Source organism: Tamandua tetradactyla, chromosome 24 (assembly GCF_023851605.1).
Source record: "Tamandua tetradactyla isolate mTamTet1 chromosome 24, mTamTet1.pri, whole genome shotgun sequence".
Lineage (NCBI taxonomy): Eukaryota > Metazoa > Chordata > Mammalia > Pilosa > Myrmecophagidae > Tamandua > Tamandua tetradactyla.
The window spans coordinates 37,323,711-37,467,889 of NC_135350.1; the positions used below are offsets into that span (position 1 = coordinate 37,323,711).

General features: G+C 37.7%; 1 protein-coding gene, 1 long non-coding RNA gene and 1 other non-coding gene across 3 annotated transcripts; 1 reads left to right on the plus strand and 2 right to left on the minus strand.

Annotated features, from left to right (window-relative positions):
- Positions 1–8,711: 8,711 nt before the first annotated feature.
- Positions 8,712–74,576, plus strand: GPRIN3 (GPRIN family member 3). Its single transcript, XM_077142866.1, has 2 exons — positions 8,712–9,115; positions 63,539–74,576. Exon 2 carries the CDS (start codon positions 63,644–63,646, stop codon positions 65,981–65,983), a length of 2,340 nt encoding a protein of 779 aa, XP_076998981.1. The 5' UTR covers positions 8,712–9,115; positions 63,539–63,643; the 3' UTR covers positions 65,984–74,576.
- On the minus strand, positions 45,758–68,878 carry LOC143668250 (uncharacterized). Its single transcript, XR_013168360.1, has 3 exons — positions 68,718–68,878; positions 59,720–59,945; positions 45,758–46,129 (listed from the first exon to the last, which is right to left on the minus strand). It is a non-coding gene; the product is annotated as an uncharacterized LOC143668250 (long non-coding RNA).
- Positions 74,577–96,625: 22,049 nt separating the features above from the next.
- On the minus strand, positions 96,626–96,732 carry LOC143668658 (U6 spliceosomal RNA). The gene has a single exon (XR_013168523.1). It is a non-coding gene; the product is annotated as a U6 spliceosomal RNA (small nuclear RNA).
- Positions 96,733–144,179: the final 47,447 nt, after the last annotated feature.

Here is a 144,179-nt window from a genome sequence, read left to right on the forward strand (position 1 = left end):
GTTCAGGGCTGTGAGATTATTTCCACATTCCACCAGCTGGTGAGCAAGAGATAATGGGCTGTGTTGGTCAGGCCTGCTCAGGGACTGAAAAGCTTGAGTATTTGTGATTAAAAACAAACAAACAAAACCTGAGGTCTGTAGCAACAGGAAACAAGAGAAAGGCAGGGACTACCAAGTCTCTCCACTGGCAGGACATATTTAACACTATGTTTATCTATCAATCAATTTATCTATCTAATCTGCTTAATTTTCTCATTCGAAGAAAACACTAAATCTTTGGACCCTTCCTTCTACCACTGGGATAGATGGCCAATCCTTTGGTCTAACACCAGATGAAGTAGCCAATTTAGGGATCATATTGTATGAAAAAATATATATGTATATATATTTAAACACTACAATCATCCCAGCCTGTCAAGAAGCTCCTGTTAGGAAAGCCCTACTAACACGAGTCTTTGGCTGTTATCCCATGCCTACCCTGGGGGTCAAATGCTAAATGATGGAATGCCATGCCAAATCCCCACACTAGTAATAAACAATCTGAAGAGGGAATCAAGAAAAAAATATCATTTATAATAGCAACTAAAAGGATCAAATATTAATATCTAGGAACAAATTTAACCAAGGACTTATACATGGAATATTATAAAACTGCTGAAAGGAAAATCAAAGAAGACCTAGATAAATAGAAGGATATACTTATGAATTGGAAAACTAAATATTGTTAAGATGTCAATTCTACCTAAAGCAATTTGCAGATTTAATGCAATCCCAATAAAAATTCCAACAGCCTTCTGTGCAGAAATGAAAAAAACCAATTACCAAATTTATACGGAAGGGTTAAGTGCCTTAAGTAATCAAAAACATCTTGAAAAAGAAGAACAAAGTTGAAGGACTTACACTTTACAATGATGAAGCTTAGTACAAAGCTACAGTAATCAAAACAGCATAATACTGGCACAGGCACAAACATATTGACTGATGGAATTGAATTGAAAGGTCAGAAATAAACCCTCAAATCACGTCAATTTATTTTTTACATGAGTGCCAAGTCCATTCAGTGGGAAAAGAACAGTCTGTTGAACATATGGTTTGGGGAAAACTGGATAGCCATAGGCAAAAGAATTAAAGTAGACTCTTATCTCGTACTACATACGAAAATTTAAAATCGATCAAAGACCTACCTATAAGAACTTAAACTATAAAACTGTTGGAAGAAAGCATATGGGTACACCTTCAGGACCTTGTGTTAGGCAATGGTTTCTTAGACTTTATACCAAAAGCTTAAGCAGCAAAAGAAAATATAGACTGAATGGGACTTCATCAATGGACTTCATAATGAAAATAAAAAGATAACCTGCAGAATAGGAGAAAATATTTAGAAACCATATATCTGATAGGGGGTTAATATCAAGAATATATAAAGAAATCCTACAATTCAACCACAAAGAGACAAGCAAATGAATAAAAAAAAATGGGCAAATGACTTGAATAAAACCTTTCTCCTAAGAATATACATACATATACATATATATACTTATCTGTGTGTGTGTATATATATATATATATATGTATATGGTCAACAAACACATGAAAAGATGCTCCACATCATTAGCCATTAGGGAAATACAAATCAAAATCACAATGAGATACTGTTTCAGAACACTGAAATGACTACTGTTCAAAAAATGGAAAATAACAAGAAATTGAACAGGATGGGTATACACCTAGAACTAAGATAAGCAGACATTTGCACACCAATAATTCAAATTCTCTAAAGATGGGGCCCAACCAAGTGTTAATCAATAGATGAATGGATAAACAAAATGTGGTATGCAATGGAGTATTTTTCAGATGTGAAAAGGAATGAAATCCTAATACATGTGATGACATGGATGAACCTTGAAGACACCATGTTGAGTGAAATAAGCAGACACAAAAGGACAAATGTACGATCTCATTTACCTGAAATAATTAGAATATGCAAAAGAGAGTCAGAAGCTAGAATACAGGTTATCACGGACTGGGGTAAGGTAAGAAATGAGAAATTAATGCGTAATTGGTACAGAATCTCTAGTTTGGGTGATGAAAAAGAATTGGTAATGGGTTGTGGTAACAGTAGCACAACAATATGAATGCAATTAATACCACTAAATTGTATATTTGAAAGTGGTTAAAGTGAGAAATTTTAAGTTGTATATATGTTATCAGAATATATTTTAAAACCAAACAAATAGAATTGTACAACACAACAACAGTGAACCAAATGTAAACTGTAGACTATAGTTAATATATAATTAAAATAATATTGTTTCATCAGTTGTAACAAAAGTACCACATTAACACAATATTAACATAAAGACAACTGTTTGTTCAAGGGGAGTACTTTGGAATCCTGTACTTTCTGCATAATTTTTCTATTAAAAAGACATCATTAAGAACAAGTAACAATGAGCAAAAATGCCAAGAAAAAAATCATTAAGTACAGGTAACAATGAAAATTAAAAAAAAAAAAATCTCTGCACTATTTGAATTATTTCTGCAATTCTTTCACCCACCCTTTCCATATCTTATACACTTACATTTACATAAATTAAATGTGCATATGAAGGTTCACCACTCTATAGCTTATTTTCACATTAGTTATATTCCAGCCGTTTTGCCCCCAAAATTAAACCCTGGTCATGTTACGTGAACTAATTCTGAAAATCCCTTGCTATTTTGGTGAGTGGTCTTTCTGAAAGAGACATGAAAGCACCATAATCTCAATAGTAATTATTTTATTCAACAATTCACCATTATTGTTTAGGGGTAGCTGTTATGTGTTAGGTACTGTGCCAGGTGCTAAATATAAACTAAGATAAGAAAAAAAATATATCCTGTCCTCAAAGAAATTACTATCTGGAGGCGGAGGTGAGGAGGCAGACAAGTGAATACCTATTCAACACCAAGTGATAAATAAGTATGTGCTTTAGAAATGAAAAAAAGGAAGCCCTTAACCAAAGTCTCAAGTAACAATTCAGAGGAAATTACATTAAGCAGAGGCTTGAAAGATATGCAGGTGTTAGCCAAATGGAGGAGGTTGATGTAGGGTGGGAACTCATGACAGAGAGTGGTAACAGCCTGCAAGAAAGAAGAATGTATCAAGTATCCGATTATATTCTCTTTCCTGGGAAGTAAGAATACAAGTCCCGCAGAGATAAAGAAGAGCTGAAGTAATAACAAGCAGAATAGTAAGTAATAAGTAAGCAAAGAAGCAGAAATAAATACAGTGGCAAGATGCATTAGAAAAAGAAGCAACAATGGAAGGCTGCTTCTAAAGAAACAGTGTAACTGATTCACCAGAGACCTTCTCACTGGGCCATAAGCATGGAGGTGTAGGGTCACTGGATTTGCTGCTATACTCTCAGAGAGTATTAAGTCTTTTTTTGCAATTACTGTAATTGCCTATTAGTCAGAGCTCTTTGGTTGCAAGAGACAAATCTAACTTAGAAATGTTTAAGCAATGTAAAATTCAATGATAGAATTTAAATTCAAGCACGGCTGCCTCTAGAAGTTTAAATTAGATCCAAGAACTCCATCCCTTTCTCCTCATCTCCCAACTCTGCTTTACCTTTTCCGTGTCTTTATCCTCAGGCAATTTTTCTCTGTTTGGTCACCACAGTAGCTCTACTTACAGTCAGGGACTCCATCTTTCTCAAGTGTTCCAGCAATAGTTTGGTTCTTGCATAATCCATGACCCAATCACTATAACCAATGAAATGGGGTATTCCTACCACCCTGTCCTGGGCCAGATATTCACTCCTAGATCAGGTTCAGCCTTACTTACCCTCAGTGTAAGTACTTATTCTTTGTAAAAGGCACTGTGAAGAAATTATCCTGTAATCCACTTCCCTTCTATCTTACTAAGAAAACTTCCATTTTTATTGGGGCAGCAAGATACCTAGTCTAGAAAACGCAAGGCAAGCCCCGTTCCCTCTTGCTAAATACTCAATTTCATAGCCTTCCTGGGTGATCTGATGACCAAATTCTGGTCAGTGACTCAGAGGTGGGGAAGTAGATTCTAGGAAATACATTTTTCTCCATGAAAAAAAGAAAATAGAAGTTCCCTTTTCTATCAAGACTGTCTTTCTCCTGTCTTGAATGTGGTTTATGAGGATATGATTTTTGGAAAGACAGCAGCAATCTTGTAACCATGCAGTGACAAGTTTATTTAGAGACCAGTAGCAGGCAGAATACAGAGATTTATAAGAAATAGTATGTCCTTGAGCCCAAAGAGCCTGTAATACTGGGTGTCAAGACATGCACCCATGAATTAACTTGAGAACAATTATAAAGCAACTTACAGTATTACCCAGTGCCAAACAGTGTAGAAGTGATGGCAGCTCTCCAGAATCCACTGTTAGTAATTCTGTCCTGCCAATGCTTCTTGCCAATCCAGCTAAACTGATGAAGTTTTTGGGAAAGATATGAAAGAAAAGATTCTAGTCGCAAAATCTAATGTTTTAAAAATACAGTGCTGTAGTGCTTAAACACCATTATTGCCTTTCATTTGGAAAGAAAACATAGTAATAAAAGAGTTTGGGTTTGGCATTGGGTTTTAGTCTTTAGACTTAACAACTTGTAAGGCATTGTGAAAGTCATTTCAAACCGGGAATCTTGGTTCCCTAATATGTAAATTGGGGATAGTCATTCACTTAACAAATATTTACTAAACCTTTAATACACTTTGGACACCAGTTTAGGTGATAGGAATTGAGCAGTCTCAAAAGAGACAAAAATTACATTCCTCATAGACAGTAGACATATAATAAACAAATATATTAAAGTGTAATAAGTAATAATTTCCATAGAGAAACACAAAGCATGACTTCTTAGTTTGCCAGGGCTGTTATCAAAAATACCATACACTGGTTGGCCTAAACAACAGGAATTGATGGTCTCACAGTGGTGGAGTCTAGAAGTCTAAACTCAAAGTATCAGCAGAAATCTGAAATCTGAAGCATTTTAGTGGTGGCTTGTTGGCAATCCATAATTCAGTCTCTCCTCCATCACATAACCATCTGTCTTCTGTCTCCTACCCCTACATGTAAGGACTGGAGTCACATTGGATTAAATCCCTGATTCAGATTGGACTTATTCTAACAATGCTGTTTTAGTTTGTAACCTGCCAGAACGTGATATACCAGAAATGGAACGGCTTTTTAAAAGGGGAATCTATTAGGTTGCAAGTTTACAGTTCTAAGGCTGTGCAAATGTACAAATTAAGGTACCAACAAGAGGTTATCTTCACTTAAGAAAAGCTGATGAAGTTCAGGGTCTCTCTCAGCAGGGAGGGCACATGGCGACATCTGCTAGCTTTCTCTCCCAACTTCTTGTTTCATGAAGCTCCCCCGGGGATGTTTTCCTTTTTCATCTCCAAAAGTCTCTGGCTGTGTGGGCTCTGTTGGTTCTGGTGGCTCTAAAGATTTTCCAAAATGGTTCCCTCTTAAAGGGTTCCAGTAAGCAACCCCACCTTCAATGGGTGTAGACACATCTCCATGGAAACCATCTAATCAAAAGTTATCATCCACAGTTGCGTGGGTCACATCGCCATGGAAACACCAGAAATGTCCCACCCAGCAATACTGAATGAAGATTAAAGAACTTGGCTTTTCTGGGGTACACAACAGATTCAAACTGGCACAAACGTTTTCAAAGATCCTACTTACAAATGTATTCACATCCCCAGGACTGGGAGCTAGGGCTTGAACATGTCTTTGTGGGAGACATGATCCAATCCACAACCCAGGGCAAGAAAGACAAAAAGTATGGCAGATGAATGAGGAGGGGAGCTACTATTTTATATAGAAGGGTAAAAATATCTCTTTGATAAGATGCTTTCATTTCCTCCGTGGTGGTGGTGGGGTGTGTGTGTGTGTGTGTGTGTGTGTGTGTGTGTGTGTGTGTACGTGCGCACTCACACTGTCTTGCTTGTCTGAGAGGCAAAGGGGAAGAAGTCAAATGACTGAAAATACTTGGCACTATGTAAATATAAGGTATTAATATTGCTATAGTATTGAATATTAAGTCTAAACTCCTTAGCTTGACATTTAAAATTCTTCACAACATAGCCTTCTAACCTACATTTCCAGTTTTATCTCCACTCCCCTGTATATACCTAACTTCCAAATTATCCCTTTGTCCAATTCACTTGGTAATGACCATGTACCATCTCACAACGCTTCCCCTATTGTTTCTCCTGTTTAAATCCTTTATTATTTCATTTTAATAAATTCTTTCTCCCAAAGGCAATGATAAACTTCTGTATATCATTATATAAATATATATCTGTATAGAATCATATAAATGCCTTGAACATAAAAGATGTTCAATATTATTTATTGATTTGGTTTCACAGGGTGGTATAATGCTTATCATCACTCTGAAAACCATGACTTTTTTGGAATTTGGTACAAATACTTAATTTTGCATGAGTTTTGAATTATCTTATTTACCATGGAACAGTGTACTGGTTTGACTAGCAGAAAATTGAAAAAAATCTGTATTGCTAAAGAGGACCTTGAATTGTGGTTAGAACTTTCCTCAAATATTTCCTCAGTGTTGATAAGACCAGTGATGCAGCTCATAATCCTTTATGCGCTTTAGGATTTAGAAGTACCCTTGCATCACTTTGGGATACTTCTTGCCGGTACACATTTGTTGTTGTCTCCTGAATTACTTTCATCTGAATTTTTTTAGTGGAAAGAATTCCCAGCAGTCTGAGTAATTGAGCAGAAGAGAAGGAGGTGTGTGGTATAATAAAAACTATAAGATAAGTAAAAATTGTGGTTGTGGTAGGCAGAGTAGCGACTCCCCCTTCCCCCAAAATAGCCACACCTTAATCCCCAGAATCTGTGAATCTGTTACCTTACATGGAAAAAGAAACTTTGCAGACTTGATTAAGAATCTCAAGATGGCAAAATTATTCTGGATTATGTGAGTTTCCCCAGTGTAATCACAGAATCCTTATAAGAGGAAGGCAAGGAGGCCAGAGTTTGAGAAGACGTGATGATGGAAGGAGAAGTCAGAGTGACATGGCCACAAGCCAAGGAATGCAGAAAGCTTCTAGTTTCTGGTAAGGGTAAGGAATGGGTTCTCACACAGAGTCTCCAAAAAGAACATGCATCCCTACCGACACTTTTATGTTAGCTCTGTAAGACCCATTTTCAGACTTCCGACCTCGAGAACTGTAAGATAATAAATTTGGATTGTATGAAGCCATTAAGTTTGTGGTAATTTGTTATAGCAGCAATAGGAAACTAATATAGTGATAAAATAAAAACAGCCCTGGACTAGGTATCTGTCGCAAACTAGCCTTGCCACATGCAAACTAATTTGTAATCTTAGGAAAATCGCTCTCCATTAGTTTCCTTTCCTGTAAAGTGAGATTATAACTGCCTTACAATGTCATTCTAAAGACAAATAAAACTTTTCAGGTGAGCACCTTTGTAAAGCGTCTTGTGCTATACAAATATTGGTGTGAAACTTTAGTTTAAAGGTTTATTGATGGGTGTAGGGGAATAAAATAAAGACATAGGTCCTTAGAGTTCTGATGTGCTAAATATTACACTGTCAGCACTCTTGTAATAAACATTGTTTTAGAAGTGGCCTAGTGCAGGGATGTTCACCAAGCTTGCATGTCACTATCTCCCTTACATCAACCAAAAGGAACACAGCTAATCAATTGTAGCATTCTTTACCAGTCTTTACACTGGTAACAACTCCCTAAAGAATCCTTTAGGGAGTTGTTATCAAGCAACTGGAGATGGTGTGGAAGAAGAAACTTATTTAAAATACATATCCTAGTAGTATAGAAAGTTTGGTCCCTTAGCTAGCAGCATCTGGACCAGCTGTGAACTAGTTAGAGATGCAGATGCTCCCGCCCCACTGGAGACTTAATAAATCAGAATTCACATTTTAACAAGACCCTGACTTGATTCCTGGGTTCTAGTTTAGAGAATATTATTTTGGGTGGTTTGAACCCCAGCTGTGTGGGTTACTACTGTGTGATCTTGGGCAAACCCTCTAAGCCATTTAAGCTTAGATTTCCTCATCTGTAAAATCGGGAAGTAATGCCCATCTCTTGGTTTGTAAGAATGAGAAGAGGCTGCATACAAGGCATTTTTGCACAGTGCCTGCCTATAATACCGTTAGTAATAGTTCTTTTACTGTGTCATTTTGCAGCATTTACAGCTTGCTTTGGGGCTGAGGGGTGAGAGTAGGGCGGGGGTGGAACACTATCAGCAAATGTCACTTCCAAATATTCAGGATAATGTACATTTTGCAAGACCTAATAAATGTCGGGCGGTCTCCTTGTTTTCAGGTTTTTACTGCACGTGGTCGTAGTAGAAACCGTCTGCTGAAGTCTAGACTCAACTAGAGTCTGGTGACCTGTGGGAGGCAGCAGGGGCCAGAATTCCTGCTGAGTCGCTCTCGGTCCCCAGCCCTCTTCTTTAATCCCCTTCTTAACTTTCCATCTGCTGCCGGTCTCCTGGCAGTAGAGCCCCAACCTGCCGGCCCCAGCCTAGCTGCCCGCCTCAGACGCAGCAGCCTTCGCTGCAACACTTTCCCCGGGGACTGGAAAGCGGGGGAGGGGTTCCGTGGGGGCGGAGCTGGGCGTCCTGCTGCCGCCCCCCTCCTCCCTCCCCACCACCCGCCGCCTACGAGGCTGGCTCTCCTTCCTCATATTCCTGGGCCAGGCAGCGCCGCTCAGGGTGGACAGATGGGCGCACCCTGGGCCTGACGGATGAACAGTCGGGCACGTGAACGCTCACCTCCAGATTGGCTCTGTGCCGAGAGGTGGCGACGGCGGCGGCCGCAGTTCCGCGGTGGGGGCAGCTCCCGCGGTCTCCTCCCGGCTCCTGCGCGCCGCCTCTGCTCTTTGCATAGTAATTTCAGTTTCTGCACGCACCGCGCTCGCTCTGGGAACCGATCTGAAAAGGACCGCAGCTCCGGGGCCCGCCGGAGCCACCCGTCTGGCGCCGAGAGCCCTTGGTTGGGATATGAGACGGGAAGCCACCGCCACAGCGCAGGGAGTGGCCCCGCCGCGCCGGGGAGAACCGGACGAGAGCAGGTAGGCGACCCGCGGTCGCGGGAGGAGACGCCCCCCGCGCCACCTCCGGCCAGCGTCCAGCCCCAGGGAATCAGAGCTTTGCAGTGTGTTCTGTGTTGATGGGGGATGGATTCGGTCCCACATTCTGCCCAGAAATCCTTTGCCTGTTGCTCTTGACCCCGGTCCCCATCCTGCGTTCCAGGAGGTGGGGGGTGGTCTTGCTCACAGGTGATGAATTTCTCTGCAAGGTCATTGCTCCCTTGGGCTCTAGCCTTGAAGGTAAATGGGAGAAGATGCCTGCTGTTCTTGGGCGGGGGGTTATAACACTCAGATCTGCACAGGGTGTATATTCGAATAGGGGTGTGTGTCTGTGTTTGTGTGTTGGTGTTTGACAATACTACACTGGCGTTTTCCTTTTTTTTTTTTTTTAGCTTCTTTTAATATCAAAGCACTAGAGTCATATGTAATATGTGTGTGTCTGTATACATTTATAAGTAGGTGTGTGCGTATATATATGTATTTGTATGTATATACATGCAAAAATATATATATATAAAACTATATATATAGTTTTTCTAGAGGTAGGCACGGAGAGAAGAAGGGCGGGCAGAGGTTGTTAAGGGAAAATCATTGTGGAGACCTGTTCAATATCTGGAGATGAACTTTGGAACCACATTAAATCTGGGTAAAGACTAGAGGCTATAAAACGGTTCTTTATATATGGATTTTTTAAAAAGATCTGAGGAGGACTGTCGCGGATAAACACAGCCGATCTTCACGCTATCCGGGCAAATGGAAAAGATGCAGGGAAAATTTCAGACGCAACAATGGGCAGTGAAAGAGGGAGAAAAGGAATACTTAGTAGAATAGACATTGGGAGGTGAATTTTTGGGAGTGGTAAGGCAGCAAATCCATGGGTAGGTTTAGAGGGTCTTCTGGAGGGGCTTTGGGAGAGATCTGTACCTGGGCTGTAGGGAGTTCAAGGTTATTATAATGTGAAATGTCCAGAATGCAGTAAAGGAGGTTCGGGAAAAAAGACAGGGATTGGGGAGAAAGGAAACTCTGAGTAGTCACCCAAGAAGTGACTACCTTTTATTCGCAGTCTTCTCCCTGTTAATACTTGGACATGCTCCATCTAAATATTTTTTGCAACACGTTTATTAAAGACCCATTGGTGCACGTTTTCATTTTGTTTTTGCAAGAAATCTGGGTCATGGTGGGACTGGAAGACATTGAAATGTTTACAACACCGGCAAGATTTGGAGAGAGGGTTGATTAAGGTTTAGCTTCATGAAATATTTACACATCTCTTGCGTGGGCTTTTGTTTGCTCTTGTTGCTGCTGCTGCATATTTTGCTTTGATAATGCTTTGAGTGTACTTCTCCCGAATGTGCTTATTTTCCAGTTATAAACTATTCTTTCTGTTCCCTTATGCTCACTATTGGCCTGCCCTGGGAATAAAGGCACATGAGTCACAGCATAAAGAAGAAAATCTTCTCTGTTGGTATCTACAAATGGCAGGAGTTTGTTTTAAACAATACTCTTTTGAAATGAAATCATGAAGAATATTTTTCAAGTTTTTCTGTGTGTTTAATGGAGAATAGGTTGGTTGATTGATAAACCAACAAAAAAGTAGTAAGTTCTCCCCAATACAAGGGGAGATATCATAGCGTTTAATTTGCTTTGGAAGCAGAGCAGAGGAACTGATGGAGAACCGTGTATAGTGTATTTTCAGTATCCTTTCATACACCTTTAAAGGAAATTTTAGCAACCTAGGAGAATATGTGGTGAGGCTTCACCTAATCACTGACTAGGCTTTTATGAAAATGATTAGGACAAAATAGCAAGTGCATCATGTTCACATGGGAAGTGAAGGACGGAAGCATTGTATGAATCAGAGCAGTCTCAATCAGAGGGCAGGGCGGTTTCCAATAAGCTGTTTTGAAATGTGGGTGTTTTTTTGTTTTTAATTGCCTCCGAGACTTGTTCAATACACTTAATTGTTTGTCCCTCTATCATTTTCTTGGGTATACCTCAAATATCCTTGAAAGGATACCTTTCAACTATCCTTCCCTGTTGGAATTTTCGGTCACAAAATCAACAGGCTATGGAGAAACACTAAAATAGTTAAGGAATCACAGAATCATGAGATATTGGCACCGGCAAGTCAGGGTTCACAATCTAGTCCCAGGTCACACTTGAGCGTTTTCAGTGGCAGTTCATTCTACCCTTTATGCATTCGCTCCCTTCCATTCACTTATTCATTCATGCACTTGCAATATGTTTCTCCTGAACTGGGCATGGTCCTGGGTTGTGGAATTGAACAGTGAATGAGACATCGTCTTAATCTGCAAAACATGGGAGGGAGACTCACTAGTTAATTGTTAATTAACTAGGTACTTGCTATTACAGGATGCGTACAGGGTGCAGTGGAAACCAGGTTGTAGAGGTGACTAGGAAAGTTTCCCACAGACTCTGAAGGGTAAAAAGAACAGTGTCTTGAAGAGGAGAGGGCAGGGCATTCCTGATACAAGGACCAAACTATGCGGAGGCCCTGGAAGAACAAACAGCTCTAATTGGTTGGAAAACATTGTGAGTAGATAAAGGTGGAAAGATAAGGATAGAGAAGGAAGCAGGATCCATCCACAAATTCTGAAGTCCAGAGAGCTTCTAACTCATCTTGTCAGTAAATCGTTTGATCTGGATAAGTAAGATAAACAGTTTCGTTTCTAGGTTCTAAATTTCTCAGATTACCCAATTTTATATCCTTCGAATATCTATAAGTTATATTTACCTTAATTTACAGGAGTCTGCTTAAAGGGTAGAAGTGTTCTTAAGAAAATCATAATTCTCTGGTCTCAGTTTCTTTATCTGTGAAATGTCTCCCACCTACTTTGCATATTGTAAAAATAAAAGAGAGAATGAGGGAATGGAGATTTGTGTTTCATAGAAATTAGTCTACTAGAAATGTGTGATATCTTCTTTTTATGACAACAGTACTCATACCAAAATTATGAATTAATATATACATCAATCATTTAATTGTTCCCGATAAATCCAAAAGGGCAAAGGTATATTGGTTTGAAAAACTGAATGAACAACAAAATAACTCAGGAGCGAGGGCTAAAGAGACTCCAAAGGCCATATCCAAATTTTAAAATTATTTTTAAATGAGAAAAATATTTACAGTGATCCCATAATAATCAATAAGTTCCCTTCTAGGACTGTGTTTTTCAAACCACAAGTCATAGACTCATTGTGAAGTCAATTTAGTGGGTCTGATCAGCACTTTTTTTTCCTAAAAAATAAAACAGGTAGGACGAAATATAAGTGCAGTTATTGTTCATGGAACTTTCAAGTGAAATATATATGGATACGTATATACATACTAAATTATGATGTAAGATGCGTGTCATACTGTGCATCACGTTTCCCCAAATCTGAAAGGTACCACTTTAAGGGGAAGATACAAGAGAGATGTTCTCCATTTGTAAGACCAGAGATCTGATGTACAAGCATGTATATTCTGAATAGCAGCTTATTGAGATAGCCAAGACATGACTAACCAAATGCTTGGCAGTAAGCTAAGAGGAGAGGAAGATTCTTGAGGACTGAATTAGCAAGCAAGACTTCAAAGAGGATGTAGAACTTGAGCTAGTTGAAGAAAGATAGATAGGATCTGGGTGGGTAGTAAGGAAGAAATGATCATACAGAAGGACGGAATAAAGACCACAGATATGACAATGCGAGGTACATTTAAGAATCATTGGGAAAAGAAAAAGCAGAATCAAGTTGAGGGGAGAGAATTACAGTAGAATTTCTTAATGGTTAGACTAAAATACCTACCACTCACAACCGCTTTTTATTTTATTTCTAAGAGTTCTTTCCCTAAGACTGCTACTTTAAGAAAGTTTAGCCAGAATAGCCACAACATCATAAATCTATCATTTCATCTTTTTTTATTTCTTTTTCAATAAATTACCAGCTAGGTTCTTTTTTAATTGAATTTGATGGTTCAACTATTGAAATTGGGTGATGCACCACATTGTAACAAGATTATTTCATTGCCCAGAGCACAACTCTAATGACTGGCACAGAGAGGTATGGGTTAATCAGGTGATTGTCATATATTCAGTAAACCCTTCTATATTCTCTTCAACAGGCCTCCTTCCCTGAGCAGTTCCTAGTTGCACAGCCCTGCGCTAGGCACTGACAGCTCTGTAAAGATGAACCGATCACTTGAAGCAAAAATGAAGGGCAGCGTCTGCCCTTGGATTTATTTTCATTTTTTCAGTTGTGCTGTGACTCTGCCATCATTATAATTAAATCTTCCAATATGTTTTTATGCATTTCTAAAAATTAACTTGAGAGTTTTTATGCTGGGGCCTAAGAGTTATGTTGAAGAGACAAAGTCAGAGAAGAAAAAGATTTTAATGGGGTTTCTATGAACCTTTTTTTTTCTTTTCACCTCTTGCTGTTTGTTTTTCCTAAGGGCTTAAGGAAAAGAAATACTTATATCCTTTTTTTGAATAAAATTATGCCTTTAATCAGAAAAAAACAGTGGTAGTTAAAATATATCTCATTGGGTTGAATTAGCTGACTTGGAGCACAGTTAAATATGGAAATTCACTTTTTTGAAAAAATTGTCTTGGGTTCCTCTTTCATCTTCCTTCACCAAGCAGAGTGTTTAGATTAGTGATAATCTAACATTTTTACATAAGAGTCAAGTCAGGAATAATAGAAGCTTTTAAGGCTGCATTTAAATTGTAAACACATTTCTTAAATTTCATAGGGGAAAATGTATGTACTGTTTCAATTTAGATTACTTACTATCTTAAATGCCACTGAGAAAAATTTTCACAGCTTTTTAGCTGAACAGCTTTCTGATTTTTCAGATCTGAAATTAGACTGACAGCTTCATTTTAAAACTAGCTGCATAATTCAGGGGCCCAAATTATTATTACTAGGCAATAATAGCTAGCCTGTGGCTGGAGGAATAAATGATGACCTGTTGAATCAGAATCAGAATCTGGAGGTGGGACTTAGAAATCTGTATTTTTATCAAGCTCCCAAAAGGATTATGATATCCAAGTTTGAACACTACTTCTCAGGCCAGGCCTTTATTTACGAGGAAAGAACAATGTTATAGAGGTTAAAAAACTTCCCTAAGTCACGGGCAGAGCTGCCACTAAAATCTAGACGTTTTGTTTCCATTCACCAATCATTCTCTGGGCTCAGAGGAAGAGGAGCTTGATCTCAAGACAATGTCAGAACTGCCTAAGTGGGTGGGGGAACCCGAATGACTTTTGCACCCAGTCCTCCAAAATTGTGAGTCAATGCAGCTGTCTCTGAGCCTTTCTTAAGGACAGGCGAGATCTCTACCCCAAGGGTCTTCTGTAGCAGAAACACTGCGGGGCTCAGCTGTGTGACCTGAGGCAAACGGTTTTCTTGGCTTTACACATCTGATTCAATTTGAGAATTTTGACTCTCGATCCTAAGCAGAGTGAATACCCAGGTCACCTTTAGGAAGATCGTCACGTCCGGTGACACTTACAGAACTAAGCAAACCTGGACAGAAATCTGGAGGCTGGAAAGTAAAGACCCACGAAGTCACAGACGTCTCCAGGGAACTCTGCGTTGCTGCTAATTCGGTTAGGGACAGCTGGACAGAGATTTCCAAAGTGCCTTTAAAAAAAATCCCATTTGCCTCTACTCATTTTCCGAAAGAAAAGGAGTCTGCACAGAATCCTTTTTAAAGCATGAATTACAAATTGTCCATCAAAGTCGGAGTTTGAACTTAGGGGAATAATCAAACAATTTTAAATTGATAGTTTTTGTTTGTTTGTTTGTTGCTTTGGCTTGGGCAGACTCCGGGAAACAAACCCAGGTCTCCAGCACGGTAGGCAAGACCTTGCCACTGAGCCACCATTGCCCACCCAATTGATAGATTTTTGACTTTTTTTTTAAGGATGCTGATTTCTAAATAGCCTAAAATCAAAATCACCACATTGTGTCTATTGGAGAACTGCTCTTTCTTTATAATGTAAAACATTGGCTAATGAAATGCTTACTGGAGTGAAGTGTTTTCGGTAAACTGTTTTTTGTGAGTAATCAATGCCTCTTTTTTGTTTCAATTCTTGTTGACAATTTTTCTACAATGTAATAGCCTGTGTCTCTCCGTCTGCCTTAATTGGTACTATATGCCAAATACCATGAGGATTCAGAATTTTGCATTGCCTCTAGATTATCCTGTTATGGCTGTGTGGGACAATAAAAGAGCTGCTGAATATAATATGGCATTTAAAATTTTTTTCTTCTTTTGTACTCTGATATGAATGTGCTTTTTTCATGATACACTGAAAAAATTTTGTTGTTCAAAACTGCAAAAAATACTTGAGTCATCGTAGGTTCCAGTTTAATGGACCTTGGTCTTTTCTTTTGCCATTACATCATTTGGGAATACTAGTACCTTCACCCTAAATTCATTTCTCCAACTCCTGAAAACATGTCTTAAAGCCTTATTATTATTGCAGCAAACCCTCCATGATTGTTAAGACCAGTTTCTAACTTTTATTTTTTATACAGCATGAAGTTTTTATTTATATTGTTCCTCAGGTACACCTTTCTTTGAAGTCTTATACACATTATATCTTCTTGAAAAATGCAGGTAAAAATGAAGCAACTAAAATTTTAATGCTAATAAGAATTTTAATCAAAGTTAGCAAATGAATGTACATTTTCCACTGCATCCTTGAACTAGTAAAATTGATTTTTGAAACATGGGTGTGGGAGATTGGTCTTGTTTCCATATTAAGCATGTTTGAAATCAGTCAGAGAGCAGAACCTTGTCGGAGTGTCAGGGTCAGGGTCTGAGATCTGATTAAGTGACTGAAAATGCCTGTGCAATCTCCTCCGCACAGGGGAAGATTTCTTAATGATGCCTATACATTCTCAGAGCAGAAGAACGCTCTGCCATGAGCTTCTGATACATATACATTCTGGTGCACTTCGTTTAACCTGCCTGGGCCTCGGGTTTGCAGATGTGTGTACCACATCAGAAATTGAAAACTAACAGTCTGCGAGCCTAGCAGGAAGCCCTTGCTTTATTTGGCCTGTGGGGTATTTATTTTTAATTAAGCCAATATTTAAAAATCAGATCTATTATAAAAAAATGAATCACTGGACCCACATTCTTCGGACTGGAGCTGAACAGCCACTTGTGCTATTTCCCTGCCACTCCCTATTGTCTCTCCAACATTGAGGCTCCATATATGTTACTTGTACTCAGCAACTCCACTTAATCATATTACCGTCCCAGAATTAGAAGCTGTAGGTATCGAGTTTGAGAGGTCTGGACAAGAGGTTGTCTGAATAACATGGGCTCTAAAATGCTATTACTTTGCTCATGAAATTGATGTGTTTCTGCAAATTAGAGAGATAGTTGTACTGACTGCAGTTTTCTGCCTGTGTCAGTTAGGTTACAGAACCGGCAGGATAACACACACACACGCAAACACACACACACACTTTTGCTATAAGGCATTGACTCAACTGATTGTGAGGCCTGAAAAGTTAAAATTCCATCAGGCAAGCCGCAGGCTGGAAATTTCAGTAAAGGTGATATTGAAGTTTTGAGTCTGAATTCCTTAGGTGAGGCTAGCAGTCTGGAAATTTCAGTAGGAGTTGAGGTTGTAGTCTTGAGGCAGAAAATTTGAACTCGAACCCTCATTTCTGGCTGTTAAGACTTCCAACTAATTAGATGAGGCCTACCCACATGACTGAGGGCAGTCTCCTTTGCATAAGGTCAGCTGATTGCAGATGCTAAGCCCATCTAACAAAAAACCTCCACAGAAGCAACTAGGCCAGTGTTTGACCAAACAACCGGATACTAAAACCTAGCCAGGTTGACACACGAAATTAACCATCACACTCCTATAAACCATAGCAACAGTGTAAAAGGTTTCTATCATCAATGAAAAGTGTAGATTCTGTGAAAGTTTAATAAAAACTAAGTTGACCTAATCTGTCACTAAGAGTGTAGTGGGGTTTTATTTGCTTCCTTACTTGATTCTTACTGTACGACACGTGGTAAATATAAAATCTTAATGGTTTTAGCAATAATTTGGTTTGTTTTTTCTTTTCCTTAAAGATCAATGACTAAGATATTACACTGATTTGCTATAGGTATTTGTTAATGCACCATATCTTTATTTTATGTTGAATTTTATGTACAATCTTTATGTATACAGTTCTGTATCCTCCTGGAAGCTGAAAGCATATGCCAAATTTTTAGGTAATAATGCATTCTTATTTAGAAGACCTGGCAGTTGAGATAAGCCATCAGGGCTAATGTGGACTCATATCCCAGCTTGTGTCTGAGAAACACTCACCTGATGACGGCACTTCAGTGTTTTGTCAACCCATCTCTGAAGCTTGTCAGATCGCTGCCCAGTCTGGGCACTGATTTGAGTGGAATCGCTCCGTTAATATGGCTAAAAAGAAGTCGACTTTGTCAGGGTTGATTTATTTGCGTTGCAAATAAAGACAAATGCCCTTTTGACACAACAAGCTGGAAAACTCAGGCGGATCTCTTCTGAAGAGAGAAAGCTGTCTTAATAGCTGTCTAAAATCTATCATTCTTTCTCAACTTTTTGCTGCCACTTTCCTTCCTCAGGCACACTTCACTGCTTGCCACCCCTGCATCGTGCCTCCTACTTTACTTCTAAAAACATCCTTTCATCTAATTATTAATCCAAAAGTGTCGGTGCTTCAGCATCTTCACTCCAAGAAGACAGTGCTAAGAATAGCACCAAGCCAAGCCAACAGAGGACACAGAGCTGCGTGACTCTTAATGCTTTCTTGTAGCCAGTGGCATTTCCTTATAGAACGATGTCTAAGCATTTAAGTATTAGGCACCATGACACCCGAGATATATTGATAATATATAGAAGGCCATAGATGTTAAAATTCGTCAGGGATGAAACTAGCATTACTTTAATGATTTTAAATAATGCAGGTTCAGTTACACTGAAACTTCCATGTTCATTTATAAAGAGACTATTTTCCTTTCCCTTGATGGTTATTTTGACATTTAAAACTGTATTGATGGGTTTCTAAAAGTTCATCTCCCTGTGGTTTGTGGATTTAAAGAGAGATGGTAAAAGTTAATAGCCTGAGCTGGACTGGATTTCGGATATATCCATTATTTCTGCTTTTCAAATTAAATAAAAGCTTGCCTCAAACTGGAAATAGGAGTTTATTTCAAAGATGGGATACAGAATATGAAATAAGGTTGGTGGAAGATTTTGATTTAAGGAATGTGGATTCCTTGGGTCATTTAATAAATCTGTATTAAGCACTTAATAGATATGTTAGGCCCTATAATATATGCTAGGGATTCTAAGTTGAATAAAATAAACTTATTAATAAATATGGTTCTGATAAAGTCAGAGTAGGCTGTTTTCCTGGACAGAATCTCAGGAAATGCTTCCTGTGTACCAACACCAAGGCTTTTCTGTCCCAAGCAGGAACCCCCTGTGCCCCTTTCTTGCTTCCTGTAGGCTTAATTTCTGTTCCTCTTCACAGTTTTGCCACCTGCTAGTCACACCTGGGTTCCTTTCTCCCAGCCAGGCCAACTGGAAAACTAGAGGAAGTTTTCCCCACACTATACTTCCTTCATGTCACTGAAAATAAAAACATGGGTGTGTTGTGTTTTCAGCATTATTCTCCTAAAAACAACCAAGAAACAGAGGGTACCAAAAGTGACAAAATTGGGACAGATACAAGAGTTAAGAAATCTTATAACACTCTGTAGATGGCTATTCTGCATACTAAAGGAAATTTCTGCCCCATGAGAGATACCAGGACCTCAGTATCCCATTCACCCAAGTTTGTTTCCTATTCAAGAAAACCTCTCCAAATGCAAGTTGGATGAATGAGTCGCATTATGGTAGAACTAATGTTGTTATTAGGATTAGTATAATTGATATTAGAGAAAACTGGTCTAAATTATTTTTAATACAATCATTTGATGTCATGGTACTTTATCATTACTAATAAATTGCTTGTGATATACTAGTGTGTTTTAACACTGATATAGGACCACAATTTTAGATTATTGCTTAGACTCTCAGGAACCACCTCTCCCCTAAGTGGATTTTCTTGAATCAGATCATAATTGGGTAATATACACGTTTCAGGATACCGAAAATACCCAGCTATTTTCATAGCTGCTCTATGAAATACACCATACCTTCTCGCTATCTTTTTTTTTCCCTAAGATGGTACTCATGACTCTTACTTGGCCTTCCCCTCCAGGGCTAGCACCCTGGAAATCCCAGTGGTAATTCATGTCTTTGGAAAGTCTGGTGAGTGATTCCATCTCTGAATTTACCCCTTCTGGGAGGAGAACGCCTTACTTCACTGCCCAGAGGGCAGTGGTTTGGGAAAATAAGAGATGGGAACCTTCATTCATAGAGCTAGAGATAAGAAAAAAGAATGAAGGATCAACTAAGTACATGAGGGCAGAGGGCATAGAATGAAGTAAAGGACTAGCAAGAGAGCAACAGGGTCCACTCAGGGGCACTTTGCGTCTTGTGTGCAGGGCCCAAGAGGACCCTGTTACGTTTATCTCTATCCATATACTCTCCATTGTGAGGACATGGGTGATGCCCTAATGGGTAGACTGCAGGTCTGTATTAGAAGAGCTCCAACTTTCAAAATTTCATTCTGTAGGCTTCCAGTCTAAACCCACTTTTCATTTAAACAAATCTATTATTTCCCCCATTTTAGTTATGAGGAAACAGATTAAGTTTATACTATCATTTATACTATTATTTTCCCCCATTTTAGTGATGAGGAAACAGATTAAGTAACTTGCCCACAGTTCCACAGTTAGTAATTGACTGAGCCAGAATGAAAATTCACATTTTGTCCAACTTTAAATCCCATGTATTTCAGCACTATGCTATACTGCAATGCTTCTGTTGTGCCTGTGAGCTCAAAGAAACTATGTAGAGTGGGTCAAAATATGAGGAAAAGGCAGTATTTTGTGGGCTACTTTCTTCTCTCTTGGATTTCATTTTGTGTTGTTTAAAAATGAAGTGTGAAATCATTGGAAAGTCATTTTTGAAGCAAACAGGTGAGTTCAAGGACAGACAGTTTAGGCTAAAACTTTATAAATCATTGTACAGGTGATAAAATTGGCAAACATAACTTTTTATCAAAATACCCAGGTGACATATGTGGTTAGCAAACAGCATTTCTTTGTTTCTCAAAAGAAAAATCAAATACATTTCACATAGTCACGTGCATGTGCACACACGCAAACACACACACACACATACACCAAACAAGGAAAACCAGGCATGAGTCTTTGTCAGCCCTAACTGTGGACTTTGGACTTGGAAACTATTTATAGAAATATTGTTTTTGTGATTGATATTCTAATCATAGACATTCGTTTACTCATGAAAGTTGCACAATTTCTTATTATAGTTTACAGCTGTGTATTCTCTTTACAAATTGAAGACTGAAATGAAAGTAATCAATGTACAGGAGACCCATTTCAGACAGATTCCTTATTAAAACAGTAGTTCTAATGGAACAAATGACAGAGGAATGAATATATGCATTTTCATCCACTTTAAAGTTGAAAAATCCATGAATTTCTTTTCTTTTCAGCTCCTTAATAAACAATTGATTTTTTTCTAGAAAAAAATTTCTAGGAAAAAAGTGTCATTGATCATCACTAGACTCTTTTTGTCAGTCTGAAATGTCTTTACTACATTGTGTAGCTCAACATCTGAAGTCCTTTTTTCCAGGAAGTAGCACAGTGAACTGTGCAGCTTTTCAATGTGCAGAAGATTTTCCATCAGTGACATGTGAGATGCGTTTTTGAGAATATACAGATTTACTCTCTCTTTTTTTTTTTTTTGGCATGGAACAGTCTCCGGGAATTGAACCCAGGTCTCCCGCATGGCAGGCAAGAATTCTGCCACTGAGCCACCGCTGCACTGCCGTAGATTTACTTTTGGGGTGGGGGGGGGGAATGCATGGTCTAGTAATCGAACCCAGGTCTTCCACATGGAAGGCGAACATTGTACCACTGAACCACCTGTGCACCTGCCCCAGATTTACTTTTTATTGTAATAGTTATTTTAATATAAAAATATGTTAAGAAAAAAAATTGTTATTTTAAAAAATATGTATTTTATGGAAACAGACAACTGATATATCAAAAGCCATGATTTCACAGATATTATTTCTTAGGACTAGGATAACATTTCCAACTGGTGCACCAAAGTCAATTTAATGAAAAATATTAAGATATAGTTTATGTAAGAAGTATATAAAGCAAAAATCATGAAAGAGGTACACAGATGCCATAATTTATGATATCCGTATGTGGAATCTTGTCATTACCCAAGATACCTCAGGTTTTCCCTAGAAATGAGAAGATTAGTCCAGAAATCCCTAATATCAATCAGTTCTACCTCTGATGTCTTTTTTTCTTTTACTTTTTTTTTTTTTTTTTTGCAGTCTTGCATTTTTTTCTTCATTCTTGGGCTTGTTTTCTGAATTTTATAACTCTTCAGCTTATTTTGGAACTTGGAAAAAGACTGTTGTGTCTCCCCTTATCCATCCCCACCAAGCATGTATGATTCATTCATTTACAAATGTCCTCACTAAACTTCCTATGGAGAGCTTATGTACTACTAGTTGTTGTGGGCATGCAAAAAAGTTACACAGTTATATACATCCGACATCTGGGGTAAGTGAACATGCGTGTCTGTGATTGCCATTAATGTTGAAGCCCTTGAAAGCCCTGAATTTCTGCTGTCGTTTTTTCTCTGTCCCTTCTGTATGACTGTGAGCTCTTCAATGGAAAGTCCCTTCACTGATAAAACGGTGTTGTCTAAATTCACAGTACAGCTTTAAACTGAACACATATAGATTGGGGTTATACGTGAGGATGAGCAAAAAAGGGCTTCTACATTTCATAGCTAGAATATTCTAATTCTTGGGTCAACATGGTAAAAGGGGAAAAATTAATAATAATTTCATGATTTGGGGGTAGAGGGGAGTATATCTTTAGTCAGTTCGAACTTTCTGCAAGTCTGAATTGAATGAGGAATTCTAACATTCGTGAGTTTCTTTTTTTAGTTCAGCGACATTGAAGGGGAAATCAAGTTCAATAGAATTTATTATATCTTTCTGTATAACTTACCCCCAAAAAAGTGATGAAGTTATAAGTATCATTGTTACTACTTGTCCTTGAGAAGCTTTGCTAAAATGTTTTAAAGTAATTGAATGTGGCAAGTCTAAATTGTCATAAACATCTGTTTAATATCATTGTAGGTGTTTTATGTTTGCAACAATTCATAAGTTTTTTAAAGTGGTGAAAAGGATATAACTGTGGTTTCCTGCCAGAGTTTCTATATAATAGCGAAAAAAGCGTCAGAGGATGCAGTTGGCTTTGGTTGTTTGCTCATACTTTGCTGGTCTTTTCTTTCTTTGTAAAAAAACAGGAAGCTGAAATTTGTTCTTTACTTAATTCAATTGATGTTTAAAAAGGACTTATCTGTGTACCAGTGTGAAAGGATGTAAAGATGAAAAGATGCACCACTGCCGTTAAAAACCATAAAATCTTATTTAAAAAAAATTGAAGTGAAGTGCCTAGGGTAGTATTTATTGACTCTTAATGCATGCACATTCTGGATAAAAATTGATTAATTGAAATTATTTTCAAATTTTTAATGTTTACACTTTACTGTGACTAGATATAATGTTCACATTAAAATCTATTAAGGCGTCACAGTAAGACTCATTTTGAAGAAACAGGTAGATAGCTCAGGCAGTTTTAACTCTGATAATTGTACCAAGGTTCAAATTAGTTTGTTAGTTTTTCTCTGTTCTCTGGTCATAGAATCAAACTCACAATTGCCCCTGCCATTAGTTTGAGGAGAATTGGGCAAAAGAGCATTTTCCTAGCCCCCATCTCAAAAATGAGGAAAAAGAAAATGACCTAGTTAGGCTTAATATGTCAGTACTATTTCATTTGATACTGTCATAAATTTAGAACAAAAGACATGTACAAAAGAATATTTGTAACCAAGTATATACAAATTCTGAAGAGAAAAGATTTGGTGGAAGCCATATCATTTAGGAAAGTAAAACCACTGTGGATGATATGGACTGATGGGCTTATTATAAGTATTAGATCTTAAACAATTGAGAGAACTTCTGAAGAAGTTCTTTTGCATCTGGTGTTGGTTCTGAAGTCACCCTAGGTCAGCAGAGCTGGAGGTCGGGAAGAAAAGCTACATGTCAAGTGAGGCTGAATGAGGACTAACTGGAAACTACAAAGAAAACAGAACCTGTAAAGACAGACTGCAACCTGTGTTTGACACACACCCCTCCTGCAGACTCAATGACCTGGAAGAACTGCAGAAGGGGTTGGCACCATCACAGCAAAGCCATCCAGGCACCTGACTCAGATGCTGAAGGAGGAGATCTGGTAGGAGCTGAAGGACGGGCACCCTGGCTTTTCCTGACATCAGTTAGGTGAGCCCAGGAGATCTGTAAGCAGCACCTGTTGCACTACACCCACCTTCAGAATGTAGAAATCCTGCCATTCAGCTCGACCTTCCAAACTTTACATAAATTTCTCTTGTAAGCAACCCTGTCCAAGTGCCAGCCATTCATGGAAGGGAATTCTGGGAAACGGTGCCCATCTGAGCTGAGCTGATACAGTACAAAACCACCACAGAAGCAAAGCTAATAAATGTTTAAGGTCAGAAGTTCCCTTGTTTTTGAGGTTTACAAGAAGCCTTTCTACTGTAGGACTTACTCTACAGCCTGCTCATGGATTATGTTTAAGCAGTTTTCTTCTTTGGACTGATGCAAATTCTCTCTATAAACAACTATAAATTGTTGGTTTACTTCCTTTGAAAATTAAGTTTTAGAAGAAATAGCTGTAAAGACATTCTAAGGTTCATGTCATTTAAGCCACTGAGCGCAGCTCTTCAAAATATGCATCATCCTCAAATATGAAAAGGAATGACAGCAACTCAACACATGGCGGGATGATGTAGCGATAACCATATTTTCTGCTATAATAGACTCCAAACTCTGTTTTTAGATTCTGTAGGAGCTCTAGAAGGTTCATATAGTGTTTCAGAGAAGCAGAAGCACTTTCAGAAAGAAGCTGCCTTGCCACTGTTCTTTTTTTTTTCATGTTTCTTTTTATTTTTGATTTTTGTTTTGAGACTCTTTCTTCTCAAGACCTTGTAAAGTGGTGAGCTTACTGAATCTGACAGTATTCAGCCAGATGCTATAGCCAGGATCCTGGCAAAGTCTGTGAATATTGTGAAGATCATTCCGTTTCCAGGATTCTTTGACTGATTCAGTGACTCTCAACTTCTTTGCCCCACCTCGCTTGATTAATGATGTTTGCAGACAGGTGTCCCCTGTAATTCCAACTTTTTCTCTTCCACTAAAATGCAAGTAAGTGATTTAATTTGTAAAATTATTTATTTATTGGTTAAATAATCCACAAGCTCTTAGATACTAGCAAAAATGATTGTTTTCTTGTCTTTCATATAAAGCACAAGAAATCCATTGCTCAGGTACTTCAACATCCCCATCATATTTTCCAATTTATTCCTTTTAAAGCAAAGAAACTAATCTATAATTTAGACACGTGCCATAAAAGTAAATTCAAATGAAAAAATATTCATGTAAAGGGGAGCGCAATGCATAGTTTTATTAATTTGTTTTTAATTTTACAACACTTGGTAAAATTAGGCAATAGTACATTATGCTTTGGACATACTGTATGTTTAATCTTACCATATGAAAGTGTTCATTTATGAGCATGTGTTATTTGCCTTTTGTTGCAAATTCCTGTACTTAGGGTAGAACTGCAGTGTATATACAAAGATGAATCATATTTATTTCTTACCTGTAAAGAAATCTATAATTTAGTGGGGAAGATAATACAAAGAAAACAATGAAGAAAGAGGGGGACGTGTTGAATGTGGGCCTATTATGGAAGTGGAAATATGATTCTAAAAAGATGAAGTTTAAAAATTCTATCCTACATTACACACTGAGAATGGCAAAAAAAAAAAAAAAAAAAAAAACAGCACCCAAAAAAACCCTGATAATGCCAAGTGTTGACAAGGATGTGAAGTGACTAGAACCCTTCTTGTTGCTAGTGGGGAGACAAAATGGTACAGCTGCTATGGAAAAGAATCTGGCAGATTTTTATAAACTTAAACATTCATTTACCATATGGCCCAGTAATCCCACTCCTACCTACCAAAGTGAAATGAAAACCTGTGGTCACACAAAAGCTTATTTATAGCAATTTTACTAATAATTAACCAAAACAGGAAATAACCCAAATGTCCCTCAACTGGGGGGTGAATAAACAGTGTGACATCCATGCAATGCAGTACTACCCAGCAATCAAAAAGAATAACTATTGTCACACACATGACAGATGAATCTCAAATTTGGCAGTGATTATTAGTCATTATATAAGTTGTTTTGGAGAAGAATAAAGGAAGCATTTCTGAGACAGCTCTAGCTCAAGCATGATGTGATAAGCAGTTGTTGAAATTTTGCACCTGGAGTCAGAAAAGTTGGGATCAAGTCTGATTAGTGGGACAAGCCACATAAGTTTCGGAAGCCTCAGTTTTTGGATCTATGAGATTAAAGTAGAAATTATAAGTAATAAGATCCATGGGAGCTTTGTATATCTTGAAGAGCCTTATAAACATAAGGGGGTATTGTTATTTGCTTCTCAGATATTGGAAGGCAAGTTGCAAATATTTGGAGAACTAGGGACTGAATGAACATGGGAGGTTGAGGGAGCAGAAGCTGTCAGAATGATTCCAGGATTTTAAGCCCAGACTTGTCTGGGAAACATTGGTGCCATTAATAGAAATAGAGATGCCAGGAAGGAAATTTCCTTTTGGCATAATGATGTCAAATCAAGTGTTGTATATTGAGTTTTTGATACTAGCTCTACATTCAGGTCAACTATTTGGCATACGTTATAAAATAGAGGACCCAGAATGTAGAGAGATGGGCAATGCTTATAATTACTGCTATTGGAGTCAGTACCATTAGGTAGCGTTAAGTGTCAAAGATGGGAAGAGGGGAAAGTTCCTGACTAAACACATATTTAGAGACTCAGAGAAGTAATAAGTATAACCTAAGCTTACAAAGGGAACCATCGGATAGTAGGAAGTCACAAAGAGTATCATGGAGAGGTGATAGTCTGTAGGGGAAAATGATGCCAATATTCAAGGTCATTGAGGAATAAGATTCAGTTCCCTCATCTTAAAATTGAGAAAATCCTTGTTGGCTTGTTGTAGAGAGCAAATAAGAGACAGCACTAGTGCAATATCCTTTAATAGCAGGCTTAAAAACAGTAGTTATTATTATGATTATTGGGAAATATTAATTCTCATTTTTGACATATATTAGAAATCTTTAAAATAGCACCAAGACCTTGTGAGGTTCATAAGTGTTTGGTGTTGTCTTTTTTTTAGATACACCATAGGCTAAATTTGCTGCAGATTAACTTCTGCTGTCCTTCAAAGGGTAAAATATAGCTCAACTCCAGTTTAGAAAAGCTTCATATTGTTCTGACAAAATCACATTGTTTTTCAGTAATTTTCATTAGGAGGCCCTGCCAGGGGAAAAAACAAAACACAAATTTCCCTTATACAAGCTGAAGTTGAATTATACCAAGGTACAGAGGGTAAGAGCGTGATCATTTGCTTTTCTCTGTCCTAATGTGGAGTACAGTAATGCTAACTTACAGTCCTAAAGGTGGCAATGAGATGTTTATGAAAAGTTAATTGGCTCAAAATCATTAGCGAAGGGGAGAACAATTGTTGTAAAATTAGTTTGATCTGCACACTTTTATATTGTCTTATAAATTAGTGACCAAGAAAGCATTGAAAAATTGTATCACATATTCTTTGCTTTTGAGTAAGAAGCTGAATATCTCTGCTTTGATTCATGCTAGAGCCAGTTTGCATTACAAGGAGGGGGAAAAAAACTTCCCTTCATGATCACACACTGAAACTCGTCTCAAATTGGATGCCTTGAAAATGTATGCGATTTAGGACACAGTGGAAAGCAGAAAATGCTCAGGAATGTCTTCAGTTACTCTGGGAAAAATTATCCAAGGTGAGGAGCAGGATAAGTGGTCTTAAGACTCTCATGACTCGGAATTTGATGGTACATCTTTCCATGTATTCAGGATGATCAATCCAGCAAACATCTTGGAAACTCCCAAGAAAATTGGTAAAACATTTTTTTTGTCATTACCTGACACAGGTTTGATGGGCTGACAGTTAATTGAGAGTAAATTTTCTTCTACATCTGTTGAAGTCAGCAAAAATCGACATTTTTAACTTTACAGTATAATGTTATTTTCCTAATGTTCAAACATACAGAAACCTTGAGATAATTCAAAGTAATAAGAGCCAATTTTAATCTGACATTAAAGTCTATTCATAATAAAGTGATGCCCTAAAGCCATGTTTTTCAATGTGAACTTTAACCCCATCCCCACCTCTCTTGCCTCATACTCTGAAGTTCTAAGCACAGTTGACCACAAGGGACCACCACAGGGTCTACTTTCCTGTCTTTCAGTCTTTCTTTCAGAGCCTCTTGCTTCTGCCTCCAAAGCTCAGTTCTTAAAACTCAACTCACATCTTCACCCTGTGTTAGGGTAAGGGCACATGCTCTAATTTGGTCAGTGATTAGATGTATTAAGCACAATAGGCTAACTTCTGTTACAATGACAAAATTTCAATAGCTTAATGAAATAAAATGATATGTATGTATTAAAATGCATTTGCCACACCTCCAGATAGCCTATTTGTTTGTTTTGTTTTGCATGGGCAGGCACTGGGAATTGAACCCAGGTCTCCAGCATGGCAGGCGAAAACTCTGCCTGCTGAGCCATCGTGGCCCAACCCCCAAATGGCCTTTTAAGTTCACCCCAGTGTTGGACATCTGTGCTCTTATTCACCCATAGCACTTTACTGAAGAGTTATTTTTAGGATTATTTCTTCCCTAATATGTTTAATTTTGGAGGGCAGTAGCCAGCTTTTATGTGTCTTTATATAACTTTTACATATTTTTGTTTAGCTCACACAAAACTTGGCACAATGTCTCATGACTAGAAAGCCTCAATAAATGTTTATTCAACTCAGTTCATTTTCCATCAGTTCTTAAATTCTTCACGTTTATAATGATAGAGTAGTAGACTTTAAAAATACAACTCACTGTATGGGTAATTTTGTGGGACTACATTCTGAATCCTTTTAAGATTTATAGTTTGTTTTCTTTTAAATTCTGTCTTGGTATCTTTAATTTAGTGAGAGAACACCACCACCACCACCCCCTCAGTACTTAGTGACATTTTTTATTTGAGATTTTGGTTTTCTACTCATTCTGAAAGTCAGAAAGCTCCCAGAATCAGTAACATGGAACATAAGAAATTAAAGTACAAGAGGAGATGTTCATAGGAAATAGAAGTAAATTGGACTTGGGTCACATTTGAAAAACCTGAAGGAAAAAAAGACAAAAAGAACTATGGAAAATTTTTTAAGTAAGGTTTCTGAATATGAGGTGGATTCTTAGATGAAAAGAAAGCATAACTCTTGCAGTAAAAACAAAATATAGGAAAGCAGCAGCGAAAGGTGAATTCCACTGGAAGGGAACTATCAAAGCAGACTGAAGACTGACTCCAGACAAAGAAGGAGGAATCAAAAGGCTGAGCACAAGATTTTGAGGATGGATCATCGTTATTCAGTGGTTTTAATGAACATCACCTGCATGATAATATTATCTGTACAGCTTTAATAAGACAATCTGCAAAAACTGTAAGATGTTGGTGTTTTGAAATGAGCATTTTCATATTTTGCAAAACAGTCTTCCTCCTGATTTCTCCTTCCTTTCGCTGCTGTTGTTAAAGTACTCAGAATATAAAAACTACTCAAGCATCATGTTTTTAAAATATATATTATGTAATATACATTATAGTTATAATAATTAAATATTAATATGTATATTTGTTATGTATATATAACGAACAAAACCTGTTAATGTCACTAGAGAAGAAAATGCAGGGAATTCTTGGTTGCGATTGAGTGAGGATCTCTATAAAAAGGAAAATGGCTAAAAGTTGCGGGAAAAGAAGAAGAGAAAGCGAGCTGAGAATCTGAACAATTGAAGTCAAGCTAGAAAACGACTAATCTAAAAGAAAAATTGGTGCATTATTTCCATGGTGAATAAAATAAGTAGTTTTGCAGCAGCGGAGTTATAAATTTAGGCAAAAGAATGAAAGTTTTAACAATCTACTTGTCCTTGGTAATTTCCTCCCAAACATCAGTTCCTCTTATTTATTTTTTTTTTTTGAGAAATCTTCACACACATACGTTTCATACGTGGTATAAAATGAATGACTCACAATGTCATCACATAGGTGTGCACTCATCACCGTGATCATTTTCATGAACATTTGCATCACTCCAGAAAAAGAAATAAAAAGAAAAAACTCTTACATACCCTATCCCTTACCCCTCCCTCTTGTTGACCACTAGTATTTCCATCTACCTAATTTATTTTACTCTTTGTCCCTCCTATTATTTATTTATTTTTTTATCCATATTTTTTTACTCATCTGTCCATATCCTGGATAAAAGGAGCATCAGATACAAGGTTTTCACAATCACACTAAAAGCTGTATCTTCATACAATCGTCTTTAAGAATCAAGGCTACTGGAACACAGTTGCAGGTACTTCCCTCCAGCCACTCCAATACACCATAAACTAAAAAGGGATGTCTATATAAGGCATAAGAATAACCTCCAGAATAACCTCTCGACCTGAAATCTCTCAGCCTCTGAAACCTCATTTTGTCTCATTTCTCTCTTCCCTTTTTTGTCAAGAAGGCTTTCTCAATCCCTTGATGCTAGGTCCCAGCTCATCCTGGGATTTCTGTCCCACGTTGCCAGGGAGTTTTACACCCTGGGAGTCATGTCCCACGTAGTGGGGGAGGGCAGTGAGTTCACCTCCCAAGTTGGCTTAGAGAGAGAGAGTCCACATCTGAACAACAAAAGAGGTTCTCTGGGGTGACTCTTATGCCTAATTTGAAGTAGGCTTAGCCTATCCTATACAGCTATAAGTTTCATCGGAGCCAACCCCAAGACTGAGCGCTCAGCCTATTGATTTGGTTGTTCCCACTGCTTGCAAGAGTATCTGAAATTCTCCAAACGGGAAAGTTGAATTTTTCCTCCTTTCTCCCCAAACTCCCAAGGGGACTTTGTAAATACTTCTTTATTCACTGCCCATATTACACTGGGATATATCAGGGCATCATGCTAAAACACCAGTTCTTCTTAAATAAGCTGATTAACTGTGCCTTTTCCCATTATTGTGAATTTTGGTTTCCATACAAGTGAATCTTGAGTCATTTCTTTTAGGAATAATTAAGGAGAAAAGAGATTGTAAAAATTGGGAAAAGAAAAAAGACCTGAATTGACGACAGGGCAGGAAGCAGAGATTTTTGCACTACAGCCTGATGTTTCCAATACAGTTGCAGAATTAAAATGCCAAGTCATGATCTTTTGATTAGTCTGTGATTTTTGGAGTGGAGGGGTGGAAAAAGGGAGGTAGAAAAGGGGAGATGGGCTTGGAAGTCTTGAATTTATATTTGTAAGAAAGTCCAAGTAATTCTACCATTAATAATGCTAATTATTACTAGTACTCTGATGGCCGCTGCTGCTACTAACAGTGTGCAAAGCTCACTCCTAAGAGCTCACAGCATTCCTAGAGGTAGACGGTATTTTCATCCCCATGTTACATGTGAGGAGATTTAAGCACTGAAGAGTTAAGTAATTTGCCTGAGGCCACACAGCTAGTAAGTAGCTGAAAATCTGCTCCGAGAAGGTGCACTCTAAACCACCCCTCTGATACAGCTTATCACATAGAGATGTGTTGATGGAAGGTAAGAAGGATAATAATTCTGAACTGCTTATGGTTCTCCAACATGTTTTCACTGTTCTGCTTCTGCTCATGCTGTTTCCTTTGCCTTGCATTTCTCCTTCCACCTACCCTCTCCTTTACCTTGCTAACTTCATCCTCCCAGTCCCTGCTCAGGTGTCATCCTGCTCAACAAACCCTACCAGAACCCTCCTCAGGGTGGGCTGGGTCCCTTGCCTCACAGACTTGTGGTGGGTATCCTGTGAATACAGCCATCGTCACTTTTACAGCAGTATCCTGTTACCTATCTGTCTCACCCTAGAACCTTGGATCCATTTTGTACTCCCTCACCCTCATCCTTCACATTCAGTCAGTCTCCAGACTCAGCAGATTTAGCCTCTTCAGTATTTCTAGAATCCATCCCTTCCTCCCTGTTTCTGCTACCACTGCCCTAAGTTCTCGCTTTATCTTCTGCAGTTGCCCTCTGGAAAGTTCTTCTGACTCTAGTCTCTACCCAGCCACCTCCATCAGCCTGCAGTGACTGTCCGGGACCAGAGGTGGAGGCGTACAAGGCCCTCTTGCCTTGCCCTCCCTTTATCTCGACAGATGGCTGCCTTGCACCGCCAGCCTCGCATCCTGCGCTCTAGCAATGCCCAAATACTTACTGTTCCTACTTCTAACCCCACCCCCCAACCATGCCTCCCAACAGGCACCTCTCAGGTCTGTCTGTACATCTGTTCATGCTTAGTTCACAGGCACCTGAAATGCCCTCTCCTCTCTGCTGGCAAACTCCTGCTCAGATTCATGGCAGTTTTGTTGTTGCTTCTGCTCCTCTGGTGTTCTCCTAATGCCTCTGCTTCACTCTATCACGTGCTCACTGCCTTGTATTCCAACTATCTCTTTTATGTTTCTGCCTCCTGATGTGTTCACCCTTATATTCCCAGTGCACAGTACCTAGGACAAAGCAACCATTCTATGAATGTAGATGAATGAATTCAGGAGATAATATATATGTTAAAATGTCACACGCTTAAGTACATATATAAATATTATTACTTTCACACTTCAGGCCCGATACCTTACTATTTCTCCTTCCCTCTCATGCCTCATTCAATTTGGAGCTGTTCCCCATGCCCACCTCATAGGTACAATCCTCTGTGCATTTATTTATACTGCTGCTGCTGCTTTTTCCTTCCTGGTACTGCAGCCATCCCCAGGGAGCCTTCCCTGATTGCACAAGCTGGAATGATTCATTTTCCTCTTGTGTTACTGCTTAAATCTCTGGGACTTTCTCCCTCAGCAGAATCCCTGAAGGCAGGGATTCACTCTTGGCCATCTTTGTGCTTTCTAGAACCTACCACAGGCCTGGTACATAGTGCATGTTAAACAACTGGGAAAGCCCAAAAGAGACTACATTTTGTGTGACTAATTCGGGCCTTTTATTTAGCCACATATGAGTCGAGGGAATAAGAGAAATAATTACAAAGAAGGCCTGCTTTATCTCATCTTTTAGTCCCTGATTAAGCAGGAATTTTTATAGTCTAGATATTAAAAACCTTAGATAAATTTTGGTGAATCTTTTTTTAAATATTTTATTGTAAACCTTAACAAACAAACATACAAACATTCTTGACATACAAACGTTCCATACATGATGTGCAAACAGTGGCTCACGATATCATCATATAGTTGTGTATTCATCACCATGTTCATTTTTTTGAACATTTGCATCTCTCCAGCAAAAGAAATAAAAAAGAAAAAACTCTTACATACATACCCCTTACTTCTCCCTCTCATTGACCACTAGTATTTCAATCTACTAATTTATTTTAAACTTTGTTCTTCCTATTTATTTATTTATTATCCATTTTTTTTTACTCATCTGTCCATACCATAGATAAAAGGAGCATCAGACACAAGGTTTTCATAATCACACAGTCACATTGTAAAAGCTATATCATTAAACAATCATCTTCAAGAAACATGGCTACTGGAACACAGCTCTACAGTTTCAGCTCCTTCCCTCCAGCCACTCCAGTGCAACTTTAGTAATTCTTAACAACAGGAGATCTTAAGTCATAACATATGTGGATAATGTTCTTATCATCTTTGGAAAAAAAAATGCCCTCCATACCATCTGAGTGTATTTTTACAATAGCATTTATGGCAAATAATCAGATCAATGAATTCCTAAAACAAGACAGTCCAGCTTGCTATATATTTATGAGGAGAATTCACACAGATTTGTGAGGTCTTTCATGCAAACTCTGAGACTGTGATTCATAATTTCCATGATAGCAAAATGGAAACAGCCCAGTAAGCTTCCTCAGGCTGTGAAGAGGCAATTTTTAGTGAGTCAAGTGCCTGTACTTATGACAAAAATGATTTCTCAGGCTAATATTCTACACGCTTTCTATTGATCCTTTCTTAATGTGCTCTTATAAACGTGTGGGCTTGTCTCAAAAAAGTATGCCCATCATTCAAGCAAGTGAGAGATCACATTTCCTCAATGGTCAGGCTAACAGGCATGTTGCAAATAAACTTGTTTATTGTTTACATAAGATATTTATATTACATAGATATTCATGATAACTGTTTTGGCTGTAGACTATTAGTCAATTCAATAAAACAATCAATTCAAAGCCAATGAGTCATGATTTGGGAATAAGATGGACATATTTCTCATCCTTGTTAGTGAAGAAAGTTAAACCTCAGTAACAGAAACAGCTATTATTTTATGTTAAAGTAAATTTGTTGGTAATGCTTTACACATTGCTGGCCTAATGTGAGTTCTTATTTCTCCCATTAACTTATATCCACCATACTTAATAATTTGTAATATTCCATTTGAAGGAAATAAAATCACACTTTTTTTGAAGTATGGTAATTTATTTTTCATTCTCCAACTGTTACATTTGCACCCTTTTTTTTCCCCTTGTCAGTGCTGTGCAGGATGTTGGGGTTACCAGGTGGGCACCCTCTGCGTCCTCCAGGAACTTACTATATAAGAGAAAACAAGCAACAGTGGCAGCAGAGCAGTGCAGTATATTTGAGATACGTATGGATGTAGCAGGAGAACAGAAGGCAGGCATCTAAGTCAGGAGTTGGGAATGCTTGAGCGTGGGAAAGATCAAAAAAAGCTTCCCTGAGGAGGTGATACTGAGCTGAGTTGAGATTAGCAAGAAAGTAGAGAGTAGGGAAGCTATTCAAGAAATAAGAAACTTCAAATCAAGGCAGAGGGGCCTGAACATGCTTTAGCAGCTACAGATCCTTCCCAGTTGAATTGGAAGGTTTGGGGGCCTTTAGAAGAGGTAGGAGAATCAAGTGGTAACAGGAGCCTCATGGCAAAAAGTCTTGTGTGCCAAACTCAGAAATTTGAACTTCATCTTGAAATGACACATCAAGCATTTTTAATTATGGGACTTACATGATCATATTTGCATTTTATGAAAATCTCTCTGGCAGCAGTGTGGAGAATTGATTGGAGAAGGTACAGATTGGAGGCAGAGAGATTATTTAGGAAAGTCTTGAATTAATTCTGGCAGGAAATGATAAGGACCTGCCTTAAGCAGTAGGGAGACTGGAGAAGTAGATGGATACAGGAGACCTTAATAAGGAAGGACCTATAGGACACAGTTATTACTTTGATATGTGGAACAAGAGGAGAGAGGCAAGAGTGGTTTGAAGTTTCTGGCTTGCTTGAGGAGGGGAAGGTAACATTTGCTGAGGTATTCAAGGAGGAACATGCTTATAGGCAAAAGTGGTTGAGCTTTTAAACATATTTAATTTGAAATATCAATAAGTCCTCTAAATGAAAAGCTACCTTTTTGGAGATTGATAAGGAGGTCAGGGCTGGAGATAGATTTGAGATTCATGAACTTAACAAGTAGTTGGCCCCCCCCAAGGAGAGTAGAGGGGGGAAGAATAGCTGGGAAATACCAACACTTAAGAAGTAAACTGAGCAAAAGAGAAACAAAGAATGGCATTAAGGAGACTTCTGTAGAGAAAAGAGGAAAGCCAGTGAGAGCATATCACAGATGAGAGAGCTTCAAGGACAGTGTTTAAAATGCCCAAATACTGAAGAGAAGTCAACAAAGCTAAGGAGAGAAATGTGTTCATTTGTTTTGGCATGGAGTTTGATGGAATGACAGAGATTCATAGCAGATGATAGCAGAGTTGGGGGTAATCATGTGGGAATGGAAGAGAGTAAGGGTATAGACTATCTTTTTTAAAAGTCAGATTTTGGCTACATGGAATTTTAAGGAAGAGTTATTCCCTGATGATAGAGATTTGAGCATGCTCTGATCCAATTGAAGTAGGAAAACATGGGCTCTAAGAAATGGCCTTGTGGGGAAAAGGGAGTACAGGCATCCCTTCCAAATAAAGGAGTATACTAAGAACGTGTTCTTAAGGCAGTTGAGGATTTCTCATGTAACTTCCATTGCAAATTTTTTGCTAAGAGGAATAAAAATCTTCTTTCCTTCATGTTCCATGTAATGGGCATTTTTTGTGCACCCCAGCCCACCCCTCCAAAAAAATTATCCATTCCGCTTTCTTTTTACAGTACCCTTATTTCCTCTTGGGGAATTGATTCTTTCCCTCTGCATGCAGGTTTGGTGGGACTGTCAGTCAAGGTACCTTGCCCTCTCTTAGTCACTGGCCAACTGGGCTCCCTCCCAAGTCTTTGAGTCTTGAATCGTCAACCTGAAACATTAGTGGGGTAGGGCTAGGGATTCTTAGATTTAATTTATCCCTGTGCCAATTCTCTACTTTACCTGGTTTCTACCCTTTTCTGAACCTGCTTCTTTAGCCTTCCCACTACTTCTGTGACCTACCCTGTATATATCCTTGGACCGGGTACAATGCCTAAGATTTTGGAGCCACACAGCTGCTTGGGTTCAAATTAAGGTTTGGCCACATCCTAACTGGGTGATCTGGTGCAAGTTACTCAACTTCTCCGTGTCTTGGTTCCCTCATCTGTAAAGTGGGGCTAAAAGCAGTACCTACCACATAGGATGTTCTAGGAACTAGTGGGGTTAATGCTTAGATTGGTGTCCAATCAAAATGCTGCATGTGTAAATTAACCAGAATCATTTGCTGCTATGTGCCACCAAAGAATCATAATGGATACTTCCTTTTGTCAAATTAGTTCAAGTTATACTGAACTTATTTGTTATATGTAAATATAGACATAATAATTTCATAGGCATTGCCCAAATATGGAGATTTGGAGAGAGAAAGATAATTTGAATGACCTTATAGCAGTAGAAAATGGATAAAAACTCTCATTTAAGAATCAAATAAAGGAGGTAAGCCTTAATGGCACGTTTGTATAAAATTTTGGAGAACTAAAATATGGGAAAAGTTTTCAAAAACTATTTTGATTATGATAGCTCTACATTGTCTGTTGATAGAAATGAGATTGATGCAATAGTTCCTTTCTTTGGTACATTCATAATTCAGTGGAAAAGGCAGTGAACTAGAAATCACATTATCTTCTAATGCACTGTGTTCTTTGTCTTTTACTTTTCAAGGCTTTGAGATGGGTGTGGGAAGGATATATTTCTCAGGTATAACAGATTACCTGTGATTTCTTTTAAGGAGCATAAGAGAGATGTCTGGTTTTTCCAAAGAATAACTCCTGATGGTGTATTTTTCCCGCTTATCTCCCTGCATATATAAGTAATAAGCAAAGGAAAAATCCAAATTCTAGGTAACAATTGAAGCAACTAGTGCCAATAGTAGCTAATGAAAGGATAATAAAGAAAGATTGCATTTAAAATAAGAATTAGAATAGTTTTTGCAGAAGTTATAATAATCTTTGGATGATTACATGGTGTGTGAATATATAGTCCATATCAATAAAAAAATTTTAAGTAAAAACAAGTTATAATAATCTTAAGAAAATAAGCATGCCAAAAGGGACCTAAAGATTAGTGTATTGACAATTTGTAGGATAAATAAGAAGAGAAGTAAAAGTGGTATAAAATAAAATTATGCATGACTATACCTGGTACATAGTAGGTGCTCAGTAAATATTTGTGAAAGGAGGTTGATATATTCAAAATTCATTACTAGTACCCCAAAACACCCTAGATTATTTGCTGCGTGGTAGCGGGATAATAGAGCTCTGAGTTTGGAGAAAGGTTATACTATTTATCCCTGTTCTGCTGATTAAAAAAAAGAATTTTCTGGAATTCAATTCTCTTGAGACAGGTAAGGCTTTTCGTGAAATTAAGTCTGCCTGGTGTAGGTGAATTATAGACATTATTCATTGTGGAAGTGAGAGTGGCGCAGAAAACTGACCCACGATTAAGATCAGTTAAGCAGATTTTTTTTTTCCATATGAAATGTGTCAGCAAATATGAACCTGTATGATTGGGATCCCAGATTGCATTACAAGTGATGGTGCTGCCTGCGTTTATCTTTGCCTATGACATGAACGACAAGGCAAACAAATGTCTACTTCATTAAAGAAAGGAAAAAATAACCAAAGAGAGGGTAACACAACCACTTTTTTCTGCAGCTCCCTTGAAAAGCTGGTAGGAAGCGGGTAAGAAGGAAGGATTGTACTCTGCTCTTCCTCCCAAAATGGATGCAGTTATTAGAGTGTTAGTGAGTCCACGGTCCTGCCAGGGCACTTCTTATCAACTGTCTGGAATCCGTCCCAAAGACAGAACAGGAACACAATCTTTTTGTCTTCTGTCTCTGTGTTGATTCCTTTTTTCCACTGATTCCAAGATGCCCACATACAACCTATAGTGAAAGAATGTGCTAACTCCATCTATCACTGAGTGACTGCTGTGCTTTAAGCAGGTTACTATTATGTTACTATTGATTAGACTATTTGTAATAACAAAATGTAGATATCATCGGTAAAAATATGAAATTAGGTGTCCAGCTCTGGTTCCATTATTCAAATTGTAGGGCCAAACCTGTCTTGTATTTGAACCCTCTTCTCAGACAGAGGCACTGTCTCCTGTCTAACCCCTATACAAGCATGCACACCTAAGTCCACCCCTACCACACACACACACACGCACACACACACGCACACTGTTGCCTTGTCCTTTATTGGAAAATGTAGTAACCATCAGGACATAGTGCTTGCCAAAGATGCTGAATCTCCTTTGGCCATGTCTCTAGCCCCTTATGCCTGTGTGCCTTTGGTGCCAAGTCCTGACCATCCACATCTATTTCATTTATCTGTCAGTAATTGACCATGTGCCCCAATTCCAAAGGTAGAACAACAGCCACTCCGCCATCTCAATGTCAATCTCATTAGTTATGAAAGGTGATCAGGAAGGAAGGCAGCACTGGGAAGGCAAAGGATTGGGAGAGAAATAACTGCCTGATGTACATAGCTTCTTACTATCCTTCCTCCATCCACAGCATCATCCCCAGAGCTCCCAGGCCCCCAAGTTCCTGACCTTTATTCCTCAAGAGCTGCTGCCCAGCCCAGCTCCTCATGCCTCTGTTCCCTTGACACTTGTCAGTTCTCACAGTTCCCATCTTGCATCACTGCTAGTGGTTGGGAGTGAAGGGCGTGCACATTAACACTGCTTGGCAGGTGGGAGCAGGAGCAAGGCCTCAGGAAATGTGTTCCTGGGAAAACTATCTGACCCAGGAAGTCAGCTCACTAAGTTGCCTGGGGATATGTTCACCAGGTAGTTACATTGTTTAATATTAGATGTTTCGAGAATGTTTTACTGATACTGTGTCTGCAGTGGATATTTGATAATACCCACTACTTGTAGTTTGCTGATGCTGCTGGAATGCAATATACTAGAAATAGGTTGGCTTTTATAAAGGGAACTTATGAAGTTACAAGTTTAAGTTTTAAGGCCATAAAAGTGTCCAACTAAGGCATCCAGGGAAAGATACCTTGAGTCAAGGAAAGGCCGATGGCATCCGGAATGCCTCTGTCAGCAGGGAAGGCTGGCTTCTGCTGGTCCTTTGGCTTCTGGTTTCAAACTGCTTCCCCAGGGGCATTTTCTTTCTGCATGTCCAAGTCTCTGTGTCAGCTCGGAAGCTTTTTCCAAAGTGGTTCCCTTTTAAAGACTCCAGTGAGTGGATTGAGACACTTAAAGATGGGCTGAACACATCTCCATGGAAACCACCTAATCAAAAGCCCCACCCACAGTTGGATGGGTCACATCTCCATGGAAACAACTTGATTAAAAAGATCCCACCCAAACAGTAAGTCTGCCTACCCAAGGTTGGACTAGGAGAAAGAGCATGCTGCACAACAGCCTCAAACCAGCACACCCACTTACCGTTTTTCCCGAGGATTTAACTGTAGCAGCCATGCTTTATAGACTAAAACATTTGGAAGCAGAGCCAGAAAAGTTGTCAGAAGGAAATTTTGATTCTGTGAGTGGGAAGTCCCTGGACAGGAGGGATGGCCTACTGTGAAGGGAAGGGACCCTTCCTGGACTCCCTGAAATTCCATAATAGAAATATAAACTCTACCTCCATCTTGGCTGGCTTTTACATGGGAGCCAGGTCATAGCCTCAATTAACGCAAAGATTAATTTCATAAAGATTGTGGGAGCACAAAAACTATAAAGTTTTCATATACTTCCGATGCCCAGCCAGGTTTGGGATGCACTTTCCTAGGTAGCCCTCTCATTTCACAGATTAAAGATACTGAGACTTCAGCTGGTCAAGTCTTGTGTCTTCTAAATAAGTTCTTCCTGCTGCCCCCATTTCAGCTTCCTAAAGATTTTCTTTTGGAGATGCCTTTAGAGACATTATGAAAATCAGCAGAATTACTGTCAAATAATCATGATTTGTTCCATCAATACAAATATCAGCATAACCAAAAAGACAAATAACTTCTTAGTATAATTTTGAAAATAGTTTTGATCTTGCAGACCCCCTGGAAGATTCTCAGGAACCACTAGGTGACCAAGGTCTACACTTGGAAGTTTTTATTTAGACAATCAGCTTTCTTGCTATCTCACACCTAAAGAATAGGAACATCGTTTTAGTAAGCAAAATCAGTAGGCTTCATTTCAACTGCAAAATTAAATATAAGCATGCTTCCCCTTCACAGCAAAACATTTAAAATGCTTTGGATATTTTGTCTTCCATCTCCAACCTTTTATTCAGTGTGCTGCTGGGTGTATTTGGTTATTTGTGGTGGGAGAGAAATTACACAACATGCTGGGGCAGTTCCTTATCTATCTTGTTCAGCCACCATCCCCCCATTTGTCTTGTCCTGTCCTCCACAGAGCATGATACCCTCCATTGTCAGTCTGTCCCCTTCCTTTCTCTGTAATCATTTGTTTAGACATCTGTTTCTTTTACTTCATAATGAAGTTCTTGAGGGCAGAGTCCATGTTTATTTACTTTGTGTCCTTAGTGCCTGATTTAGTACATAGTACATTGTTGGTGTTTAATTAGTTGAACTGAATTAAACTGAAACTATATATAGCGAGAAGGAAGATAGGCCTTTTAGAAAGAAGGACACAAATAAAGTCATGGACATTGGACATACAGGTCATCTGCATGGCATGTCACATTACTTTGCTTGCTAGAATAGAGAGTCTGTCTGAAAAAAATATATGTCATCATTAGGCAAGTCTTTAAAAGTTTCTCTATGTTCTAGCAATTACAGAAGTGGGGATGGGGATGTGCTATTGCTGTGAGTCTGTTTTACTCCAGATTAACTTTTCTACCAGCTTGTTAAAATTCTCTAAATCAATATAATATTCTGATTAGAAATGAACGTGATCTTCAGAGGTTTAAATCCCTAATGCAGTGTCTCGTTGATTGATTCTGTGATGGGGGTTATCAATAACTTCAATTTGGGACTTGGGAACAATTTACTGTTTGCAGATGGCATAAACTGGGGGAGATTTCCATGTAATGAAGGTGCAAAATCTTTCTTAGTTTAAGAAAAATACATCACCAACCAAAAAACATGCAGTTCATTCACTCTTTCTTGTTTTCAACAATATGAAGCTCTAAGTGCTAAATTCTGAGCAAGGTCCCAGAGAGCCCAATCGGAAGACCACATGGTTACCCATCAAGCTTTCTATTTTTCAGTTCTGAATATCAGTTTGGTGGGTCTCAATCCGTATTTATATTGAGATAGAAATGAATAGAAAAATGTCAGAAGATAATTATTTTTATTTCAATGGCATTGACAGACAATTGGATATAAATGTGTGCAGTGAGGTTGTACTGTAATTTCTTTTGTGCTCTGGACTGTGTGAAAAATGTTTGAAAGCCATTGGTATAGCTAATATATTGACAGAATTTCTGCTACTCTAAATATTCTGCAAAGGCAACAGTCCCACTAACCACCATCATTTGAAAATAATTAGAAGCATGGCATCAGAAAAGTGTCAAAGAAATTTGAGGGAAATGGAAGTTTGAGTTGAATGCCCAGAGAGTAATTGAGAATGTGAAAAGAAAATTGCATTTTTATAAATCTGAAAATAGTAAGTGCTATGACAATTGCAACCACCACAGTGTACAACTGACCATGAGCCCCCAAAAAGAGATTCCTCCTAGGGCCAGCACAGGTGTGGGTGATGTGGTCCGTCATGGTGCCGCCCAACAGCCCACACTAGCCAGTCGCCATTTTGCGACTCTATTGCCTTTTCCACCCTCTTCCTACAGTCTTTCAGTAGGAACCTAATTTTTACAGTCTTCCCATGAAGAAGATACAGACTCAGTTTCTGGGCCCTTGTTTTCTCCATCATTCCCTCTAACCAGTTAGAATTCAGGTCCTGGTAATTCTTCCTTCAAAAGACATGTTGCATCTATGTCTTTCTCTTTCCACTGTCTTTCTCACCACTTGCTCAGACTGTTGTTTTAACCACTTGTCCATCCTCTTTACTCCCTCTGCCTCCCAAATACTTGTACTACCAACTGGTCTTCGATCCTGCTGGTCCTGTATTGGAAGGACTTCCATAAGTACTAATGAATGCAGACTCTGAAGTCAGCTAGCATTTCTTACTAGCTATTTGGCTTTGGGTGAGTGTTCTAGTCTGCTAGCTGCCAGAATGCAATATACCAGAAACAGAATGCCTTCTAAAAAGGGGGATTTAATAAGTTGCTAGTTTATAGTTCTAAGGCCAAGAAAATGTCCTAATTAAAACAAGTCTATAGAAATGTCCGATCAAAGGCATCCATCTAGGGAAAGATACCTTGGTTCAAGAAGACTGATGAATTTCAGGGTTTCTCTCTCAAGTGAGAAGGCACATGGCGAACAGTCAGGGCTTCTCTCCAGCTAGAAGGGCACATAGCAAATACAGCTAGCTTTCTCTCCTAGCTTATGGTTTCATGAAGCTCCCTGGGAGGCATTTTCCTTCTTCATCTCTAAAGGTCACTGGCTCGTGGACTCTTTGCTTCGTGGTGCTGCAGCATTCTCTGCTGTCTCTGAATCTGTTATTCTCCAAAATGTTTCCTCTTTTATAGCACTTCAGACTAATCAAGACCCATCCAAATGGGTGGAGACATGTCGTCACCTAATCAGTTTAACCACTCTGATTAAATCCATTTCCAGGGAGATGATCTGATTACAATTTCGAACATATAGCATTGAATAGGGATTATTCTGCCTTTATGAAATGGGATTTAGATTAAAACATGGGTTTTCTAGGGGGCATACATCCTTTCAAACCAGCACAGCAAATTAGTTAAATTATCTGAGTTTCAGTTTCCTTGACAGTAAAATGTGAGATAAATGAGTACGACCTCACAGGATTATTGTAGGGTTTAAATGAGATTGTGCTTATGAGGGCCTTAAGCTTTATAGGTACATGGAGCAAAGTAAGTGCTCAATGAAATATATTTCAACATCACAAGACATTGCAAACCCACAGGAGGAGTTATATACTCTCCAGGCTACTATATTAACTCTCCAGAGTCTGGCATATTTATTCATAATGTTGGCCAGAAACTCTTGCTTCACAGCCTGTGATAGTTTAGAGGCTTTTTGAACCCCCCAAAATTGTGTTCTTAAAGCTATTCCATTCCGATAAGTGTGGACGCATTGTTAAGTAGGATCTTTTGGCAAATAAGATCTCAAGTTAAGAAGTGACCCACCTCATTCAGGGTGGGGCTTAATCCTCTTACTGGAGTCCTTTATTAGAGAATGAAAATTCAGACAAATAGAGAATGCCACAGAAGCTGAGAGAGAAAGCCATGGAATAGCCAGAAGCCGAAAGCATTGAAACCCAGAAGAGAATGGGAAAGGCCAGCAGACACCACCATGTGCCTTGCCATGTGACAGAGGAGTCCAGGATTGCTTGCAGCTGGGCTTTGGGAAGAAAGCATCAGCTTGATGATGCCTTAATTTGGACATTTTCATGGCCTCAGAACTGTTAGCTTCTAAACTAATAAATTCCCATTGTAAAGCCAGCCCATTTTATAGTGTCTGCTTTTTGGCAGCCTAGCAGATTAAAACACAGCCTGATCATGATACCTGTCTCTGCACACTTTAACCCCTGAAATACTTGTGTCCACCACCCTCAGCAACACTTACAGTTCATACCCATCCTTCTAGACCGCACCAGTTTCCAGCTTTTGCATAGCACTTCTTGTTTTCTTTAATCACTTGGCCTTTAACCAGTATATGTGATTGGCTGTCATTTATAGGAGAGGCATCATAGCAAACAAAAAAATAAAAATGCCAAATATGGTGCAAAATTTCCAAAGAAAAAAAAAGTTAAATTAGAAAGAATAAGAAATAGATGTGTCAGTATTTTCAAACTCAGTGAAGTACTTACACTTGTCTGGAAATTTTGATAAGTTATTTGACTCCAGTTAACTCACCTTTGTTTTCTTAGCATAAAAGAGAACTGCAGGGAGACTGACTTAGTCACCAGATTTTTATATAAACCTCAAGAGTCATCAATGTTAATCCACCTTCTTCATTCTTGAGAAGCTGTGTTGCCACCACCAGATAAAAAGAAGCCCTTTTGTCTCCTATTTCACCTTTTTTATCGTGAATAAATTTTCCATATCCCTTTCCTCACTTTCTTTATACTTTTTAACATCACTAAGTATTCTTTTTTTTTGTAACTTTAAAATGGTAATTAATCCACAGATCTCACAATAAATAGTATCCCCAAATGAGGATTAGGGATACTCATGTTGACCAAGAGAATTAATAAATGCTCAAGATTGGCATGCTTTTGATCTAGGAAATTAATCTGATGATCCTAAAAACATTACTTTAAGTAAAAGATAAATGTGCTCCCTTATTACTAAATATTCGGTTTAAAGCTTAGTGCAGTGGAACTCTAATGTTACAGAAAAATATTCCATTCTTTCCACAAACATTTTTGAGCACCAATTGTGTGTCAAATCATGTAGCAAGAGACTGGTTTCTTATGGAGTGCCTAATAGCTGTCTTGAGAGTAAAATGGGACTCTTTGTATACAGTCTACAGTTTTTTCAACACTTGAGTAGGCTTGAAGAAGTGCATTTTGCCCTGCTAGGAGAATATGGTTCAACATTGGATTTCTTGTCCTTAATCCACCTCTCCTGTCACGTGGGCTAATCATCTCTTATATCTTCCTTGCTGTGGTGAACAATTTCTAGAATAAATTTCACAGTTGAGGGGTTAAGCCCTAGAAAGGATTCATTATGGAAAGTGTAAATACACTAACCTTTTGAAGGAAGAATGAGAAAGAGGGGGGCAGATGAGATTTTAGAGGGTGTAGGAGCAGACATTGTAGAATAGACCTAGTTCCGGAAATGTTCCCTGAAAGAGAAGTTTCGTGGCGCATTATACTGTTGTGGTGGTTTGCTGTGTCTTTAATAACTACTTCACACATTCAGCAAACTGGTCTGCTGATGAAATTCATATTGCTCAAATAAAGTATTAGTCTAATTTGCAGAAGATATCTAGCAGCAGCATTCCAACGGGAAAAATAAGAAGCAAAAACCACTTACTGTGGTCATATTTGAAACGCATAATTTGTCCCCAGGTATTAACTATTGTTTAGAAAATCAGGAGAAACTTTTCCCTTAAGAAACCAATGACTAATCTAGAAATGTTGAGTTCCTTGTGGGTAGGTGTAAATCATTCCATCCCACCTTCTGTGAGCTTTCGTGGCCATGTATACATAGCAAGCATACCTCAAAATCATACATGCTTCTTCTCCTTTTTCTCTTTTCAACTGAAAGCTTTACTTTAAATCATCATTCAAGGGATTAAATAAAACTTTACTGTTTTTCTTACTTCCATAGCCAATTTCTTGAGGTATAGATGTTTAACAGTTAGCCCACTAGGGAAAAAAAATCCCATATTTGTAGAATTCGCCTATTTCCGTGGTGTAAATATTCCCACCCTGTCCAGTTTCAAGCTACCTGTGATGTGAGTGATCATGAGTTGGTAAGAGGTGCACACAATCAGTTCATGAAAGCCAGTCTAGCACTCCACTGGGGTCTACCACACATGTACCTTAGGGTGGCCACAGAATTTCCGCATAAAACGGAATTTGGGAGACTGGTCTAATTGGAGGGAAAGGCTTCTTATTAAACACACTCCTTGTCTTGGATTAAATGTTTATTTGGAGTGAGTTGAGGAGGCAGGGGGGGATAGCAGTTGTAGGAGTAACTAAAGCTTCCCCATCTGTGCTGTCACCCACCCTTCTTGGCATGGCCACCCCTTGGCAGAAATCTTCTAATCCAGCCCTGTTACCTGTGCTTGAATCATTTTTAGCAACCTTCCAACATTCTTCTTATCACTCTGGTTTGAAATGTTGGGATCATCCTTGATTCTTTCCCTTGACTTGCCTCCTACATGCCACCAGTCATTAAATATGGCTAATGCCACCTCTGCCAAAGGTTTCATATTCCTTTTCTCTGTATATTCATAATACTAACAACATTAATGGATTCCTCCTTACCTCTGTGTGGTCACAGCCTCTTATGTGATCTCCCCATGTATGGATTCTTCCTGGATAGTCAGTACATCCTTAAATCTGTTTCCTTAGTAAACTTCCTCATTATTTCATTGGCCTGTTTGAAAACCTCTAGTGGCTTCCTACTCTGTACAAAAAAGAAGCCCAAATTAGTTAACAAAGCTATTAAGGCTTTCTAGTCTCACACAATTTAACATCTCAACTTTGTCTTCCAGTTGCCACTTTTACATAACTGCATACAAATTTCTGTTGTTTTACAACTAGCATCCAATCTGATAAGTCAGGCACAGCCAGGGAGGTGCTAGCTGCATTAATGTTTTCAGTGACCCCTGCTTATGATAGGTTTAAACTTTCAGGACAATCCACCATTCCCTGAATAAATGGTTTATTCTCCTCATGTCTGCACCTTTCCTTCTGTGGGTTCCTTTGAAATCCTTCCTCCTGTACAGTTGAAATCTGACCTGTCCTTCAAGGTCCAGCTGAAATGCATGTAGCACTTGTAAGCATTAAATACTGGAAGAGGAGAGAATACTTCCTAAAATCAAAAGTAAAGACAAACAACGGTGACACCTATATGCCTTAGACTAGAAGTCAGAAACTGACTCGGGCTCAGATAGGAAATAATGTCAAGGACCAGTGAGGAACTGTGATAAGCAGCTTCTAGAAAAAGCATTTTAATGCTCTTGGACTAGAGCCATGACATACCTTCGGTGCCAGGGTGATTGTAAACCATTTAGAGCTGGCCACACACTTATCAAACAACAGCATATAAGACTGCCACAGCTGGGCAGGTTTAACCTCAGATTTCTTCCCAGATTTCTGATGGGGTTTAATTACATACTGGAGACTTGTGTGTGAAACTGATCTAGATAAAGTAAAGAGCTGGTGAAATATCTGAAAATGGAGAGTGCATTGAGATAAAACAAGTTCTAAATGTGAAACTTCCTAGGGGAATACCCATCCCATTTTTGCACCATGGATATCAGCAATGGGAAACTCAAAGATTTAGTAGGGATCAAAAAATGGGAATCTCTGCGCTACTGGCTTAGGTCTGATAGTAATCTTGTTTCTCCTTTCCTATTCTTCTTTCCAATTTTTTTGCTACATTTTACACAGTTGAAATACGACTATGTTTAGAGGGGATTTAAAAACCAAAGAGTAAAGTTTTGTGTTTTTTTAATTCTACCAAATCACCGTATTATATATCAATCCACTAATATTTAAATATATTTCCTTCGAATATTTTTCTCTACATATATATTTTCTCTACATATTATACTCAACATGCATTTCTTGCAGCCTATGGCGTCACAACTAATATGATTTTTCAAAAATTAGTGAAAATGCGAAATTATAAAAATTACACCTATATTCCTAAGATTTTTCTTTCAACTTAAAACATCCATCAATCTTTTCATATAGGGCAGATGTTTCCTTTGAGAATGGATCCACTGATTGGAATTTATTCACTTTCTTGCATAAACTTATAATGCAACCTCCATATTTTTCTGCTTCAGTTTCATTACGGAGAAGCAATATCAGTGAAGAATAAGAATTTTAAGTGTTTATAATCCTTTTCCGTGCTTTTACCACTGTCTCACTCACTGTTAATTCAGTAGTAATTTTTTTTTTAAATGACCCACCTTTGTCAAGTCTTTCCAAAGCCTTCAACTTAGTTTCAGAGAAAAAAAATTTTTTTCACCCTCATGTTTCATCCTTTTCTGAAATATAATTGCAGTCAAATTGTGATGACAAGAACAAGAAGAACAGGGATGAACAAGTTTAGGAGCAGTCACCACCGACTCTTGGCCTCTACCAGAAAGGGCTCTACCACCTACAAATTTTCCACTCGTCATGCACCTTATTAGTAAGTCTTAAATTGGGAATGGAAAGTTAGTCAGTTAGATGCAGTATATAACCCTGAAATGAACTTCTTTGTTCATAAACTCTTACCAGTTATTCTTTCTTTCTTTTTTGCATGGGCAGGCACTGGGAATCGAACCCGGGTCTCCGGCATGACAGGCGAAAACTCTGCCTGCTGAGTCATCGTGGCTCATCCCCCACTTATTTTATCTATTCTCTTAGGCTCTATTCCCAGAAATAAAGTTGCTGGTTCAAAGAATATAGTATATTTGTAAATTTCTTGATCTCTTGATCAATTTGTGCTTCCATAAGTAGGACTGAGAATGCCTTTCTTAACCTAGCCAGCCACCACTGAACTTTTTTTTTAGTATATGCTAATTAAATAAGCAAAAATATGTTGTTTTATGATTGTGGCTTTATATAATGTAGTAGTTCTCAACTCTGCATATCACATCACCCAGGAAGTTCTTAAAAACATTTATATCTTATAAATTTAGCTATAAAGTAATTACATTGCTGCAAAAGAAGTAATGAAGAGCAGCATATTGATTTATTATCTTGCTTTATAATCTGATATAAACTACTGTTAAATATGTTATGTCTATGTCTACCCTATCAAAAAATAATGGGAGAGAAGCGAAGGAGGTAAGGAAGGAAGGAAAGGAGGGAGAAAGTGGGGAGAAGGAATGGTATTGGAAATTAAACCTTTTTTTTTTATTATTAATTAACGGAAAAAAAAATTAACCCAACATTTAGAAATCATACCATTCTACATATGCAATCAGTAATTCTAATGATTAGTCTGCATAAAGTCATAGTAATCTGGAATTTTAGTGCTAACATATGTCCCTAACCACTATTACTTTGATTAATTTATCACAAACATTTTAATGTTCCACAAAATATGTTAGGAGCAAATATAGTTCTAAGTTTTCCCACAGTTGGAAAGTCAGGTTGAAAAGGATATTGTTTAATTTTCAGTAATGTTTGATGCATATATTTGTATATTACATTTTTTCCTATATCTAGGGATGGAATTAGAAATTGTCCATCTCATAGCAGATAACTTTAGAGGAATAGAATTTATTATCTAAATCAACTAGCTGAAAAAGAACACATATATACTATATTCCTTTATATTAACACCCTATCTTTTTAAGGGAAAATTGAAGCGAGTTTAAGAATACTTAATCATGACAGTATAACTCAGTATTTTAAACTCTCATATCCCCCAAAATATCCAGGACATATGGTTACCTCACCTACATATGTCCTCAAAGTAAAACCTATCTTCAAATGCAATCAGTAAAACACTATATGAAAAATCCTACAAACGGTGGTGTGCCGCAAGGGCAAAGCTAAAATGAAAAAAAAGCCACATTCATTAATTCAACATGTTTGCTGAGAGCTTATTTTGAGCCAAGCACTGTTGTAGGCATGCGGGGGTACATCGGTGAGCAAAGCAAGACAAAAATTTTGCCCAGTGGGAACTTTCATTCCAACAGGGAAAGACAGTCAATACACAATACTTACAATAAATGGGAAAATGTTTTGATTTTATAAGGTGATTAGTTTTATGGGGGAAGAAAAAAAAAAGAATAAGTAAGCAGGGTAGGAGTTCAGAAGTGCCAGAGAGTGGGAGTGGAAAGACTCATAATTTAACAATAGTCTGGTCAATGGGGACCTGACCAAGAGGGTGATACAGAAGCCAAGTCCTAAAGAAGGGCTCTGTGATCCCTCCACCTTATTTCTCTGCCCTTCTCCACTATCCTCTCCTCACTCACTCAGCCCCAGCCACCATACTCTTATCATAAACTTTTATCCAGTTATTCTTTCTTTTTTTTTATCATGGGCAGGCACCAGCAATCAAACCCGGGCCTCCGGCATGGCAAGCGAGAACTCTGCCACCATCGTGGCCCGCCCCTTACCAGTTATTTTATGTATTCTCTTAGCTTCAAGGAAAAGACCTCCTTGTTCTTTCCCACAAGCTCCCCCAATAGAGTCTTTGCACTCTCTGCGCCCTCTGTCTGCAACTCTCCTCCCCACGCACGCAAGGAAAAAGAGGAGGCAAAATGTACAGTGTCTTGAGGTCCGGGTTAAAAAATTGCTGTGGGGCATGAGAGATGAAGTTATTAGGAAAAAAGTCTTGGGAATTTTCTTTGAAAATGCATTTTAAATTTACCGCCATGCTATCTATTTTTCTTTATTTTTTATTTTTTTTATTTTTTGTGTAACATATAAACAAAACAAAGAAATAAAAAAAGCAATAGTTTTCAAAGCACTTTTCAACAGGTAGTAACAGGACAGATTGCAGAGTTGTCATAGGCTACCAAGCGATCCTCTCAGATTTTTCCTTCTAGCTGCCCCAGAATATTTTAAATATTTTTTTATCATCACAATTGACTTTTTTTTCCTTCTTTTTTTTTTGTTGTGTGTGAAAAATAACATATATACAAAAAAAAACCCAATAAATTTCAAAGCACAGCACCACAATTAGTTGTAAAACATATTTCAGACTTTAAGATGGGTTACAATTCCACAATTTTAGGTTTTTACTTCTAGCAGTTCTAAATACTAGAGATTAAAAGAGATATCAATTTAATGATTCAGCACTCATTTTCATTTAAATCTATCTTCACTGTATAACCCCACCATCTTTTGATCTTTCCATCCCTCTCTTTACAGGTATTTGGGCTATGATTAGTCTAAATTTTTCATGTTGGAAGGGTCTGTCACTAATATGAGGTGGGGAGATGAAACTATCTGATGTTCTGGAGAGGTTGGGCTAGGTTTCAAGACTTATCTGGATCAAGGAGCCATCTGGAGGTTGTAGGTTTCTGGAAAGTTATCTCTAGTGCATGGAACCCTTGTGGAATCTTGTATATTACCATAGGTGCTCTTTAGGATTGGCTGGAATGGTCCTGGTTGGGGGTTGGCAGGTTACAATAGGTAGCAAAGTCTAACTGAAGCTTGCATAACAGCAACATCCCGAGTAGCCTCTGGACTCTATTTGAACTCTCTCTGCCACTGATACTTTATTAATTATAGTTCTTTTCCCTCTTTTGGTCAGGATGGAATTGTTGATTCCATGGTGTCAGGTCTGGATTCATCCCTGGGAGTCCTCTCCCACATTGCCAGGGAGACTTCCCTTGCTATCTCTTTTGTCTACATGCATCGTGAATTCATTTTCATCTCACCTTTGGTGTACTTGGACACGTTAGTGGTTCAGAATTTGTACTTTGGAATCAGACTTAACTGATTTTGAAATTCAACTCTGTCTCATACTAAGTTGCAACTTTAGAGAGCTAGATTTCTCTGAGCCTCAGTTTCTTCATCCATAAAAAAAAATGAAGGCAATAATCATTCTTTGAAGTTTGTTGTAGGATAAGTAAACAATATACAGCATCTGGCAAATGGTAATGAGAGGAATCACCAATCTTTAATGGGAAATGGATCAGATAGCAAAGGACATTTTTAAACTGTACTAATAGGTATACATCGTATTTTATGGTAGTGGGGAACCATTAAAATATTTTGCAGAGAGAAGTGACATATTTGTATGTGTGTTTTAGAAGTACAATGTTAGCATCAAGTGGGGGATAAATTTTGGAAATTGATGAAAGGAGAGTAATTAGGATGCTATTGCACTATTTCTGAGATGTGATAAATCCAATTAAGTCTGGTAAGGACAGAAGTAGATTTGATCGTTGGCAATTAAAATATGTTTTCTAAACTTTATATCTTCACATTTATCCAATTTCCAAAATACAGATAGAGAAATAAAAAGAAATGAATGATTCTTCATCATTTTCATTGATGTTTTGACCTGACTCATGGAGTTTGGCTTTAGGTCATCCTTGAATTTTTGTTTGAGGGATGTATGATTTGAGGACCAACTACTAAAGCTACCAGGAATAGGAAAGGGGTAGGGGTGGGGTGGGGGAGAGAAATCATCTGATAAACAGGAGTCAGAGAGTCTGGGAAAAATAACTTAAGTAAACTTTATTTTGTGGCCTAACAGACATCACTTTAAAAAGCATTTCTCAGCTGTTGACTTTGAAAAATAGCTGCATTGCCTAGCTTGGAGCTTGTAGATAACCAAGATTGATAAGGAAATTGTCGTTTCCTTTAACTAGTTGCATGGCGAGGCTGACATCCTTCCATAGCAAAGAGCAGATGGAAAGTGTGTGGAAAGATAGACCAGCCCAAATCCGTTATCATGGATAGAAAAGCTGCAGGATGCATGTGCAAATTTGCTCACGAGGAGCACCAGCTTCTAATTTTTTTTTGAATTTTTTAAATTTTATTCATACAGTTTAAAATGCAAAAAGTCCAAAAGGATACAGAGTGAAAAGTATGTCATCCATCCTATTCCCCAGGCACCCCATCCCCTTGTCTGAAAGCAATTTCTTATTTATCCTTGCAGAGATATTTTGTGTATACATAAGAAAAATGTATACAACATTTTTCCTTCTTTAATACAAATGGTAGTATACATAAACACACTGTTCTGCATCATCATGTTTTGCTGTTGCTTTTATTGGTCTTTGTTGATGTTGTTCTTGTTTACTGCACAGTGGATTTTCAGAATTGTTCCATGTCAGTGCAAAAAGAGCTTCCTCGTTAATTATGGCTGCTTCATATACCATTTTACGGATGTGCCATAATTTTTGTAACTAACTCCTTAATAATAGATATTGAAATTGCTTCTAATCTTTTGCTATTTCATATCATGTTGCAAGAACAACCTTGCAAATATATCAACGAGTACGTATAGATTTACCCATAAGGTTGGTGTACGTAAAGTGGAATTGCTGAGTCTAAAAGTTTATGATCTTGTATTTTTGCCATATACTGTCAAATTGTTCTCTATAGAGTTTGTACTAATTTGCATTCTCACTGATAAAGTATGAGTAGCTGTTCTAGTTTGCTAGCTGCCAGAATGTGGAAATGGAATGGCTTTTAAAAGGGGATATTTACTAAGTTGCGAGTTAACAGTTCTAAGACCAAAAATGTCCAAATTAAGGCAAGGCTATGGAAATGCCCAATCTAAGGCATCTGAGAAAGATACGTTGGTTCAAGAAGGCCGATGAAGTTCAGGGTTTCTCTCTCAGCTGGAAAGGCACATGGAGAAGATGGCGACATCTGCTAGTTTTCTCTCCAGGCTTCTTGTTTCATGAAGCTCCCCCAGGGGCATTTTCCTTCTTCATCTCCAAAGGTCTCTGGCTGTGTGGACTCTCGTGGTTCTTGTGGCTCTGCTGCTTCTGGTGGCTCTCTCCAAAATGCTTCCTCTTTTAAAGGATTCCAGTAAACTAATCAAGACCGACCTGGAATGGGTGGAGTCACATCTCCATCTAATCAAAGGTTAATTCTCACAATTAGGCAAGTTGCATCTCCGTGGAAATAATCCAATAAGTCCCAAGGACAGTGTAGGGTAGGGATTATAAGAAACAGCTGCTTCCACAAGATGGCTCAGAATTAAAACATGGCCTTTCTAGGGTACATAATCCTTTCAAGACCAGCACAAGAGCTCTATCTTTGACTTGAGAGAAGAAAACTGTATCAGGTTATAGCCAGTAGGAGTAAGCTCAAAGATTTTACTGTGGATGAGTAGCCTTTTATATCAGCTCACAGGTTTGTTTGTTTTTTTAATGTGTAAATGCACAGAAATTGCAATTGGCAATTTCAGAAGCCATAGGAAATATTTGCTGTTGGTTAACGGGCCCTTTCCTAACATGCCTGTCCTTCCAGCAGATATCCACATTTACTCCCTCACCTCACCGAGGCCTTCCCAGACCACCGTTTTTAAAAATGGAAATGTACCCCCCCACACACACACACAAATATCATCCTCACACCTACAAGCACACCCAAAATGGCACACTTTCTCCCCTTTTTCTACTTTGTTTCCACTGCACTTACCCTTTCCTAATATATTATATAATGCACTTGTCTGTCTTTCCCTGTTGGAATGTAAACTCTTCAAGGGCAGGGCATTTTGCCTGTTTTTTTCACCACTCTTTCCCCAGTGCCCAGAAAAAACAATTGGCACATAAGTAGTCTGAAAAAGATTTGTTGAGTGAAAGAATGGTTCTTTAATTCTGCTTTTGTTCCCAGCTTCCAAAGTCCAGAAATTAAGTTTTATCAGTTTCATCAAACTCTTATAAATTTGGTTCAACTGGGATGGACTGATTTAATCAACTCAACTCCCTCTCAGACTGTCTGCTAATTGTCAGTGGGGACTGTGTCTTATATTACCTCTGGAGGGCATCTTGATGCTAGCTTTATTCAAGAAGCTATCCTTTCTTGGGTATTTGCTTTGACATACTTGGAATTAAAGGGAAGAGACGTTTCATTGAAATTAAACATCCTATAATACACATCCTATAATCCCCCAACCAAAAACTATTATCCAGTTATCCAATTCAAAATATCAGTAGTGCCGAGGTTGAGAAATCCTGTCCAGATAAATGTTTGCTTCCGCTTGACCATCATAAATTCATCTTACAAAGTTTAAGATAATCAGCTCTCTCTAACCTAAGTACTGTACTGTATAATACCAGGACTATGCTATAGTTCTATGGTGCATTTTTTACACTTATATTGAAATTAATGATTTGCAGGATGTGAGCTCCTAAGGACACAAATGTATCTTATTTATATTTATATCCTGAGTATCTGGCAAGAAGGCATTCAGTTTATTAAATGAATGAATGGATGTTAGTACTTCCTAATGGTCTCAGTGTGACTTAAGGGATTATTTTCTTTTTAATCAAAGAACATTTTTTATTTACCTTTATGTGCTTCACCTGTCTCAATTTAAAATGTCCATTTTTCTTTTGACTAACACAGGCCTTTTTTTCTAGCCTACACAATTATACTGGGAAATGTCAATTAAATAAGTGACATCGGCCTTTCCACTGATATGAACTTGTATAAAGTTTTGTTTATTACTACATTAGGCACCCACTGTCTTGCTCATTTATAGCTTCTGATTGGTTTGTTTACTCAAGTGCACTGAAATTTCCTTAATGGGCAAAAATCAAAACTTTTGAGGTTTTGTGTGCCTCATAAGTCCTAACAGTATTTTACAGACTAAGGCAGGAGAGTGACAAGTTGACTCTCTCTCTCTCTTTCTCTTCCCCACCCTCACCCCCTCCCACCCCCTCTCCTCTCTCTCTCTCTCTCTCTCTCTCTCTCTCTCTCTCTCTCTCTCTCTCTCTCTCTCTCTCTCTCTCGTCTCTTATCACAGCTTACAGAGCAAACCCAAAGACGATCTTGACCCCAGCAGAGAAACAGTTCATTCTCAAGAGCAGAGCACAGAGCACCCTGAATTCTCCCAGGCACCCAGCTCCTCCTTACACACTGCAAAGTGGCTGGCACAGTGGAAGGGGCAGAGCACGGGACCCCAAGAATTCTGTCTGCTTCATAGCTTTGCCAGTTCCTGGGTATGTTTGTGTTCTCTAGGAGCAGAAGAGCCCTACTTGACAGCTCTCTGCACAACTCTTTTTCCAAATCTCTCTTTTCCGTCACCGCAAATACTGTCAGCAGAAGCTTTCCCATCGTTCAACATAGGTAAAGTTACGCCCAAGCATAGGAACCAGAGGAGAGAATCCTCACCAGTTTCTGAATGAACAAAAAGCAAAAATCAGTAATAAGCTTTCAGCCTGCTTCCAGGTAGCAGGGGTCTCTGGCTTAGGTCCCCACCTCTGCACTTGTGAACTGCCTTCACCCGAAGGAAAGCAGGTAGAGTGAGACCCCAGCATGGCGGGTGTGGTGGGGCGTGTTGGCAGCTGGGGACAGAAGTAGCAGGATCAGCGAGGTCAGGGAGGAACAAAGCAGGGACAAGTAAAGTTGTTTCTAAGGCTGAACGGCGCCTGTTACTGATGCTAAATATATCCTGCAGAAAATCTGGGTGCCAGGCAGCTTCCATCACATCTAGAACAGGATTTTAAAATGCAAATGCCAAAAATATGTAAATGCAGAACTGCTTAGTTTACCTCTATTAACTTGTTTAACCACCATTTTGCCCTGAGATCCTTTTGCATCCTCTTTGCAATTAAAATAAGCTCATGATTGAAGTTGTTCAAATCTGAGTGCAAAGGAAGAGGAAAATATTGAGATTTCAGTATCTGTCAAGCAAACTTAGGAGAGGAGAAAAACCAACTTCAACAGAGAAGGTAAAAATGACCAAACTTCATTTTAAGCATGTCCTTCCCAGAAGAGATTTTTAAAAATTGTTTTAGACATTTTTAAACAGGAACTTTAGCATTTAGCCTTGATTTATCTTCACAGGTGGGGAAACTGAGCTATTAAACGGCTAATTTCTCAAGGTTACCAGAACCAGAGGGTTCAGTTTTGCCAGGAGAACCCAAAGGTCCACATCTCCACATAATCTTGTAAAAAGAATAGAGCTCATTATTGCGTTAATTTTTAAGTTCACTTAAAGTTGCTTTTGCTATGACAGTTTTTAGGCTAGCAGATGGAGAGTCCTAAGGGAAATTTATTTAAATGTAGGACTATTTAATATGGACCCTATATATTACAGAATTCCTGCCCTCTTAGGCAAATGATGCCAAAACAATAACAATTTTCAAAAACAATAACTCCGTTATCTTCCAAGCACCATACTAAAGTGTTCAACTTGTTTCATTTATATTCTATAACAAGTCTTTGAGGGAGGTACAGTCCATTCTGTGACATTTGTCTGATGCCTCAGAAAAAAGGATGTCAGCGTGCAGTCTATGGAAAGATTTCCAGACGTGAATGCCTGTAATTATCTGTGAACATGTATATGTGCATAAGCACTCTTGTGTATCTAGAGAAAGAAAGCATTGTCTTCATCAGCTTCTCCTAGGGGTCCATTACCCTTAGATGTCCAAATTTAGATTTATTATTATGAAAAGCAGGAATTTCTGTATTGCTTAGTTTACCTCGATTAACTTGGAGTGGTTAAAACCATAAAAAATATGGTTTTAGAGCTGAGGGTTCCTATACCACTATGCTTTTGCTTCCTAGTTGTTTAATGAGGTTTCTTGCCCAGGGCCTTGAGCTGGCTGTCACACACACACACAGAAATGTTGCTGCCTCTCCCCTGTGTTAAATTATGGTCACAACATGGATTCTGGAGTGAGATGGTGTGAATATAGATCTCATCTCTTACCAGTTACTGACTGTGTGACTTTGCCTCAGTTTCCAGATCCACAGAGTGGAAGCAATAATAGAACCATCCTCATAGAGTTTTGCTGAGGATTAAATATTAGCATACAGGATAGAGTCTGGAATATAGAAAGCCATAGATCTGTGCTGACTGCATTATAGGATTCCAATCTGTTGTGAATTTAGAAGCCATCTGTTCCAATTGTATTTGATACAGAGGGAGGATCTTTGGGATCCCCACGCTTCTTAAAATCCTTTTTTTTTTTAACCTCATTTTTGTCCAGTCCTTCTTACTATCTGTGAAATTAGATAACAGGGAATGCCTTCATTTTACTCACCCAGTGTTGAACAGCAGAAGACCTGGATATGGAGAATGGATGCAGCTTGTTTTTCACAAGCTATTATTAATTTAACCATTAGAATTGAAAGTCCACATGAAACCAGTAGTGGCGCTGAGCAAAACAGCTTTCTTTTAAGCCATTCTGGTTTGCTTTAGACGCAATTTGGGGGGAAGAACCAATTTTTCAGCTAATATCATTGAAAAGTACGTTTCAGGCAGCCAGTAGTGCCAGGGTTTTTGTTTTGAAGAAGGAACTACTTTTCCCATATGTGGTGTTCTTTGGAATTGAATCACCTTTTCTTAAAACTGTGTACTGGCAGCATCTGCTGGGCTCAGATTACAAATGATCTAAACGAAGATTCCCAATTAAAGGGAGCAAGTAAAATGAGATCAAATATAATGTCAGATGACATTTTTTCCCCTTTATCCTTTTTTGGGGGATGAATAGTCTCTTCCATCTTACCTACCATTCACTAAGGGTATCCTTTTCGGGGGGATGAATAGTCTCTTCCATCAATACCTACCATTCACTTACCTACCACCTACCTCCCTTTGAAGATGAAAACTTGCTGTCAGATGGCTGGGCAGAGGTGTTCATTTAAGGTCCCTATAACACTTTCCTAGTATAACTAAAGAGTCCTGATGACATTCTGGAGCCTTGTTCTAGCAGTGCAGCAGCTCTGAAGTGGGCAAAGGTAATTGCTACCCACAGGATTATCGAAATGACCTGCATTACATCAGCATCCTGCTGCTCTGTGGGCCACAAGCCTCCCTCCATTCTTTCAGTTCAAGGCAGTTTGTTTCTGCCAGAGCAGCACTGGAGGCCGTCACCAAGGGCTATGATTCCCTGCTGCCTGTCTTATTAAGCGTGGGTGTCTGTTATGAAAATAGGCAGCATGGCATAGTAGTGGAACCCACTATTTTCAGAATGAACAGTGGTGGTGTCAGCTTTCAACAAGCCGGGCTTTTCTTAAGGTGACCAGTCATCAATGTCACTGTAGTTGCTGTAGGCTGCCCCTGGGTTGCAAACAACTTGTCTAAAGAAGGCCCCCTTTCCTCTGGAGAATATATATAATATATAAAATACATTTAACTTTAATTGTGATTTTATATATATAAAATTTTAATTCTTCCTTTCTTTCCTTTTTATTTTTGGAGTGGAAGATAATAAGGAAGCAGCATAGAAAAAGCCCAGGCATTAATGTCCGTTAGAATTAATTTAAATCTCAACTGCCTTGAGTGGTTTACTTGATTAGCCTCTGGGCTTCAGTCCCCTTCCCTGTAGAGTATGGATGAGGTTTACCCTGCAGGTTTGCAGCATTGCTGAAACTAGACTTCAAACTTTTGCCCGTGATTCTAAGGACAGAAGTGCCAAAAGAACTTGCTCTCCGAATACAGTTCTCATCAAACTTAAGACAAAACTCACTTAGAGATACCAATAGCTTCTGTGTGATATAGGTCTAACTCAAAAAAAATTCATAATGCTGCAGAGAGTCTTATAAGAAAATTCATAGTTGCTGGTGCAAATCAAAACTTAAATATTGAATTTTTTTAAAAGGCTAACATCTATATAGTGCTTAATATGTGCAAGACACTATTTGTTCTGAATGTGAAATCTACTCTGCACAACACACCATGTGGAAATGCTATTATTAATATCCTCAATTTATAGACTAAACTGGGGCACTGAGAGTTTAAGTTACTCATCAAAGCACACAAAGCTGTAGCTAGATAATGGAACTGATATTTGAATGATCTTTACCTTTGATCCTACACGCAATGCCAAACTGCTCAGAGGACTAAAAATTGGGGGTGGGGGAAGGAGTCTGCTCTGTCAGCGTGCTTAGAGCAAGGCTCTCCAACTGAGCTGCCCACAGGAAAGAACCCAGCTAAATATTATACACGAATGAAGTCAGGCAGGTGGGGAATGGGCCTTTTGGACAGTACATGCCCAAAACGCATGGGCAGCTGTTCTCAGGCCACCAAGTGTTGCCCTCTGGAATTGCGAACCCAGTGCTGTTAGTTATTCTGGGTTTTTAAAGAGAAGGGAAAAATGTGGATTTTTTTGAAAGGTCATCTCAATTAAAATGAGAAGGGAAGGGAAGAGAGAAAAGAATATAAAGGAAAGGAAAACCATGCCAGAGGGACGCATAAACACGCAAACTCACCCCTGTAGAAAGAATTCATTCAGCCTGTGGGCTAGCTGTTTGCAAACTCATTTTTAAAAGTTATTAAATCTTAGCATATGGACTCTGGTTGATGTTAAAATGTATATATACACCTCATTCTCAATTACCAGGAAATAATATTTAAATGTCTTATTTGTTTAACCTTTTAGAAACTGTAGATTTATACCTTTTGGTAGGTGCAATTGCTTCAGAGCTTGGTAAGTCTTTCCAGAGCTCAGGAAGACGCTGTGACAATTACATTAGTAGATATGGCTGAAACTTGTACTGACTTCTTATCTACTAATAAATCTAGAGCTTTCAAAATACAGGTGTTAGGTAGGTCCTCCATTCTTTTATAAAGTCATGGCATCATGGCATCTTCTTGATTCTAGGATGTGTTGCTAATTTAACCTCTGTTAACAAAGCAAACAAATTAAAACACTCTTTCAGAGTTAAACTAATGCAGTCAGCTCTCTGTGGAAAAATGTAAATAAACTTCTGAAAGTTTTATGAAGTCGCTCATCTTTTTCTCAGCCTTTCCATGTTGCATTGCTGGACTTGGAGCTCTTCATATTTTACAATACTCTTTACCAAACCAGGTTTCTTGTCTCTGGCCACTTAACATAGATGTTCTCTACTTGTGATTTTATGAGACCTTCTAGCATTTTGTAGCAGGTGTCTAGGATTCAGGGTTAAATTGTCTAAACCTCTTAATACAGATACATTAAATTTAAGAAACTAGATTAGAAAAAAAACACATTTTCTTACATCTGATGAAAACAGTGTTTTAAGCTGTATTTTCATTAATATTTCATCCCATAGGTTAAAATTTTCTATTATTTTGAAGTTTAGCTCAACATTTATAATTACCATTTTGGAGGAAAACAAGATCAACTAAGTTTTTCAGACCCTGCACTGTGTTCTGTGAAGTAAACAGAGAAGAATCGATAAATTTATCCCCTCCCCCCTGTAGTTTGAATTCTTGAATTAGTTTGGGAGAAATGAAGCATTTATACAGGTAACAATTGTACATAAAAAGCACAATATAAATGAAAAAGATGACCATAGCAATAGAAGTTTTTACAAAGAGAGAGGCTTTATGATTTGAAGGTTTTAGAGGCTTTTAGAAAGGAAATGGAATGTAAGTGGGGGCTTTGAAGAACGGGTAGGCTTTTTGTGGATGAGGAGGACAGAAAGTGGGAGAAGTATAATAAACACAGATGCAAAGGAGGAAGAAGGAAAAATGGGTTTGGAGTACAGCAAATGATTGCAACAAAAAACTCCAGTAAGGATGAAAGGAATATCAACCTGGAGAGGTAGTTTGAATGACCAGAACACAGTCAAGACCAGGAATGGGACAATTTTCAACCCATTAGTATAAGTTAGAAGAAAGACCTGGTTTCAAAAAGCAAATGAATTGAATTTATCATTCGATTACAAATAACAGTGAACCAAAAGAGAAGATTATGTATTTTAAAAATCAGGCTTCTCCGTATTTGCCTTTGCCTTCCTTTGACACTTTGTATTGGTAGCCCGAGTTAAGATTGTGCTATTTGATTTGTTATCAGTCTCACCTGCGATGAAGCAGGATCCTTGAATTTGGGAGCTAAAAGGACCCTTAGACAGCATGCCCTTCATTTTGCCAGTAAGTTAATTTGGTGTCCAGAAAGATTAAGTGATTAACCTGATGTCCTGGGGTCTGTTAATGATAGAACCAATATTAAAACATAGCTGTCTACTACTCTTTTTTTTTTTTTTTGCATGGGCAGGCACCAGGAACTGAACCCGGGTCTCGGGCATGTCAGGTGAGAACTCTGCCTGCTGAGCCGCCGTGGCCCGCCCTTTCCAACTTTTTGACCCATTGCTTTATCCACATCACCGTGTGACTGGTTGTGCTTTCTAAAAGTTTATATGTACATATTTAGACACACACATATATGTTTCCATAATTATATACCCTAGAGTACACCAAACATACTTTAAATTTCACAGTTTTTCCCTTTTGACTACCCCTATCTTTTCTCCCTGTCTTCAACTCATCTGTACATTTATCACACACGTACATGTGCATGTTTTAGATCATTGCTTTACAAAATGAAAATGTAAATACTCTTTCTGTATCTTGCTTTTCTCATTCAGCCATACCTTAGGGAAACCCCTCCCAAGTGAAAGGTTGTAGCCTAATGAATTATTTCTTTAAATGGTTTCATAATACTCCATAGTAGAGTTACATCATGATTTATTCTGCCACGCTGTCACTCATGGAATCCAGTTTGTTTCCAGTTTTGTGCCTCTACAATTAGTACAAATAAACATACTGATACCCCTACATGCTAGTATTTTTATTTCTATGAGACAGCGTTGGGTTCAAAGGATGTGTTTCTTTAATTTTAAAAACTAAACTCTTTCCCCCAGAAAGCTGTAAAAATACACATTTGCAGCAGCAATGAATGAAAATGTGTCCTCTTGCTAGATCCCCACAATTCATAGTGTTATTTTCTCTTTTCTTTTGACTTCTTGCCACCATAATTGGTGTTAAGTAAAATCTCATTGTTACTTTATTTGCATTTCTTTGACAACAGATGAATTGGATCATCTTCTCATACACATGTTGGCCATTTGGATTTCCTGTCTTCTTGTTTTAGTTTCCTAGGCTGCTCTAGCAAAGAGCATGAAATGTGTTAGCTTAAACAATGGGAATTTATTCTCACAGTTTTGAGGTCGGGAAAATGTCCAAATGAAGACATCATCAAGGCATGCTTTCTTCCTGCAGACCAGATGTCATCAATCCTTGGCTCCTCTGCCACATGGCAAAGCAAATGGCGGCATCTGATCTCTCCCTTCTCTTCCAGGTTTCATTGATTTCAGCTTCTTGCCCCTGCTGCTTTTCCCTCCCTCCCTCCCTCCCTTTCTCTCTCTCATCCTTTGTAAAGAACTACTCCAGTGATAGTATTAAGACCCATCCTGAATGTGGCCACACCTTAACTGAAGTAGCCTCATCAAAAGGTCCTACTTACAATGAATGGGTTTATACCCACAGAAAGAGATTAGATTTAAGAACGTGTTTTCTGGGGTACTTACAGCTTCAAACCACCACATTTGCAAACTGTCTTTTCATATTCTTAATCCATTTTTCCAATGAATTATTTTGTGTCCTTGCAAATTTTTAAGAGCTCCCATTATTTTATAGCTATTTTTGCCTGTCCTCTAGGGTTGCAAACATTTGTTTGCAAGATTATTGTATTTGCCTATGATACCTTTTGCCATGCAAAAGTTTTGAATTTTATTTAGTCCACTATGCCTATGCTTTCTCACTTTCTGTATTTTCTGCCTTGCCTAAAAGGAGCCTACCTTCTCTTGCACCCAGATTATATTTATGGTCTCCTGGATTTTCTTACAAAATTTTTATTCATTTACTTATTTATTTTACATTTTAACCTTTAATCCATCTAAATCTATCAAGAATTTATTTTTGGACTTGGAGTAAGATAAAGATCTAGTTTGTTTCCTACTACAAGATAAACAACATGTTGGCAAGCCCCTTATATTACATAATCCATCCTTTTATCACTAAACTGAAACCCTTCTTTTGTCATATGTCAAATCCTCATTTATATTTATCTATTCCCAGATACCCTATTTCTTGTAGCTATTTGTTTATTCTTATTTCAGTACTTACTGATCTGATTGCAAATAACTTTATAAGATTTTCTGATTGTCTACTAAAGCAGATTATAAATGCCTTTTGATATAGTTGTCATATGCTTAGGTAAATACATTAAAAACCTAGACAATAGGGGCATACAAGCAGAAATTAATATATCAAAATAGTACATGTGTAATTAAAATGATCTTTACAGAATCTTTTCAAGGCTTATTTTCGTATAAAATAGATATGGGAATAAAATGTTTATTGGGCTTGTGAGTCATAAAAATGATGATTTGGTATATTTTTCAGCCCTTGACTGATGTACTGTATTAATGGTGCTGTTTCCTTGATTTGCAGATAGGTGCTTCAGAGGAATCACCCCTGACTGTGTCTTCATTCTGAGCTACAGTTGCTTCCCAGTGGGAGCACTACTCAAGGGAGAGATTCCTGAAGAGAAATTCCATGGGGACTGTACCTGACCCTCTACAATCGGCTAAAACTTCCCTGATTGCAACTTCTGGAAACGAAGAAGAGCTAGGAGAGTTGCCACCCACTTCACCTCAACATTGCACGGCCCTCCTGTGTAAGAAGAGCAATGGCCTATCAGGAGCTCCTGCCAAACCAGACCTCAACCCCAGGGCAGCTGCTGAGGCCCTGATGCAGGCTCATGAACATGAGACCACCCATCCAGACATGTCTTCTCCTGGTGTCTTCAATGAAGTGAAGAAAGCATCTCCGATACTCATCTCTCCTGGTAATACCCAGCTGCCAGGTAACAGCAAGCCCATAGTACCAGCTCTGTGTTCTTCAGCAGGAAAGGATCTTAGCCACACACCATTAACAATGCCAGCTAATCAGCATGCCAACCAGGCCATTCCAGGTGGCCAGCCCAAAGCCAGACCCTCACCAGTATCTGAAGATTCCCAAGGGAAACCACAGAGAACATCAGATGGAGAGCAACCCGAAAAGTCAATTTGTCCTGCAGGAGGAATCCATGACAGCAGCAAAGATCACCTGTCCAGTGATTTTCTTTCTCAGGAAACAATCCAGGGAAAGGTGCAAACTCCAAATATAGCAGCCAAGGTGTTTAGTCATCCATCTTCTCCCATAGGTGAACCTGAAGGAGATAGGCAGCAAGCCACTTGTGACACTGAGATAAGGTCCTGTGAATCTTCAGCAATGGAAGTTGAATATGCAGACAACATACTGCCTTCTGCCACTGCCTTGGACACCCAGATCATGACTTCTGTGACACCTCAACCATCCCAATTCACTGGCGAAGGTTCCCCATTTCCTCCAGATCCAGAGATGGTGCTGCCATCAGCACAAATGGTGTCAAGGTTCAGAGAAGCAAGTACAATGACCAACCAAGCTGAGAGTGAGAGCAAAGATGTTTCCCACAGGGCTTGGCAAGATGCTGAAGTGCAGGCAGTGGCCAGTGTTGAGAGCAGATCAGTCTCCACAAGTCCCAGCATCCTCACTGTGTTCTTAAAGGAAACCCTGGCTCCTGAGCATTTCGAACAAGAGCAGCTGAGCATCATTTGCCATGGAAGTGGTAGCAGGAGCCACACACTGGAGCTCTCTGACAACGCACTACCCTCCCGGGAGTCAGGTTATTGTCATGGTATCATGCCAGAGGTGCACATCCGGACAGCTGCAGCTGTTTCTGCAGCTTTCCAAGGAGAAAGTAAATCAGTGAGCTTACCAGGTGAGGTTCTTAAATCCTCTTCTATCAACGTGGCATCCAGTAGTGCTCAGGAAACATGTAAAGAAGATGGGAGGGCAGCAGGAATGACTCCAGGGATGGAAGAACCAAACTCTAAACAGCTTTCAGGAACTAATTCTAGCTCCCTAAAAGCTAGTCCCATTGACCAGATTTCTATCAAGGTAGGCAGTCAAGCTATAATAAGTCATGAAGTAGGGAAACTTGAAGCCACGCCACCTGAATTTATGGTGCAAGCCATAAATAGCCACACAAGAGACACCGATGGCAAAAAATCCGATGCCTGTGGCCCCATCAGCAAAGCTGACCAGTGTGAGAGCTTAGATCCCACTGACAAAGAAGGTGCAAGGGAGAAGAAGCCCACATCTCCTCAGATAGTAAAAGAGTGTATTGGCACCAGTATCCCCGATGAAAAGGCCGAGGCTAGGACCTTAATGCTCAATCCTAAATCTCAAGAAAGTGCTGGCACAGCATCAGCTGCTAATCCCACACCCTCTCCAATGAGAAAGAACCAGGAGATTGCCCTAGAAGAAAATAAACAGACCAAGACAGCCACAAGCCTGAGCCTGCCATCTGATTCCATGAGTGATGCCAGTCCGGGCTCTGGGAAGAGGACCCCTTCTCGCTCGGTCAAAGCCAGCCCACGCCGGGCCAGCCGGGTCAGTGAGTTTCTCAAGGAGCAGAAGTTAAATGTGACAGCAGCTGCGGCTCAGGTAGGACTCACTCCAGGAGAGAAGAAAAAGCATTTAGGTGCAGACTCCAAGCTGCAGCTGAAACAGTCCAAGCACGTCCGAGACGTTGTGTGGGATGAGCAGGGCATGACGTGGGAAGTGTATGGTGCTTCCTTGGACCCAGAATCCTTGGGTATTGCGATCCAGAACCACTTACAAAGACAAATCAGGGAACATGAAAAATTAATCAAAGCTCAAGGCAGCCAGACCCGGAGATCCATTTCCTCAGATACTTCTTCAAATAAAAAGCTCAAAGGAAGGCAGCACAATGTTTTCCAGTCCATGCTGCAGAACTTTCGACGTCCCAACTGCTGTGTTCGTCCTGCTCCTTCTTCCGTGTTAGATTGAGAGGAACCGTGCATGGGAGCTCTCCTATACATTTAGGGTATTTGTGAGTGTCAGTCCGTGTGAAAGCTTACCCATATTGTTTTTCCCAGAGGCCAGGAAGAGAAAGAGCTATTAATAGAAAGCAAGAATTAAATACAGGAAATTGCTAATAAGAATTGTAGGGTCCTTTGACTCGGGGCTCTATAAATAATAATGCCATTTCAATTTGAAAGGAAGTGCGAGAGGAGAAAAGCAAACTTCACTGGAAGTTTACAACCTTAATTAAATGGAAATAATATTTATTCGGTTTCTTAATATGATGTTGCTTATAGACAGAATTATCATTCTGCATATGTCATTTTGTATCACTGCCTCAGTTTATCATACTATGTCATTTCCATTGAAATCCCCGCTTTATATTTAAAAGCTAAAACACTATTAGCAAAACACTGTTATGATTTCTAGTCCTATTGCAATAAGAATGCTATATCCACACAAATTTTAAGTAAGTGATAACAATGACAAGGTAAAAAATTGAGACAAATTCGAGTCATTCCTAGACAGATGATGTTATAAAGCATTTAAATGCATAAAGTACCAAGTATCAATATTTGTAAACATATGCAAATACCCTTTTTATAAACCATGTTATACCTGTTAATAAATACAAGAAAGTTATATTAGGGAAATTAGCTAAGCTTTTGATCATAAAGACAACCTACATAAAGCAGGAATTTATAGAGAGAGATTTTCCTGCACTGAAGGCAAGGTGCATCTATGTGATTTTGACTGGAGTAAATGCATATTTACATTACCCTATAGAAAGTACATGGAGACAAATTCTTCAAAAGGTCAATAAATTAGCGATAATACTAAATTTTATGCTTTTTAAGAGTTTTCTGGTATTATTCTAAAGAGACTTATGGTTCTAGTAAGGAATTACTAATAGCCAGTTGCCAAAGACTCTTTTCTGTGTTGGAAAAAGGAGAGACCCATAAGTTAAAAAAAAAATTAATTTAGACTTCAGTAAACAGGATATCATTTATGTTTTCCTTTTGATTCAGTTCAGGGGCTTCTAATAGTAAATATAGTCAGTACTACCTGCAACGCAAGCTTCCTTACACTAGTTGTGTGTAGACTTATATCTAATTGATCACGTCTATAATCTGTAGTTAAAAATGTAACCGCTGCAAATGTATTGACTTTTAAGAGAAATTCCATCGTATTTCATCTTTAAAACCCACTGAGAGAAGAGGCCTTTACAAAATCATGGTCTGAGCTTTGGGTGGGCTCTGATTGGTGAGAACACAAGGCACCTAATTGACCTCAGCCTGCACCTGTCCCCACTGTCCCTCTGACACATAACTATGCTCAGGGCACTGACCTGGGATGACCGGTCATAGCTTTAAAGTTGAGTCAGCGTGGAAGAGAGTAATGAGCTCAGGCCCTGGGGAGGAGTCATTGTAGGGAGAGCACAGGTGTCCATCTTGCGTTTAGAAAATCAGGGTGACTTAGTTATTGGAGGGGTGCTGGTTGATGTATCTGAATGCATTCCCCTAATGAGCCAGAAAAGAGTATCTGACCTGGCAGTATCTCTCTGGAGATTCGTAACTGCCATTTGTGCAGTCAATTCCTAAGGCCTGTTTTTAGCTTTCTTTCATTCACTTCTGTTTTGCAGGCTCTAAGCATAGGAGAAACAATTATACCTGAACTTGACACCACAAGCCATATTGGACACAACCTAAGTTAGTAAAAAGCCATTGATGTCTTTCAAAGCAATTTGACTGTATATGAAGCCTGGTCGGCAGGTCACGGTTACACCATTCTCCTGCCCTGAGAACAGCAATCACAGTCATAATTAGAACTTAGAGGGAATTTTTTGATGAGGCACAAGTTTCAGTTTCTTACCAATTGACCTGTGTTAAGAATGATACCGGAAGTAGAAACTACCACCTATGCTGTTAATGATGAGAGCTATAGTTTAAAAACCCTTTCTGGTTTGGTCTTCAGTGCCCAGTTTTAGTTGAGTTCATGTTGTATCTGCCGTTTCACGTGGCTTTGTCAGAGCATACCCTCTCCCACCTCCTTGTGGCTTTCTGCTTCACCTGTGAGCGTGCCCACTGCGTGTGCACACTACACCCTACAGACACAGGAGTAGATGTCAGCAGGACCCACTCCACATGGGGAGGCCCATGTAATCCTCTGCTGTGAAACAGCTAGAACAGGCTGTTCCTGCATTAAAATAGGAAAGAAGGAAGAATTCAGCATCCGGTAATAACATTTATTTTCATGAGTTTGGAGTCACCACATGATTTTATAAATAGTTCAGTAAAGCAGAGGCCTAAGAGAGTTACAGACGTTTATCCCAAATTAGGTAAACTGAAACTGCTAATTTGGTGTTATAGTTGTGGCTCTCAAATTAAAGCTTTAAAAAAATATTTACTATAATAATTTTAACTGGCTTTCTTGGGCACTAAAACTAAATTCTCTAATTCTGCAACACTAGGAATTGCCTTCAAATACTACAAAAGCTTTCTTGTTTTGCTGCTTTCTGACTCCTGTCACCCTACAACTATAGGAGTTGTAGGAACAACAACAGAAATATAGCATCAGATGGTTAGCAGGAACTTATTGAAAACCACAGTTTTGTATTATGATACCTTCAGTTACTAACCCCCACAATAAAACTTTGTTTGAAAATTTTTGTTCACTTCAGTCTGTGCAACATAAATATTCAGGACATCATTTGCCTCACCTTTGTTCATTCAGCACATGAATTTGCAAGACAATTTTCATGGCAGACTCTTTGAACCTGCTGTTGTTCCTTCAGTTATTTACCTTCATGACACATGCTGGGTTGAAAGTTGTTTGTTTTTGTCCTGAATTTTTCTTAGATTTGGTCATTCTAATGCATTCTAAGCTGTGAAAATATAGAAAGAAATTTTTTGTTAAAGAAATACAAAATTTTTCTTGAACCAATAGTAAAAGAGATGAATTAGAACTCAGAACCTGGAAGATAAGTAAGCATTTAAAATGCTAAGATGCTTCTACCACTTACCATGTAGATACCAGAACTTTTAATTTAGATACTGAATTACCTGTTTTTATGGCCACACACGCAAAAACACATTTGCATGGCAACACATATCACATAGCTAACATATCGTCTGTTTCCATGTGTTTATCATTAGAGTGCTTTCTTATGATGTCTTTCTGGATTATTGGCTTTTGATACCACAGACCAATTATTTTACATGCAGTAAAATCTGATTAATCTTACTGTTTTGAATCAGTGACATAAGTTGAACATTTTGTCACATCAAGGCTAACCAGAAACCTTTTTGTTTTCATCCAAAATGAAATATTTATAAAATGCATTAGTATGTTTTCCTACCTTGACAAGCTTAGCTGTCAATTGAATATAATTTGATCTTTGATGAGTTTTGAATTTTAAGAACTGTCTGATGTTCAGTATTTTGTATACCGGTGTTCCCCATGTTATAGGTCAAACATCAAATTGGAAATAAATTGAACTGAATATGCATGCATACCATATACCCTAGAAGTTGAATTTTGGAAACAAATCCTTAATAAGAGCTTATTGTCTTAAAGTAGAAAGCAAAGGGGAAATTGGCATTTGACTTCATCCCAGAAACTTGAGGCTTTACCATTACAATCGTATTCTAATGTTATTCCTCTCATTTCTGGGAATTCTTATAATTCTGGAAATATCTATATACCACACCAGGTATAGGGCATCCTGTGACTTTACAGTTTGCTTATAGAAGAAATATACATCAAATTTCTATTAGTTCAAGTTGATTAGCCTTTGCAGTATCCACTTTATCACTATTTTGCTTCTAATATGTGGGCAATTATTGTCTTCTACCTTCTATGAGTTGAGAAATATTTTTAAATGTATCCACTTATAATGCCACATAATTCACCACATTCCTTGTCTAATTTTTAAGAAACAGTATAAATATACACTAGGATAAGGTTTGCATATATGTATTTGTTCTTACTAAAAATTGGACACGAGTGGCCTTGTGTAGGCCTATACTTGTCTGATTTACTAATTGTCTACAGTGCTGCCATGGAAATGAAGTTGTTTACTCTCTCCCGCTTTGTCCTAAGTGGTGTTTGAGAAATGAGACCTGTGAATTTCCCTTTGTGGTAATAATACAATGAACTCAGCAGTATCTCAGTATATTGGATAAGTGAGCTACCCACCTTATCCACACCCCTGTTTTGTTATACGATGAATCAAAAGTCTTGTCCATGTCTGCTTCAGTGCTTGCTGTTTTATATTAAGATCTGTGCGTTTTGCTTTCTGTTAGCAATTCTCCTTCATGTTATGTATGGCCTGCTTAGTTGATTCTCTCCAAATGTGGGTCAGCTGCTTCCACCCAGCAAATAACAGGTGATATGCTGACTCTCCTGTCCATCCTTGTAACTATATCCTTCTTTATGAAATTCTGCAGCTGGCTGAGTAATTATAAATGTCATCTGTGCAGACATGGGCTTAAGGATGTCATAAAATTTTAGACATTTTCGCAAAGCAGGGGAAAATAGTCCTGTAAATACTGAAACAGATTTCCATAAACTTTATCCTACTCTCTGGAAAAAAAAAAATTCTCTTTGGTACAGGAATCAAATACGTTTGGTTTGCAATGACCAAAGACTTAAACGAAGATGGATTGAAGTGGGAAAATTCTGTCTTACAAGTAATCAGTGACACCTGCCAGAGGTCATTACAGCTACTTTAAACTGTGAACACTCACCAGCTAAACTACTCACTTGCCACAACCAAATAACCTCTCTAACGTAAATCCAGTACATCTGTAAATATGTATAGATAGAAACAACAAAAAATCTCTGAATCATTACTGTTAAGCTGTTAAATTAATCGATGTGATGATAATTATAAAGGACATTCAAATTAACCGTGGGCCTTGGTGAAATGACAACAGGGGCCAGAATGGTGCAACAAGACGTTACTTACAAGTTTTTTTTAAAGATCCAGATATCTCAGATACTCATCATGAGAATAAAGACTGTTGAATATGAAACTAAAGCTAAGCAATAATGTGCCAAATTATGAGGCAGTCACACCAGCAAGTGCAGCTATTGTGGACACACCATTAGGTAATTATGGTTTGCTCCATGAAAACTGACTGCAACCCACAAGATAAAATAAGTGAAGGCGTAGTTTTCTGCTTTCTCGCTGGAGAAAACTTGTTCAGGAGCTCCATAAAGGCGTATAGCGTAGTGAATGTTCAAGGAGTTACTGTTAACACCTCTGTTTTTATACTAGCCAAGACAGAAAAGGAGTCACCAAAAGTCTTGCTGGCTTAAAACTCAACAGCTCTGACGACAAACTTTGCTACAATGGAGGGGTTAAGCAGATGGCAGTGACTCTTCCTAAACACTAGCCCACAGAAAAGCAATTCAGTGAACTCTTGTCAGAGGAGTAATGACTATAGAAAAAAATGGGTTCCCAAATGTCAAATAATTAAACTATGAGGACTTATATCAAAATAATACCTTTCAAAAAATGATGCTAAGGATGGGCATTTCTAAATGCTACTTCTTCATCAAGTATCTTGATGGCTTTAAGCTAAAAATTAATTGGTTAAGAAATAGTAGGAATAAAAATAATATCATTTATACTGCAGAAAAATATACTGATGATCAATCAGCATGATGATAAGCATGATGAGATACCCTAGTGGTTTAAGTTTTTAAGGAAAATTAATTGGGAGAGAAATGCTAACAGTTTTGATCTTTTTGAGATGTGGGAGGTCATCCATTTATTTCTGGGGTGAAAATTATAGCTTGCTTTTTGGCACTGCTGCTGGTATTACTCTTAATTTAAAAATTAAATCGGCTGTTTAGCAAAACTTTGAAGCAGTTCAGCAATTTTTCTTCATACATATCATTGCTATAAAGGCTGTGTACAGAGCAAATTCTATTGAATGAGTAGAAAAGGTTTAGTCCTATCTGTCAGTATTCCTTAATGATTTCAGTTTGGATTCCTTAGCATTTATTTTAGAACACATTTTTGAGTAAATTATCTTTCATGTTTTCCATCATGTCTTCAAATGATGTTTGTAAATTAGGAAATTGCAGTATTATAGTTGTGTTCCCCAATCCCTAGAGAGGGGAGAGACTTTTTTTTTTAAGCACACCTGGAGATACCTTTTATTGAGGTGAGAAAAGGTCAACATGGCCTGAAAACTCAAAAAAGAAATATGCTAACAATCATTAAATTTCTAAATGTATTTATTCCTGCTGTACTAAAGTGTGAACAATATGTTGTGCATAATATTGTAGCTGGTTGTGGTATATCAGTACATTCTGTAAGTATGTACAGTCTGTGAGTGATTGGTTTTCTATTTTCATGTGTAGGAAAAAATGACATGCTCTATTCTAGGCCAAGTTCTGTCACCATGCAGGCACATGTACAAAAGTGAATAAAGCCAACAAAATAGCGTGCATATGTGTTCAGCAACAGAACTTGTCCTTTCGTTTTTGAATGCCAAAAAGGGCTGAGTTTTTTTTTTAATCATCTCCAAAAGTAGATAACATAATTATCGCAGAGTCCAAATATAGTAATCAGTACATTGGCATGCTACTAAACATGCCAGGGCTAATTAACCACTCCATTAGTCACAGGTAAGGTCAGTTGTTTGACCACTGGGATGATTTACATTCCTCACACATCCTCTCTGTGTTAAGTGTGTGACAGGATGTACATACTATGGGTGTGATTGTGTACATACCTTGTATGAATTATCTCAATCCTCAAAGCAGTTGCAGGAAAGCAGTAAGAAGAAATGGTTATTCAAAAGCCTCAAAAGGGCTAATCAATATTTTCATTTTCTATACAAAAATGTATACATAGCAAAACTGTAAATAGCTTACCCCCCCACACACATATATATATGCACATATAAATGCATTTTATTCATGCTGGTATATTTAAATAAATCACAAATTAAAATAAGTAATTGAAAATTACATCCTTCCAAGACTGTTCTATTTTACTAATATTTGATCACATGCTCCTCATTGTATTGTGTGTTATCCTGGTAGAGATTTAGAGTTTAGAAAAGCCTAGTACCCTGGGCTACAGAAATCTAGTTAGCATACAGATTGGGACCTGAGCAACTTCAAAGCTTTAACACTGTTCTTTAGACACCTGATTTTCTATCTAGAAATAGCAAACATTGGAGAAAACCAATTACGTGTTTTAGTCTCCATTTGGACAATTATCAGTGTGTTTATTTGCATAGGCTTATAAAAGCCCACCATTTTTTAGAGCAATATATTCCTAGATTTCAAAAGAATATGTTATCAACTGAAGTGGAAAATGATCACAGACCTTCTTCACTTGAGATCAGCGAAACAATGTTTAGTAATACCAGAGAGAAGTCAAAGATTACAAGGATAAAAATTACTCATGATGTTGGTAGGGTAATAGGATACTAGTAATTGGAAGTTCCTTAGAATGGACTCAAATAAGAAATTGCTATTATTGATACAGGTGATACTGTGCAGACTAGATAACAAGCTGAGGGTCATTAGCCAACAAGTATTAACACTGGACAAGATCTGTCAACTTACCATAATTTAGATTGGTGAATTAATGTTGTCAGAGTTTTGCTCATTTCTTCAAAACAGAAATGGTCTACGAGGAACTCAAAAGACTGATTTTGTTTTAAAACCTAATTTGATTTGGCCCTGGTTCCTTGACACTAAAAATTATTATGGGTAAGTATGAAATTGAATATAGGAATGAGAAATCTAGAGCTGCCCATTAATAAAAAGAAGTCTATTCAGCCAAGTCCAAACAGAACCACTTCTCAGTAGAAAATTCAGAATAACATTTAAATACATATCTATATTTTAGAGAATGAATGTGCCATCATTTTCTCAGATAAAATCAAAAGGCTTACCAACCATAAAAACACTACAGTAATGACCATAGTTGACAGTATTTTTTGTTTTTTTATTTGTATTTTTTTGGTTTTATTTTTATTTGACAGTATTTTTTTACGATAAAAACATGCTTGTTGAAAGGGACAACATTCCTGGTATCTTGATGTTTGTCAGTATCTGCTGTTGCTTAAAAGATGAGTATATGTACTTATCTTGGAAGATGTATATTAACTTAAATGCCACCCAGAAAAATTATCACTGTCAATATGAGAGTAACTTATGTGAGTTAATAATACTCAGCTAATAAGACCAAAAGCGTAGTATAATATTGAATCATTGAAGAATCAGCAATATTCAAAATGGAAAGTCCACTTATGAATTATCAGTTTTGGAATCTAAAGTTACATCTTTTCATGACGTCATAAATGGTTTCTTTAATAGTTTCCATCTTCTGGATATTGACCTGTCAATGAAACTTCATTTCCTAGAAAAAGATGGGGTGTTAATGATTTGTACAAAGATATTACAAGATTTTGTAATACACTTCCACTTCACTTTGCATTTGATTTTTAAATGATTGTTTAAGATATGAAATTCAACCGATGACTTACTTTTATCTTGAAAAATTTAGAATATGATTTTTTGCATCTCACTTTCCATAATAAACATAATAGAGAATGAAATTTACTTTGTTTTTTTGTTGTTATTGTTGGTCCTGCTACTGTTGAAGTTGTTCTTTTAGCCCTGCAGGTGTAGAATCAGTTAATTTTCAATGTGGCACTAACTCAATGCCAGGGATCTGCAGTGGAGCTGAAAGTATTTATGATGAAAGTTATTTATTTATAAGAGATTCCCCTGGAGTCAACAATGCCTCCAGATCATCAGAAGCAACAGCTTCTCCTGATTTTGGTGGCACAACATAGTGTGTGTGTGTGTGTGTATCTGTGTCTGTGAATGCACTTTTGGTCTGCTGTGATAAGAGTGATGAGAGTGTTGCATGAATGGAAAAACAGGTCAGGGTTAGGGATACAGGGAGCATTTCTTCTCATGGCCCAATGGACCACCTGTATTCAGGCTTAACTTGCCTTATGTCCAGGCTTAGCTACATCTTGCCCAGAGTCATCCAGGTCTCTGCTGTTAAGTTCTAGCTTCTCCGCAAGGTCCTTGGTGAATGAATTCCAGGTCCTGCAGTTCCTGGAAGGAGATAAAAATCCTTACCATGTTCTCCAATCCAGCTGCACCATGAATAAACTAACAATATTATTTGATCCCTTTTGACTTCCTTGAATCTGGCTTCATCAAGGAACTGTAGAAGAGACTGAGAACAACATTTATGAACCCCAAATCTCAAAAATTTAAGCAAATAGGTTCAAAATTTCCAAGATAAATTCTCCCTCCAACTACTCTGTGTACAAACACCTGCTATGTCAACCTAAAATGGTGTCCCAGGGCTGCCATTATCTAATTCTTCTGTACATTTAGATATTTATTCTTATAAAATTAAACTTCATCTGTTTCCAAAGATATAAATGCTATTCATGAAGAAGTTAGATCATTCAACAGTCCTCAGGGTAACTGAGAGAGTTTTTTCTTATGCCTGTAGCTGTTTATGTCCCACCACCAGGTGTTTATACCATTAAGTGTCATTTCCAACCAACTGTTCTCACTCAACCATATCTTCAAGTTTGAGTAATAGACAGAAAAGTGGCCTTCTTAACATTACCTTGACTTCACTGAATTGATTGTAAACGCAAAGTACCACATTCCTTGTGAGACTGCCTTTTGTAAATGATGTAGTATCACTTTCAGTCTACCATACATTCTTGAGCACATTCATGAATGCCAACATTATTTAGTTTTCCTCAAAACCATCTAGATTATCAGTGAACTAATGTACAGGGCTCTAAAATATTTAGAGTCCCATGACTATCCTAACAATGTCCCGCAGCCAGTTTTTCCAAATATATCATTGAGGACTGACATAGCCAAAATTCAACTTGTCATGATGGAAGCTAGAAGTGCTCACAGAAGTTTCTGGTGGGAACACTGGTATCTTGAGACTATTTCCCTACATCATTTTCTTATTCCTATTTGACACCTCTCAAGCAAACTGCACAGAGACCTTGACCTACCATTCAAAAGGAAAAACCTAAGCAGGAAGTCATTGCTGAAGATTTTCTATGTGTTAAAAAGAACAACAGCATGATAAGACTTCTCAAAGGACTAGAAAATATTTGCTTGTTATCTAAGTTCTTTTAGCCTGAAATTAATAGGAAGAATAAAGGCTATGTGCCAAATACTCTGTGAGGCGCTCCCATACATGTCTCAGTCTTGGGAGGTATTGTGTAAAAATATGCACTATTTTTAGATTATTTTTTTCCATTGCAGATGCTCGTGTGAATTGTATGGTTAAGGTGATACAGGGGAAAGTCTCCAGATTTTGAATAAAAAAACGTGTTCAAATCATAATTTGAAATCAACAAGGTGAATTCCTTATCCAGGTCATTTGATCTCTTTGGGGTTTGATGTTTTCACACTCAAAATTGAGGATAACAATCCATACTTCACAAAATTGTGTGGATTAAATGGCATAATACAGGAAAAACAAATGTTCCTTCCCCTGCTCCTTGGAGTTTTGCTTTCTTCTTTGCTTCAACTTTATGACTCAATATTTTGTAAACATGCTAGAATTTTTTTCAATCTACTCAATTTATTTTAACATTTGTTGTTTCTATTATTTGTTTATTTCTTATCCATACTTTTTAATTCATCTGTCCATACTGTAGATAAAAGGAGCATCAGAAACAAGGTTTTCACAATTACACAGTCACACTGTATAAGCTATATCATTATACACTCATCTTCAAGAAACATGGCTACTAGAACACAGCTCTACAGTTTCAGGCACTTCCCTCTAGCCATTTTAATACACCTTAAACTAAAAAAGGGGCTATCTATATAATGCATAAAAATAACCTCCAGGATAACCTCTTGACTCTGTTTGAAATCTCTCAGCCACTGACACTTTGTTTTGTCTCATTTCTCTCTTCCCCCTTTCAGTCGAGAAGGTTTTCATCATTCCTTGATGCTGAGTCCCAGCTCATTCTAGGATTTCTGTCCCATTTTGCCAGGGAGGTCTACACCCGTGGGAGTCATGTCCCATGTAGAGAGGGGGAGGGCAGTAAGTTTGCTTGTCGTGTTGACTGAGAGAGAGAGAGGCCACATCTGAACAACAAAAGAGGTTCTCTTGAGGGGTGACTCTTAGGCCTAATTTTAAGCAGGTTTAGCCTATCCTTTGCAGGGATAAGTTCACATGAACAAACCCCGAGATTGAGAGCTTGGCCTATTGATTTGGTTGTCCCCACTGCTTGCGAGAATATCAGAAATTCTCCAAGTGGCAAGTTGAATTTTCCCCCTTTCTTGCCATTCCCCAAGAGGATTTTGCAAATACTTTTTTATTCACTGTTCAAATCACTCTGGGGTTTATCTGGGCAAGATAGTGGACAAACCTACAAAATCTCATGCTTTATCCAAGGTTCCATGTACTTACAGTGTTTGGTTGAACTGTCCATATAAGTTAAATTAGGAAATGCACTAGTCAAAATATAAATTTTGTACCAAATAAACATTTTTTGCTTTAGTCTCATACAGAAGTTGAAGTTTTAAAATATGAACGACCGGCTATTTTCAACACCTTGCAATGTTGGCATCCCTTTGTTCTTTCTCATGCAATAATTTTTTAATAAGTCCATTTAGTCACTATCGTTGTACACTCTAAGCATTCCTAGATTATATCATCTCAGTCTTTATCGCCTATCTTTCCTTCTGGTTTCATATTGTGCCCGCAGCCCTCTTCCCTCTATCATTCTCACATTCAAAATGCTGGAATTTTGTTATTTTCTCCTCTTTAATAAACTGCTTATAAATTCATATGAATACAATGGTTTTAAATTTGACTCTCAGATCTGGAAGTTGTGACTTTAAAATATTTACCCTTGTCTTTTAAAATGTGAAGATAATACATTGAAGTGTTAAGGTCTTTAGAATTGGGAAATGATTTTGATTGTCTAACATTCTCACATCAAATATGATTTTTAAAATAAAAGTTTCAATGCTAATAAAAATATTAGCAATTCAAAGGAGGAAAGAAAAAGGAACCAATTAGTAAATTTAGATATATTAAAATGTTTAGAAGTGATAAATTCCATTTGCAAATTAAAAGAAGTCTTATAACTGACAAAATACTAAAATCTAAAAAAAAATTGGAAGGACGCCTACAAATCATATACAAAAAGACAAGTAGTGCAGCAGAAAGAAACTATATCAGCAAGCATCATAAATGTATGAAAATATGCTCAACCTCACTATTCCCCACAAACATCTATCCCCCACAGATAAATGCGGCTGGAAGTGACCCTCCAGATTCCTCAAGGTGGAGGCAAGACCTTTATGCCTAAGAGATGGAAGGAAGTGTTTCACCTGCAGTATGAAATCTGTAAGCTGGAGCTCTCTGGTGATGTGTGTGTGTGTGTGTGTGTGCGCGCGCGCGTGCGCACGCATGAGTACAGGAAGTATGTGAGGGCCTGGAGGGAGTCTCCAAACAATTCACAGAAAGCCTCTGAAAGAACATCAGGTATAAACACCTGCCACAATCAGAGAATGCAGTACACAGGGAAGGGTCCGTCAAGTATGAACTTTCCACATCCTCTTTCCTCTTCTCTCTCCCTGTCTTTATCCAGGTTATTTGACAGAAATAGAATCGCTAGTTGAAGGGGTTAGGGGAGAGAAAGGATTCAAATAGCAATTCCCTCTCTCATGTAGGTCTGTAGCAGCCAGAAGCTGGGGAAGGGAAGAATTCTCAATTGTAAACAGAATTATGATCTTTACATGAGACTGGGTGTTTAATGTCTGAATTAATCTTGCATTTGTAATTTTGAGTGGCTGTTGAGTCAAGGGGTCCCCCAAATTGAAATTGCTAATGACCACTTTGCCACCTGACGTGGAGCTTTGGGTAAATGAAAAACCCTGGAAGTTCTTGTGTTTGACCTATGAGTAGCCACCATGATGCTTGAAATCAAAAGTAAATATGGCTTGTTTATTGACACAGAGTCATGCTCTCCCTCTATGCCCTCTGCTCCTCCCACACCTGCCATCCTAGTCTCAGCTGCTTTTAAAGATAATGAGATTAGGTCTGGGGCCAGGGCGTCCCTGTTCCCAAGGGGGCCAAGGCCATGTGCACTCATCCTAGCATCCTGGGGAACTTTGAGAAAGGAGGGACTCAAACCTTAATGGTTCTGTTGGATATAGACAAACAAGTCACCATCCTAAACAGGCTCATAGGGGCCTGGGGCACCTGAATTCAACTGATAGGGCTTGTTCAATGTTCACAGGGAGAAAAAAAAAATTAATTGACTTGCAGATGGAGCCCTTTGGGCTTAGACAATTTATTGTTTCTTCTACATCTGAAGTATAGTAGATACTATATATGCTGTATAGTAGATAAAATATAGAAATTGATGCGTTATGGTTTGAGATCCCCTGTCCTATAAATGCCAGAGGGGATACACTCAACTGGGAAAAGTTACATGTAAAAATGTACAGTAGATTTGGGGCCCCATGATTCTTAGACCATTTGAACTACAAATCTCTGTCCATGATAATTTTGCAGACTGGAGTGTCCTTCTTCCAAATTCACCACATTAATATTCTCTTATACCCCAATATGCAATCTGTCAGGAAATTCTGGCCCATCTCCAAAATACATCCAGAATTTAACTCTTCTGTCAAGATTATAAAGGTCTAAGATTTTACCCTACTTTCAAGTTAACAGGTTCAGCCTAAAACAGTTTTACAGACACTGCAGAAGGCATGAAATTCCCTGGTCAGAGACAAAGGACTTCATTATTCCTAGTCCAGTAATCAGCATTGGCAGATTTGCTTCCAGGTCCCCTTGGCTCAAGTCCAATGGAGGCAACAGGGACAGTCCAGATGGATGTCTGCGCACTCAATGGGCTGCAAAACAGGAGAAGAATCTTGAGCTTAGGGAATCTGAAATTTTTATAATGGGCCCTAGGCAAATATGCCCTTTGCTTCACAGAGAAGCACTGGGTCTTACAAGGCTATTTGCTTTAAAACAACATAGGAAAGATATTCCAACATGGGAAGTCAGTGCCTCTGCCTACAAAATGTGCAGAAACATGAGAGAACCAGGGAGAATTGTGTCCCCACACTTACCATCTCCCCTGCTATCACCCTAGTCCAAGCCTCGTGTCATTCCTGGACTGTTGTGAAAATCTCCCTGCTTCCATTCCTCCCTCCCTTTAGTTCACTTAAAACAGCAGCCAGAGTGATTCTCTTCATTAAAAAACAAATCATATTTCTCCTTTGCTGAAAACTCTCCAAAGGCTTCACCTCTCATTCAGAATAAAAGCCAAGGCTATCACAAAGACCTATATTACCTCATACTCTGGTCCTTGTAACCTCTCTGACCTCATCTACTACTCTCTCCATTTGCCACTTGGCTCCAGGGCAACCGGCCTCCTTACTATGCTTCAAACACCCCCCAGGCGTACTCTCACTTTTGATTCTTTTTCTTGCTCCACCCTCTGCCTGAAACACTTCCTCTAAATAGTTTATATGAGGGGTGGAAGAATAAAAACTGATTAAGGTATCAAAATACCCATTCATACTCTCAGCAGATCTCATACTCACAAAACAACAATTAATTGTATGCCTAGACTGCAAATCTAAAAATTGATAGCTCTCTCTTATCGAGAGTAGAAGAATAATTACTGAGATGACATAAAATCACTTGCCCTTTTTAGGCAAAAAAAAAAAAAAAAAAGTAGCCCAACATGTAAAGCATTATTTTAGATACAATCTGAAATACAGTTGCACAGAGTGAAAGCTTTTAGCAAATGATATAGTGATCTACCCACTAGTGTTTTAATAATTAATTATCAAGTTAAATTTTTATGAACTTTATAAATGAAACTCATAAAATATATGAACATGCCTTGAGCATATTTTACAATAATTAATAAAAATGTTAGAAGGTATAAATTTTTAATTTTATTACCAGCTGATGAACTGAGACCTGATGTAACTTCTTTTTTTCCTTCAAGGTAAAATGCTAATCTAAAGACAATACTCTTAGTAACTTTTGCCGTACATACGGACTGAGATAGTAAAGTAATTATGGAGTTATAAGTGATATCATCTTTTAATTTTCAGGAGGATTTTTCATTTTTCTTTAAAGGAGTTATATCACAACAGAGCAGGACCTAAGAACATGCTTGACATGAATGAAGAAGGAAGGGAAGTCACAAGCACAATTTATTAATACTTCCTCTCTGGGAAAAATATTAGAAATACTAAAGACATAAGCACTGGCACAGGTGACTTGGAAGATAAAGCCTCAATTTTGAAAAAGCCAGGGGCAGATCATATCTCATTTGAGAACTTAAAAGGGCATAATAAACAGCTGGCTTCTAACTGGAGAATTTTTCTAAATTAAGTCAAATGTCGACCAGAACCTGAATCCTTGGGCCCAAAACGAGCATCAAACAAAATGACATCAGAAGAGGAAAACGTTTTCACAATCCAGTAGACATTTATTAAGTACCTGGGTCAAACGCATATGCAATGTACAGGTGTTAGAAACATGAATGACCTATAGCTTTTACCGTGCAGGGGCCCCCAGATATATAAACCACTAAACCTAGCCGGAGGGGAAGGTCCACAAGAGAGCTATATCAGATGGTACAGGAGCCCAGAAGATAGCGTACTGACCTCTGCTCATAGAAGTCAATCAAGAAGATAAAAGACGGAAATAGGAAAACACAGTGCATAGAATAGTCTCAGTGTATATTTACAGTCTTTTGTTTATACTGACATAAATTATTTGTCACTAAGCATACTATCACCACATTGGTAAATTTAAATAAGGTACTTTTCTCTGTAATCCCACATTAACTGGTAAGATATAGAATAGTTTTAGATGCATAGTATCATGAAAAATGATGTGAATGAGCATTGAAAAGAAAAATATTGCAATCTATATAAAATATATGTACACAAGGAGATTATATGACATGATTTTATGATACATGATATGGCATGGTATGATATATGATATGGTATGAAACAATAAATGATGATGATGTGATGGCATGAACCTCCATAAACCAGGGACCCCTAAATCATGTTTGGAACTAGTTAGATAACTCGTATTTTATCTGACTCCAAATAGTTTTTGAGTGCTTTTTTCTATGAAACATGTGGGGCCCATTGTTTCCTTTCATTATTTCCTATTGTGTTTGCGATCTCTGACACATAAACACAACAATGAATGCCAGATGTCAGTGCAGAAAAGAAATGACCTACCAGTGTTCAATGTTTATTAATACAAAAACACTAAAATCACATGATATTCCTGAGAGAAGTCATATGGTGACCCAACAAAATTGTTGTGAAATGCGAATATCTACTTTCCACTGTTCTCAGCTTGAGAGTCTCTTAATATTATCTACCCTGAAGTTACCTGTATTGCCCCCACCTCCCAGGAATTACAGTGGGGGTGGGAAGGGGGTGTCCTCAAAAAGCAGCCAGGAATTTGGTATGTGGGGACCTTAAACAGAAGCAATTCAATGATGATGCTCCTGTAACAAGCATATGACTGAAGACACTGGTCTCCACTGCCCATGTCTTGTCTGATTGTTGATACAACATTAAAATGAGGATGCAAACAACTGCAGGAATGCATCAGAAAGTGTGCCATATCTAAACGTGTAAACGCAAACAAAGGAAAAACTCAGTAACATGTTCTTTCAAGTTGTTGAGGGACAAATCACAATTTTCTAATCGCGTCTTAAAAGGTTGAAGGTTGTACAGCTCTATTTCATGATGTTTATCTTGTATTTAACGTATGTCTTAGTCAAGCAGAAAGACAAATTTACTCTGGTCCAAGTTTTCTTTTTTATTCTTTTCTTCTACTCTTTGGATATTGAGAGTCTTCAAAACTAAAACTCTCAGTTTAAAAGAGCCAGGGAGGCGCAAACTCACTAGAGAAGGCGCACTGTGATAGCTTTTCACCATTCAAACTCCAGATTGCAGAGAAATTCTAACCCCATAATAGAAATAGGATTAATATCTGAGTACTCTGAGCCCACATACTGCCTTCCATTTAAGGTACCACATACTACCTTAAAAATGTTGTAGTTTGTAACTATCATTACCACTCCTCTCTAGATACCTCCTGCATCTGGGCACAGAACCCCTATACTCCTTCAGAAGATCCCAAACAAGCTTCAAAGACACAGTCCAACTCAGTCTCGCCAAACGAGTGTCTCAGATGTTTGTCATGACTCTTTTTAAATCAATGGATACTGCAGCCCACCTGCTGGGGATTGAATCATGTCCCTCACAAAAGGCATGTTCGAGTTCCAATTCCCGGTCCTATGTATGAACTTATTTATAAAGAGACCTTTGAAGATGTTATTAGCAAGGTGTGCCCAAACCCAATGAAGCAGGACCTTAATTCAGTATAGCTAAAGTCCTTATAAGCAAAGGATATTAGACACAGAGAAAAGCCACGTGAAACAGAAAGAAGCTGGAATCAATGGAACACAGAAGAGAAAGAAGATGCCATGGCCGTGTGCATTGCCATGGGACTGAAAAGCCAAGGACCCGGGGCTGCTGGCGGCCAGCCCCAGAATGTAACAGTCTTGGGGGAGACAGCAACGCTTTGGTGACACCTTGATTTTGGACTTCTCAGCCTCAAAACCATGAGCCAATAAACCCCAGTGTTTAAGTCAACTCATTGTTATTTGGTATTTGTGTCATCAGCAAATGAAAGTAAAACACCACCATCTAGGGCCCGTGAACGTGAAGGTCTTCTATCTTTGTTGCTCAGTCTACTCTTAGTGCTAACAGTTCTAGTAAGATGAAGTAATGAGAAGCATGGTCATTGGAGTCAGGCTGCCTGGGCAAGAATTATGGTGTGATCCTCAAACCTTGGTTTCCTTTTGTATAAACTGAGGATAATGATAGTATTTACTTTGTATGCTTATTATAAGAGCTTAGAGGGATAGTGAAATAAAACAATTTTAAAATGTAGAAAATATTCGATAAATATGAGTTAATTATCATGAGGCCTGGAAAAAACTTAACGTCTTGGGCCCTTCTAGCCCATTTCCTGAGTTTCCTTTAGTGCTCCCTACACTTGACCTCTGAGCTACTGGGACTAAATTCTCTTTCTTATTAAAGGCCATCTCCATGCATATATATGATAGCAGATCAATGTGAATACCCACATTTCAGCATACCTGGATTCTTTCCAAGCAGTTCTTAGGCTTCTGTAGGAATGCTTGACTCTTCCAATAACCTGTTTTCTCAGTTCCTTGGCCTCTTATCTGCCAATGATCTCATCGTCCACCCCAACTCAACCACTTGACCTTGACATGACCAACTAAAGTCTCAGCCGACAACCAGCACCAGAGTTGACATTGGAATCACCAAAAAAAATATGACAAGAATAATGCTGGTGGGAGCCAATGCAGCAACAACAGCAAAAGTTTGTACATTAGAGATATCACAATATCTCAATATCCTATATGCAGCCTTCAGGATATGGATACACTTGCACATGGCCTCTCCATGTGGCCTGGGCTTCCCCACAAGATGGTAATTGGATTCCAAAGGCAAGCACCTGAGAAAGAGAGAAAGCCAGGCAGACAGTGCATCCTTTTGATGACCTAGTATTCACAATCACATAGCATCACTTCAGCTATATTCTTTTAGTCAAGGCAATCACAAGACCTGCCCAGATTCAAAAAGAGGAAACAAAAACCCCACTTAGATGAGTGTCAATCATGTTCTAAGAAAGGCACATGAAATTGGATCAGTAAATTGGTGCAGACATCTTTGGAATATAAAATCTACAATCTGTCACATCCTCCCTCCCAGGTAAGGAGGGTACATTACTCAGAAATGTAAAAGTTTATCTCCTGACTCAAGGGAAAGAAAAATGCTTTTATTTTTCCTCTTACAAAAATGGGCAAGATGTTCCCCTAAGTGGAAAAAAAAAAAAGAAAGAAAGAAAGAGAATTGTGCATTTATATCCAGCTTGGGATATATAAACTTGCTTCTGCCAAATTAATCAGTCAGTGAGAATCTTTAAACAGAGGCTAGTATCAGGATTTGTCGGAGTTCAGAGACAGATTTTGGATTAAGTACCTGATTGGGTTTTTTATTTCAAATGGAAACCAAAAATTTCATTTATTTAGTTGTAATACCTGTAACTTGTAACTTTACATGAGTTATGAAACTATGGCAAGAAATAATATTTAAATGTACACAATTAAGTTTGAGTCATGGAATATGTTCTAGTTTGCTTTGCTAGCTGCCAGAATGCAATATACCAGAAACAGAACGGCTTTTAAAAAGGGGAATTTAGTAAGTTGCAAGTTAACAGTTTTTAGGCCATGGAATTGTCCCAATCGAAACAACTCTATAGAAATGTTCAATCTAAGGTATCCAGGGAAAGATACCTTGGTTCAAGAAGGCCAATGAAGTTCAGGGTTTCTCTCTCAAGTTAGAAGGCACATGGCAAACACAGTCAGAGTTCCTCTCTCATCTGGAAAGACACATGGTGAACATGGTGTCATCTGCTAGTTTTCTCTCCTGGCTTCCTGTTTCATGAAGCAACCCCGGAGGTTTTTCCTTCTTCATCTCCAAGGTCATTGGCTGGTGGACTCTCTGCTTCTTGTGACTATGCCATTCCCTGCTCTCTCAGATTCTCAAACTTTCTCCAAAATGTCCCCTCTTTTATAGGATTCCAATTAACTAATAAAGACCCACCGGAATGGGTGGAGACACGTCTCCACCTAATCCAGTTTAACAACCACTCTTGATTGAGTTATATCTCCAGGGAGATGATCTAATTAGAGTTTCAAACATACAATACTGAATAGAGATTAGAAGAAACAGTTCCCTTTACAAAATGGGATTAGGATTCAAACAGCTTTTCTAGGCTACAAACATCCTTTCAAACCAGCACAGACATTACAATAAAAGGTCTGCTGAGCAGACTATTTGTAGGTAAGTCTCGAATTATTTTTCCTGATTATTTAGTCTTAAATTATTTACCCAAAAACAATTTGGATAATTTGGCTAAAATAAGTATTGAATTCTAAATCCAAATAAAAGAAGAGATCATTCATGACACAACAGGATTTAGAACCTATTTGCTGGTAAGTATAGCATAAAATCACTGCAAAACTTAAGGCATTCTGTTTTCTTATTTTTAAATATAAAGTTGGTTAACAAAAAATTGTAGATTATGGATCTTAAGAAGTACTAACAAAATAACTGTTTAAATAAAAGCTGCCTTCCAGGTGTATAAAGTCCCTTTAAAATGTGGAGGTATTTTTCCCCTAAAAGTCTCTTAAATACCTTACATTTTCTACCTTCAATCATCTACATTTTTTTCTTCCTCTTGCAAGAAACTTTTAAGTAAGCAGCCATATCCTGATTCAGACCTTTTTTAAAATCATATTAAATTCTGAACAGACATTATCCAAAGAGAGAACTGAGCAAACTCGAGAGCAGAGAAGCAAAAAGAAAGTCTTTATTGGATGGACTTTCAATTCTGTTCCCTGCATGAGAAAATATAACTGCATTTCCACCAATGTCCTTTCTGGAATTTAAGACCTCAGTAAATGCCTTTCCCTCTCCACCAATTGGGGAAAATTCCCCCTGCAAAAGAGCTAGAGCTGTTTTACCCCTAGTCCTGACCTAGCTCGAAAACCCAAGAGGGAAATCAAGGATTGGATGAGAAAAACCAAACTGTGACTGCCCTCTGCTGGAGTGGCCTGAATGACCAGTGTCTGAGCCTCCTAGGTTGGACCCAGAGGCCAGTTTACCTGCACTATTGCTCCTGCCAACGAAACCCAGAAGTGCTCTCTCTAGGCTAGCTGCTGCCGCCTTCACTTTCCCTGCTCCACCTTGCCCACCATGCTGGCTTGCGCGTCTCCAGAGGTCTGTACTGTGGCTTCTTAAGTAGTCTTTGCTTTCCCCAATTGTTAACGAAAATGACATCCTGCCACAAGCCTGATGCCTCTTTCTCTCCCCCAGCTCCACCTAAAAGACTAAATAATTCATCTTTAGGGCTGAGGTGGGTGAAATGAGCTACCCGCATAACTGACTGTTCGGCAAGCCACCGATTGCTTTCTATATTTGCTGAGTTTTTCTTTGCTTAAGCGATGTGTTATCTTCTAATGGCACATGGATATGGGATACCAACATAAACAATGACTAGAAGCAATGGAGTACAAGAATAGAAAAACACTGAGTCATATAGAGAACGTAGTTCCGATCCTAACTTTATTACTCCAGGTCTCATTTACCCATATCTAAATGAAAAGAGTTGGAACTACATCATTATTCCAACTTAAGTTCTTATATACCTCTAGAGTTTCTAGAATGTGATCAGATCTATGAACTACCTATTTTGAGGGGCCTTTGTATAAATGACAATATATATGCTAACTAAAATAGCATATTTCTAAATACTTTAATACCTATAACTATTAACAAATAATCATAATAACCATAATTTTTTTTGTCTTAGGTTAATACATTTAGGAAAATTAATTATTTACATAATTCAGTGGTCATGGGACCTCACCACTCTTAGGATTTGAATGCATTCACATTACCATTTAATCCAAAATGCATCTGATTCATCATCCTCATCTGCATAACTATCAATTATCTTCTTAATCTTGTCTCCCAAATGTTACTGCAAATTCTCTCCTGCCACGTAGAAGATCCGATTTCTATTTCTGGTCCATGAACGTTCCAAAAAAACAAACAAACAAGCAAAACAGACAGATAAAAATTCAACAAATGGTGCTGCAATGACAGGATACTCACATGGAAAAGTAATGAAATGTGACCCCGCTATACAGCACACAAAAGAAAATTAAAATAAAATATTACTGAGAATCCCAGGGGTGTCCTACAAATGCCCACAAACCTGTAAGATCATACCTTTCCCCTTGTCTCTTGAAATCGTCTGTTGCCTGCAAATTCACCCAAATAATACCACCAGCACCCCAGCTGCAGGCACCTCCTATGGATGCCTTTCCATCTTTCAAATGCTGTAATACTCCTGAGTTGCCAACAACAGCATGTCTGCTCTAGTTTCCACTGCACTTAAGCTAGCCAGATTTGTTACGGAAGGATAGAAAAGGCTTCTCTACATATAGCTCACACAGGACCCATGGGCCCTGGCCAGGTTGAAAGGTAGAGAAGAGTCCACTTGCTCTAACCTTTTCTTAATTACCTCTGCTGCCTTGCCCCATCCCCACTTCATTTTCTAGAGAAGAGAAATGGGAAAAATAATCATTCTCCTCTCCGTACTAGGCTTCCCATACAAATTAGTTAACTGGCACATCGAATCTCTTGATAGATTTCAGTCAATGGAATCCAGAGGAAAAATAATAAAAGAAAATCTTGATAGTGAACAAATTGGGGAGCCCTGAGCTATGTAATGTGAAACCCTGCTGCAGGGTTTACTATTTTATGATGGTACAGTCCTTCTGGCATCAACTTGGCAGGAATCTTCACTTATCTTGTGTGCCCCAGAAAAGCCGTGTTGTTTAATCCTCAGTCAATACTATGGGGTGGGATCTTTTTTTTTTTTAAACTTTTTTTATTAATTAAAAAAAAATTAACAAACAAAGCATTTAGATATCATTCCATTCTACATATACAATCAGTAATTCTCAATATCATCACATAGTTGCATATTCATCATTTCTTAGTACATTTGCATTGATTTAGAAAAAGAAATAAAAGGACAACAGAAAAAAATAAAATGATAATAGAGAAAAAAAAGACTATACATACCATAACCCTTACCCGTCGCTTTCATTTACCACTATTTCAAACTGAATTTATTTTAACATTTGTTCCCCCTATTATTCATTTTTATTCCATATGTTCTACTCTTCTGTTGATATCATAGCTAAAAGGAGCATCAAACATAAGGTTTTCACATTCACAGAGTCTCATTGTGAAAGCTATATCATTGTTCAATCATCATCAAGAAACATGGCTACTGGAACACAGCACCACATTTTCAGGCAATTCCCTCCAGCCTCTCCACTACATCTTGAACAACAAGTTGATATCTACTTAATGCGTAAGAATAACCTCCAGGATAACCTCTCAACTCTGTTTGGAATCTCTCAGCCATTGACACTTTGTCTCATTTTACTCTTCCCCCTTTTGGTCGAGAAGGTTCTCTCAATCCCTTGATGTTAATTCTCAGCTCATTCTAGGGTTTTTCTCAGTCCCTTGATGCTGAGTCTCAGCTCATTCCAGGATCTCTGTCCCACGTTGCCAGGAAGGTCCACACCCCTGGGGGTCATGTCCCACGCAGAGAGGGGGAGGGCGGTGAGACTGCTCGTCATGTTGGCTGGAGAGACGGGCCACATCTGAGCAACATAAGAGACTCTCTTGGGGGTGACTCTTAGGCCTAAATTTAAAGTAGACTTGACCTATCCTTTGTGGGGTTAAGTTTCATGTGAACAAACCCCAAGACTAGGGACTCTGCCTATAGCTTTGGTTGTCCACGGGGTGGGATCTTTTTGATTAAGTTGTTTCCATGGAGATGTATCTCCACCCATTCAAGATGGGTCCTTACTGGAGACCTTTTAAGAGGGAAGCATTTTGGAAAAAGCTTCACAGCTGACAGACAAGAGACCTTCAGAAATGCAGAAGGAACAGCCACTGAGGAAGAATTATGAACCCAGAAGCCAGGAGAGGAAGGTAGCAGATGTCACTATGTGCCTTTCCAGCTGACAGAGGTGAGGAAGACAAAGACCCCAGCAGATGCCAGCCCTGTGCCCTCCCAGCTGACAGAGATGTTCTGGACCCATTGGACTTTCTTGAGTTAAGGTATTCTTCCCTGTATGCCTTTGTTTGGGAGTTGTTTTTTTTATTTTTAACTTTTTTTTATTGTATAGTATGACATATGTACAAAGCAAGGAAATAAAAAACCAATGGTTTTCAAAGCACTCTTCAACAAGTAGTTATAGGACAGATCCCATAGTTTTTCATGGGCTAACATACCATCCTCTCCTAATTTTCCTTCTAGTTCCTCCATAATATGGGAGGCTAGAAAGCTTAAATACTTTTTATCATCACAATCAACTTTTTTCCTTCTTTTTTTGTGAAAAATAACATATATACAAAAAAAAAGCCATAAATTTCGAAGCGTAGCACCATGATTAGTTGTAGAACTTATTTCAGAGTTTGACATGGGTTACAATTCCACAATTTTAGGTTTTTAATTCTAGCTGTTCTGAAATACTGGAGACTAAAAGAGATACCAATTTAATGATTCAGCAATCATATTCATTTGTTAAATCCTATCTTCTCTGTATAACGCCACCATCACCTTTGATCTTTCCATCCCTCTCTTTAGGGGTGTTAGGGCAATGGCCATTCTAACTTTTTCATGTTGGAAGGGTCTGTTACTAACATGGAGTAGGGAGATGGAACTGTCTGATGTTCTGGAGAGGCTGGGCTAGGTTTCAGGACTTATCTGGACCCGGGAGTCATCTGGAGGTTGTAGGTTTCTGGAAAGTTACTCTAGAACACAGAACCCTTGTGGAATCTTATATATTGCCCTAGGTGTTCTTTAGGATTGGCTGGAAAGGTCCTGATTGGGGGTTGGCAGGTTACGATACGTAGCTAGGTCTAACAGAAATTTGCGTAAGAGCATCCTCCAGAGTAGCCTCTCAACTTTATTTGAACTCTCTCTGCCACCGATACTTTTTTTAGTTACACTTCTTTTATGCGTTTTGGTCAGAATAGAATTGTTGATCCCACGGTGCCAGGTCTGGATTCATCCCTGGGAGTCATCTCCCACGTTGCCAGGGAGATTTTCACCCATGGATGTCACCAAGTAGGGGGAAGGGCAATGATTTCACTTGCGAACTTGGTTTTAGAGAGAGTGAGATCACATCTGAGCAACAAAATAGATCCTCCAGACGTAACTCTTAGGCATGCCTATAGGTAATCTAAGCTTCTCTGCTACCTATATAAGCTTCACAAGAGTAAGTCTCACAATCGAGGGCATGCCTATTGATTTGGGTGTCCCTAAAGTTTGACACAGCATTCCATATTATTTCTCCCATCCTTCAGGGGACTTTGTCAATACTTTTTGATTATCTGCTTAATATACTCTGAGATGGACCCAGGCACTACAATAATCTATACAGGATTAAAGGACCTCTATCTTATCCTGGGCTCCCTGTGTTTCAATTATTCAATTGAGCTATACAGATAGGTTCAATTAGATCATGTACTACAGAAAATTTCAGTTCCAGACCAAATAACCTTTCTTCCTTTGGTCTCAAAGAGTATGTGTGGTTCTAAAATATAAACACTGTCTTCCTCACCCCTAGGTTCTAAATTACTTTAACCCAACCTGTTTGGTTTTGTTCTTATCTCTAAATACCAGGTTATATATATATATAACAGCCTCTCAAAATCCAGAAATAATAATCACCACTCCAGACTTAATGTGCCTTGCTCTAAAAGCTTACAGTCTAAGCCCCTGTTTCTTATAAGCATTTTTTAAAGGTGACCATACCATTGTTGTTCTTTTGCTTCTGGTTTATTTTGTCTCACCAAATGTCCCACATGTTCATTCACATCATTGCATGCCTCACAACTTTGTTCCCTTTTGTAGCAGCACAATCTTCGTTCCTAAGTATACAACATCATTTGCCAATCTACTTCTCCATCAGTGCATCTTTCAGCCACCTGCATTCATTGGGCATCAGGTACAGGGCCCAAAGCCCACAGTCCATCAGCATTCTCAATTTTAGATAATTCAGTGTTCCCAAGGGAAAGAAAGCCAATAAGCACATCTTCGTCAAATAGGAAATCTAAACCCCCTCTTAACTCTGTCCCTCCCCCCATTATTTATGCCTGCTGTTGCTGTGGTAGTGATGATGGTTTCCTTTTGAATATAGCTCACAGCATGCAATACCAATTCTCCCCCTGTACCATGGACTTAAACACTCTTTATACAAGAATCACATCTTTGAAGTAATTCTTGCAAGAATGCATTCATATTTCTAGTGTGAGTCAGTGGGTCATTTAGGTCTATACAATCCCTTTCAATCTTGCTCATCTTCAATATGGTAATATTACTTCTAGACTCACTGGAGAACCGCCTTTACTCCTATCTATTCCCTTACATTGAAGTTCAAGCTGATTAGCTAATGGTTCACCCATCTCTAGCTTTTATGTATCTCCAAATTCTCTAAATTCTGTATTATAAATTTCTGATAATACCTTTATGCTGGTCATAAAAGTGGAATCATACAGTACCTATCCTTTTGTGTCTGGCTAATTTCACTCAGTGTTATGTCCTCAAGGTGCATCCATCTTGTCATGTGCTTCACGACGTCAGTCTGTCTTGCTGTTACATAATATTCCATCATATGTATATACCACATTTTGTTGATCCACGTGTCTGTTGTTGGGCATTTGGTTTGTTTCCAACTTTTGGTGATTGTGAATAATGCTTCTATGAACATTGGTGTGCAAATGTCTATTTTTGTGTCATTGCTTTCAGCTTTTCTGGGTATATACCAAGTAGAGCTATTGCTGGGTCATAGGGCAACTCGATATTTAGTCTCCTAAGGAAACACCTGTTTTAGTTTTCTTGCTGCCAAAATTCAATATACCAGAAACAGAATATCTTTTTAAAAAGGGAATTTAATAAGTTTCAAGTTTACAGTTTTAAGACTGAGAAAATATCCCAATTAAAACAAGTCTATAGAAATGTCCAATCTAAGGCATCCAGTGAAGATACCTTAGTTCAAGAAGGTCCATGAAATTCAGGGTTTCTGTCTCAAGTGAGAAGACACATGGCAAACACAGTCAGGGTTTCTTTCTCATCTGGAAAGGCATGTGGTGAACACGGCGTCATATGCTAGCTTTCTCTTCTGGCTTCCAGTTTCATGAAGTTCCTTGGGAGGTGTTTTCCTTCTTCATCTCCAAAGGTCGCTGGCTGGTGAACTCTGCTTCTTGTGGCTATGTCATTCTCTGCTCTCTGAAAATCTCCCTCATTCCTTTTTTATAGGATTCCAGTAAACTACTCAAGACCCACCTAGAATGTGTGGAGACACGTTTCGACCTAATCTAGTGCAACCACTCCTGATTGAGTCACATCTCCTAGGAGATGATTTAATTACAATTTCAAACATACAGTACTGAATAGGGATTAAAAGAAACAGCTGCCTTTACAAAATGGGATTAGGATTAAAACATGGCTTTTCTAGGGTGCATAAATCATTTCAAACTGCCACACAATGAAACAGTCTTCCCATATGGCTACACCATTTTATATTCCAACCAGCAGTGCATTGTGTCCCAGTTTCTCCACATCCTCTTCAACATTTATAGTTTCCTGTTTGTTTAATAGTAGCTATTTTTATAGGTGTGAGGTGGTATCTCATTGTGGTCTTGATCTGTATTTCCCTTATAGCCAATGAAACTGAGCATCTCTTCATGTGCTTTTGAGCCATCTGTATTTGCTCTTCAGAAAAATGCCTATTCATATGTTTAGCCCATTTTATAATTGGTTTGTTTGTTCTTTTATTGTTGAGTTGTATGACTTCTTTGTATGTACAGGAAATCAAACCTTTGTCTGATATGTGATTTCCAAATATTGTCTCCCATTGAGTTGGTTGCCTCTTCACCTTTTTGACAAAGTCTTTTGAGGTGCAGAAACGTTTGATTTTGAGGAGTTCCCATTTAACTATTTTTTCTTTTGCTGGTTGTGCTTTGGGTTTAAAGTTTGGGAAGCTACCTCCTATTACTAGGTCCTGAAGATGTTTCCCTACATTTTCTTCCAGAAGCTTTATGGTGAAGGTTCTTATATTTAGGTGTTTGATTCACTTTGAGTTAATTTTGGTGTACAGTGTAAGATAGGGATCCTCTTTCATTCTTTTGGCTATTGATATCCCGTTCTTCCATGCCCAATTATCAAAAAGACTATTTTATCCCAGTTCAGAGGATTTGGGGGCTTTGTAAAAAATCAGTTGACCATAGATTTGGTGGTCTATTTCTGCACTCTCAATTTGATTCCATTGGTTAATGTTTCTATCTTTGTCCCAGTACCATGCTGTTTTGACCACTGTGGCTTTATAATAGGTTTTAAAGTCAAAGAGTGTTAATCCTCCCACTTTGTCCTTCTTTTTTAAGATGCTTTTAGCTATTCAGGGTCTCTTTCCCTTTCAGATAAATTTGGTAATTAGTTTCCAAATCTTCAAAGTAGGTTGTTGGAATTTTGATTAGTACTCTGTTGAATCTGTAGATCAATTTGGGAAGAATTGACATGTTTACTATATTTAGGTTTCCTATCCATAAAAGGAGAGAATGTCTTTCCACCTATTTAGATCTCCTTTGATTTATTTTAGCAATGCTATGTAGCTTTCTGTGTACAAGTCCTTTACGTCCCTAATTGAGTTCATTCCTAAGTACTTGATTCTTTTAGTTGCTATTTTGCATGGAATTTTTTCCTTCACTGACTCTTCAGCTAAGTCACTGCTTGTGTATAGACATGTTACTGATTTTTGCACATTAATTTTATATCCCACCACCTTGCTGAATTTGTTGATTAGCTCAAGCAACTCTGCTGTAGATTTCTCAGGATATTCCAAGTATAGCATCATATCATCTACAAATAATGAGAGTTTTATTTTTTTCTTTTCCAATTTGGATGCCTTTTATTTCTTTGTCTTGCCTGATTGTTCTAGCTAGAACTTCTAACACAATGTTGAATAACAGTGGTGACAGTTGGCATCCTTGTCTTGCTCCTGATCTTAGGGGGAAAGCTTTCAATCCTTCTCCATTGAGCATGATGCTGGCTATCAGTTTTTCATATATTCCCTTTATCATATTGAGGTAGTTACCTTTGATTCCTATCTTTTGGAGTGTTTTTATCAGAAAAGGAGGATGAATTTTGTCAAATGCTTTCTCAGCATCAATTCAGATGGTTATGTGATTTTTCCCTTTTGATTTTTTAATGTGCTGCATTACATTAATTGATTTTCTTGAGTTGAACCATCCTTGCATTCCTGGTATAAACCCCACTTGGTCATGGTGTATAATTCTTTTAATGTGGTGTTGGGTTTGATTTGCTAATATTTTATTGAGAATTTTGCATCTATGTTCATTAGGAAGATTGGTCTGTTCTTTTCCTTTCTTACAGCATCTTTACCCAGTTTTGGTATTAAAATGACATTCGCTTCATAAAATGAGTTAGGTAGAATTCCTTTTTCCTCTATTTTTCTGAAAAGTTTGAGCAGGATTGGTGTTATTTCTTTCTGGAATGTTTGATAAAATTCTTCTGCAAAGCTATCTGGCCCTGGGTTTTCCTTTGTAAGAAGATTTTTGATGGTTGACTGAATCTCTTTACTTGTGATTGGTTTGTTGAGATCTATTTTTTCCTGGGTCAGGGTAGCTTGTTTGTGTGTCTCCAGGAATTTGTCTGTTTCATCTAAGTTGTCTAGTTTGTTGGTGTATAGTTGTTCATCCTATCCTCTCATGATTTCTATTATTTCTTCAGGTTCTGTGGTAATGCATCCTTCTCGTTTCTGATTTTGTTTATTTGCATCCTCTCTCTTTTTTCTTTGTCAGTTTTGCTAGTGGCCTATCAATTTTACTGATTTTGTCAAAGAACCAACTTTTGGTTTTATTGATTCTTTCTATTGTTCTCCCATTCATTTATCTCTGCTTTAATCTTTGTTATCTCTCTTCTTCTATTTGCTTTGGGGTTAGTTTGTTGTTCTTTCTCAAGTTCCTCCAGGTGTGCTGTTAAGTTCCTGATTTTTGCTCTTTCTTGTTTTTTAATATAGGCATTTAGAGCAACAAACTTCCCTCTCAGCACAGCCTTTGCCACATCCCATACATTCTGATAAATTGTAGTCTCATTTTCATTAATCTCCAGACAGCTACTGATTTCTCTAGCAATTTCTTCTTTGACCCACTGGTTGTTTAAGAGTGTGCTATTTAATCTTCATGTATTTGTTATTCTTTGAAATCCAGCTTCATCCCATTGTGATCAGAGAAAGTGTTTTGAATAATTTCAATGTTTTTAAATTTATAAAGACCTGCTTTGTGCCCCAGGATCTTATCTATCCTGGAGAATGTTCCATGAGCACTAGAGAAGAATGTATATCATTGTGCTTTGGGGTGCAATGACTTATATATTTCTGTTGGGTCTAATTCATTTATCAAGTAATTTAACTTCTCTATTTCCTTGTTGATCTTCTGTCTGGTTGTTCTATCTATAGAGTAGAGTGGTGTATTGAAGTCTCTTACCATTATTGTTGAAACATCTATTGCTCCCTTCAGTTTTGCCAATGTCTGTCTCATGTAATTTGGAGCTCCTTGATTGGAAGCATAAACATTTATGATTGTTATATCTTCTTGGTGACTTGAGTCTTTAATTAGTATATAGTGTCCTTTTTTGTCTCTTATGATGTTTTTATATTTAAAGTCTATTTTGTCCGATATTAATATAGCTACTCCTGCTTTCTTTTGTTTACAATTTGTGTGGAAAATCTTTTCCATGCTTTCACTTTCAATCTATTTGTATCTTTGTGTCTAAAATGAGTCTCTTGTTAAAATATGGAATTCTTCACGAATTTGCATGTCATCCTTGCACAGGGTCCATGCCAATCTTCTTTGTATTGTCCCAATTTTAGTATATGTGCTGCTGAAACAAGCACTGTTTAGACATTATTACAGCCTTATAACTGTACATTTGCAACTTAATAAATTCCCTGTATAAAATTGCTTCCACTTCTGGTATATTGCCTTCCAGCAGTTTTAGCAAGCCAATACATCTTGTTTCCAGGAATTTTACTTTATCTTGTTTCCCTTATTTAGCTTTCCTGGAATACTTCTTCCCTATTGTCATTCTTACCAGAGAACCTTTCACCAATTCAATACTTGTTTCCATTTTTTCCCCTCTTGTTCTGTCTCAAAGACATGATATATTATCTAAGAAGGTTTTGAATATGAAGTATAATCTTTATTGTCTAAACTGGTTTAATTTCCCCCACTTTCAGATGTCACCAAAAAGCACTTTGAAAGCTTGTTATTGATAAAGCTTTTTATATAATATAAAAGAATAATACTATTTATAATGCATTGAGTGCTTATACTAAATGCTTTAAAGATATCTTATTTTAAATTATACTGTGTAAATCCATTGCTATTCCACTTAGAGGATACAGGAAATGGAGTAATTTAATCTTAGTCAATAAAATGGCAGTGCAGGGATTCAAACCATATCTGCCTTCAAGTCCAGACCCTTAACTTTCTGCTCGGATCAAAGCTGAAAACAAGGAAGGAAGTAAAAAGGGCCACTATCCAAACAAAATGAATGTCACAGAGCCCATGCATTAAAACTCATTAATTCATCCACTGGGGAATTTTTCAGAAGCTATTCTTAATCAGAATCTAGTCCTAATCACAATTTTAGATTATCTGTTTTCCAAATCCATCTCAGACAAGAAGCAGTGTGCTAAAAGCAGTAAAGGGAATAAGAGATATAATTAACAGTTTTAGAGTAAGGAAGAGGTAGGAAAGCTATAAAATTAACTTCATGAACTGTAAAAAAAAAGAATCCAGTAAGATAGGTCCTTTAAGGGGCAAATGCTCTACGTACTGCTATCATATTATTGCAATAATTGGTGCACATAAATTCTGGGGGCATCTCTTTGTCACCCTTATATCCTCACTCAGCTTCCAAAAGACCAGAATTGGAAGCTACATGTTCTCATTTACACTTTTTCCCTAAAGCTTTTTGTTTTAAGTAATCTAGTACCATTATTGAAAAACAATTTATTTTGCCCAATATTTAGGAGGACATTGAGGATTTTATTGCTGAAGACCACATAGTGTGTGGAATCCATTTTTATAAAGCTCAAAAAACAAGCACAACAAAATAAAGCCTTGCTTAGGAATATATAATAAAACAATTTTTGAAATGCAAGGAAATGATGAACCTAAAATCTGCAACAGACCTTCTAAGAGGAGCCAGTGAGCTGGAATAAGAGGCACATTGATAGATATAATGAAATTGATAGTGTTCATGATAGTTTGAAGCTGTATGTACCCCGAGAAAAGCATGTTTTTAAAGCCAAGCCATTCCTGTGGGTGGGAACTTTTGATTAGGTTATTTCAGTTGAGGCATGCTCTAAGTGGGTCTGAAGTCTCTTGCTGGAGTCCTTAAGAGGAGAGTAAAAAATAGATTGGAGACACGAGAAAAAAAGCCCCACAGAAGTTCAGAGAGAAAAGCCAGAGAAGCTTAGAGAGCTTTCCATCACCACATGTTTTTAAAAAATCACACTTTAGCATTTTGATAGCCTACCCACATTACTCAATAAGGAATAAATATTAGAAAGTACAAGACTTATATACTAAAAACTAACATATTGCTGAAAGAAATCGAAAAAGACCTAAAATCCACATTCATGGATCAGAAACAAAATAATGTTAAGATGACAATATTCCCCAAATTGATCTGTAAACTGAGCACAACTCCTGGCAAAATCCTAGCTGACTCTTTTATAAAAATTGACAAGCTGATCCTGAAGTTCATATGGAAACTATAGAGACCCTGAATAGCCAAAACAATGTTGAAAAAAGAAGAACAAAGTTGGAAGCTTAACACTTCTCAACTTTAAAGCTTACTAAAAAGCAGTGGTAATCAAGTCACTGTGACACTAGACAAATAAATTCTGTTCAGTGGAATAGAATAGAACTAAGAGTCCAGAAATAAGCCCTCATGTTTATGGTCAACTGCTTTTCAACAAAGACACCAAGAAAATTCAATAGGAAAGAAAAAGACTTTTCAGCAGATGATACTGAACAATTAGATATCCATGAACCCCTACCTCACACTACACACAAAAATGAACTCAAAATGGATCACAGACTAAATGTAAGGCATAAAACAATAAAAAATTTTTAAAGGAAACAGGAGCAAATTCAGTGTCCTTGGACAAGGCATGCTTTTTTTTTATATGACACCAAAAGCATGTGAGATTTTTTAAATGATTAATTGTACCTAATCAAAATTAAAAACATTTATGCTATAAAAGTTACCATTGAGAAAATGAAAACACAACCCACAGACCTAGAGAACATATTTCAAAATCATTTATCAGGCAGGGAACTTGTATCCAGAACTTAATAACAAAAAAAGACAAGTAACCCAATTTTAAAATGGGAAAAGAATCTCAATAGACATTTAACCAGAAAAGATATAGAAATGGTCAATTAATATATGAAAGGATATTTGTCATCTTTATTGATCAGGGAATTGAAAATCAAAACTGTAATGAGCTTCTATACTCACCCACTAGGAAAGAAAAACTAGAAAAGACAGATAATAAGAAGTGTTACTGAAGATATAGAGAAACTAGAACCCTCCTGCATTACTGCTGGGGATGTAAAATGGTGCAGCAACTTTGGAGAACAGTTTGACAGTTTCTTAAAAGTTCAACATGTACTTATCACATGACCTAGCAATTCCAGGTAAGTACTTAAAAGGAATGAAAACATACATCCACACAAACAATTTTATACAAATATTCATAGACGTATTGCTCACAGTAGCCAAAAAAGTGCAAACAAATCAAATGTTCATAAACTGGTGAATAAACAGAATGGATGACTATTCAGTAATGAAAAAGAATGAAGTACTGACATATGATACAACATAGATGGACCTCAAAAACATTATCCTCAGAGAAAGAAGTCAGACACAAAAATATAACTATTATATTATTCCATTTATATGAAATGTCAAAAAATGCAAAAATTATAGATACAGGAAGTAGATTTGTGGTTGCCTAGGGTCAGAAAAGGGAATGGAGGATAACTATAAATGTGCACAAAGTTTCCTTTCAGGTTGATGGAAATGTTCTAAAATTAGATTGTGATGATGATTGTACAACTTTCTTAATATACTAAAATTTATTGAATTGTTACTTATAATGGGTGAATTTTATGGTATGTAAATCATATCTCAATAAAGCTTTTTTATATAAAAAAATAAAGATTTTTTTAGGCATAAAAGATATGGACTTTTTTCTCTTTAGTTCCATTGCCACATGTTTTTTTTTTAAAAAAATCACACTTTAGCATTTTGATAGCCTACCCACATTACTCAAAGTCCTCATAAAGTTTTTCTTAATTGAGGCAACACATAATGACTCTGCTGTTCATCTCCTAGTTTGCATAACTGTCAGGTGGAAAAAAAGAGACTTAATTACCCACAAATTGCTCTCATTATCATTCCTGCCAACTGCAGTGTGGTGATGAGTAATATCACTAAAAATGTGCCAGTTTGCAGACCTACCAACAACAGGAAAGAACGATGACTGGTGACCTTTGAGTCATTGTCCATGATAACGTGGCCACCATGAGCTGGCAGCCCTGCCTCTGCATAGGATTATGCCAGAATTCCTTCACTTTTTATTTTGAAGTCGAAGAAAAATAACTTGACAGTGGCTGTTTTATTAAAAAAAAAATCAACTTTTTCTGATTCAACTTTTAAAGAAAACATAGAAAGTCCCACTATGAGACAAGATGAAAAAGAAGATTAACATGACTGAGTAGTATCAAATCCAATAAAAACATGAAATATCAACCTGGAGATCTGTTTTCTATTCCAAGGGCTCACTTGGTTCTTAACATAGGACTTGGCAAGGTTCGAGATTTCCTATCATTTATATTTCCCCAGAGCCCAGATGAATGTATCCGTCACAGTTGTTTTCAATGGAGATGTACTCCTTAAATTTATGTCTAATGTATTATTGCTCTATGGCATGTTTTCTTTTTTTTATTTTGGCTGTTTTGAAAGTCTTTTAGAAAGAAAATCTAGGATGAACTTAATGGCTTTGTTTATCCTTTGTGTAGAGCAGGTTATCAGAGATTTTTGTTTTGTTTTACTGTGCAAAATGAAAAACTTATTTGGAGAAACATAGCGTAGAGTGGTAGATTTTTCTCACATTGGTGGCATGTTGCAGTGAGATCACACCTGCCAGACTAAGGCAGAAAAACTGTTGGGAGAGCATTAGCAATGAAAAGCTAATATCAGCCTAATTTTCTATTCCTGGTGGTGCAGCAGAAAAACACAACAGTGCAGCAAGGTCACAAAATTATTTTCCTTTCCTTTTTTTTTTTTTTTCAATCTGTTTATGTTCAACCTAACAGAGCTGATGGCAGGAAAGAAAAGAGCAGTGCAGAGTCCTCCACATTCTAATAATTTACATTTAATAAATGTCATTGATTACCTTGGAGTGTGTTAGGTTCCTTTGTTTAGGTAGCTCCCTTTTCTTGGAGAAACTTCCTCTCCCATCGTCTCCTGATAAAACTCTGTTCCTTGGAGCCTGGAACAGAAAAATGTCATTAGTGAGAAAAATAGAGAAGTCTGAATAGTCTGTAATTTAGAGAATAGCATTGACTCAATGTTCATTTCTTAGTTTTAATAATTGTGCCAGGGGTGTAAAGATGTTAACATGAGGGGAAACTGGGTGTAGGATATTTGGGAATGCACTGTACCATCTTTGTTACTCTTATGTAAATCTAAAACTATTCCAAAAAATACAACTACTAAAGAAAAAGAAACTCCAGTAGGGTTATTAAGGTCAGAATAACAACAAAATTCTACTCCCCATATAAGTCTTGTTTTTTAATTATCTTTCCCATAATGCATGCCTTCATCCCATGACCTTTTGTTCATATTTTTATTACACACATATCACATTCTAGCTTTTATCGTTGTTATGCATATTTTAAATCACCTACTAGGAATTAAGAATGAGTTAGAACAAGCAAAATATAAGTTTAAATCATAGTTCCACCAATCACTCTCCCTTAGTCTTGTTTTCTTCATTTTAATAATCCAAATAATTAAAGATTATTAAAATTCCCTTAAATTATTATGAAGATTAGGTAAGATTATATTAATAAAGATCTTTGGACAATGACTGGTACCAGCAGTCACTCAAAATAGGTATTTATATTATTGTTCTCATTAACAGTATTATTAGACTTTAAGTTTCTTGGTGTCAGGGACTTCCTTGTTGAGTGTCAAAGAAACTTGAAATGTGGATGTTCAAAATGGGTTAGTGAATTGAAGTGGTTCCAGAGCCCTGTTTTTCAGGTTTATATGTGTGTCAAACTTCCTCATTATACTCTTAAATTCTGCTCTAAATTATTATTGTCTTCTTCAGAATGGTTTCAGATCTCAAAACCACACACATATATATTCCATTATATCTAGTCCAATTCATATGAAGTTTCTTGTCAACCCGCAGTAAATTGGGAGAAGAACATTTTGCTTCTCACACAGTTATTAAGTAGTTTTCCCTTTCCCACTTCTCTCTTTGAAACAGAACTTTACCTCCCACTGTCAGCTCACTAGCCCATATCACATTTTTGGGCCTGTCAATACCTCTTCAAGATCCACAGTGCTTGCATCAGTTTGTTAATTTTTTCATTCAAAAATCATGAAGCAAACTTTATCTATTGTCACCCTACCATTGCTTATGTGCTTTGGGACTTAAAAAAAATTGGATAGTGCTGGAATGGATGACATTTTCCTTTCTTTTCATATGAATATTCTGAAAATGTTTACTAGCATAAATTTAATTGTTCTCTCATTAATTCATGCTTTTGCAAAAGGTGGTTTTGCCAAAAGGTGTTTGCCAAACACTGAGCGAAGCACTGGAAATACAAATCTGAAGAAAGAACACAGCCCCCACCCTAAAGGAGCTCATATCCTCTACGGAGACAAACTTTAAACAGCACATTATAATGTACTGTGACATATACAATTATAGAAATGCTATAGAACACAGAAGAGCATTTCAATCCGAGCTGAAGGGTATCAGATCAGACAAGGCATTCTTAGAGAGATGACAACTGAACTAATCCTAATGCACTGTTCTTACTCTTAGCTGCAATGGCAATTACCCAGGGAACTTTTAAAAAAATACTGAATCCTGGGCGCCAGTGGCAAAATTCTATTGTAATTGGCCTGGCATGTTCCCTAGGTGTTCTGGTTTGCTAGCTGCTGGAATGCAACACACCAGAGATGGACTGGCTTTTAATAAAAGGGGATTTATTTCATTAGTTCTTCAGAGGAAAGGCAGCTAACTTTCAACTGAAGTTCTTTCTTATGCAGGAAGGCACAGGGTGATCTCTGCTGGCTCAACTTTCCCCAGGGTGGTTCCTTTCTGCATGTCCAAAGGCCTGGGCTGTGCTGTGAGTGCTGAGATGAGGTATGCGGAGCTGCTTGGGCTGTGCTACGTTGAGCTCTCTCATTTAAGCACCATCCAATTAAATCCAACATCATTCACTGCAACAGGCACGCCTCCTAGCCGACTGCAGATGTAATGATCAACAGATGAGGTTCACGTACCATTGCCCATGTCCACAGCAACAGAACTAGGTGCCTTCATCTGGCCAAGTTGACAACTGAATCTAATTACCACACTAGCCATCAGAACTTTTAAAGCCCTATTTTCTAAGGAATGAGTAGAACTAGCCAGGTTGAGGACAGGGAAGATGGGAAATGACATGGAAAGAATGTTTGCCAAAAAGAGAAGAGCATGAGTGAGGATGATGATTTAGACTCATTCAAAGCTGCTTTTACTTTAAAAGTAAAAACAACTTTTAGTTGCTTCTAAAGCTGCAAATAGGCAATGCAGAGATAAGAATAGAAATGGCTGGGTTTAGTTCCCCATTCACTCCCTTTAATCTTTGGGGGATATAATGTAAATGCAGTGATCTTAAGTCTGTATCGGCAATTTGAAAAGAACTATAGATCTGTGGGCTTACAGACTTTTATATCCCCATTTTTGTATATTTACCTTATGCTGATATTTGGAATGACAATTCTGCTATTCCATAAACCACACCACACAGGCCTAATGTTTGTGTTCTGAGCCTTGAAATTCTCGCTGTGAAAGCACTGGGACAGACTCACAGCATCTACCCAAAACAATTTGAACATCCACAACTCTTAGGTTCTTTTTGTTATAGCTCAGTAGGCCAACAATATTTAGAGGTGGGTGGATAAGAGTTGAATATAAGTGATAAAGAAAGCAAGTCTCAGACCGAATTCCAGCTATCTGGGCTGCATAATAATAAATCATCCTAAACTTTAGTCGATTGAAAAAATAATTTCAATAATTGTTAATAAAATTAACAAGGGATGAGTTATCTCTGCTAAGGGATGATTGGACTCAGCTGACAGGCTCTCTCTTGGGGTCTCTCAGAAGTCATATCAGGCAGTGGACAGTGCCCGCAGGGAGGCCAGAGGCCTGCAATTGTCAACCACAGGGTGGGCCTCAGGGTGGGGGGAGTGATCATTCGGTAGGATGTGGCAAAGCCAGCCTGCAGTCGCCGTGATCAGCTGATCCCCCACACAATGGTTGGCTCCCCTGTCCCCCAGCTGAGACCTGTCAGCTGGTTGTCCCTGGTGGAGCAATCCCCCTGCTGAGCATGACTTCAAGTCGCTTTAGGCAGGAGGTGCAGGGCTAAAGGAGAAGGAGACTAGAGCATGCCATCTGCTGGCCAGATGTGGCTAGGAGTTCAGGTTGGGTCTCCTGCGTGGTAGTCAGCCATTCTGGCACTGGAGTACCCGTGCACCCTGTCCTACCTTATAATAGACCCTTGAGTTGAGTTGTATCCCCTCCATGAGATACTGACCTTGACTTGGCGAGAATAACTGACTAACAATGTGTAAAAGGAAACATTCAGCAAAAACTAAAGTAAATACAAAACTTCAGAAGAATGAAGGAAACCAACTTGAATAATAAGCATATCAAGATAAACAAATGCCCAGAACACAACTGAAAATCACAAAGCACATGAAGATTGAAGCCAAATGACCAGATCAAAATTCCAGAGAGGACACAGAATATGGAACAACTACTCAAGGATATTTATAAAGAAATAAAGGATATCAGGAAGACACTAGAACAGCATAAAGAAGAATTCAGAAGGTTAAAAAGAAAATGGCAGATCTCACAGAAATGAAAAATATAGTAGATGAAATAAAAAATATATCGGAGACACTTGATAACATATTCGAAGAAGCAAAAGGAAAAATAAATGAACTGGAAGATAGAATAATAAAACTAGAGTGCACAAAATAACAAATGGCAAGAAAGATGGAAAAAATGCAACTGGGTCTTAGGGAAATTATGGACAACAAGAGGTACAAAAATATATGAATTATTGTTATCCCAGAGGGAGAAGAGAAAAGGGTTGGGAAAGTTACTTGAAGATATAATTGGAGAAAACTTCCCAACCTTTATAAAAGACACAAATATGCACATCAAAGAGGCCCAATGAACTCCAAATAAAATAAATCCAAACAAGCCCACTCCAGGACACATACTAATCAGACTGTCAGGTATTGAAGAAAAACAGAAAGTCTTGAAAGCAGCACAAGAAAAGCAATCTACTGCATAACAAGGAAAACCCATAAGACTGAATTCAGACTACCCAGCAGGCACCATGGAAGCAAGAAGGCAGTGGTATGACATTTTTAAGATTCTGGATGAGAAAGGCTTTCAACCAAAAATTCCTTATCCCACCAAATTCTCCTTCAAAATTGAGGGAAAGATTAAAATTTTCAAAGCTAAAGAAAGATTGAGAGAACTAGTCAACAAGAGACCAGCCCTACAAGGAATACTAAAGGGAACCCTGTCAGATGATTAAAAAAAAAGACAGGAGAAGGAGGTCTGGAGGAATTGAAGAGTGTGAGTAAAGGTAATTTAAGGGAAAGAGAGAGAGAAAGAAAATAACATGCAAATCTGTCAAATAAAAACTAAAGGACAAGATGGTAGAATCAAGAACTGCTTTACATAATTACTTTGAATGTTAATGGACTAAATTCACCAATTAAAAGATACAGACTGACAGAATGGATCAAAAACATAATCCATCTATATGCTGTTTACAAGATACACATCTTAGACTCAAGGACACAACTAGATTGAAAGTGAAAGGATGGAAAAAGATCATCTATGCAAGCTGTAACCAAAAGAAAGGAGGAGTAGCTATACTAATATCAGACAAAATAGACTTTAAATGTAAAGATGTCATAAGAAACAAAGAAGGACATTGCATATTAATAAAAGGAGCAACTCACCAGGAAGAAATAACAGCCATAAATGTGTATGCTCCCAATCAAGGATCTCCAAAGTACATGAGGCACATATTGGAAAAACTGAAGGGAGCTATAGACATATCAACAGTAATAGTAGGAGACTTCAATACACCATTCTCCACTATAGATAGAACAACCACACAGAAGATCAAGAGGGAAATAGAGAACCTAAACTATAAGATAAATGAATTAGATCTAATAGACATATATAGATCATTATATCCCAAAACACCAGGATACACATTCTTCTCTAGTGCGCATGGAACATTATCCAGGATAGATCATAAACTGGGACACAAATTGAATCTCTATAAATTTAATAAGATTGAAATTATCCAAAGCACTTTCTTTGATAACAGTGGAATAAAGTTGTCAATTAATAATCACCAAAGAACTAGGGCTTGCACAAATATATGGAGATAAAACAACATACTCTTCAGTAATCAATGGGTTAAGGAAGAGATTGCTAGAGGAATTAGTAAATATCTGTAGATTAATTATAATGAAAATACAACATATCAATTTATGAGATGTGGGAAAGGCAGTGCTGGAAGGGAAATTTATTGCCCTAAATGCCTATATTAAAAAATAAGAAAGAGCAAAACTTAAGGGTTTAACTGGCTCACCTGGAGAGTTTAGAGAAAGAACAGCAAACTAACCCGAAAGCAAATTAAGGAAGAGAAGTAATGAAGACTTAAGCAGAAGTAAACTGGAGAACAATGAAACAATAGAAAGAATCAACAAAACTAAAAGTTGGTTCTTTGAGAAAATTTTTAAAATGGATGGTCCTCTAGCTAGACCAACAAAGAAGAAAAGAGAGAGGACACAAATAAATAAAATCATAAATGAGAGATGGCTTGTTGCCACAGATCATGAAGATATTTTTTAAAAATCATGAGAGAATATCATAAACACTATATGCCAACAAGCTAGATAACTTATGAAATTGATAAATTCCTAGAAACACAAGAATTGCCTATACTGACTTGAGAAGAAATAGAAGATCTCAACAAACCAATCACAATTAAAGAGGTCCAATCAGTCATCAAAATATTCACACACAGACACACACACAAAGTCCAGGACCTAATGGTTTCACAGGACAATTTCATCAAACTTGTAAAAAGAACTGATAGCAATCCTGCTCAAACTCTTTCAAAAAATTGAAGAAAAAGGAATACTACCTAACTCATTTTATGAAGCTAACATCACTCTAATACCAAAATTGGATAAAGATGATACAAGAAAAGAAAACTACAGACCAATCTCCCTAATGAACATAGATGCAAAAATTCTTAACAAAATACTAGCATATAATATCTGCGCTGGTTTGAAAGGAAGTATGCCCCCTAAGAAAAGCCATGTTTTAATATAAATCCCATTTCTTAAAGGTAGAATAATCCCTATTCAATATTGTATATTTGAAACTGTAATGAGATCATTTCCCTGGTTGATGTGATTTAGTTAAGAATGGTTGTTAAACTGGATTAGGGATGACATGTCTCCACCCATTTGAGTGGGTCTTGATTAGTTTCTGAAGTCCTATAAAAGAGGAAACATTTTGGAGAATGAGAGATTCGGAGAGATTCAGAGAGAGCAACATTACGAAGCAGAGAATCCACCAGCCAGCGACCTTTGGAGATGAAGAAGGAATATGCCTCCCGGGGAGCTTCATGAAACAGGAAGCCAGGAGAGAAAGCTAGCAGATGATGTCATGTTCACCATGTGCCCTTCCAGCTGAGAGAGAAGCCCTGACTGTGTTCGCCATGTGGCTTCTCACTTGAGAGAGAAACCCTGAACTTCATCGGCCTTCTTGAACCAAGGTATCTTTCCCTAGATGCCTTTGATTGAACATTTCTTTAGACTTGTTTTAATTGGGACATTTTCTCAGCCTTAGAACTGTAAACTAGCAACTCATTAAATTCCCCTTTTTAAAAGCCATTCCATTTCTGATATATTGCATTCCAGCAGCTAGCAAACTAGAACAATATCTAACACCACATTAAAAGAATAATCATGATCAAGTGGGATTCATACCAGCAGTGCAAGCATGGTTCAACATAAGGAAACCATCAACATAATACAGCACATTAACAAATTGAAAGGAAAAAAATCACATAATAATATTGATTGATGCTGAAAAAGCATTCAATAAAATACAGCATCCTGTCCTGATAAAAACACTTCAAAAATTAAGCATCAAAGGAAATTTTCTCAATATCATAAAGGGCATATATGAAAAAACCTATAGCCAACATCATAATGGTGACAAATTGAAAGCATTCCCCCTGAGATTGGAGATGGGACAAGGCCCATTGTTACCACTATTATTCAATATTGTATTAGAAGTACTAGCTGGAGCAATTAGATGGGAGAAAGAAATAAAAGGCATTCAAATAGGAAGGGAAGAAGTAAAACTTTCATTATTTGCAGATGACATGGTCCTATGCTTAGAAAATCCTGGGAAATCTAAAGGAAAACTATTTGAGCTAATAAACAAATTCAGCAAAATGGCAGGATACAAAATCAATGTACAAAAATCAGTAATGTTTCTATATGCAAGCAATGATCTATCTGAGGTGACAACTAAGGAAAAAATGCCATTCAGAACAGCAACCAGAAAAATTAGGTATCTAGGAATAAACCTAACCAGGGATGTCAAGGACTTATACATTGAAAATTATAAAAAAATTGCTAAAAGAAATAAAAAGTGACCTAAATATAAGGAAAGAGATTCCATGCACATGGATAGAAAGGTTGAATATCATCAAGATGTCAATTCTACCCAAAATGATGATCTACAGATTCAATGCAACAACAATAAAAATCCCAACAATCTACTTTGAAGACTTGGAAAAATTGGTTATCAAATTTATATGGAAGGGAAAGAGACCTTGAACAGCTAAAGATATCCTGAAAAAGAAGAGTGAACAGGGAGGTCTATCACTTCCTGACTTTAAACTTATTATAAAGCCACAGTGGTCAAAAGAGCATGGTACTGGCACAAAGACAGAAGGACTGACCAGGGGAAAAAATCAAGAGTGCAGAGATTGACTGTCAAATTTATAGACATTTGATCTTTGATAAGGCCCCTAAATCCACTTAATTGGGACAGAATAGTCTTTTCAATAAATGGGTATGGGAGAACTGGATTTCAATAGCTAGAAGAATGAAAGAAGACCCCTATCTTATACTGTATACAAAATTTAATTCAGGATGGATCAGAGACCTAAATGTAAGAGCCAATACCATAAAACTTCTTGAAAAAAAATGTGAGGAAACATCTTCAAGATCCAGTAATAGGAGGTAGCTTCTTAAACTTTACACCTAAAGCACAAGCTGTGAAAAAAAAATAGATGAATGGGAAATAAATAAGCACTTTTCTGAAGAGCAAATACAGATGGCTAAAAAGCATATGAAGAGCTGGTCATTTTCATTGGCTATAAGAGAAATGCAAATTAAGACGACAATGAGATATCACCTCACACCTTTAAGAATGGCTGCTATTAAATGTTTGGAGAGGATGCAGAGACATTGGAGCAGTTATTCACTGTTGATGGGAATGTAAAATGGTTCCGCCACTGTGAAAATCAATTTGGCAATTCCTCAGAAAACTAAATATTCAGTTGCACTATGTCCTAGCAATACCAATACTTGATATGTACCCAGAAGAGTTGAGGGCAGTGACATGAACAGATATTTGCACACCAATGTTCATAGTGACACCATTCACAATTGCCAGAGATGGAAACAATCCAGGTGCCCATCAACAGATGTGTGGATAAACAAAATGTGGTGTACACATATGATGGAATATTATGCAACATTTAGACAAAATGATGTCCCAAAACATATGACAACATGGATGAATCTTGAAGACATAATGCTGAGTCAGACACAGCAGGACAGATACTGTATGATTTCATTATTATGACTCTGATAAAGCTGCCAGTGTTTTGGAGCAACTAGAGGGAAAAATCACGGGCATGGTAGCCCATGACAAACTCTGGGAACTGTTCTGCAGCTGCTTGTTGAAGTGTGCTTTGAAAATTATTGCTTTTTTTCTTTCTGTTCTTTGTATATCTATGCTATATTTTACAACTAAAAACAGTTTTTAAAAAACTATAGGCAGTTATAGTAATATTAGATGAAATAAATTCCTGAAACCAAAAATTTGAAAATATTTAGTAGCATAGCTCACTGTTATAGCAAAAGTGATATTTGTAATAATTTTTTGCTTAATAGTTTGAGAATGCACACAGCTTTGATACTTATTCAAATGGTATTTAAGACACTGTTTAATATTTAGAGCTCAAGTAATTCTAATATCCGTATTTATAGAGTTTTTTCTTCCTTGTTTTAATTTTAAATTTGTTTATGAAAAATATTGTACAAACAGGCTTTATGATGATTACTTAGATTTTTTTTAATATGCCTATGAATAAACTAACCAAGATATCCATTTTAGGTGGCTAAGATTTTCATATGTTAATTGCAAAAATATTTGTATCTTCATAATTTCCTGAAATAAGGAAAATATTTAGTAACATGGGTCATTACTAAAGCAATGCAGATATTTGTGAGAACTTTCTACTTGACATTTTGAGAGTATTCACAGATTTGACTGCTGATCAAATGGTATCTAAGTTAGTTTTTAATACTTAGAATTTAAGAACTTTGCTATCTGAGTATGTGGATTTTTTTCCCTGTTGCTTTATTTTAAATTGGTTTATGAAACTTACCGTGCAAACACAGGCTTTACAATGATTATATGTATACTTTATTTAAATATGCCTATGGTTAAGCTAACTAAGATATCCATTTTTGGTGGTTCTAAGTGTCAAGTCAGCTGGGTTTTGGAGGACCGATTGAACTACACATCCAAAACGGCTACTTACATGCCTGGCTTCTGAAGATGGCTGATAGTTAGGCATTCAGCTGAGGCCAGAACACCTAGCCATAGCCTCTCCATTTGGCTTGGACTTTCTACAGCATGGTGGCTGGAAGCAAAGCTGTTAGATCAGTTAAGGGCTATGCCCAGAACAGACAGAGCATCATTTCTGCCATATTTTATTGTCAGTGAAGCCACAGGGCCTCTCCTGATTCAAGGAGGTAAAAAAACTAAGCTCCCATATCTTGATGGGTAAGTGTCAAGGTCACATTGCACAAGATCCGCATTGGCCATCTGTGGAAAAGACAATCTGCCACAATTCACAAATAGGCACAGCACAGTCATGCAACCTGTTCTTTAAAAATGATGAAGCCTCAGCTCTTTGTACCATTGGCACTCAAAAATTACTTTTTATGAAAATTTCACCTATGCCAAGTGTGATACTTTTCTAGAAGCAGGATTTAGCCAACAGCTTTATGATTTTTGGTTTTATTTGTTTATTTGTTTGTTTACTACATTGTATTGAAGAATTTGGAATAACTGTGGTCCATGGGAAATTTTGGGATCAAGCTGAGGGCATCTACCCAAAATAGATGCAGTCTACAGGGCTCATTAAACTCTTATTCCCTATTTGTGCAAGATTGATGAATGTCTCTAAAATATTCAGCACATATATATATTATTGCATTATCTATGCTGCAGTATTTAAAGGCAGAAGATTTCTCTTTAAGTCTACCTAGGGAATTTCTGAGAGTAAGTTTGTCCTTAACAAACAACAAATTTCCAAACACAATTGGATATAAGTCTGAGCTTTTGGAGAGAGCTCAGGAATGAAGATTTGGGAGACATCTGGATATACATATTTAAACCATTCTAATTTATTGTAAGCTAATAGAGTGGATAAAATTACCCAGGAAGGGAAGTACAGTGAACAGCGCAGTGATTTTTTTTAAATTTAATTAGAGCAGCTGTAGTTTTACAGAAAAATGATGTAGAAAATACAGTGTTCCCATACAACCCCTCCCTCCCATTATTAGCACTTTGCATTAGTGCGGTTCATTTATTACAATTCCTGAAAGAACATTTTTATAATTTGTACTATTAACTAAAGTCCATTGTTTATAATAGAGTTCAATGTATTGTATGGTCCCATGTTCTATCTTTTAATTTTTATTCTAGAAATACATATACAACCCAAAATTTCCCTCTTTAACCACATTCATATCTGCAATTCAGTGATGTTAACTCCACCTGCAATGTTGTGCTACCATTAACACTATCCATTTCCAAAACTTTACAATCAACCCAAAGACAAATTCTGTGCAAGTTAAGCCTTAGCTACCCATTTCCTTACCCCAACCCAGCCCCTAGAAACCTACATTCTAGATTTTAACTTTTTGAGTTCGCTTATTCTAATCATATCAGCAAGATCATACAATGTTTTTCCTTCTGTGCTGGGCTTATTTCATGCAGTATAATGTTTTCAAGGTTCATCTATGCTGTCACATGAATCTGAACTTCATTTCTTTTTAGTGCTGAATAATATTCCATTGTATGTATATGCCACATCTTGTTTATCCATTCATCAGTTGATCGAATTGGGTTGCCTCCATCTTTTGGCAACTATGAATAGCATTGCTAAACATTGGTATGTTAATATCTGTTTGAGTCCCTGCTTTCAATCCTTTTGGGTATATACCTAGTAGAGGGATTTCAGGTTCATATGGTCATCCTTAACTTAGCTCTTTGAGGAACAGTGAAACTGTCTTCCACAGTGGACACACCATTTTACATTTCCATAAGCAATGAATGAGTGTTCCTATTTCTCAACATCCTCTCCAATGCTTGTAATTTTACACTTTCTAAATAGTAGCTATCTACTGGGTATGAAATAGTATCTCATTATGTTTTGATTTGCATTTTCCAAACAGCTAATGATGTTGAGCATCTTTTCTTGTGCTTTTTAGCTATTTGTATATTCTCTTTGAAGAAATGTCTAACCAAGTGTTTTTGCACATTTTAAATTAAGTTGATTGTCTTTCTATTGTTCAGTTGTAGGATTTCTTTATATATTCTGGATAGTAAACCCTTATCAGATCCGTAGTTTCCAAATATTTTTTTCCATTGAGTAAGTTGTATTTTAACTTTTTAATTTGGGGGGGGGAGTAGTGTGTAATGGGAATTGAGAATTGAACCCAGGTCTCCTATATGGCATGCACGCATTCTACCACTGAACCACGCATGCCCCCTATTTTCACTTTCTTGACAAAGTTCATTGAGGTGCAAAGGTTTTTTTTCCCCCTTTTTAAAGAATATTTTCATTGACAAATTAAAGTTTTTCATTTTCATGAGATGCTATTTATCCATTTTTCCTTTGTTGCTTGTGCTTTGGGTATAAAGTCTAAGAAACCATTGCTTACCAGAAGATCTTGAAGATACTTCCTTACATTTTATTCTAAGAGTTTTATAGTTCTGGCTCTTATATTTAGAGCTTCTATCCATTTTAAGTTAAGTTTTTGTATATGGTGTGAGATAGGGGGACTCCATTCTTGTCTATATGTATATACTATTCTCCCAGCACCATTTCTTGAAGAGACTAGACCATTCTTTCCCAATTAACTAGACTTGACAGTCTTGTCAAATAGCAACTATCCATAGATGTGGAAGTCTATTTCTGAACTCTCAATAAAATTTCATTTGTCTATAAATCTATCCTGTGACAGTACCATACTGTTTTGACCCCTGAAATTTTTAGCATAAGTTTAAAGTGAGAAAGTATGAGTCTTCCAACTTCATTCTTCTTTTGAAGATGGTTTTGGCTATTTGAGTTCTCTTATCCTTCCAGATAAATTTGATAATTGGATTTTTCATTTCTGTAAAGTGAGCAGTTGGAAATTTAATTGGGATTGCATTGAGTCTGTAAATTAGTTGGGGTAGAATTGACATCTTAGCAATATTTAGTCTTCCAATCCATGAGTATGGAATGTACTTCCATTTATATAGACCTTCTTTGGTTTCTTTTGGCAATGTTTTTTAGTTTTCTGTATACAAGTCCTTTACATCCTTGGCTAAATTTATTCCTAGATATTTGACTTTTTTAGTTCCTATTGTAACTTTGGATCTCCTCCAAAGATTTCTCATTACTAGTGTATAGAAACACTACTGATTTTTTTGGTGTTGATCTTGTCCTCTTCCAGTTTGCTAAATTTGTTGACTATCTGGAGGAGCACTATTGTAGATTCTTCACTATTTCCTGCACATAGAATCATGTTATCTGCAAATAGTGAAAGTTTTACTTATTCCTTTCAAATTTGGGTGCCTTTTATTTCTTTTTCTTGCCTAACTATTCTTACTAGAAATTCCAGCACATTGTTGAATAACAATGGTAGGCATCCTTATCTTGTTTCAGATCTTAGAGTTAAAGCTGTCAGTCTTTCACCATTGAGTAGGACTGTAACTGTGGGTTTTCCATATATTCCCTTTTTTTCATGTTGAGGAAGTTCCCTTCTCTTCATGTTTTCCCAAGTGTCTTTAACAAGGAACGAAGCAGGATTTTGTCAAGTGCCTTTTCTGCAATCCATTAAGTGTTTTTTTTTTCAATTCATTTTATTAATGTGGTTTATTATATTAATTGACTTTCTTATGTTGAACCAGTCTTGCATGCCTGGGATAAAACCCACTTGATCATAGTCCATAATTTTTCTAATGTGCTGTTGGATTCGATCTTCTAGAATTTTGTTGAAGGTTTTCAAATCTATGTTCATAACAGAAATTTGTCCATAGTTTTCTTTTCTTATAGTATCATCATCTGGTTCTGGTATTAAAGTGATACTGACCTCATAGAATGAGTTAGCTATTGTTCCTTCTTGTTCAATATTTTGGATGACCTTGAGCAGGATTTGGGTTAATTCTTCTTGGAACGTTTGGTAGAATTCACCTGTGAAGCCATCTAGTCCTGGTTTTTATTGGGAGGTTTTTGATGACTGAAATTGTTCTGTGGAGATCTTATATTTCTTCTAGAGTCAATATAGTTTGTTTGTATGTTTCTAGGAATTTGTCAATTTCTCCAAATTTGTCTAATTTATTGGCATGCTGTTCATATTATACTCTTCTAATCTTTTATATTTCTGAGGGGTGAATAGTAATTTCCCCTCTTTCATTTCTGAGTTATACATTTTCATCTTCTCTCTTTTTTCTTCGCCAGACTATCTAAGGGTTTATCAATTTTATTGTTCTTTTCATAGAACCAACTTTTGTTTTTGATAATTTCCTATACTTTTTAAATTCTCAATTGTATTTATTCCTACTCTAATCTTTTTTATTTATCTCCTTCTTCTTGGTTTGGGTTCAGTTTACTGTTCTCGTTCCTCCAGATGTGCAATTAGGTCTCTGATTTTAGCTTTTCTTCTTTTTTAATGTAAGTGTTCAGGGTTGTAAATGTCCCCTCAACACTGCCTTTGCTGCATCCCATAAATTTTGATATGTTGTTTTCCTGTTTTCACTAATCTCAAGATACTTATTGATTTCCTTTGCAATGTCTTCCTTGACCCACTGATTGTTTAAGAGTGTGTAATTCTACTTTCACATATTTGTGGATTTTCCAGTTCTCTGACTGTTACTAACTTCTGACTTCATTTCATTATGGCCGGAGAGATACTTTGTATAATTTCAATCTTGTAAATTTATGGAGACTTGTTTTGTTACCCAACATGTGGTCTATCCCAGAGAATGAACCATTGTGAACTTGAGAAGAATACATATCCTGATATCCTAATTTTCTTTTTTTTTTTTTTACATGGGCAGGCACCGGGAATCAAACCTGGATCTGGGGCATGGCAGGCGGGAACTCTGCCTGCTGAGCCACCATGGTCTGCCCCATATCCTGATGTTTTTAGGTTGTTTGTATGTCTGTTAGGTCTAGTTCATTTATTATATTATTCAAGTTCTCTGTGTCCTTATTGATCTTCTATCTAGATGTCCTATCTATTGATGAGAGTACTATATTGAAGTCTCCAACTATTATTATAGAGGTGTCTATTTCTCCCTTTTTTAGTAGAGGTGCCTATTTTTTTGTTTGTTTGTATATGTGCCTATTTTTCCCACAGTTTTGCTAGTGGTTGCCTCAGATATTTTGGGGCATACATATTTATGATCATTGTTTCCTCTTTGCGGATTGCCCTTTTTATTAACATATAGTGCCCTTCTTTGTCTCTTATAACAGTTTTTGACCTAAAGTCTATTTTGCTGGATTTTAGTATAGCTACTTAAGCTTGTTTTTGGTTACTATATGCATGGAATATCTTTTTCCAACCTCTCCTTTACAAACTTTTTGTGTCTTTTGATCTAACGTGGGTCTCTTATAAACAATATAAAGTTGGATATGCTTTTTCTATCTATTCTGCCACAACCACATCTGTATTATGATTGAGGAGTTTAAGCCATTAATATTCAGTGTTATCACTGTAATAGCAGTACTTTTGCTGTTTTGTCCTTTGGTTTTTATATGTCATATTATATATTTTTTTCTGTTTTCCTTTATTGTAATTTCTTTTTCTGTATTGTATGTATATGACTGACCCCTTTCTCACTTCTTTTGTATATTTTAAAAATACTTTCTTTGTGATTACCCTGGGGTTTGTATTGCACAGCATCTACCTATAATCTATTAATTTGAAAAGATATTGTTCTAGTTTGCTAGCTGCTGGAATGCAATATACCAGAAATAGAATGGCTTTTTAAAAGAGGAATTTAATAAGTTGCTAGTTTACAGTTCTAAGGCCAAGAAAATGTCCCAATTAAAACAAATCCATACAACTGTCCAATCTAAAGTATCCAGGTAAAGATACCTTGATTCAAGAAGGCTGATGAAGTTCAGGGTTTCTCTCTCGAGTGGAAGGGTACATGACGAACACAGTCAGAGTTTCTCTCTCATCTGGAAAGGCACATGGTGAACACAGTCAGGGCTCCTCTCTCATCTGGAAGGGCACATGATGAACAAGGCATCATCTGCTAGCTTCTTCTCCTAGTTTCCTCTTTCATGAAGCTCCCTGGGAGGCATTTTCCTTCCTCATCTTCAAAGGTCGCTGGCTGGTGGACTCTGCTTCTTGTGGCTATCTTGTTCTTCTCTGCTCTCTCTGAATCTCCTTCATTCTCCAAAATGTTTCCTCTTTTATAGGACTTCAGAAACTAATCAAGACCCACCCAAATGGGTGGAGACATGCCTCTACCTAATCCAGCTTTACAGCCACTCTTGGCTAAATCATATCCCCAGGGAGATGATCTAATTACAGTTTCAAACATACAATACTGAATAAGGATTAGAAGAAACAGCTGCCTCTACAAAATAGGATTAGGATTAAAACATGGTTTTTCTAAGGTATGTACATCATTTCAGACCAACACAGATATCAATTTAGCTTCAAGAAAATACATGTTCTCTGCTCCCATATCCTCCTCTTTCCCCTCTTTCTGTTAAATTTGTTACTCTCTACCACTTCATTTTTGCATATTCATTATCAGGAAACATGCCTTTTTCTTATTCAATTGTATTCTGATTCTTAGAGGAATTAAGTAGCAGAGTTGTGTGTTGAGAATACAGTACTGTTGGGTTTTGCATTTCCCTTTTTAGTTACTGTGCTGGTTTAAAAGTATTATGTACCCCAGAAAAGCCATGTTTTAATCCTGATTCAGTATGTGGAAGCAACCATTTCTTTTAATCCTGATTCAATTCTGTAGGTTGGAATCTATTGATAGGATTATCTCCACACAGCTCTGGTGTGCCCAATTGTGGGTGTGACTTTTGATTAGATGGAGATGTGACTCTACCCATTCCAAATGGGTCTTGATTAGTTTACTGGAATCCTTTAAAAGAGAAAGTATTTTGGAGACAGAGAAATGACAGAAACCTCAGAGACGACAGGAACTTCACAGCAGAGCTGACACAGATACAGACATGTGGAGAACAGAGACACAGATGTTGACTACCCAGCTGTCAGAGGTGCTCCTGACACGTTGACCTTTCTTGAGTGAAGGTAACTTCTTGTTGGTGCCTTAATTAGGACACTTTTACTTCCCTAAAACTGTAAACTTGTAGCTTACTAAATTCTCCTTAAAAACAGTTCCAATTTTGGATTTTGCATTCCAGCAGCTAGCAAACCTACAGTTACCTGTACTGAAGATCTTCCTTTCATCACACTACTCCATACCACTCTGTCCTTTCAACCAGCTGAACTCCTTTCAGTATTTATTCTAGGGCGAGAACTGAAAAACTCGTTTAGTTTCTGCTTATTTGTGAACATTTTAAACTCTCCCTCATTTGTGAAGGATAATTTTTCCAGATAAAGAAATTTGGCTGACAGTTTTTCTCCTTTATTACCTTAAAAATATGATGCCCCTGCCTTCTCTCCTCCATGGCTTCTGATGAGAAACTGAAAGTTAGTCTTATGGAGGACCACTGTATGTGACAAATTGCTTTTTCCTTGCTGCTTTCAGACTTTTCTCTTTATCTTTAATGGATATATATATATACGTCTTTCATAAAGTTGGGAAATTGTCAGTCTTTGTCCTCAAATATTCTATCCCTTTTCCCTTCTTTTTTCCTTCTGGGATACCCATGATGGATATGTTTGTATGCTTCATGCTGTCACTCAAATCCATGTCAATTTTTATTATTCTTTTCTCTATTTATTCTTCTTCTGACTATTTTATTTTGATTATCCTGTCTTCTACTTCACTGATTCTGTCTTTTGCCTGTTCAAATCTGTTGTTGTATGCCTGTAGTGTATTTTTAGCCTTTATTATTGTGCCTTTCTTCCCCATAATTTCTGTTGTTTCTTTTTAAACTTTCAAATCGTTGTTTATGTTTACACATTGTCTTCCTTCTATCCTTTTACTCTATAGACACATTTTCCTTCATCTCCTTGAATTGATCTAGAAGATTTGCATGAACTTCTTTGATTAGTTTTATTTTTGACTGATAGACTTAGTTCCAAATTCTGTGTCTCCTCTGAAGTTTCCATTTGTTTCCTTGATGGCACCACATCTTCCTATTTTTAGTATGGCTTAAAATATTTTGCATCTGATTATTTTGCTGTATTAACTATGAAGGCAGTTTCTCCTTCTTGCCTAGGCTTTTATTGTTGATTGGCTTTTCTTTAATACTTGGTTCAACTTATTCTGGATCTTTAGAGTAGACCCTGTTTAACTGTTCAGGTTTTCTCAGTTCTTCTTCACCTGATTCTTGCTTCTGATGTGTGGTACAATTTTTAGGACTGTACTTTTTGTGCAATTGCTTCACCTCTGAGAGAAAGCTTCCCTTCCTCAGTTCTTTTTCTGGAGTTCTTGATCTGTTCTCTTTGTATAGGGGCAAAATTTTCTCCTCAGCTCTTATGATTTATTTAAATTCTCTCACTCACTCAGTGCCCCCTTTTTCCTACACTTTTCATTTCTGGGACCCATCCTATCTTATGGTGCTTCTGTTTTCCATCCCTCCCTCCTATTTTTTTTTTTTTTTTTCCTGGGAGGCTCTTCTGCTTCCATTTTCTTTCCCACTATCCAGAAAGGTCCATTTTGCATGTAAGTGGTTCTTGCCAACAGTTCAGCTGTAGTCTCTCCTTGTCATTCTCCCGGGGGTGGGGGAACACTTTTTGTAAGCACCACTCTTCTGCCATTTGTATTCCACCCTTGGTCTCTGTGGACTTGGGTGAACTGGATATGCATGTGGTTCTAACTTGCTGCTATAGGTGTCTCTGTAGTCTACATTTGCAGCAGGAGGCATCCTGGCCATCCTGCCTCTGTATAACTCTTAAATTGCCTGATACAGAGTGAGACAGGGAGTGTCTGAACTGGCGGATCCGAGAAGAAAATGACCTACCTGATTATGGAGATTATTTTTCTTTTACTTCAATTCACTGTTTGTGGAGTCCTTCTACAGCTCCTATCATTCTCCAGAGTTCCAAGCAAGTAGGATTTGTCCTTTTATTAGTTGATTATGAAGGGAAACTTTTTCAGGGGATGTCTTACATCACCATGTTGCTATGTCATTCTGAAGTAGTGATTCTTGTTAATCCCTAGGAATCACAAACATGTAGGGAGTATCCAGAGGATGATTAGGGAACCAGAGAAAGAAGATCCATGGATATGAGTAGAAACAGTAAAGATAATTTCCAAAAAAAATAGGTGGTCAGCAATTTCAAATTCAGTGGGGTGGTCTAGACAAGTCAAAATTAAAATGTGTACACTGGAATTGGCAATTGGAAGTCACAAGGAATCCTAACAAGTGCACTTTCAGTGAATTGTATTAGAAGACAGATTGCTGGAGCTTGAGGAATGAATGCAAAATGAGAAAGTGAAGGTTGACTGAGGATGTTTGCATAAGAAAGAGAAAGAAGAAATGGGCCATGAATGGAAGGGGAAATTTTAGATAGAGAGAGACTTGAGTATGTTTCCAAGCTGAGGAAAGAAGAGTGAGAAATGTTGAAGATTATGTAAAGAGAAAGATATTCCTGGCAAAGTCCCTTGAGGGATGGGAGAAAAATTATGGAACTATTAAACTTTACCACCAGGGAAACACCAGATACTGTGCCAACATTAGGGACACTCAAATCAATAGGCCAAGTCCTTTGACTTGAGGTTTGCTCTTTTGAAGCTTATATACGTAGCAGAGAAGCTTAGTTTACCTATAGGTATGCCTCAGAGTCATCTCCATGGGACCTCTTTTGTTGTTCAGATGTGGCCTTTGTAGTCCCAACTCTGCAAGTGAAACCATTATCCTTCCCCCTAGGTGGGACATGACATCCAAGGAAGAAAGTTTCTCTGGTGGCATGGGAGATGACCCCCAGGGATGATGAGCCTGGCCCTGGCACCATGGGATCAACAATGCCATCCTGACCAACAAGGGGAAAGAAGTACAACAAGGTATCAGTGGCTAAAAGAGTTCAAATAGAGTTGAGAAGCTATACTGTGGATCACTCTTACGCATGCTACAGTTAGACATTCCTACCTATCATAATCTACCAAACCCCAACCAAAACCATCCTGCCAATCCTAAAGAATATCTAGGGCATCATATAAGATTCCATGCACTAGGGTAACTTTCCAAAATCTGCAAACTCCAGATGGGTCCCTGGACCAGATAAGTCCTGAAATGCAGAGGGACCAGCCCTTCCAGAACATCAACTATTTCCCTCCCACTATCCCATATTGTTGACAGTCCTCTCCAACATGAAAAAGTTAGAATGGGGGAAATAATTAAATGGCTTTTAAGAGGAGAGACTGAAGTCTTCAGAGAAGAAAGGAAGTACAACTCCCTTAGAATTGGAAGATATGGAAGTTTTGGCATATCCTGGGAAAAGCAGAATCCAAGGCCTCTGCTCTCTGATGGCTGGAACTCAAAGGTGAGTGAGATGTGGGGTATATAGGGAGGCTCGATACTAAGTACAGAGATGTCCTGCCTCTGAGAGAACAAGTAGAAGTGCAGAATTTAGGCACAAAAGAATGGAGTTGCCAGTCTTCAGGTATGCCTCACAGGCTGGGACCCTGAAAGTCTTAGTAGCAATCACAATGGACAGGATGTCATAGGTCTTAAAACTGTGCCTGGCTCCCCAGATGCTTGTTCAATGTCAAGACAAAAAGAATATTGATTTCTTACAACCCTGATGAATGAGGGTTCAAAGGCAAGTTTAATTCATAATTTAATTTAGAAAAACAGGAAGAAAATTTAAGGGGAACAGTCATGTCTCTACCCCATGTCCATCTTGAGTGCAGTCAATATGTTTATAAAAGCCACTAGACTAGACTATTTCTAGGGATTTCTTTTTCCTCTGAAAGAGAATAGAGTTTATGTTAAGATTGAATGGGATAGGCGGGCCACAGTGGCTCAGCAGGCAGAGTGTTTGCCTGCCATGCCAGAGGACCCGGCTTTGATTCCCGGTGCCTGCCCATGTAAAAAAAAAAAAAAAAAAGATTGAATGGGATGAAGATTAGGTGAAGAACTTGTGGAAAGGGGTGAGGGTTGGGAAAGGTTGTTAAGGCAATCAGGAAGGTCTCTGACCCAAGACTTGGGGACAATGAGAAAGGCCCAGTTGAGAAAGAATAAGAAGCGTGATTTTTAGTGGTATTAATGGGCCAAAAATATTATTTTCTCCAGCAGTACTCAGTTATTCTGGTATAAGATTAAGAAAATTAGACTGCTGAATTTCTCCTGAGTTGGGATTTTGCTGAGAGGGCATAGCAGAAGAAAAATATGCAAAGTAAATAAAGGTGTAGGTAAAAGATTGTCACTCACAATCAACCATGATTTTCAGACTGGTTTGAGAAGGCAAATGATCAAGAGGGACTGAGAACTGGGGGGGTGGGGGGAAGTGTCCAGAAAATAAGAGCCCAGAGGGTTTTTCTTTGAAGCAGAAGAGAAGTGTTTCAGTTACTTTCATCACAGTTTAATATGGTCAAAGCAGCTCTCCTCTAAGGCTCTCCTCCAAAAGTGACTCATGAATCTGGGCTTCTTCCATCTTGTCAATGCATCTGGGACATTTTTTGTCCAACCAATGGACAGAAAAAAGAGAATGTGGAGAATTCACAGCCACCCTTAATTGTCTCAGAAAGAAATAGCACATTATATCCACTCCTATTGGCAAAAACTCAGTAACAATATATCTACAAATGAAATGTAGTCTTCCTCTATCTCCAGAAAGAGGAACTTGAGTGATTAATATATAATATCTATTCTGCTACAACAGCAGGAATGAGGACATGCAGATTTCTTCTTCCTGGAAAACTTCTAACAAGTTAGGGCCACATTTAGGGGGCATAGGGTACAATAAAACTGCCGGCCTCTTGTTCAAAAATGAAAAATTTCAAGACAGCAACAGTGAAGTATTTAACCAAGTGTAGAAGACTGCTGTGCTGGTTTGAATCTTTTATGTACCCCAGAAAAGCCTAAATTATATTAATCCAATCCTGTGGTGGCAGACCTATTCTTGGGTGGGGACTTTTGATTAGGTTGTTCCCATGGGAATGTGACCTCACCCATTTAAGGTAGGTCTTAATCTGCTTGCTGGAATCCTTTTAAAGAGAGACATTTTGAAGAGAACTCAGAGCTGAGAGAAGCAAGAGTGAAATAAAATTTCCACAGAGACATTTTGGATCGAAGGACCAGCAGATATCACCGTGTGCCCTCCCACGTGACTGAGAAACCTTGGATGCCAGCGGCCTTTCCTCCAAGAGGGTATCATCTTGTTGGTACCTTAATTTGGACATTTTCACAGTCTTAGAATTGTATCTTGTAACTTAATAAATTCTTTTTGTAAAAGCCAATCCATTTCTGGTACATTGCATTCCAACTTCAGCAAACCAAAACACCTGCTAAGTATGGAGCTGTGTCACTGCGCAAGTTGTATTCCCATGAAGCTGGCCCTGCAAAAGTCTATAATACTTTGAAATTTTCAGTTGCAGAAGTTTAGATGAACGGGTTAGCTGAGTCTCAAGATGTTGAATAAACAAGGGGAACAAGTCAGAACATCAAGTCACTGACACAAATGGGATGTTGAAGACTCTAGAAGGATGCCTAAGCCCCATAATGGTAGACTAGCCAAAGCCTGTAAGTAACAGAGAGCCAGAAGATGCCAGCTCCACTTGTGACCCTTTGGCACCTGAGGTCTGGGTCAAGTTGCCCAAGAAAGAGTAGTGCCTTTTATCAAGAAACAAATTCAAGTGAAGATGATTGAGGTGGAAAGAGCACTGTAATAGTTACGTGCATTTATTACATGTTTAGGCCTTATCTCAGAAGATAACTAACTAAAATATGGATAATTTTGTCCAGATACATGGTGTCTGCTTTTCACACTAATTCCACTATAATAATTGCCACACCATCCCCCAAAGCCCTGACACCTGGGCATCTACTCTAATTAGGCTTTGATCCTTTGAGCCACTCAGCTTACAGAGCACTCTTGTACAAAAGGCCAGCTAATTTTTCTTGATAAAAAAGGGCTTCATTTAAATTACAGGACTGTACTTAAGGTGGTAGATTTTTAATTGCAGGGGAGATTTTGGAGAGAAATGTTTTATCTGTTCTTGAGGATATGCCTGTCCCAGCCTCATCTGTTGTTTATTTTTTGGTAAATGTACACTATATCGAAATTGTAGCTCCCAAAGAAGGCTGTTAAGCTAATTATGAAAAGTCTGAATAATACTAAAATGCTGCCTCTCTGTGTATGTTTCATTCAAATTACAAAATTGGGCTCCCTGTAAATGCTTTTGCTTGGGCCAGATCACCAATATCTATGTGAAGAGATTAGGTGAGCAGCAAGCACAATTTTCCATCATTCTGAAGGTGAAACAAGGTGGCCAACAACTAAATAACTTGCGCAAGGACAGTAATGACAGGAATTGCTGCAGTGCTTAGAATCTCCAGTTTACACTTATCTTAGCTAATGTCCACAATGACTGCTTGGCAATTCTGTTTCTCCTCCACCAAAAAGGAGGGGAAACAATGTATTTCCTCCAAAAGAAAAGATGTATTTACTAAAATGCTATCTAAAATTCCCACAGTATTAATTTACTGATAATATGGAAGTCATCTGTGACTTTAGTACACAGCATATGTGGGTGGCTATGAATGGCACCTTTGCTAATTCTGGGATTACCTTTATTTATTTATTTTTTAATTTTGGACAAACTGACACTGCGTGTCCCTTGATATGATGCAGTGAGATTATGTAATGTTTCTGCCAAAATGGTTAAAGAAACAATCAGACAAATCTTAATTGAGAGACATTCTGCAAAGCAACTGGCCTGAACTTGCAAAAGGTCAATTTTAAATAAGAGGGAATGAAAAAAAAGCACCATGCCATTGTGGTGGTTAATTTTGTGCATTAACTCTGCTAGGTGTTTAGTCAGACATTGACCTAGATATTTCTGTGGAGATGTTTTGTGATGTGATTAGCGTCTAAAATCAGTTGCCTTTGAGTAGAGGAGATAACACTAGACCATGTGGGTGAGGCTCATCCAAACAGTTGGAGGACTAAGACAGAACCAAAGGTTCCAAAAAGAAAAGGAAGTTCTGTCTTAAGACTTTGCCATCTATTCCTCTCTTAGTTTCCACCCAGCTGACTTGCCATACAAGATTCAGACTTAAGAGCTTCCCTCCATTATTTCATGAGCCAATTTCTTAAAATGAATTTCTTTATATACATACAAATGCATTTATCTTGTTGGTTCGATTTCTCTGGAGATCCCCTTGAGTAATACAGGAATTTCTCCAGATTAAAGGAGAATAAAGAGGCACAACTAGTAAATTCATGGTCCTTGATTAGATATTGGATTTCAAAAAAATATACAACAACAAAGAACATTGTTCGGGACAACTATGGACATTTGAATATGGAGCATATAGTAGCATTACATTAATGATAAATTATCAGTGTATGGTTATCGAATCACAATTATGTAAGAGGATTTTTTTCCTTAGGAGATACAAGCCAAAGTATTTAAGGGTGAAGTTTCATGGTGTCTGGAAAAGACTCTCAAATGGTACAGCAAAAAAGGTCATGGTCATTTCTTGCAGCAAGGGAAGCTAATCAATGTACTCTCTAAGCTGGGTGCTCTGTGTCTCTGCTAAAAGGTCTTTTTATTGCTTTTATTCTACCTCAATTAATCCCATGCCAATTAAAGAGATCAGAAAATATTCATCTAAGTATTCTTATTTTTCATCATGTTATTTTATTTATCTCTTTGATCCAACTACAATGCGTATGTGTATTTATTTATGAATTGATTTTCAAAAAAATAGCCAATTTTCTAATTTTCATCATTTATCTTCAAAAACTGTTATAAGTTCTTATATTACAGCTTTTCTTATGAGAATTTTATTTTAGGACCACTATTTCCTGAGAGCATTTGAGGCTACCTTATCTTCAGAGTTATTCAACAAATAATTTTTAAGTGTCTACTTTATGCAGGAAATTGTACTAGAATCAGGAAAGCTAAAACATGTATGATAATAGGTAGAATATACTGTATCTACCACCACCCAGTTACTCTTTGTAGTCTCAGGTGGGCTGTGTGTCACTCATAAAAGGTTTTGGTGTGATTTGATTGGTAGATTGCTCAGATCATTCCCTAAAGTTTCATTCCATCTCAAATCTTTTTCATTGCAAGTTATCCACTGAATAATACAATACCTCCAAAATAAAGCATATTTTAAAACACTAACACTTGGTCAGAAGATCTCAAATTAAATGCTTATAAAATCTAGAAAGATATATCTGTTAGAAATATATTTTGATGAGCCTAGTGCTACTAGAAAGCAGTCTCAGACCTTGCTTCACCCTGGCAATCATTCACCGAGGATAAATCAAAGAAAATAGAAAGTATATACTAATATCAAACAGTCATGTTTAAAAATCTAGTTTTTCTCTAGCTTTTATATTATTTCTTCATGAGGCATTTTATCTTGTTGGCATTGTCTCTTCCTTTTAGAGTCAATGGTAGAAAGAAAACAGATTGAGTCTTTTCTAAGCCATTTAGTTTAAATGTCTAGCTAAATAGCTAAGTAATTCCCAATTAGATACTTGCTGTTCTGGGACATTTGAAAAAACCTTCCTGGGAAATTTAAGAAAATATATTTTGCTAAATGAAATTACTAAATAAGTCAAATTAGACATTGCTAGGACAACCCCCAAATCTCAGTGGCTTAACACAATTAAGATTTATTTCTTGCACATATGGACAGGGAAAGATAGAATGGAAAATCATGAAAGATGTTTTATGACCAGATCTAGAAGTAGCATATATCACTTCTGCCTACTTTTTTTGGCAAGAACTCAGTCACATGCTCATAAAGGACTTCAAATATAGTCCTCCTGTGCACACCAAAGTAGAATGAAATAATTTGGTGAATGTATAGGGCTGTCTCTACAACAATTTCCTACTTCTATCTTTAATATAATTTTCATATAAATTTTCACCCAAGTCCAAAGCTCTTCACTTACTAATTCTGTTCTTATTATTCAGGATAAAATTATATACAATCAAATAGAAAATCTCCAACTTTCAGTTTCTGAAATTTTGCAGAGGAAAATAAGAAGACATTATTCGGTCTAGTTTTGGGAACCTTCCTCAATTCCCAGCACTTACAGCTTTAACTCTTAGGTCCTCAGGTCCTCAAAGAACGCCTGGAACCCAGCATTCCGATACCTAAAAGAGATTTCAGCAAGGGTCTTAGTTACCTTCCTCATGAGACCAAAACACCAGAAGGTCTCTCACATGACAGGACATAAGGTCAAGTGATAAGTGTTAAAACAGAGCCAGGGTGAGGTACAAGGGCATTGGTGGAAAATCTTTCAAGCCATTATTCTTCTCCTCAGATCTTTTAATGTTGAAGTATTTGAAACAAACCAAAAATCATTGAGAATAATATAATGAACTACTGTGTATCTGCTATGTATTTACGAAATAAAATATTACACTTGGATCCTACCTTAATCACATTTCCATTTCTACAACCTTCACACTCCTTCTGCTCAGTCCTAGAATTAAGACTGTTCTAAAATTTATTGCACCCATAAATGACTTTATACTTTTATCACTCGCAGTTATATCTGTTAACCATATATACTATTTTATGAATATTGTTAATTTATAAAAATGAAAATATATTATGTTTATATCCCTCTACAACTCATTTTTTGATATTTTGGTTTTTTTTGAGATTTGCACATAATATATGTGGATATAGACAATTTATTTAATTTACTCTGGTGTATTCTATGGTTTGAATATCAGTGATACATTTCTATTGTTTGTTTGTTTTTCATTCCAATTGTTTTGATGATGGGCCTTTAGGTTATTTCCAACATATTCTTCTATGCTCGATAACATTGGAGTGGTCATTCTTTTGTGTACATATATGGAGTCTCTTAGGTCCAAAGATATGTGTTGCTGCAACTCCATTATATTTTGCTAAATTTCTTTCCAAAGTGATTTCGTCAATTTGCAGTCCCATCAACAAAGTGAATAAACTCCCTTTGCTTTACTTCCTTACAACCGTAATGTTGGTGAAAGATTAAAACTCAGATTTTAACTTTTTGTTGATACAATTACGTTTTATGAAACCATATCTCTGTGGTTTTAAGTGGCATTTCTCTGATAACCAGTGAAGCTGGGTACCATTTTCTATATTTAGCTGTTGGTTGAGCTCCCTGTTATGTGATCTACCAATTCATATCTTTCCTCATTTTTCCATGAGTTTGTATGTATTTCTTTCACATTCATTCAGCCCTATTAATATTTTACAGTATTTAACATTTATTTGAGGGTATTCTAAAAGCAGCATGGAGAGCAGGTAGCTACTCAAAGTTAGTTAAGCTTCAAGTTTAAGGGCACAGACTGCTAAGTCTGCCCAAAACTTCTGACATCAACTCCAAGTTTGGCAATTTCGAAGAAATACACCCTCAGGCTAAATAATTCCCTAGAATGGCTCATAGAACTCAGGAAAGCACTATATTTATGAATATAGTTTTACTATAGTGAAATGATACAGATCAGAACCAGCCAAAGAATACATACATAAGGAGAAGTAAGGTAAACACGAAGCTTCTCTTGTTCTCAGAGATGTTTTACTCTCCTAGTACTGATATGTGACAATGAACATAGAGTATTGCAAACCAGGGAAGCCCACCCAAGCTTCACTGTCCAAAGCTTTTATTGGGGTTTCATTGTGTAAGCAGGATGAATAGAAATCATAGCCCATCTGTTTGAAATCAACCTGTAGCTCCCCATTCTGAGGAGGTTGGGCTGACACCACAAACTATCAGGAGTGTTCCAAGGCCCTACCATGAATCTAAAAAATACTCTGACACACAGGAAGTTTCAAGGGTTTAGGATTATCCCCCAGGAGCCAGGACATAGGCCAGACCTCTCTTTGTGTGAGGACAAATCCCTTATTACACAGCAGTGATGTATCACTGCTACAGACTCGCTTTTCTCTTATTATCTCTAGCAATTCCACTGCAGCCCCAAACTTGCATATAAAAATAAAATCACCCTCTGAATGGCAGCCTGGCACTAGTGACTAAGCTTTGATACTGGAAAGTCCAATATCCAAATATTCCTTTCAACTAGATAATGAACACTCCCTGGGGAGAGTTGTCTCTATTCACTACATTTCCAGTGAAATTTTAATACACTAATGATATTTCAATGGTCTGTTATACACTGGCATTTAGATGCCTATTATAGAATGACATCTAGTCAGAAATTTAGTCCTCATTTGGGTTACCATAATCAAATATTTTGCACAAAAGCACAAAATTGTGTAAGAAATGAAAGTATATAAACAAATAAAGGCTGCCATAGGCTGCCAGTTACTGGTGATTTTACTGCACTGAGTGGTAGAGTTATTGCAGAATGGGAACCACTATTTGCAAAAGTGTTCATAACATTTAAATAGAAAGATCCCCTTGCCCCAAATTTGCTTAAAGCAAACATGCTTAAATTGTCAAGCGCTTATATTTTCTTAATGCCATTGGAAGCCATGGCAACCCAGATTTCTGCATCCAAAAATACAAAGAAGGCAGGTGGCACAGAATGCTTAATAAAATAATTGACCCAGTAAAACCTCTTTTATTCTCTTTTCATATGCACAGACACCCATTTTCTACTTTCCTTTCAGCATGAGCAGATAATAGGGTAACATTTTTGCCTCCAGGCGAAGTACCTTGAATAATGAAACAAACATCTATTTGGCAGATGATTGAAGGTCATGCCAACTTGCCACATTGTAAGAATCCTGTTTTCACAAACACAAGCTTCGTTTTAGTAGAAAAAGATTAAGCAGATGCTTAGGAGGGTCAGAAGAAGAAAATACTTTTTTTCATACAAGTACCCATCTGACATCATTGCCTGAGGCAGTAAAATAAAACACACCTACTTTACTTCAATTCATTTTGCCTTTGACAGTGCCATAGGAAAGCTTGGAGAAGCAGATGAAGCCAGAGTCCTTGCTGCTCATTCATATGCAATGGAGAGGAGGAAGCTATTTCTTTTAGGGTTGTTTTAAGTTCAAAACACTATAGTTATATGTAAAGAGTATGAAAGCCATTCTTCAAATTTAACTGGCATCTGCAAGCCATGACAACACTGGCACATTGCTGAGTCTCCTACAAACCTTCATAAGCTTGAATTTCCTACAAAGTACTACAAACGGCATTCTCTGTCCCTTCTTCACTGAGAAAAGGCTGCTTGGACTCTACAAAATGGAAGCCTGTAACCTGTCATCCAGTGCCACAGCTGTCTGGGGCTTCATCAACACTCATGATGACTGTTTCATTTTGCTAATGTTGCTGGAATGCAATATAACAGAAATGTATTGGCTTTTATAAAGGGATTTATTAGTAATAAATTTACAGTTCTAAGGCCATGAAAATGTCCAAATTAAGGCATCAACAAGAGGATACCTTCATTCAAGAGAGTCCAATTGCATCAGATTTTCTCTGTCACCTGGGAAGGCACATGGAGACATCCACTGACCCTTATCTTCTGGCTTCTGGTTTTAAACAGCTCTCTCCACTTCTGGCATCTTGTGGGGCACCTCCCATCTGCATCTCCAAATGTCTGTCATTTGATTTCATCTTTCTGATCTCTGTGTCAGCTCCAAACTCCATGTTTTCTGCTTTTTATTCATAAAGGACTTCAGTAAAAGTATTAAGACCCACCTTGAATGGACAGAGTCACATCTCCATGGAAACAATCTAATCAAAAGGTCCCACCCAACAAGGTTTCCCCCCACAAGATTGGCTTAGAAGAACATGGCTTTTCTGGGATACACAGCAGTTTCAAACCAGCACATTCCAACTTTTGGACCCCCAAAATATATGTTCTTTCCATATACAAAATATAGTCATTCCATCACAATATCACAAAAGCCTTTAATCATTTTAGTAATAATACATATACAATACACAGTCAAAAGAGTACAAAATCTCATCAAAGTCAGCTACAGGCATGATCTGTCCTAATGCAAAATTCTCGTCCATGGACCTGTGAAACTCAGAACAAGTTATCTGCTGCCAATATACAAAGGAAGCACATGCCAGAATGTTTAATGGGGATAAACATTCCCACTTTCATAGCAAGAAATTGGAAGGAAAACAAGGGTCAGTGGACCCAAACAGTGCTGAAATCTTCAGGGCATATTCCATTAGATTTCAAAGTCTAAGGGTAATTTATGGGGCAATATTTCATCCTTGGGGCCTGAAAGAGTGGCAGTCCCACCCTTTCCAAGGGCTTATGCAGTGACTCTGCTCTCTGCAAACACTGGAATGAGGGATGCAACATTTGGGAGACCACCTTGTTGTCAGTCCCATCCTCCTCAAGCATCTGGGTAACATCTAGACTCTCTCTCATCTCCAGGGCACATGCTAAACTCCGTCAGAACAGTGGGGTGGTGGCTGGCTCTCCCACAATTCCCAAGGAATGTGCCCCACTCTTGCAGAGGCCTGAGGTGGCAACACTTTTCTTCCCACCCTCCGCCTCTGGGGCAAATTCACCCTCTCCACATGCCTGGGTAGATCTGCTCTTCTGGCCTGCGATTTCCTGACTCCAGACCTTAGCTTCCATAGTTCTGTCTCCAAAATAATCTTTCCTTCAATTTGAACCTCTTCTGTCCCTTTTTGTCCAGAATGGCAGTGGTTCCATTTATACAGATCCAGCAACACTCTTCTTGGTTTTCCATGCAGTATACGGGGATCACAATCATCAGACAATAAGACTTTCTACAAATCCTTACTGGGTAACTCCTTCTCCAATCCTGGCTTGTGCTGAAATGACTGACTGTTCCATGTTTGGCCAAATCCTCATGTGGGACACTATTCCATGGGATCTCAATTTTTGGAAGCTCAGAATGTTCTGCTTTGTACTCAAGAGTTTAGTTCTCAGTTTATTTCTTTCCTCTTGCATTTTACTATAAGCTGCAAGGAGAAACCAGACTGCATTTTCCACATTTCATTTGGAAATTTCCTCAGCTAGATATCCAAGTTTGTCACTTTCAAATTCTGCCTTCTACCCAACACCAGTACTCAATTTTGCCAAACTCTCTGCCACTTTAAAACAGGGATCACTTTCATTCCGGTTTGCAACAACACATGCGTTATTGTAATAACATCATAGAGGACTTCAGTAAAAGGATTATGACCCACCTTAAATTGGCAGGGTCAGAATTCCATGGAAAACACCTAATCAAAATATCCTACCCAACAGTAGGTCTGCTCCCACAAGATTGGCTTAGAAGAACACGGATTTCCTGGGGTACATAACAGTTTCAAACAACTCCTGACTGTGTTAGTTTGCAAGCTACTAGAATGCAGTATTCCAGAAGTGGAACTGCTTTTAAAAGGGGAAATTTGATAAGCTACAAGTTTACAGTACTAAGCCTATAAAATTGTCCAAACTAAGGCATCCAGGAAAAGATACTTTAATTCAAGGAAGGCCAATAGGCCAGGAACACATCTGTCAGGTGGGTAGTCAATGTGGCTGGCATCTGCTGGTCCCTTTCTTCTGGGCTCCATTGCATTCAGACTCTGTTCCTGTGGGGGTTCCTCACTTTGCTTCTCTGGAGCTGGCCTTCCTCTCTTAACTACCCTTGGCTTTCTTCGAATTCTGGCTTGCTTAACATCTCATGGCGATGTCTGCTGGGCTCCGAACATCTGTGTCAGCTTTTTGCCTCTGTCAGCTCTGTTGTTTCTGCAGGTTCTGTTGTTTCTATCAGCTCTGAAGTTTCTCTCCAAAATGTTTCTTCTTTTAAATGATTCTAGTAAACTAATCAAGACTCACCTGGAATGGGTGGAGTCATAATCAAAGGTCACACCTTCACACCTTCAATTGGGTGTGTCACATCACCACGGAGATGATCTAATCAAAAGTTTCTGACCTATGATGTTGAATTAGAATTAAAAGAAACAACTGCCTCCACAAGATTCGATCAGGATTAAAACATGACTTTTCTGGGGTACATAATACTTTCAACCTGCACAATGACAATCATAGTTATGGACTGAATTGTGTTTCCCCAAAGGCCATGTTCAAGACCTAACCCCCAATCCAGTCCTATGAATTTGACCATATTTGTAAATAGGATCTTTGAAGTTGTTATTAGTTAAAATAAGCCCCAACTGGATTAGGGTAGGCCCTTAAACCAATATAACTGGTGTCCTTTTAGGCAGAGGAAATTTGAACACAGCAAGACAGAAACAGACAAGAAGAGAGAAACAGCCATGCGATGGAGCAGAGATTGAGTGATCCTGACACAAGCCAAGTGTCATGGTCAGGTTCATGTGTCAACTTGGCCAAGTGGTGGTACCTGTTTGTCTGGTTGGGCAATTGCTGGCTTGTCTGTTGTGATGAGGACATTTCATACAGTTAAATCATGATCATGTTAGCTGCATCCACAGCTGATTCCATTTGTAATCAGCCAAAGGGGAGTGTCTTCTGCAATGAGTGATGCTTAATCTAATCACTGGAAGCCTTTTAACGAGGATTCAGAAGAGACAGTCTCTCTTCCTGCTTCGGCTGGCGAGCCTCTCCTGTGGAGTTCGTCTAGACCCTCCATCTGAATCGTTGACTTCACAGCCTGCCCTGCAGATTTTGGACCCTGCGTTCCCGTGGTCATGTGAGACCCTTTAATAAATTTTATATTTCCCAGTGCTCCCCATTGATTCTGTTTCTCTAGCGAACCCTAACTAATACACCAAGGAATGCCATGGATTGTCAGTCACCCACTAGAAGGTAGGGAGAGATTTTTCCCTTTAAGAGGAAGCATGCCCAACAGACAACTTGATTCTAAATTCTAGCCTCCAGCACTGTGAGAAATTTAAGCCAACTAGTCTATGGTACTTTGTTACAACAGCCCTGGCAAATGTCATGATGATGTAACATTGGCCCCGACCTCTCCATGATGTTATTCTTTGCTGGACCAACCCTTATTTATAACAGCAATAAACTACAAAATGGAATTTCATTGGAAGAAAAATAAATAAAGCAGTGTTTCATATCACTTCTTTTTCAGAGTTTATCCTTTTCCACTTATATCTCACATGTAAGCACTTCATTTCCAACAAATGATATTTTAAATATTCTAATGTATTTTAAAGCAATGAATTTAGTTTTCTTTAAGAATTACCAAAAGATATTCTTCAGTTCAGTGGGAGAATGCTTGCCTTCCATGTGGGCTCCCAGGTTCAATTCCTGGAACATGCACCCAGAAAAACAAAAAAAGTGTTCTTCAAAATTCTACTCCTTCCTCTCATTTTTCTGACTTTCTGTCTTCCTCTTCAGATTTTTTTCAATCTATCAACTAATGTCTTACGAGTATCATCACACCATGAACAGGAATGATAATTTCCCTCCTATCATGCTCAAAGGACACCATGTGCACTTACATATTTTTCTAATGGAAGTAAATTATTTTTAAATATTTACTATGGGTTCTGCACCACCAAATTCTATACAAAGCATATCTGTGAATCAAAGAACTATGAAACGTATTCTTTAGCATAAACATAATTGGTTGTCAAAAATTCTAAGTGAACTAACTTTACTTAGTTCAGGTTATTTTCAATTTATTTTTACTAGCTTCTCTTCCAATGCTTCTTTTTAACTTTTGCTATTGTATGATATAACATACATACAAAGCAAAGAAAGAAAAAAGTAATAGTTTTCAAAGCACTCTTCAACAAGTAATTACAGGACAGATCCCAGAGTTTGTCATGGGCTACGATACCATAATCTCAGAGTTTTCCTTCTAGCTACTCCAGAATACAGGAGGCTAGAAGGAATAAATATTTTTTATCATCACAATCGACTTTTTTTTCTTTTTTGTAAAACTAACATATATACAAAGAAGCAATACATTTCAAAGTACAGCACAACACTTAGTTATAGAACAAATTTCAGAGTTTGGTATGGGTTACAATTCCACAATTTTAGGTTTTTACTTCTAGCTGCTCTAAGACACTAGAGACTAAAAAAAAATACCAATTTAGTGATTCAGCATTCATATTCATTTGTTAAACCCTTCCTTCTCTGTATCACTCTAACCATCACCTTTGATTTTTCTATCCCACTCTTTAGGGATATTTGGGCTATGGCCATTCTAAATCTTTCATGTTGGGAGAGGCTGTCAATAATATGGAGAAAGGAGATGGAATGATCTGATGTTCTGGAGAGGGTGGGCCTTTTAGGTTTCAGGATTTATCTGTTCCAGGGACCCATCTGGGGGTTGTAGGTTTCTGGAAAGTTACCCTAGTGCATGGAACCTTTGTAGAATCTTATATATTGTCCTGGGTGTTTTTTAGGATTGGCTGGAATGGTTTTGGTTGGGGTTTGGCAAGTTACGATAAGTAGCAATGCCTAACTGAAGCTTGCATAGAAGTGGCCTCCAAAGTAGCCTCTTGACTCTTTTGAAATGTCTCAGCCACTGATATCTTATTAGTTACACTTCTTTCCCCCCCTTTTTTCCCAATGCTTTTAAGTGGTTGAAAGAACATCTAATTTATCAGGCAGTTAAGAGAAGTAGAGCTCTAAATATTCCTTAACTTATTCCACTTCTCCACTCTCTCACCCCTTCTTCCTCCAAGGGAAAATAAGTAATAGTCATCTGACCACTAACTATAATTGCATACTCTGACAACTGTATTCCAGCTAGTCTAACTCTCAGATAACTAAACTAGATTTAGGATTTGAATGAATCATCAGAAAAAGAAAGTTGCAGGAGGTCTTGTTGGAAATGCTGGCTAAGTCAGTGTGGTAGTTAGATTCAGTTGTCAACTTGGCCAGGTGAAGGCACCTAGTTCTGTTGCTGTGGACATGAGCCAATGGTACATGAACCTCATCTGTTGCTGATTACATCTGCAGTCAGCTAAGAGACATGCCTACTGCAATGAATGATGTTTGACATAATTGGCAGGTGCTAAAATGAGAGAGCACAACATAGCACAGCCCAAGCAGCTCAGCATACCTCATCTAGGCACTTGCAGCTGAGCCCAGGCCTTTGGAGATGCAGAAAGAAATCACCCTGGGGAAAGCTGTTGGAACCCAGAGGCCTGGAGAGAAGGCCAGCAGAGATGATCCTGTGCTTTCCCATGTAAGAAAGAACCTCAAATGAAAGATAGCTGCCTTTCCCCTGAAGAACTAATGAAATAAATCCCCTTTTATTAAAAGCCAATCCATCTCTGGTGTGTTGCATTCCAGCAGCTGGGAAACTGGAACAGTCAGCCTTCATTATATTAAAGTAGCTAGACACCTGAGCTGCTAGAATGACTTTGATTTAAATTTAAAGCAACAGTTACAAGGTTAAGAAGATGTCTATGAAGATTTTATTTCTCCAAGCTATTACTATGGCTTGTTTTAATTTTTTTTATATAAGACAGGATTCTTTCTGGAGTAAAGCAGTTTTCACTGTGCTTTGTCTTCTGTAGGTTGAAGGCTCAGTAAGCTCAACCATTTTAAATTTCCGGATGCTTTGCCTTAAAGGTCCGTCGAAGCTTCTACCTCAGGGGCTTAATCCCCAGATAATTTCATTCACAGCTATTTAATACATAGGAAACATTACATAGCTTGATGTATTGGGTGAAATAGAGTCCCCCCAAAATTCATGTCTTCCCAAAATTTTGGAAATAGGGTCTTTGCAAATGTTGGCAAGTAAAGATGAGGTCGCCCTGGATTAAGCTGGATCCTACATCCAATATGATTGGTGTACTGACCAAAAGGAAATCTGGACACAGATACACAGGGACACGGGGAAGAAAGCTATGTGAAGACAGAGGCAGGGATTAGAGTTAGGCTGCCACATATCAAGGAAAGCAAAGGGCTGCCAACGACCACCAGGAGCTAGAAGAGGCAAGGAAGGATTCTTCCCTATAGCCTTCAGAGGGAGTATGGACCTGCTGACACCTGGTTTTGGACTTCCACCTTCCAGAACTGTGACTGAATTCCTACTATCCTAAGCCACCCTAAATGTGGTATCTTAATACGAAAATTAAAAAACGAATGCAGTCGGAGTTTTGTAAATCATATATCCTTTCTCATTTATAATTTCAGAGTTCCTTCCTTTCCTTTTATTTCTGAATGGTCAAACATTGATAGAGATATCTATCTGATTATTTAAATTACTCTGTTATAGATGTTTATGATTTGTTAAATGCTGACAGGATCTGCGGGAAGTTTTTTACTTTAGAGTAAAACTCTTAAATCTCACACTATTTTGAAAGATTTTATTAAAAGAACAATGTATCATGTCAATGCAGGGTTCATTCCAGTAATATGATGGTTCAATATTATGATACATTAATATAACATCATAGAGTAGATTCAAAGAATAGTCATTGCTAACATTTGTCAAGCATTACTGCATAAGACACTGTTCTAAGCACTTTACTCAAATTAATTCCTTTAATCCTTAAACAACGCTATGTGGTAGGTATTATTTAATCCCACTTTTACAGATGATGAAACTATGACACAGAGAAGTTAAGTAACTTTCCCAGGATCACATAACTAGTAAAACTGCTTAGTCGGGATTCAGACCTGAAGGAAACAGCACCTAGTGAGTACAGAAGCAGGAGTAGAAGCAAAAAGCAGGGAAGGGAAAGAAGCTGTCCTACAGGCCTCTAAGCCTTTAACTTTGAATCAGTATAGGAGTTACAATATTCTATTAGATCAGGATGGACATTTTAATCACTGAATTGAAACGGTTTTTGAGACCAAAAGGGATAGAAGGCGCTAAGGGCCTGCCCTACAGAACACAGCTTACCAAGTGGGTTTAAAAGGCAAAGAGACGAAGAATAAAGTTGCTTAATGTTTGTACCCTTTTGACCTGGACCTATTAAAATACCTAATATGTGTGCTTTTGCACACTCATGTGCGCACACACACGCTTTAAGTAAATAAACCACTAGAATGACAGTATATGGTGAAAAACTGGAACAGTGATTCTTAACCCCAGACCCCTCCCCAGTTTGCCCGAGTCGTTAGGAATGGATGGAAAAGAAAAATAGTTTGGGGGAAAAAAAACATAGTCTATTGTTTTATTTTTAAAAAGCACTAGAAAGCAAAATTTGACATTTTCTTCATTATTGCAAATGCAAAATATAGAATGATAAAGTCCTCAGGAGTATGGCTTTTAAAAGGTTGAGAATGCTACCATAATAGAATTTGATTAAAGTCAGGTTAAAAAAAGCTGCTCATTTATGGTGGGCTTGGAAATGCTAGCCAATATAATTATGCCTAAAAAAAAAAAGTATTAAATAAACAACATATATGAAGTGTGTGTGTGTGTATATATATATATATATATGCAAATGCACATATACATATGGTGAGGAAATTATCATTTTTTGCAAATAATATAGTTGTCTACTTGAAAATCCTAAGAAAAGCTACCAAATGACAAAAGACTATTATTATAAAAAATAATAATAGGTCACAATAACATGGCTAAAATCGTAAATATACAAAAAAACAATAACTTGCCTTTGTACAAACAGCAATCAGAAAATACAAAGGAAAGGAAAATAACTTATTCACAACAGAAAAAAAACAACACGAAAATATTTAGTAAGAAATATTTCACATTTATATGATGAAAACTGACATATTCTATTAAAAGGCTTGAATGAATGGAGAGACTTAACGTTCTTGGATGGCAAAAATTATTCGTTTAAATATTTCTGTTTCCTCTAATTAGTTTTCAACTGATGTAATCCTGTAAAAATTCCACTGAATTTGGGAAGGTATTGATAAAATTATTCCTAAATCCCCCTGAAATAATATCCTGCAGGAAAGGTAGCTTATTTTAGGAAAAGAATAATGAGGTAGGGACTTTTCAAACCAAATATAGCAATGTATAAAAATAAAATCATAAAACAATGTGGTATTGGGACAGGTATAATCAGATAGTTTTGAAAGAAACCCAGATATTTATGAGAATTTAATTTATGGTAAAAAGTTGCAATCTAAATAATTGTTAAAAGATTTATTAATCAACAAACTATTTTTGGATAACTGCCTCGTCATTTGGGAAACCCAAGTCTAATCGGAGTTGCCTGGAAGAGTTACTTGACTTTTCTCTGCCTCTTATTTTCTGACCTGTTTGTTCAGTTTAACTTTTCCTGCTCTGGATTTTCTTAAATTAAGGCACAATTCTACAAAAGAAATATGAGACTTTAACATGAAGCTTTTCAAATGCTCATTTCAGAAGACTTAATCACTTTGAAACATTTGGCAAAACGACATCTCTTGGTTCTTCAGTAGGGAAACATATTTGAGCAATAATGAGGAAAGAACTTTTACCTTTTTCTTTTTAAGAATTCTGATGCTTGAACTGTCAATGATTCCATGTCAGTGATGCCAGAAGCCACAACATTTCGCTTCTGTGTTGCTTTCTGCTTCTTGGATACCTGTCAGAGTACTAGTCCATGGGTGAGCGTGAGAGATGGCTGCTGACAGTGCCATCCTCAGGAAAGAAGAGCTTGTCAGAAGCTAATGCCAAGATCCGCAAACTAAGGGAGCATTCCTCCTGCTGGGTAGGACTTGGTTAGAACCCTGAGGATTTATTCTATTCCACACAGTTAACTTCTGTTCCAGCACCAGGCCTCAAATCTCAATTATAAGGCCAAGAAGGAGGGAGAAAACTCACAGGTTTATTCATTGCTTTGCCCTTGAATCTTCAGAACAGCTCTGACTCATTAACATTAGCACATGAACTAGAGTCTTAGATGACAGTGGAGTGATTGCTCCAGATATTTGACAATTTTCATTCCACTTCTTAATCTACTTAAATATCCTATTTCAACTGACATGCTAATTTTTACCTTCTTGCTGTGCTGCAACCTGGATGTTAATGAAAATTTCCATTCTGCAATCCAGCAAAGCCTGTGAATTACTCAAATATTGGTGGCAAATAGAGTACAGAAAACCTAAACTTTTCTAAACAGCAAATACTTCACCAAAATTAAAGTAATAAAAATGTTTTCCACAGAAACTAAAGATGCCATAATAGTAGGTAGCATGTACTAAATGCCTACTATTTGCCAAGCAATGTTTTGAATGCTCTATATACATGTGCCTGATATAATTTTTCTCATTAAAGAGCCTTTAACTGGAAATAAATTATGGACCAATCCCAATCCTGCCAGATTCATTGGGAAATTCAATCTCAGTTATTATTTAGGGGCATTTCTCCTGAGGCCTCTTCAAATCTGTGAGGTTTATGTGATGTCCAGAAAATGAGGGAGCAGCCTCTCTAGTTCTTTGGCCCATCTTTGTGGCTATTAAACCCCATATAAAATTTATTGAAAAATTCTTTTGAAAACAGGCAGTGCTACATTTCTGTGCCCAGCTTGGTTGTGGGGATGCAGCAAGGTGGGAGCCTGGGTGCCTGGATGCAGCCTTCAGAGCACCCGTGTGAACATACCTGCCAATCATGCCACCCTGGCCCCAGCCACGGATCTGCGCTTGGGTTCCTGAGCCACTAGTTCAGCAGCTCTCTGGGCCCTTTCCAGGCTGGAACAATTTTCTCTCTATTTCTGCTCTCCCTTCCCCTAGTATATTTCCTACAATGAGCTCAAGTTCATGTACACACACACGCACACACGTAAAGTGATAAAAGGAAATCGTCTTCATATCCTATTCCCATGCCCTGCCCAGAAATAGAGGAATCTAATTGAGGCTATCTTATGAAAGAGAGAGAGAAGGAGACAGAGACATAGAGAGGCAGGAAGAAAGAGGGGAAGAAGGAAAAGAAGGGAGGAAGAAACAAAGGAACGAAGGAAGGAAAGAAATAAAACATTAACAGTCCCCATTCCTGCTTATTTCTAGACTTAAGAAAAATAAAATATAAATTAGTATCTCTATGCCACGTGTATTATCTCATTTAAGCCTCACGTCAAATCTGGGACGTAAGTACTACATTCATTTGCAAATTGAGGCTTAAATAGTTTAAACATCCTGTTTGAGATCACATAGCTAGTAAATAAAGCCTGGATTGAAACCGAGATCCACCTAATTCTAGAATCCATTTGCCAATGTCTGAACAGAATGGAAGAATTAAAACCAAAGCTATGTCTATCTTGCAGTGTGAATGAAACAAGGGATTTTTGTTTATTTATAAAGAAAGATAAAAATATATATATTTACTGGTTCAAGGCTGACAGTACCTGTTTCTTTTACTCGCCTCTTCTAACTGAAACATCTGTAAGAAATCTTGACAATTTTCAATTTAAAAATGTAAGAACCAAATAAAGGTAGGTCTGTGTTGTTTGAATTCTCCTTTCAATTGTACTCTCTTAGGAGGAAACCATTAAATATCATAAATGTATGCCATTCTTTGGTTGTTAATCCTTTGCATAAATTCTGTTCCAGCCTAGGCAGGAAAATTCTTTTTCCATTGCTCAACTGAGACCTCTGGCACTCTTCCAGGTGGTAATGGAAAAGGTTTGTTTATTGTCTCTGTGGCTTTTCCTGATTGGTGAGCAAAGGCTGAAATTCTTAATGTATAAATTCTTAATTTACAAGGCAATTCCTACAAATTTCTTATAAATGCTTGGTACATATTCCTTTATTTACTGTCAAACATATTCAGATTGGATTGGCTCCTGCCGATACTATATAGCACTTATACCAAAAGTGCTTAGCAACTTCTTTAGCACTTTTAAAATTGAATCTCGCTTTTAGCATTCTCACAGATGGAAGTCAAATACAAAATGTTAATAAGGGCTTACTAACTTTCAAGACTACCCTTGGGTTAAGGCCCAAATTGATGCCAAGAACAAGAGTTAGTAATAATTTCCCCTTTGAGAAAGGGTGTTCATTTTTTGTTGCTGTTTCTTTTGTCGACTACCTACGTTGACGAATTCACTCTTTTAATTTTTATTGACACTTACAAAATACCTGCAAGTAGTACAGCTTGTGGAGTCAATGTCTTAGTTTGCCAGGACTGTAATGACAAATACCACACATTGGTTGGCTCAAAGAATAGAAGTTTATTGGAGCACAGTTTGGGAGGCTTGACGTCCAGAATCGAGGTTTAGGTAAGGTTGTGCGTTCCCCAAAGACTGCAGACTCTATTGATATCAGTGTTCCATCACATGGCAATCTCTTTTTCTGGCTTCTGATACTTCTGGCTCCTTCTGACTAACTGCATTCAATTTCCTCTGCTTATAGGAACATCAGCCATGTTGGATTAAGGTCTGTCCTCATTCAGTTTGGCCACATCTTAACTAATAATAACATCTTCAAAGGTCCTCTTTACAAATGGGTTCATATCCAAGGACAGGTGCTTAGGACTTTAGCATGTCTTTTGTGGAAAACGTGAGTCAATCCCTGGCAGGCAGCATTCTCCAAGGGGTGGTGTTAAAATAGGGTATCAGCTTTGGGTAACAAAACAGTGACAGTTTATGTTCAATTGGCTCCAGGCAGTTCCAGTATTTATCTTCAATTATTTCTGAACAGATTCTTTAACTCAAGACACTATAAGACAAAAAAAAATTAGATGAAAATTATATCAATTAAGAATTGCTAAAATGATCTTTATGCAATTTATTATTAAATTACCTTAATTTTTAATATATGCTTTATACACAAAAATGCACAAGTAATGTGGTAAAGTTCTGCTAGTAATTTCCAATCCTGTAACGCAAAGATGCTTAAAGCATCCTTTGAGACAAGAGATTAGGGTAGAGATTCGTTTATACCCATATCTGCTCCAGATAAAGATATGGATGTAGATGCAGGTACAGATTTATATAGACATGGGGGGATATTATTATTGTTCTGAAGTATTTTGCTAATCCTCTTCTCTTTCTCATAACACGTGTTCATAAACCTTCATGCCTGTGTTGGAATAATGAATGTTTTTGTTTGTTTGTTTATGTTTGCATCTCTTCAATCACAGTTGCTCAAAATTTTCTTTATCAACTCCACTTACAAAGGTGTTTGATTTCCTTTTCTGAAACATTCTGTTTATGACTACTACCCAGAAATAATTATTTCTTTCTCTCTCTTCTACCCTTTCCTCTTCTCTCACTCCTTCTCTCTCTTCAACTGTACTAAAGTTATAAGAAACCTATATTGGAAGAGTAGAGCAGGCATCCAAACACTCAAGAAACATGCCTCACTACCCAAGACTATGAGTCTTACCTAAATGATTAAAATGTTGAATTGGTTGGTGATTCTTGGCTTTGATTACATAACTGTTCATACTCACATTTGTAGATTACATGTGCTAGCATGTTTTAAAATTGTTGTTACTTTAGATAAAAAACAAAATTAGGATTTATTCAATTCCCCTCCCCCATATATGGGGACACCTTTTGGCAATTTTTAATTCCTCTTCTCAGTAAAGGTAAAATTGGGGTGTCACTGGATATGGTTTATAGATAGGGTTAAAGAAACAAGTACCATAAAAAACGGCAGTACTTTGTTTTAATTCCAATATTTAACATCCCTTTATCATCATTCTCATGAGTGGTTATAGTTTTCAAACATATCTTATAAAGCAATTCAGGTCACAAGTCTCCAAATATTATACTAAGCAAATTCTAGAGCTTTGGAAAAGAAAGACGAATAAGACTCAGTTATTGCCCTAAAGGAGATCAGAATCCAGAAGAGACACATAAATAAAAAAGGATAATTAACTCATCCTAGACAAATGAATGCTCAAAACAGTATTCAATAGAAATAGAAGTTATTTGTAATTATTATATATTGGGCTGGTTTGAAGCTATTATGTATCCCAGAAAAGCCATGTCTTCAATACTCATTCAATATTTCTGGGTGGGATATTTTTCATTGTTTCCATGGAGATGTGACCAACCCAATTATGGGTGGTAACTTTTAACTAGATGGTTTCCATGGAGATGTCTCCACCCATTCAAGGTGGGGTTGTTTATTGGGGTCGTTGAAGAAGGAACCATTTTAGAAAAAGTTTTTTAGAGCCAACAGAGCCTACAAGGCTAGAGACCTCTGGAGACCCAGAAGGAAAACGCCCCTGGGGAAGCCTTATGAAATGAGGAGAGAAAGCTAGCAGACATCAC

What these genes read in the sequence shown, in the direction of transcription:
- GPRIN3 (XM_077142866.1), top strand. Translation starts at nt 63,644, where the DNA reads ATGGGGACTGTACCTGACCCTCTACAATCGGCTAAAACTTCCCTGATT.